At 36.5% G+C, this 114,064-nt stretch overlaps 1 protein-coding gene and 2 long non-coding RNA genes across 7 annotated transcripts; 2 read left to right on the top strand and 1 right to left on the bottom strand.

Moving 5' to 3' along the window:
• The first annotated feature begins 28,278 nt into the window (after nt 1-28,278).
• cert (ceramide transfer protein) lies at nt 28,279-79,720 on the top strand. Of its 4 annotated transcripts, none has more exons than XM_036360317.2 (11): nt 28,279-28,339; nt 28,771-29,168; nt 40,011-40,318; nt 40,380-40,464; nt 40,542-40,690; nt 41,476-41,536; nt 66,612-66,839; nt 66,986-67,217; nt 67,298-67,500; nt 79,055-79,190; nt 79,253-79,720. In XM_036360317.2, exons 1-11 carry the CDS (start codon nt 28,294-28,296, stop codon nt 79,378-79,380), a joined length of 1,974 nt encoding a protein of 657 aa, XP_036216210.1. In that variant the 5' UTR covers nt 28,279-28,293; the 3' UTR covers nt 79,381-79,720. The 4 variants fall into 4 exon arrangements, with proteins under 4 accessions (XP_036216210.1, XP_014093139.1, XP_036216214.2 ...); XM_014237664.3 differs by lacking the exon at nt 28,279-28,339 and adding an exon at nt 28,342-28,456; XM_036360321.2 differs by lacking the exons at nt 28,279-28,339; nt 28,771-29,168 and adding an exon at nt 37,274-37,318.
• LOC106619533 (uncharacterized) lies at nt 42,556-48,056 on the bottom strand. Its single transcript, XR_001330800.3, has 3 exons — nt 47,976-48,056; nt 45,211-45,480; nt 42,556-43,228 (listed from the first exon to the last, which is right to left on the bottom strand). It is a non-coding gene; the product is annotated as an uncharacterized lncRNA (long non-coding RNA).
• An 8,482-nt stretch (nt 79,721-88,202) lies between the features above and the next one.
• On the top strand, nt 88,203-97,767 carry LOC118680747 (uncharacterized). 2 transcript variants are annotated; one of them, XR_011396910.1, is made up of 2 exons: nt 88,203-89,696; nt 96,720-97,767. It is a non-coding gene; the product is annotated as an uncharacterized lncRNA (long non-coding RNA). The 2 variants fall into 2 exon arrangements; XR_011396909.1 differs by having other exon boundaries at nt 88,203-89,915.
• The last annotated feature ends 16,297 nt before the right edge of the window (nt 97,768-114,064 follow it).

The raw sequence follows: 114,064 nt of genomic DNA, 5'->3' as shown, positions 1-114,064 counted from the left end.
ATTCTAACCGCCCATTGCTTGCTTTAAAGTTCTTTATTTATAACTCAGAGACCAATAGCTTAGCCTTTTCTTTAATTATTGGCCCACTGATAGGAATATTCTTAGACTTGCGTTTTTCAAAAAACGATTTCAATCTCCCATTTATTTTTTCAAAATCAGTTATACGTGTTTTTTTTTTGCGTTACGGATTGGGGTTGATTTCTAATTCTTTTAAAAAATGTTCCTTTTTATTTTTAAAATTAGCGATTGTTGAATTGGAACCTCCATATTTTTCTGCCAATATCCTTATAGATAGGCTTTTATTAGCCGGTTCATTCAATATCTCACTTTTAGTTTTCAGATATACCTCCACTGCGTGTTTTCTTTTTGACATGATGTGATTGCAAGAAGTACGCCTAATTGTGCCATAGCTAACCCATGAAATTGCAACGTTTGAAAAGATCCATTGATGCCGAAATACAAATAAATTTGTCTGCAATATACCATAAGTAAATAGCACACACATATGCATATATATTAAATGTTTTGTCCAAATAGAAAGGAATTTTAATGCTTGATGTTTAAAAATTTAGACAAATTTTTTCCAACTTCCATGATAAGTAGTGTCCAAATTAAACAGTGAATAAATGGCTATTTTGTACTATATTATTTTGGTACAGAACATTTTGTTCCATTTAAGCGAGTGTCTAAGTTATTAAGGTGTCCAACTTTACATTTTTTACTGTACAAATCAACTGGATGGTTTGCCCACGCGAGAATATGCCACACAAAATCGGAGGGATCTTGCGAGATTACAATGTTTGGCCGCGAATTGAGAACGGCTTCATTTCGAGTTAGTAATATGGTAAATTCGTTATAGTTAGATTTGTAAGCTACTTTTTTTTTACGTGGGATTTGAAGCTTTTACAACTTATTCCCATAAACCACCATATACTGAGCGCTTATAAAGAAGCGACAAGTGCGACCTTTGCTTTTTGTATGTCTAGGTGCGTCACTGTATCACATTGGGAGTATAGTGATCCCTTAACTTTATTTTTGAATTGTTATATACATAATTATGAAAAAGAGAGGTGTCGACTTTTCGACTTTCTTCGGACAATTTTGTTATATATTAAGTTAAATGCGTATGCACTAATTTGGCAAGTAGTAGCGCGCCATACAGCTCAAGTTTATTGAAGCAGGATTTTTGTATCATAATTGGCAAAAGCCATCCTGCGGGGTCGAAAAGTTACATATTTGTGTCTTCAAAACTGATCTTGTCAGAAGGGACTCTGACTTTGTTTTTTCTGCGAGTTCATGGAGTGTTGGAACATTGGGAATTTAGTGGTAGTCGTACGACGTACCGACCATTATACGGTCGAGTAGTTGCGGCTTTATAGAAGTCTTCACAATACTGATCTTCTTGGATTGTAACTGATATGGGGGAGAGTTCTTCTAACTCCCAACATTCGTTTGAATTTTCGATCGCTGCCTATTAGAATATCTATTTGAGCGGGGGTGTTGCAGTTGGGATCTGCTAGCTTTAGGTGTGAAACCTTTTTCCCATAGTTGCTATGTTATGTTATGTGATAGCTTGGAAGCATTTTAGTAAGTTGCGGTAGCACTATAGCTTCTGCTATAATTCCCTTATCCGTTTGGGGAAAATTAGGGTAATGGGGCCATTTTTATTTGAGTTTTGGACTACTCTTCCGCTCATTCCCGTAATTTCAAAATTTGAATGTTTTGATGGAAGTTTTAGCCTATTTTGGACCCTAGACGTTATGAAGGATCGTTGTGATCCTTGGTTTATTAAGGCTCTAAGATTTGTAGAGTTCTCCTCGATGTTCAATGGAGATAACTGCTGTGGGTAGTAATACCCTACTTTGAATTTCGCTGTGTAGCGTTTGTATTTTTATTGCTTTTGAGCAGCATGGTACTTCTTGGCAATTTTCGGGATTTTGATTTTCTAGATTTGCTATTGCAATTAAACCCGTGGTTCTTTTCTGATAAGCGCTGCTTTTGGGTGAGCTGAGATATGTGCTGTGATGTAGCATTGAGTGGTGTCTTTTATGACAATAGAAGCAATTGAATTTGCTTTTACAATTTTTATAAGGATGCGCATGTGACAAGCAATTTGTACAAAGTCTTTTTGGTCTGACAAAACTATTTCGTTCGTTAATTTTTAAATTTTTAAACTTCTCGCCAGATTGTAGTTTATGCCCTCTTGTGCGTTGTTCGCATGACGTATGTTTATACTGTTCGGATATGAACGATTGCGTTTTATAAAAGCTTCTGTTTAATTTGTTTTTGCTACTAGCTTGGGGTCTATTGAAGTTTCTTTTTAGTTCGTGTTGAACAATTTTTGTTTTAATTAGTTTTTTGTCTACCCTTTCAGCGATTTCGTACTGGGTAGTTAGAAAGTCTTTCATTTGTTGCCCCGTGGTGCATTTCTTTCGTGATGAGAGCGATTGCTCCCATAAAAGTACGATTTTTCTGATAATGCTTCGGTGCATATGTTTACCAGTACAGGGTCCCAGCTGTTTGTGGGAATATTTTGTGTCGATAAAACCGACAAACACTTAGAAACAGTGGATTGTAGTCTAATAAATTCTTCAATTGTTTCTTTTTGAATTTAGGCAAGTATATTCGTGTCTTTACTTGTTTATCGACCATTTTCTTTCGATTTCATATCTTGCTTTTAGAGCTTCCTAAGCCAAATTAAAATTGTCGTCATTTATTGCGAACTGTTTTACTATTGCGCCTGCTTGACCTTTAGTTTTGTATCGGAGGTGATACAATTTTTGCGCTTTTGATAATTTTGGATGGTTGATGTATATGGCTATAAACGTGTCCCGGAAGGACGGCTATTTATCATAACCTCCATAAAATGTTTCTGTGTCACATGCGGACACCTCGAGGTGCATGCCTAAACTTGCCTCTTGATTTTTTACTTGTGGCAGCTCTACTCTCGGATGTGGGGTAGGAGCAATAGCTTTTATTAGCTTTAACTGATCGGAGATCATAGCTTTAGTTTCTTCGAATAATCGACGATTCTGAGTTGTCATGGATCGCTGAAGATGAAAACCTAGTACAGTATCTTATTAACCTGTCACTCTCTGAAATAAATATAGCAACCTGCTTTGCGCATGTAGCTCCAGGTGTATGTTGTTTATTATAAACATTTATCATTTCATTTATATGTTGAAATAAGTGTCAAAACAAATTAAATTTTTCTCAGTGTAAAATGATTTATGAATATGAAGCGATAAATGATAATTTTTACCGAATACTCTTTTAGGTAAATTAGAGTTTGATATTTCTGATTATATTTAAAAAAAAAACGTGTTTTTAGTGTTAAAAATACAGTTTTGTATTTACTTGCGTATATATTTATTATTTATCCCGATTGTAAATTATATTTTCTCAATTGTTTTATTAAGAGCCGCACTTTTAACTTATCTATGTTCGCACCGACACAAAATTCGTGTTTTCATAGACAAAAGAGGTTTCACGCGAAAACTTGTGTTTTAATCCATACAAAATCTGTCAAACGAAAACACAGTTTTCGCTGAAAACCCCTTGAAAACTTACATTCCACTCTTTATAATCGGTGCCTGCTCTAGTTTAATCGATATTATTAGAAGACATATTTGCCAGCCCTAAATGTCAGTTGACAATTTGTTTACATTCCATAATTGGCCTAAACGTACCCTACAAGAAACTTCTGATGGGTTCACCAATACACTCACATTTGATATGTTAGTACTGTTAATTTACATTTGCATTTTTAAATTCAGAACTATTCACTGATTGGAGAAAGACGTACACAGAGCTATTGAGAGGAGGAGATGGCATAAAGTGAAAATTTATTTTTATATTTTCATATTTTATTATATTTTTTGTTGCATTCCTTTTTATATTTAAGTATATTATTATAACTAATTTTGATTACAAGTTTGAAATTTAATAAAGAAATAAAAATAATATTATCTACTGCGCAAAAGAATTTTTCACTTCTGATAACGTTTCAGTCATAACTGACAATTTTCAGCTATGACTGTCATATTACCCATCAGATGACCGTCACTGTTCTTGTAGGGTACATAACAAATGTAAACAAATAGATCTGTGAACTGTCAATGAAAACTCATCGAAAACACACAATGTCGGTCAGATCGACTTTGGTTCCACAATCCACAAATTGTGTTTTCAAGAGGATTTTAATTCGGTGCGAACATAGTACTATTTATATTTCTTATGACCGAATGTTAGGTACACCCTAATACACGGACTTGTATGTATATATTTATGTGCTTGTGCAATTGAGAGCTCGTTGAAGACATCAATGCACTTTGTACATATGTATGTAAATATTCACGAATTATGTGAGCATATAATCTTTTATATTTTGTATGCTATCCTGCTTGCTTGTGTTTTATCAAGAATAAGAATAAGCAGTGTGAGTAAAAAGCATGCGAGTTTTTCTACGGGGCTCTTGCACATGATCTTGGCGATCCTGCATGTACTTAAGGCATTCCATCTCGCCCTGATCCGCCTGCCAGCTCTTTCGGAAATTTGATTGTATATCGTTTTTGATGAGTTCCATATTCCCTTCACTAGTTCGGTAGCAAGACAGATGGCGCTTTTGGCAATCTCATTAGCTACTTCGTTTTCCGGAATCCCTTTGTGGCCTGGATAAATGTAGTCGCTTTCCGGCAGAAGCTACTACTTCTACCTCCCTGCTTCTTAGGACATTTTCTCACGTAAAGCGATGTGTGATTATTGTCTTGATTGCCGCCGTATATACTTATCCTTTTTTTGTTGTAATCTGCGTTGTTAGTTATCTACGCCGCTTTCCTGACTGCAAAGACTTCCGCCTGGAAGATACTGCAGTATATATTGCAGCTTGAAAGGCCGCCTGAGATCCAGTTCCGAGCAATAGATTCCGGCTCTCACTCCATTGTAAGTTCCGCTGGTGAGTCGCGTGCTCCCACGTCAACCTCTTTTATTGTTACCTAGAACCTTCTCTCCCAAATAAAGCGTGAGAGTACGTGCTCTAATTTGTCCACCTGCATTAAATGCAATGATGATGAACAACAAAGAGCCCCCGTCTAAACGCCATCCATGCAGCTTTTCTTATGGATTTTACAGCGTCATTTCATGTTCTGGTTAGAAACTAACCAAGACTCCTTCTTTCGATATAGTTTACCACAACTTAACTGACAGATGGTTGCCAACAGCTAACCCCTGCATTCAATTGCTTTTCCCAGAAATTATCGAAACTATAGACACCACAGAAATTTCTGTTAAACTGCGATAATAATGGTCGCCACAGAAATTATTATTAAAGGATACGAGAACTTGGTTTGAAAACCCAAAGATTCCTTAATGTTTTGTTACGCCTCTCATTTTTCGCGTTTGGAGAAGCGAAAGAACAGCGTTGGGAACCAATATTAGCGCAACCATCTGTGATTGGTCCAATTACTGCCGTGAAGCTGTGGTAATATGTGTATCAAATTGACCAGCAGGAAGCGCTAGGTAAAATTGCTAGCCTTCGCAATATTGTTCAAATTATATACTGTATAAATATAATTATTTTATAGACCACTGGGTTTTCGGAATAATCGAGAATGGGAGCGAAGACCTGCGGTTGGAAGTGTGCCCTGAAAACGTCAGATTGCTTATTCAGTCACGGGTATGAGCATCGTCGACTAAACCATAGCGATCCAGACAACCCCTTTGTGGTAGATCGAGGCCCAGTGGGGAGTGATAAAACTTTTTTTTTTTGTAAAAGACAATTATAAGAACTCGGAAAATTTCGCAGATATGATATTTGAGTATCTTTTATATTTACTAAGTATTGGTTACTGTAATTGCTGTTTCGGGGTGTTTTCTCAATGTATGGTTAACCAGAACTTTATCGGCAGCATGTTGAAAAATGATTTTTCCAATACCTAGTTAGCAACCATCTGTCAGTTAAGTTCTGGTAAGCTCTACTGAAAGAAGGAGTGTTGGTTAGTTTCTAACCAGAACATGAAATGACAGCTGTCAGCTGTAAAATCTATAAGAAAAACCAGCTGCATAGACGGCGTTCAGACGGGGACTCTTTGTCGTTCATTATTATTACATGTTATGCATATTTGCATTCATATATGCATATTACATACAAAAAAGGGGTAAAAACATTTAAATTTCAGAATATAGTGTAAATAATAAAAATGTAGCGCTGTTGCAACCATGAAAGGAATTTCAAAATGAAAAGGAATGCTGAATTGCGTAGCAGCGAGCTGTTGCTGAAAAAACACCCGAGTACGGCCTCTTCGTCTTTCCTCGTCGTCCCCTTGTCAGTGAAAACCGGTTTGGGCGGCAACACAGTTTTGCTAGTTCACAATGAACGTTTTGTAAACTATTTTCCTCACGAATTCACTATGATAAAATTAGCTATAGGTAAGCAACTCGGTGAATACTGTTCTGTCAGATAAAGATACCAGCGGTTAAGAATAATACTAACCGGGTTGTGAAAAAACAGCCCAAAGAAAGCTTCTCTCCATCCTCGTCCCCACGATTCAATATGATAATGTGCTTATCTTTTTAGAAAACTCTGCGCGAAATGCATGAGCGTCAATCGGAAAAATACATCTAACCTTAGCAGTACTATTGACGTTTCCAACTTGAGAATTTACGATTTTTTTTAAGTTGGAAGGATGTCTTTAAGGTGACTTGAAATCTGCATTTTACGAACAAGTTTGCATAATTTTCTGAACACTTTGATTCAAAACTGGAACTCTGTCGAAATGTAATCTCATCCGTAGAATCTTTAGTAACAACCGAATGAAATATCAATGAAAAATTCGGTATGTTAAAAAATTGCAGTACTTGCTACTAAATCCTGTAGTTTGCTAATAAAATACATAATGTAGAAAATAAAGTGTTAAAAAATGGTATAAAGATATGGCATTAGATACAAGATCGCACAATTTTACCGACCGCAATTTTTCCGAAAATAGCGGAAATTATCGTTTTCTCCTGGATCTTTTTTCGTGGAACATTGTTACAATATTTCCATTCGTCAAAAATTGTCGAACACGGTGAATTGGAATGTGTTTAACCCCGTAAAGGTGTTAAATGTTCGCAATGTGACAAAACTATTTCTTAATGCCCCCTACAAGACGGGTAAAAGTAAACCAACTGGTTCCCGAAAGGTTATCAGTAATTAATGCATTTGTTATTGATAGGTTACTTATGTTCTAGATTCGGGAACAAACTATATCTCCTCCTTCACTACACAACGGTGTGGTTATCTTACTCGCTTTCTCTCATTGCCTTGGCGCAAATAATTTGCCTACTATTTTGGAAATTATCTGTTACTCTTTGGTTAACAGCATCCTTGTCATTGGCTATTTGTTTGGTTAGCCATCTGTTACAGAAAAAAGTTTGTTTGGTTATTGCTATGGTTACCTATAAATTACAGAAAACTGCTTTATACACTTTATATACATCGGTTAACTCGTCACTTGCTATGACCTATTTGTTTGGTTATTCATAGGTTATCACTGCCTAACGTAGCGGTTACCTTTTTCCTTATAAATAAAACAATTGAAATTCTATTTATATTTTTATTTATTTATATAATGTTTTTTTTTATTTACATGTTTAAACATTATAGTTATATTTTTCCTTCCTATTTTTACAAACTTTTAGTAATTATTTTAGTTAATTTTATAATTATTAGCATTTACGTATACATGTATGTGGTATGTGTATACGTACTCTAATAGGTAACTTAAATTTTATAATTAAAAAACTAAAATAGTGTTACTGAAGTCCAGGTCAACTTGCCATCGAAATTTGCAAAATTATAAAAAAAATATAATATATAATAATTATATATTATTTTTTTATGTTTGTTAAAGTAAAGTATTGCGGCAAACACGGATAATAGAACAAATCGAATCGACGATAAACCCGTAATAAGTTTGTAATTAATTTTTTTGTATTGTATAGAAAATTTTATTTTATTTTATACAATTAATTATTCCTCCATGCTCAGCCACGCATATGCGACACCTAATTAGAAAATTAATGCGGACTGAAAGGTTGAAGTCGGGATTGCCTCAAATATGTATATAATGGACTGCTTCAGTTCAGTCAGATTTCGGGGTTTGATTTTGTTCACCTCTTGCTTAACATAACCGGATAAGAAAAGACCAAGCGGTCGCAAATATTCTTATACTTATATATATATGAGTTAACACAGCAGTTCACACGGTCAGCCAATTCTCACCATCGGTCAGTAACTTGAACCGAAACCAACCAATTGCTGACGCTGCATCAGCGATATTAAGTTGACGACTTCACACGCGCGCCCGATCAACTGCTGACGCGGTAACTTTAGGCAACGTGACCCGGCACGGACTTAGGTTTAATTTAGAGTTAAGAAATGAATTATATTTAGTCTTAAAATAACATCAAAATAATAAAGACCGCGGACGCAAGTCCGCTATTTTTAAAAAACCATTAAATAAATAAAAAACTTAACTGACGCCCGAGCAGGGACCAGCTGAAGTTTGCGTCTAAGTGCGGTGTTAGAATCGTGTTGTGATAATATCCAAATCGCCCGTGGAAGGACGGCCGAAGGAAATTCAACATAAAAATCACCCGTGGAAGGACGGCTGAAGAAGATTCAACATTAAAATCGCCCGTGGAAGGACGGCCGAGAAGTAAAGACACCAAGGCACCCGGACCAAACGAGCTGGTTCGTCAACCACGCGTTAGGATCAAGTAGGAAGAAACCGCACCCTCTATACGTGCGCAACGAGGGAACCTTAGTAGTAACGGACAAACGGGAGGACACCCCATGCGCCAGGAGGCTAGTAATGAGTAAGAACCTAATATTAAGAAATTTTCTAAGCATTTAAATAAAACAAAGTAAGAGAAAAACTGAAAAAGAAAAATATTTAAAGAAAAAAGTTTTAGAATTTAAAAAGTATTCTGTGGAAATTTTCTAAGCATAAAAAAAAAGTAAGAAGGAAACTGAAGAGGAAAAAATATTTAAAGAAAAATTTTAAGAATTTAAAATGTATTCTATTTTGCGAATTACTATTAATTAAATTGAAATCTAAAACTTGTATATTTACTAACCCTAAATAATACATATAAATATTAATAGGCTCGTACAGCCAATAAACATAAATAAAAATAGGAGCTGCGATTCACCACCTTCGGGGGGACCCTCCAGCTTATAAAAAAAAAATTCTCTGCAATTCACCACCCAAGGGACCCTCCAGAGAATTATAAATTACAAATCAAAATAAAAAAAGGCTCGTACAGCCAATAACTTACAAGAATAAAAAAGTAACCGCGACTCACCACCTAACGGGGGACCCTTCGGTTCTAAATAACTAGAGTCCAACTCTGCGATTCACCACCAAAGGGACCCTCCAGAGTATAAGGACACCTAACCAATATAAAATAAAATCATTGCATATATTTAATAAAATATGGCAACCAATCCCATGAGACCCATAAGACCTGGTGTTCTGAACGCACCTACTGCAGGCAATACCCAACCATCCCATCCTATTCCTAATCCTAACGAAATGAATCTAGAACAATTGACAAAAATTATAAGTAACGTAGTCACAAATATTTTAAGACAAGAGGGACGGAACCTAGTTCAGGTCGCCCTTAATCCGAATGCAAACTTTTCAAACACAACGGACGTCACCATAGACCGCACATTAACAAACAACATTAGCGAACTAGACAAAATCCCCGATGTGGTAAGATGCCTTCGCGAATTTTCCGGGAATCCAGGCGAATTCAATTCATGGAAGAAGAGCGTAGACCGAATACTAGAAATATACGAACCTCAAAGAGGATCGCCAAAATACTATGGTATTCTTAACGTTATAAGAAACAAAATCGTGGGCAACGCAGACATTGCTCTTGAATCATATAACACACCTTTGGAGTGGAAGGCTATTTCAAAATGTCTTACTTTCCATTATGCGGATAAAAGGGACATAGGTACCTTAGAGTACCAAATGACATCATTAGTTCAGGGTAGCTATACCATTCAGGAATTCTACCAAAGGGTATATTTCCACTTATCTCTTATTCTTAATAAACTTGGTTGCATGGAAGTTAGTGCTGAATCCATGCATTTACTTACACGAACATATCGTGACAAAGCCCTTGACACTTTTATTCGAGGACTTAATGGTGATTTGCAAAGACTCCTTGGCATGAGGGAACCCGTAGACCTCCCTCAAGCCCTTCACTTATGCCTTAAGTTGGAAAATCAGAAATTCCGTTCGCATTACGCTATCAATAATAATTCTCATATTAAGAGAGCCCAAGACTTTAAGCCACCTCTTCCACCTAGGAAAGTAACCAACGAGTTCTATCCACAATTGGCTTATATTCCTAAACCATATTTACCTAAACAGAACTTCATGCCGCAGCAATGGCCACAGCATACTTTTAATCATCGGAATTCTCCAAATTCTCGTCCAACATACCAACCTCCTACAAGGCCACAGCACCCACGACCTTTCGGACTCCCACGTCCAGAGCCAATGGATGTAGACCGCTCTCTACATTCAAAAGTGATTAACTACATGAATAGAAATGCACCCAATAAATATAGATACAGGATCAAGCAAAAATTACATACAACCAGAGCTTGTAGCTAAACCCATTCCGAATGAAGAACCTTTTTTTGCAAATTCCATAGCAGGAAAAATCCAAATTACCCATCACACCATACTTAATCTAGCCCACATAGATAATTCGAATTTGAAATTTTTCATTCTACCAGGACTGAAATCTTTTGACGGTATTATCGGAAACGATAGCCTCAAATACCTCAATGCTACTATAAACATTCGTGATGACATAATTAGGTTTGGCAATGGTAGAGAAATAAAAATCAAGCAGAAACTTTCTCCTACAGTAAATAATATTGACGTTAGAACAGAACATATGACACCTTCTCAGAAATTTCATATTCATAAACTTACAAATAAATATTCTCAGTTATTTTCCGATCCAAATGAAAGACTGACTTACACTACCACCGTAGTAGGCGAAATCAGAACTTCTTCAAATACACCCGTTTACACTAGATATTACCCATATCCTATTGGCATGAGAGAGTTTGTCACTAAGGAAATCCAAACCTTACTCAAAGATGGGATAATAAGACCATCACGTTCTCCATACAACTCACCCGTGTGGGTTGTCCCAAAAAAACTAGACGCTTCTGGCGAAAAAAAATTTAGACTTGTAATTGATTATAGGAAATTAAATAATGTGACTATTTCCGACAAATACCCCATACCCGAAATAAATGAAATCATTGCGCAATTAGGGAATAATAAATAATTTTCCGTATTGGATCTAAAAAGCGGATTCCACCAAATTCCTTTAAAAGAATCCGACATTGAGAAAACAGCATTTTCTGTCAATAATGGCAAATATGAGTTTACACGACTCCCATTCGGGCTGAAAAACGCGCCTTCAATATTTCAAAGAGCCTTAGATGATATTCTAAGAAACTATATAGACAAAATCTGCTATGTCTACATCGATGACATAATAGTTTTCGGTGAAAACGAAGAAAGCCATCTTCAAAATATTGAACAAATATTTCACACTCTCAAAGAAGCAAATATGAAAGTGCAACTTGACAAATGCGAATTCTTCCGAAATGAAGTCGAATTTCTAGGCTTCATCATTTCACCAAATGGTGTAAAAACTAACCCTTCAAAAGTTGAAGCTATACAAAAATTCCCATGTCCGAAAACTTTGAAAGACTTAAGATCTTTCCTTGGCCTTTCCGGCTATTATCGCCGCTTCATAAGGGACTATGCTAAGTTAGCAAAACCCCTTACTTCGCTCTTAAGAGGGGAGGATGGACGCATTTCAAAAAATGCATCCAGTAAAAAGCAGATAATACTCAATAACGCAGCACTAGAAGCCTTAAACAAAATAAAATCCTCACTTGTTTCAAAAGAAGTAATACTGGCATATCCTGACTTTAATAAAGTACCTTACCACCGATGCATCTAATTATGCTCTCGGAGCAGTTTTAGAACAGTCTGGCAAATCCATAGCATTCATATCTCGTTCACTAAGTAAAGCCGAAGAAAATTACGCAGCAAATGAAAAAGAAATGCTGGCGATAATATGGGCACTTAATAGTTTCAGATCACCAACCCTTAACCTATGCATTGAGTAATAAAAACTATAACGGAAAGATGAAAAGATGGAAATGCATCCTTGAAGAGTACAACTATGAAATGAAGTACAAACCAGGAAAGACAAACGTGGTAGCCGACGCGCTATCGAGACCTCCACAGACTGACATCCTCCAAAACCACAGATACAAAACACTCCCATTCCGAAGTTTCCAGGAGAAATTGTACAAATCGACATTTTCTCGACAGAAAAAGGCTAATACTCACGGCCATTGATAAATTTTCCAAATACGCGCAGGTCAAAATTATACAGTCTAAAGCAATAGAACATATTAAAAACCCAATACGAGAATTAATGATCGCTTTCGGTATACCAAAACAAGTTATAGTAGATAATGAAAAATCTCTTAATTCTGCCACAATATCAACCTTACTCAAAGACCAAATGTCTATAAATGTTTATACCACACCACCCTACAGTAGCACCAGCAACGGACAAGTTGAAAGATTCCATAGCACCCTTTCCGAAATTATGAGATGCTTAAAAGCTAACAATATAGGAATCACATTCGAAGAACTATTATTCAAATCGGTGCAAGAATACAATGCATCAATACACTCAACAACCAAAAATAAACCTTTAGCCACATTCTTTGGAAATAGAATTTTTACAGACCCCCAACACTTAGAAGAGCAAAGGAACGAAATTACTAGATTACTCAGGAAAAAACAGGAACAAGATCTTGCTTATCACAACAGTAAAAAAAACAGAACCTAAAGATTACTCTCCAGGTGATATAATATACGCGAAAATAAATAAAAGAATTGGTTCAAAATTAACAAAAAAATTTAGAAAAGAAATAGTATCCGAAAACAATAGAACAACTGTGAAAACAATATCAGGACGTGTAATACATAAATCCCTAATAAAAACTTGAACTATCTTTTTTAGGAGAAATGGATTCATTAAAACTTATAATTATTTCCACTACAATTACATCTTTACAAGCAGATGTAAAAATTTTGGATTACAGTAAGGCTCAATTTGTTACAATAGACAACGGAAATGCAAAAATACAAGACGGTACCCTAAGACTGATACACCTCATTGACCTAGACCGTTACGAACATTTCTTAAGACAAACTTATGACGAAATAACGACACAAGTCCCTAAAGATCATTTCCTTTATCCTATCCTCCAACACGAAACCACCCAAACATTCGAAATCCTTAACACCCTTAAACCCATAGAAAACAGCAAAAGAAGAAGATCAATTGACATACTAGGAACGGCATGGAAATATATAGCCGGATCTCCTGATCACAATGATCTTAATATCATAAATGATAATTTGAATAATCTAAACCAAAATAATAATAATCAAATAATTATTAACAATTTATTCGAAAAACGCATAAATAATATAACAAATATTGTCAATAAAATGCTAAATACTATAAAAAAAGACGAAGACATTATAACAGAAATAATGATAAATCTACAGAATAGAATCAGATTGATAAAAGAGGAATTAGTTAATATAAAATATGCCATTTAATGGACAAAGAAGAATATAGTAAACTCAATAATTTTAAGCAATGACGAAATTAAACTTTCCATAAAGAAGTTAAAAGAAGAAAAAATGCCTTTTAAAAATGCCGAAGAAGCATTAAAATTTTCAAAAATAAATGTATTAAGTAAAGAAATGACTATCTTGTACATGATAAAAATTCCATTAACATTATACGAAACATTTAAAAGAATAATTATAAGACCGGGTAAAAAAGAAAATAATGTTATAATTAAAACCGATTATAAAGAAATTCTAAAAGGAAGAAATAAAAAATACGGAATTAAATGTGATTGTGAAAATATTAATGAACTAGCAATTTGTAAAGAAACAAATTTAATAGATTTAAGTAATGATGAATGTTTAAGTAAAATAGTAAATAGTCTAAATTCAACATGTATATTTACAAACGGGAAACACGTGCCAACAGTTGAAGAAATCAAAACAGGAATAATACTACTAAATCAATTCAATGGAAAGATAGAAGCAAATGGGACAACTCAAGAAGTAAATGGAACCCATGTTGTAATATTCTACAACACAACATTCAAATATTTGCCAATATTGAAGTAAAATCAATTGAAGCAATTCCCGCAATTTTGCAACCAGCCCCACGGGAAAAAGAACGAATCGAATTACTATCATTGGGAGCTCTAAAAGAGTTACACCTAACTAACGAATAAATTTCCTCAAGAAAGCTACGCTATCTATTGGCAGTCTAACATCGGTAGCTTTAATTACAACCATTATACTACTAACCTTGGTACGAAGAAAAAATATTAAAATAAACTATATCGAAAAAGAGACAAAAAGGCCAAATATTAGTCAAGGAGTTTTCCCGCCGGTAGCAAATAACAATTTTCCAAATCATATAAAATTTACCGATTTACCTTTCTATTGATGATCGAGGACGATCATATTGTAACGGATTTCTCGATAAATCGTCTACCTGTAACTCACTCTTGAGTTCGATCACTGGATTGTTAAATAAAAGTCCCAATTTAATGGCTACACACTTATCTTTATTTCTAATTCCAACGACTTAACACTTATTGCTCGTTATTCGAGCTTACAACTTCTTTCTTATGTCTCAATTGTTCTTATCACGACAACACTCTAACTAGAACTGTCTTTGCTGCACAATCCGGCAGCCCTTATATAGTAAATCTGTAACAAAACATTGCTTCTAGAACATTCTGGCAACTACGAATTCGGTAACTAGTTGCTTCTGGCAGTTTATCGTTCATTCGATTTTGTTCTATCATCTATATTCGTCACACTGCCCTCCACCTAAGTCTGATCGTCCCGATTAGACATATTTGCGATACCAAACACAAAGCTTTTATGTCCCCCATCTCGTCTTCTAGGCTGGTGCTGACATCGTTAGCCGTCCTTCTCTGCTTGGAGTTAATTCCATCCGTTTTCCGGATACTCAGTTTCTGGTACATCCCTTGACTTAAAGCAGACGCGAGATTCCATTCTTGATCAGAACGTAACTCCATTGGAACACCGAATCTCGTTACCCACTTGTTGATGAATGCCTCCGCCACTGGTTCAGTCTCTTGGTTAGGAATTGTGTATACTTGTGGCCATTCATTGAAATGGTAATTGACTACCAAAACATGACTATTTCCTAATTTATTGGTGGGGAATGGACCATCTTCATACACGCCTATTTTCTCAACTGGCGCACGCGAATTGTGCTGTTTCATCTACCCATGACTCCTGGACCTTGATCCTTTAGCTACAATGTTCTCAGCATATTTCGCAATCCCTTCTATATTGACAACCAGTCCAATAAAACCTTTGCTTCAAATGCTCCAAGGATTTCATGTCTCTCAAGTGCCCTCCTCTTGGACATTTGTACTGCACGTTAAAAACATCAGGAATTCCAACCCTTGGAACAACCATAAGTACTCGGAAGGGTTGCTTATTTTCGCTTTTGGATACTCGATGCAAGCAGCCATACACTAACTTTAAACTGCTCCGTTCTGCCCAATATGATTTTGTGACTGGCCTTCCTGTAGTTATTTCTCCAATCGTTGTACATTGGTTCAACTCCACCTTATGTAATGCACCTTTCAATTCTGGATCTTCTTGCACAGAGTCATCCGTTTCAGGTTCAATTTTATGCTGATCTTCCACCTGTGATGGTATACACGCTGCCTGCTCTTCCAACTGTAAGGACACTTGTGCTGGTATCCAAGCTTCTTGCTCTTCTAACTGTGAGGAACCTTTTACTGGTTCACACGCTTCCTCCTCTTCCAACTGTGGGAACACCTGCCCTGACATATGCAGTTCCAGCTCTTTCGACTGTGAGGACCCTTGTACTGGTACACACGCTTCCTCCTCTTCCGACTGTGAGGACACCTGCGCTGGCATACGCCCGTTCAGTTCTTCCGACTGCGAAGACACTTTTGCTGGTATACAAGCTTCTTGCTCTTCATACTGTGAAGATCCTGGTTCACATGCTTCCTCCTCTTCCAACTGTGAGGATACCTGCGCTGACATATGCACGTCGAGCTCTTTCGGTGCTGACAACTGTGCTGAAAAACGTGCATGTTGCGCTGCGAACAGCTCTTCCAAATGCGTTGACAATCGCGTTATTGCGGCAAAAACCATGTTTATGTCCACAATCTTTGACGAGCATTGAGCCTCTTCCTTTTCTTTTATCTTTGTTGTCTCTTCTTCTAATTCCATGTGAAAGACATATTCCTCAACATTAATGTTTTCCGCCTCCATGGCCTCTCTCAACCGTGATTGTTATTCAGTTTTTAATCCATTTGTCGCCAAACCACGTTGCTCCAGCTCCTTTTTCAGTTGTGGAATCTTCAGATCGTTAAACTTGGCCATTTTCAAATAATTATTTCTTTAGGAATTTATTTGACAATCCCACTTCTGACACCAATTGTAACGGATTTCTTGATAAATCGTCTACCTGTAACTCACTCTTGAGTTCGATCACTGGATTGTTAAATAAAAGTCCCAATATAATGGCTACACACATATCTTTATTTCTAATTCCAACGACTTAACACTTATTGCTCGTTATTCGAGCTTACAACTTCTTGCTTATGTCTCAATTGTTCTTATCACGACAACACTCTAACTAGAACTGTCTTTGCTGCACAATCCGGCAGCCCTTATATAGTAAATCTGTAACAAAACATTGCTTCTAGAACATTCTGGCAACTACGAATTCGGTAACTAGTTGCTTCTGGCAGTTTATCGTTCATTCGATTTTGTTCTATCATCTATATTCGTCACAATATTTAAGAAGGGAGGAGTTAACACAGCAGTTCACACGGTCAGCCAATTCTCACCATCGGTCAGTAACTTGAACCGAAACCAACCAATTGCTGACGCTGCATCAGCGATATTAAGTTGACGACTTCACACGCGCGTCCGATCAACTGCTGACGCGGTAACTTTAGGCAACGTGACCCGGCACGGACTTAGGTTTAATTTAGAGTTAAGAAATGAATTATATTTAGTCTTAAAATAACATCAAAATAATAAAGACCGCGGACGCAAGTCCGCTATTTTTAAAAAACCATTAAATAAATAAAAAACTTAACTTATGTATAATTATGTGTACATGCAAACAAATATGAAAGTACCCATTATAATTGTTAATTTTTCTAAATGCAACTATGTATGTAAATATGTATACTCATTGTTTCATGGGAAATCAGAACCATACACACTCTTACAAACATACATCGAACATGGCAAGTGCAAAATCAACCCCTATTCATATACAACGTGGCATGCGTAAATGGAAACAAAGTCATCATGTCATGTACATATATACGGGCAGATGTGTGTACAAAAAATTCGGATATTTACATACGCACATTCTTTGACAAATACAGTCAATCTCGGTTAAGTGCCAAAACCAAAGATGCAGATTTTTTGTGCTTTGTAGTACATAAGCGATTGTGGTACTTAAGCGAGTGGTACCAAAGAAATAATTTCTATGTATTTAAAAAAAAATTACCGTTTTCCTTAAAAAATTAAGAAAAACCATCGTGAGATGCAGCAAGACACAGGCAGATAAGAGAGATTGGAGGAGTGATACTTAACCGGGATTTACTGTATACATAAATAAGAGGAATATTGAATATTTTCTTTAAAAAGTTTCTTGAATTGTAAATCGACAAATATACTATGTTGTCACATTTATTCAAAAATATTTGAATACTCATATTTGCGGGGTTGTCACTTTTCCCTTCTAGAGGGAATATCAGAAATTTGTTCAATTTATGATTTTTAGCTTTTGCCATCGTCGTGAAAAGAAGCTTGTAGGCAAAAGCATACTCGGGGGGATGTGAGGGTATCTGTTTTTATGAATGAAGCGAGGTTGTTTGTTAAAAGTACGCCTGCGTTCATGAATGAAAATGTTTCTGTTGTGTAATTTTCTACAAATTTGGGCTTCGCCGATTGTTGTTTTTGTAGAACAATGTTTGTGGTTTTTGCGGGTGACATATATACATGTGTACGCACACACATATGTAGGTTGGTTTGTGTATGCATTATTTGTTTGGCAATTTTATGTCTACATACATATATGCGTGCACATATAAATCAATGCGCGCATGTATAGTAGTATATACATATACATATACCTATGCAGTGATAAAATCATGATTTGAATTTCTGAATGCGTACATTCAAATACATACGTACATACATATGACTATATATGATTAATCTGATAAATTATTATAATACAAAATATTTATTAGGAATGTATATGTCAATTTAAAATATTCGCTTATTCAGAAATTAGTTTTATTGTTTACATTGTATGGGTGGTCTTAGCTTAATAAAAAGAGTATTGGTTGCTTAAATAAGCAAAGATGCTTATTTAAGAAGCTGTGGTCTTAGCTTTATTGAAAAGAGTATTGGTTACTTAAATAAGCAAAGATGCTTATTAAGAAGTTATATTATTGCTGAGTGCAAAGAAATAGTTTTGTTTATAATGATCGTAAAGCTACTTTGTGGAGGCTGCCGTTAACTCCCCCCTCTCTAAGATGAATCGTCCCCGATTCAATATCATTTTTTGATAAGTTATTTATTTTATTCAAAATAGCGTTATATGATATTTTCTGAGATTCTAAATTTCTATTTATTTTAGAATTTTTATAAGATTCTTTAATTTTTACAATCCTATAAATTATGTACATTATTAACAAAATTATAAGTATGTACCATAAAAATGAATGATGTTTAAAAACTTTCATTCGTTCAGCTAAAATATTTATGTTTTCAAAGTTCATTTCTTTATTTTTTGTTTCAATATATTCTATAATTTCAAAATTATTATTATGATTGTTTTTTAAATATTTCCAAATTTTACAATCGACATTTTCATATATAACATTAATAATATTTGTATAATTTTCAAAAGTAACAAGGTAAATTCCATTTATAGCATAGCCATCAACTGTGTTATTTCCGGAGAGTAATATTGCTCCTTCTTTAATTACTTCTATTTCCTTATTTTTTTCTTTTATTTTTATACATTTACCTTTTTTTCTGGACAAAATATCTGATAGGCAATTATTTGTATTATTAATTTTACAATACGTGTTTATCATTTCTTTTTAACAATTTTTTATATTAATATATCCTTTTTTGCATTTTGCAATTTCTTTGTCTATTACTAATTTACCGTCTTCTTGTGTGATTGCTCTTACTTCATAATTATATATTTGCAATTATTTATAATTTTAGGATACTTAATATATATAACAATTACATCTTTATTTTGTAATATCTTAAAGTTAGAAATGTCCATCAAATCAGTTATAGTCAATCGTCCGTGTTCATTTTGTATTATATTTTTTATCTCATCTAAATGTAAAATTGCAGGGTCTAAAATTCCTATTTTTGTCATAGCTATCGTATGAACCATATTTTGTAGTTCAGTTATTAAAAAATGATGTTTCCTTTTCGTTAAAACTTTAACATGTAAATTTTCGTTTACATTTTTAATTGTTTCTGTTAATTGACTGATTATTTTAAAAATTTCAGAGTTTGTTGTGTATTGTTTATTGTTATTTTCAATTAGTTCGTTTATCTTATTATTTATTAACACTAAATCGTCATGATCTGGTGTTTCTGCTATCCACTTCCATAGTGTCCCTAATTCATTTATCCCTCTCTTATATCTTGTATTTGCTCTAATAAAGTTTCAATAATTTCAATTTCTGGATCTGTATCTAAATCATTAATATATGCTACCTCATTTTCATTATTCCCATGTAAATTATTATATCCGTATTTTTTATTACTATAACTTTTGTCTGAATTTATAAGTTCTCTAAAATAAGTTAAATTAGTAATGTGAAAAATGTCGCCATAGTCATTGTATAAAGCTACGTCTCCGTCCTCTAATAAGACATAATATTCTCTTGTATATTGTGGACTGTGACTTGTCCGTCATTATTTGAACAATTAATATTAGAAATATTAAGGGTATCATTTTCTGAAAATATATATTTAATATTTAATATTATCTTTATGTAGTATTCTATTTCTGTAGTTAATTTTAACCTTTTTCCCTAAATCTTCTTTTATTACTTGTTTCTTGTAGCTAGGCTTTAGTTTATTTCTCTATCCTATTATTATTTTTAAGTAAATTACATACTCATATATTCTGCCTTTGATTCCATATCTAGCGAAAGGGATATGGGTATTGTTTATTGTTATTTTCAATTATTGTCGTGATTTCTTTATTCACAAAAGCATACGATGCTAAAGGATACTGATACTGTTTACTCCAAATTGGAGTATTTACCGAGGTTCTTATTTCCGCACGAATATCCGTTCGAAACGGTAAATTCATGTTTATTGAATAATATATTTCATTTATTTTATTTCTTATTTTTTCCCTCAAATATTTAATTCTTTTTTCATTTACGCCGGTATTTTCTTCAGCTGGTGCTTCAGAGAATTCTTCCTCTAAATTTATTTTGTTTATATAATCTTCTTTATTGTCGGTAAGTACGTCGACTGGCGTTGTAGAACTTTCTTGTCCCACAGTAAATTTTATTTTTTTGTGGCCGGTATTATCATCGGCTGTCGTTGTAGAACTTTTTTGTTCCACATTATATTTTTTATAATTGAATCTTTTACTTTTGTTGCCGGTATTACCATCGGCTGGCGTTGTAGAACTTTTTTGTTCCACATTATATTTTTTATTTTTAATATATTCATTGTGCTGGTATAAATCTTCAGCTGGCGCTTTAGGAGTCTCTGCTCCCAAAGTAATTATATTTCCTTTAATATCATGTTGCTCAGATTCATCTCCTAAGCTAAATATGCCTTCTTCCTTTTCATTATTTATTATCAACTTTTTTTCTTTCAAGTTGATCACTGCATTAATTTTTTTCAGGAATTTGTATCCAATTAAAAAGTCTGCTTCTAAATTTTCGATTTCGTAAAAAATTTGTTTTTTACCAAATAGAGTAATAACATGATAATATCGTATTATCGAAGATCCATTAATTGTTTTTACTCTTTTATATATATTTAATTCGTTTTTATTTTTATTAATTTCTGATTTTATATAGCAACTTGTTGCTCCCGTATCTACTAAAATTTTAAAGTTTTGGCCATTAACCCTATCATGTAAGAAAATATATGGCAGAGTTAGTTTTGATCTAAAAAATTATCCTCTTTAATATTATTTATCCTTTGTGTTTTATTTGGTGGTTGATTACTTATTTGTGCGCTGGCATTTGTCGTTTATCTGTAGTATGTATTTTTGTATTCTGTACATTACTTGTATTATTTACATTATAATGTGGTCGATTTTGGATTCGAATACTTGGATCGACATTCATTGGGATAGGTCTTGCCTGAATGTTTTGTTGTAAGGACCTTTGGTTGTAGCCTCTTTGTAGTTGGATTTGTGGAAACCGTAAATTATTATTGAAATTTCCGTTATTGAAGTTAGTACGTTGCCTGTAATAATTCGGATTTTTCCCGAATTGTGATGCGAAAATTGCTCGCATATTATTCGATTCTAATTCTTGTGCTTTTGCCAACGCATTTGGCAAATCACTTGGTGATAATGAAAATATTATATTGGCTAAATTTCCATTTAGACCTGTTATAAATATACGCAACGCATCCCGCCTATTTTTTGCGTTTAATTCTTTAGTTACGGCATTATCTGATCCGTAAGTCATTATCGTTTTATTAATAAGTAAAGTTAATTTTTCATTAACCTTATTATAGTATTCTATAATTGAAGAAGTGCCCTGTCGCAAAATACTCATCTCCTGTTCGATAATATGAGCTGGTCGCTAATCCGCGTAAGCAAAATCGAGTCGTGCCAAAATAGCATCGAAATTAAGAACCGTCCCGTGATTGGATGAAATGTCGTTAGCGTCGTTTGTAATTTTATTTCGTAGTATAGTTAATGCAGCAAAATATCTACGGCTGCCCCTTACATATAAGCTCATTGCGTTATTGGCTGATTCCCTCCAGCTCACGTATTTAGTTTGTTTTCCGTTAAATTCTGGTAGTGACTTGACCACCTCAAGTGACTCATCATAATTGATATGTGGATCAATCACTCTTATTTTATAATCAACGACTGTAGTTGACTGTGTTAAGTCCTGCAGTTGCCTTCGCAACTCCTCTACCTCTAAAATAAGAGAAGCATTTGTTGCAGTTATTAGTCTAGCAACAAGATTCTCGTTCTCACTATTTAGAGCCATTTTTTATTATTTTAGTTTTTGTATATTTTAAATATGGGCAAGTTTCAGTTCTATGGTTGCCCTTGCAATGATTACAATAGTACAGCCTTTCGTGTTTTAGTGTACTTGAATTATTTCCCATTAAAAAAAATATTTTCTTCTAGGAAAGAATGCTTTTTATTTTTTCCTATATGATCCTTATCTTGTTTTGTTTCTACTACAACCCTTTAAAATTTTAATAAGATTTATCTGACCTACATTTGTCTGAGTCAGTTGGTAAAGCGTCTGTCATTTTTGTCAAAGTTTTGGAAATACGTATTTTATTTTCTTATATATACTTATAGATATATATTTTCTTTGTTTTTTTTTTCTTTTTTTACAATAATTTTTTTGATCCTTTCTAGGAAAGGAAACTCTTTTATTCTGGAGGGTCTGGAGTTCAGAATCGCAGAAATGAGTTTATGTTATAAACCAGAGGGTCCCCCTTGCGGTGGCGAATCGCGGTTTCAAAATATTTATTATATGGCTGATCGAGCCTTGATTTACAAGATCCTTTTTTTTATAATTTTTGATCCTTTCTATTAAAGGAAACTCTTTTATTCTGGAGTGTCTAGAGTTCAGAATCGCAGAAATGAGTTTATGTTATAAACCGGAGGGTCCCCCTTGCGGTGGTGAATCGCGGTTTCAAAATATTTGTATATGGCTGATCGAGCCTTGATTTATAACATGTTTTTTTTATAAATTTGAGTACTTATACTTAATATTTTATGTTACTAGGATTAACTAAGAAAACTGTGTTTTCGCGTGAAAACCTCTTTTGTCTATGAAAACACGAATTTTGTGTCGGTGCGAACATAGTATAAATTACAAATTTTTCATTCGTTACAAGTTTTTTCATTCATTACTAAATTTTCGTTCGTTACTAGATTTTTCATTCATCACTACTTTTTCGATTTTGAACGATTTTTACAATGTAATTTATAGCAATGTTTTGAACGAATTAATTCATTCGATTTTAAGGACTTCACCTACTGTTAATAATATTATATTCAGCAAATGTACGAATAATGCTTAAATTGTGTGTATACCAAAATTATGTTGAATGATCTATGTTAGATTATGTATAATAATGGAAATTATATTGAATGCATGTACGAGTGTTAGATGTTAATAGATGCTTAACATAGATAATAAGTGAAAAATATTTATATTACTCGTAGTAAATATAGATTTATGAATAATGTAAGGGCCATCCCCAAGTAAATAAGATGATTAATGTAGATTCATGTGGTCATGGTGTGGATTATATTTGAAAAGCTTTATTGACAGTTTCCAGTTGGTTGGAAATAATTCCAATGGTTTCAAATTAAGAAAGTTGGCAACTTGGATATGTATTACGATACGAAATTGTAATTATGTAAACATGTTGTTAACCGTTTAAACTGTCAGTAATATTTGCGTCCAATAGTGACACTTTTAAATTGGATCGCAACCTATATAAATATTGGTATAATATTTTTAACTGCAATATTTGTTGTTGGAGTCCCTGGTTATATAAATATATATACAAGAACAATTCAAAAGTTCCAGGACTTTTTAAACAACGCGGCTTCTAGTGGCGCCATCTGTCTGAAATTGTTATCCCTCAATTGTGTATTCTTCAGTGTTGTCGTATAAAATTTATATAACAGCTGACTTGTATAACAGCTGAGATATCGCGCTACATGTGACATTACATTTGTAGTGTCGGTCGGAAAATGAGCTCGATGCCAACATTAAGTTTTGTTTATGGAATCGGAATTATCAATATCCGCAGCGTCGTCTTATCGTATTTTGACAGAAAATTTGGGCCTCAGAAAGGTTTATGCTCGATTTGTCCCGCACACTTTGAAACAACACGAAAACACCTCAGAATTCAACATTAAACAGGCCAAAAAGGACCCAAACTTTTTGTTCGCCTGATATGGCATCCTGCGATTTTTATTTGTTCGGAAAACTACATTTGGCCATGAAAGGAAACCGCTATGCTGACGTTGATGCCATTCAAAAGGCGACGATCGCCATCCTCAACGCTATACCGACAAATTACCTAAAAAAGTCATTCGATAACCTTCTTGAACGTGCAAAACGTTGTATTCAGGCGGAAGGAGACTATTTTGAAGGCGACCAATTAATTTTTCCAAAAAAAAACAAATAATATTCGTTTTTTAATAAAAGTCCTGAAACTTTTGAATAGCTCCTTGTATATATATAAAATTTATAAAGCGCTGAAAGTTTATATATTATATATTGTTAAATCAAACTAAAATGCGGCCAGGATTAAAGAGATCAGTAGTGTGGGAGTTTTTACTAAAAATGGTAACAATGTCAACTGTAATATTTATAAAAAAAAGTCGAGCGAGCAGCTGCTATAAGAAACGTAGCTATTATACAATGGAAAAAGATGTGAATTCAGAAATATCAATGGAAATTTTTGAAAGAGAGTAAAGTAGTGCTTGTTTGATACCAACTGTGAACATGGAAACTGTGTAATTGGAAAGTCAGCCGTGTTACATAATTTTATAGTTGTAGATATCGTCGTTGAAGTCATAATTAGAGTTGACTTTCTAGCGAATCAAGGAATCAAAATTGACATTAAAAACAGGATTATGACCTATACAAATGTGGAAGTGCCACCTATGTTCGATTACGATAATAAGTACAGCGATAGACGAGTGATAACAACTGAAAACCAGCAGATTCCACCAAAATCAGAAGCTATTTTTTGGCTGAAATAGATGGAGAATATGGGCCAAACAAGTTGTGGATTTTTTAGGCTACAAAAGAATTCACACCAAATTTATTTATAGGCAAAACACTGGCTATAACAAGACAAGATAAACGTGTTCCAGTAAGAGTGACAAACCAGAAAGAACCAAAGTTGTGAAGCATTTTATTAACACAAGTGATGCAAGACCAAACCGCCAGGCTCTTCGAAGCGTTCCTTTAGCAAAATGTGAAGTTGTAAGCCAGACCATAGGTGAAATAAGCGAAAGCGACGTAATCAAACCATCAGAGAGTCCATGGAGCTCACCTGTAGTACTTGTGAAGAAGAAAGATGGCAACATGAGATTCTGCTGTGTCATACACAAAATATGTGCAAAAAGTGACGGTTTTCAGCGTTGGAGATGGGCTATGGCAATTTGCCGTAATGCCCTTTGGATTTTGTAACCCTCCTGCTACCTTTGAGAAACTTGTGGACCAGGTATTAAAAGTACACAATAAGACCTGTTTGGTATACCTCAACGTTATCATCGTGTTTTGTAAAAGCTTCGATGAACACCTTAAGAACTTGGAAGAGGTTTTCCAAAGGATAGCTAGCGCTGGTCTAAAGCTGAGTCCAAAGAAGTGCTCAAAGTGACAACGGAGAGCATTTGCACAGCTAATCAAAAGATAGAGGCAGTAAAAGAGTGGCCCACTCCTAAAAATTAACATGAATTGCGGAGTTTTCTTGGACTGTGTACTAATTATCGACGATTCGTTCTAAATTTTGTCAGCGTAGCCAAAGAAAATAATAGAGTTTTTGAATGAAATAAAGAACAAGAAGTGGCTTTCCAAACTCTGAAGAAACGGTAAAGTACTGAACCAATGTTAGCATTCCCGGTCCCAGAATCAGTATTTATTTTGGATACGAATGCTAGTGGGCAAGCCAGAGAGAAATTATTGTGTTACTCGGAGGGAATTGCTGGCGTTGGTGAAGTCCATCAAATATTTTCATAAGTACCTTTATGGCGAGCGATTTCGGGTGAGGGCAGATCATGCAGCATTCAAATGGCTCTTACAATTCAGGAACCCAGAAGGACAATTGGCACGGTGGATTGAGAGACTCCAAAGTTACGGCATATAGAACATCGTAATGGTAGTATTCATGGAAATGCTGATGCCATATCCTGCCGTCCCTATAATTTTGAATGCAGACATTGCTCGAAAGCTAAGGCCAAAGAAGACATTATAGATGTCCGATTATTGACTATAACACCAGACTGGGATCCGGACTACTACTACTAGCTACGGAAATGTCAGCAAGAAGATCCAGATATGAAGAGTGCAATACATGGATTGGTGATGAATAAGCATCCAACGAGCAAGAAATAGCTGCAGAAAGCCCAGTCGCAAAGGCTTATCTGGCTGCTTGCATCGCGATTGGGAAAGTGGAGATGGACAAATTTCCCGAGCTCTAATGACTGTTCCGAAAGTAAGAATTCCCGAAATTCTCAAACCAGCTGCACAACGATCCAAGTGGGGGACACATGGGTATCACTAAAACCTTGAAGAAATTTAAACAACGATTTTATTGGGTTGGTTGTCGTCAATCAATTACGGAGTGGCTCGCTAATTGTGTCGAGTGCATTGCTGATAAAGGGCCGAGGTGCAGGAGTCATGGTCAGATAAAGCAGTACAATTCACTATTTCTATTTCTGCAAATGGCCAGAGGTATACGCAATTCCTAATCAAGAGGCAAGAATAGTAGCATATGTATTCATCAACAATTGTGTATCGAGATATGGTGTTCCAATAGAATTACATCATCCTAGAAGACGAGATGAGGAATATACATGCTATGGTAAGACAGCGCACCAAAATTATGAACGGCAAAATGAAAGCAAAATACGACTAGACAATCAACTCTGAGGATTTTATTAAAGGCGATTGGGTATTGTTATATAACCCACAACGTCACAAAGGGCTGTCTCCCAAATTACAGTGTAATTGGGAAGGACTATACCAGGTTATTAGCCGACTCAACGATATAGTGTATCGCATACAGACCTTTGGAAGGCCAAGGAATAATATGAAGGTAGTTCATCTGGACCGGCTTGCAGCGTTTGGTACCGCAAATGTGTCTAATCGGGACGATCAGACTTAGATGGAGGGTAGTGTTGGAATAAGAAATAAAGATAAGTATATAGCCATTAAATTGGGAGTTTTATTTAACGATCCAGTGATCGCACTCAAGAGTGAGTTACAAGGTAGACGATTTATCGAGAAATCCGTTACAATATGTAAAGCAACCAAGGGTTTATTACTGTATCTACCGAGCTCAATGCCCTTCCGACTGCAACGAATTTTAACAAAAGTGGTGTATTTTCGAAAATTGTAATTACGCACTCAAAAATATTTGATTTAATGGTTTGCCTACTATATTTATTAACATTCTCTATTCATGGTTCCCACAAAGATGGCAAAATAAATTGAGACCTTTAAGTAGGAATGGATTACTACATTTAGTATATTTTATTTTAACAAGTATTTTATATTGTAGGTTGAACATATCTTAACCGTAAAAATGCAGCCAAACTATTTAAAATGAGATTTTTTTAAATTTAAAAATTGCAAATATTATATATGCGTACATTTTTCATCAAGAATTTTAAATCAAAAATTTAAATTTGTTTTTTTTTTTTAAATTTTTAAATATAGAGAGATGATTTCATTGTGTCTCGTTCTGCGGACATTGTGGCAAAACACAAAAACATGTTATCGTATGAAAGTTAAACTTATTTCGTTTCTAGCTATCAAAAATTGCCTACTTAATTCTTGCCAGCTTATAAAATAAAGTCGTAACCTACTTAATATTAGTTATTTCATCGACTGTCGTATTTTTATAATAAAATAAAATAATTTTAAAATGATCGCGTTATTTTGAAAATAGTCCTTAAAATATATTAACTTTAATAATCCTTTTATTTAAAACAAATCATTCTATAAAATAACGACCAGTTTGCGTTTCTGTGAATAACTTTAACATAGTTGCAATAGATTTCATAATTTAAATTGTTCCGAGCATGTTTCATTTTGGTATCTTGTTACTTACACCCGGTGTTTCAACAAGTATGTTCCACGTCGGATTCATTACCTTTGTAGTACTGAATTATTATTGCTGCAGGTTCTAAAGTTTGTTTTTATATTTTGTAAAAACCATGTTTTCGTGTAGGGAGTAGCGTAACGGTATAATTAATAATGTCGTGAATGAGAAAATAATAAATAGTTATGAAATTATGTCACATTTAAAATAAAACGTGTCGTATGTCTTAATTTTTATTTTCTCTGATTTGTTCATATGAATACTTTAAATAAAGCGTCAAATATGAATTTATCCAATTAATTTATTATATTTGCAAAAAAAAACTATCTATAATATGTTTTCATAAGATACATTTTCATTCTTGTACACTACCGTATTGAATTGAAATCGGAGATTTTTGAAACGTGTATAAGGTAGAAAAGTATATACATATGTACTACATAAGAATTCCGTTAAGCTTATAACTTCGCGACTAGCAATATAATGGATGAAAATTTAATAACAGAGTCAGAGACAATATCAAGGGTAAACCCTTATTCAACAATCATAAGTGCAAATACTTTAGCAAGTACTATCGGCACATTGTCTTCGACTCCTCCTAAGTCACTAGATTCCCGAACAATACGGAATTCTTTTCCTGTTGATACTAGTTCACTAAGTGATGATTCAGATAATGAATATTTAGATAACAGTATCGAACTCCGCGGTTATCTAAGCAAATGGACGAATTATATTTATGGTTGGCAACCGCGTTATATAGTTCTAAAGAATGGCACCCTTTCGTATTATAAGTCGGAGTCGGAGTCAGATCTTGGTTGCCGTGGAGCTATTTCTCTCAGTAAAGCTACAATCAAAGTAAGTGCTTTTATTATCAAATTCAAATATACTAATCTAGGCAGTGAAATCATGCTCTTCGCAATCAAAAAAATTTTACCTTTAAAGGTATCTAATATGGGTAAATATAGGTTGTCAAATATCTCCCTTCCCTTTTTGTCTTTTGAATTTCGCGGCTATGTACAAAGCGCTCAGAGCTCGTATCTGGCAACACTATACATAATTTGAAAGGTCTTGACATAACCTACAAAACAACGCTATGCATGATTAGTTTGGATATTGCGTTCAACAGTTATAGACGTGTAAACATGTAGTTCACTAGCGCCGAAATTCGCGCTATTTTAAAGTTTTCCTTCGTTAAAGGCAAATCCGCTAGAGAAACGTTCCGTGAGATTAATGGTGTTTTGGGGGATGGTACTCTATCACTTCGAACCGCGGAGGAATGGTTTCGACGATTCAGAGCCGGTGAAAATGACACCATGGATAAGCCAGCCGGCGGAAGACCTGTGACGACAAATACCGATCAAATCATGGAATACATCGAGTTAGACCGGCATATGGCATCTCGTGACATCGCCCAGGAGATGGGAGTTGGTCACCAAACCATTTTGAACCATCTGCAGAAGGCTGGATACAAAAAAAAGTTTGATGTTTGGGTGCCCCATAATTTGACGCAAAAAAACCTTCTGGACCGAATCAACGCCTGCGATATGCTGCTGAAACGGAACGAACTCGTCCCATTCTTGAAGCGGATGGTGACTGGCGACGAAAAATGGATCACATACGAAAATATCAAGCGAAAACGGTCGTGGTCGAAGGCCGGTGAATCGTCCCAAACTGGCCACGCCGGGATTGACGGCCAGGAAGGTTTTGCTGTGTGTTTGGTGGGATTAGAAGGGAATCATCCACTATGAGCTGCTCCCATATGGCCAGACGCTTAATTCTACCATTTACTGCGAACAACTGGACCGCTTGAAGCAGGCGATCGACCAGAAGCGTCCAGAATTGGCCAACAGGAAGGGTGTAGTGTTCCACCAGGACAACGCCAGACCACACACTTCGTTGATGACTCGTCAGAAGCTACGGGAGCTCGGATGGGAGGTTTTATCGCATCCACCATATAGCCCGGACGTAGCGCCAAGTGATTACCACCTGTTCCTGTCCATGGCGAATGCCCTTGGTGGTGTGAAGTTGAACTCAAAAGAGGCTTGTGAAAAGTGGCTGTCCGAAGTTGCCGTCTAGATGGAAACAGATCATCGAACAAAACGGCGCATATTTTAACTAAATCCGATCACTGTAACACTTTTTATAAAGCATTGAATGAAAAGCAAAAAAGCGGAAGGGAGATATTTGACAACCTATATATAGTTAAGGTCCCCCAACTAAGGAGGCCTCAAAAATGACACTTTTTTTTAAATCGTCTTATTTTTAGGCGAAGTTTACAAATCCGTGATTGTAACGTGAATAAAGGGTTAAAATGGGTATGTACGGATAGAGAAGGTTTTACAGATTAAGAAAATATATACAATTAGTTGCCGCTGACTTACGGTTTTTGAGATACTTGCATTTAAAGTTCAAAATCTCACTGGTCGGGCCAACACCGGGGTGTCTTCAGTTCCTTCGCGAAGAACTCCTTTTTGCATTGGGGGCCTTCGACCTTTTTATTTTTAATTATTTATTTTTATTCGATTGCAAAATATGGTAATACTTATTTAATTAATTTGTAATTGTATGAATAAATTGATTTGAACCAAAGTTAAACATTTGTTAAATTTAGTTTTGCATTATTTACTACAAAACAAATGTGTAGAATCGAATTAGTTAAGTGTTAGTGGATATAAAAGTTGAAAATATAAGTGTAAAATTCATTTTAGATCAAAGAAACACGCACTTTAAATAGTTGAATTTTTTAACTTTAAATGCAAATATCTCAAAAACCATAAGTCAACAACTAAATATATATAATTTCTTAATCTGGAGAATTCAGGTGATGCTTTCTAAATCCCAGCCAAATTTTCTGCAATCAATGCAATCCAAAAATACCAGAAATTTGAAAATGGATACCCCGAAAATTTTTTTTTTCTTTAAATGGGTACTTTAATAACAAATAAAAACTGTTGTTGTTGTTGTTGTTGTAATGGTTACCTAGTCCCCGTTTGGGTGATAAATTCCAGATTCGTTGTCGTCGAGGTCATCTAACGGGAGTCCCAGGAAACGAGCTTTTTCGACGGGGTCGGACCATAAGGAGAAGGGTGTTAGATGAGTGGGGTTTGTTGGGCATGCAAAGAGGTGGTTAGTGTCATGCGGAGACTCATTGCACGCAGGACATGTGTTTGGTATGTCGGGGTCTATTCTGGATAAGTAGGAGTTTAATTTTACAGTATCCAGAACGAAGTTGCACGAGGGTCACTCTGGTTTCGCGAGGCAACTCGAGCTCTACGTCTGCTATGGGTGGTGGTTTTACTCGTAATACGCCATTCACTGAGAGGGAGTCGGTGAAGGTGTTGATGGCTCCACTGTGAATGGCGGTCAGTGCCTGTCTGAAGTTCCGCAGCAGAAACTGCTTGGAGAGGAGGTCGTTGTGTTCCTTAACCGGAAGCATACAAGCCTCACTATGTAGGTGTTCGATTGGAGACATCAAGAGGCATCCCGTGATAGTCCGAAGTGCAGTGTTCTGACAGGTCTGAAGCTTCTTCTTCTTCGTGTCACTGCATCCAGGCGACCATATTGGGGCTGCATAATTTAGGACCGGCCGGCCGATTGCCTTGTATGTTGTCAACAACGTTTCTTTGTCTTTTCCCCAAGAGCTGCCGGCAAGCGACTTGAGGATTTTGTTGCGGCTCTGTACTTTGGCAGTTATCGCGGTCGTGTGAGGAGTGAAAGAGCACAGACTGTCCAATGTGACGCCTAAAATTTTAGGGTTATTAACTGTCGGAATTTTTGTGCCATCGACTGAAATGCTCAGGTCCAGTCTGTACTCCTTCGTCCAATTTGTGAATATGGTAGCTGTGGATTTAGTGGGGGAGAGTGTTAGGCTCCTTGCAGAAATTAAACAGTAGTAGGGAGAGGACACCGCCCTGCGGAACCCGCTGTTTAATTTTCCTAAGTTTGGAGTTTTCACCTCGAAACAGTACGGATGAATGCCGACCGCTCAGGTAGTTCATAGTCCACCGCTTCAGCCCTGGAGGGAGCGTTGATTGTTCTAGGTCCTCAAGTAGCGTTGTGTGATTGACTGTGTCAAAAGCTTTTGACAAGTCCAACGCTACGAGGATCGTCCTCTCGCAGGGTGGCTTCTGGTTCAGGCCATTAACTATCTGGGGGTTTATGACGCTAAGTGCTGTGGTGGTACTGTGCACTTTTCGGAAGCCATGCTGATGATTTGATAGACTGAGGTGGTGAGTGGATGACGGGAGTAACAAGGCCTCAAGTGTCTTCACTACTGGAGAAAGGAGAGTTATCGACGATAAGACTCCCCTTTGTTGGCGGGTTCCCCAGGTTTCAGTAGTGGGACCACTCTTCCGACTTTCCACACATCGGGTATTTGAAGAGTGGATATCGACAAGTTGAGGACCTTGGTGAGATAGTTTACTCCCGTTGGGCCTAGGTGTTTTAGCATCAGCATGCTTATTCCGTCAGGGCCGATGGATTTAGACGATTTCGCCTTTTTGATGACACTCTGAACCTCCCCATCGGTGAAAGTAAGTGGTGCGCAGTCTTTTGGCATTTTGCGCAGCCGTCGGGTAACACATCGTTTGGCCTTGTCGGTCGAAGGGTGCCAAGGAGGCATGGCCATCAAATTGAATTTCAACTCGGTCGTCATATCTCCTCGGGTTAGACAAGGCCTTGACAGTATTCCAAAGCTTACTCACACCGGTGGAGAGATTACAGGACTTCAGGTGCTCCACCCATTTTGTCCGCTTATGTTGGTTTACCATTTGCCGAATCTCAAAATTGAGATCCCTTATTCGGGGATCACAGGGATCGGCATGGCGTAAGGTGTCGCGCTCGTTTGCTAGTACAGCTGCTTCGGCTGGGAAATTTGGGCGGAGTTCCGCGATTCTACCAGCTGGTATGAAGCGAGCGGTAGCAGCAGCGATCACCTTGCGGAATTGACGCTCGCCAACGATGACGTCCGTAGGAATGGGTAGTGCGTTGAAGGTACTCTCAGTAAATTCTGTGAAGCCGACCCAGTTAGCTTTGTTAAAGTTAATGAAGGTGCGGTTGTCCACAGAAATAAAGTCGGGAGGTTTCTCGATCGAGATAATTATGGGCAGATGGTCTGATGCGAGAGTTAGCATAGGTCGCAGGGTTATGCTATGTATCAGACCACCGCTAGCGATGGTAATATCGGGCGAGCTATTGCCCATAATTCTGGTGGGGGCTTCGTCATTCATTGTGCAGAATGTCGAATCGTCAATCTGTTCCGCCAGCTCCATCCCCCTACGATCTTTTGACAGGCAGGAATGCCAAAGATCGTGATGCGCGTTAAAGTCGCCTAGTACCAAACGGTTTTCACTACGAAGTAGCGCATTTATGTTCGGGTGATATCCTGTTGGGCAACATGTAACTGGGGGGATGTATATATTAAATATTTCGAGCTCGACATCGCCTGACTGGACAGCTATACCCTGACATTCTAGGGTAGTGTCCCTGCGGTCGATGTAAACATCGATTAGACGATATTGCACGGTGTTGTGCAATATGAAGGCTAGGCCTCCACCATTATCTCGCTCGCGATTCCTACGCAAAAACGTTGAAACCTGCACAACTCAGAAGATCTGAGCGGCTGTTTAGCTTGGTTTCTTGGACCGCAGCTACCGTTACGCGCTCCCGGCTCATGAATGCAACTCCTACAGCATGGGGCAACATACGACGCACTCCACTCTCGTGTTGTGCACAGACCGGAACACGACAGAAAGTCACACCAGCCAGTACAAGAATTGCACTTGACTGATGTGACATTACGGCGTATTACGGTCTGACACACGGGACCGACTGTGCGAGGAACCAGGAGTTGCTGGGTGGTTCTCGCACGAGGATTGGAACTGGATGAAGGTTGGGGGGAGGTTGGTCAGACTGGGAGTCATGCTGCCTAGAGCTCCTTAGGGCCGTAGAGGTCCTTTCTTGGCCACTCAATTGGGGTGGCGGCGCAGTGCGCGAACCTGGTGCAGATTGCACAGCCGTTGAGGCAGATGTCGCATTATTGCGTTGACAGCATGGGGTCACGTAACTCCACTCCAGGTCTTAAGATGGCTCCATCCATTGCATGTATTGCACCTAACCGAGGTGGAGTTTGGATGGAGCCTTTTAGCGCAAACGCAGCAGTAGAATTCCTCGGGGCCCAGGTTGGACTCGATGCCAGCACGGGTCAGGAGGATACGGAGCAACCCTGCTGCTAGGCGTTGCTCCAATGCCGACAAACTAAATCTAGAACTTATCGATCCAAACAGGGTTAGATCGCCGAAATAACAGCCCTTGGCCGGCTGTTGTGGGATTTGACAAAAAAAAAAAAAAACTCTCACAAATAACAACTATAAGGCTTCCATAGAGGAAAACTCTAATATTAATGAACTGGAGACTATTCTCAATTAGTTATTCACTACGGTTTTCAACTCAACTAAATTTTGGTTAAAGTTTTGAAACTCAAAAACAATATCGTTGGAAGTGTTGTCAAACTTCAACGTTGTTGTTGTATTACGGTTTTCAACTCTGTGCCAGTGGGGTTGACTAGAATATCAACTGTGTTTATTTAGGAAAAATATGAAGAGAAATCGAAAACGGGTAAATAAACCGTTTTATATGTATATAATTTATGTACAAAATTATAAAGCTCATGTAAATATCTCGTAACAGGAAGAAGCAAGCTACAATTTATAAACAGTAAAAGTACAATTACCGAACCGTACAAATCTACTATTCCTAGGAATATACTTTTTGAGTAAAGTTCAACTTTTTAAGCGTTTTGCTCCTCTTCAGCCATTTGAGTTTTATCCTCTGCGCGCAAATATGGTGTTGATAATATTTAAAACCGCCTTAAACACCACAGATTACGTAAGTTGCGCCAGCTTAAAGTTAAAATCATTTGAACTGCTTTTGATAACAGCCGTCAGCAAGGAAACGGAGAGTGTGTGGTAATGTTCCTTCATTTCATTTGATTTGAGTGACCAAAAAGGCTTTTTCGAATGAGTAGCAGCTCAGTTTTGGCCCCAATATTTCCGTCGTTGTAATATACACTAAGGGAAAAAGTCTACTTACAGCCCTCGATTATGCGATTTTGGGAAATCTGTCTCGAAAATCAAAAAAAGCCTTATGTCAATATTAAGACTATTATAAAATAAGAATATAAGTGGGAACTCTTTTCTTTTCTTTAAACAACTTTCACCGTTACTGTGGGAAAAGATAATAATTCGGTGTGAGATGACTTTATAGGAACCGTCTTCAAAATTAGACAGTGGGCGTGGCACTGCCCACTTTTAGGTGAAAACCCATATCTTGGGAACTGTTTAACCGATTTCAACCACATTCGGTGCATAACGTTCTTTTCATATTTTTATGTTATAGTGCGAAAATGGGCGAAATCTGATTACAACCACGCCTATTTCTCATATAACACCATTTTAAATTCCATATGATTCTTTCACTTTCTACTATGCAAATCAAGCAACAATGATTGTATCTGGGTAAAACTTTGCGTGAATAATGCGTTTAAAGTATGCCACCTTGTGACCAAAAAATGTCTAAATCGAACCAAAACGGTTCAAGCCCCTAGGTACTGAATATGTGGACCCCAGTGCCTATAGTTGACTTTTTACCGAAAATATCGGTCAATGTGAAAGATATATAATTGAAATTCACATAATAAAATAAATAAATAAAACTGTCGATAATAGTATGTTTTTGTGTAAAAAATAGGTTGAATCAGACCGAGAGTATAAAATGGTCGGTTACACCCGAACTTAGAACTTTCTTGTTTTTGTTTGTTTTCTTTTCACTATGCCCTTTTATTCCGACTTGCAATAAAAAATATATTTTAGGTAAATTTGGGTCTATGTACTTACAATATTTTTCTTTAATATATTTGTGTGTGTGGGGTATAAATGTAATTTGTGTGGATTAGTTTGTACAATTGTGTAGTTCTGTGTGTGCATTTGGTAGAGTTTATATAATTCAATTTATATATTATTTGTAAGTATAGACTAAATTGTAAATATAAATTTAAATGTAACGTGAAGTGGTATTTTGTTTCCGCGTAGATTGGTGAATTTGCTGCTGCTGTTGTTGGTGTAGTGCTGCTAGGCGATAAATTTGTTTCGCGCTTGATATAGATTTTCCTTCTTCCTGATTCGTTCTTATTAGACAAACTAACGAGCTATGTTGGTGCAGTTGAACCTTTTGCATTGTATGTACAAGATCTATTCGGTAAGAAAGCAATGCTCTGTGTTTGGTGGGATCAGAAGGGTGTGGTATATTATGAGCTAAAACCTGGTGAAACTGTTAATACTAATCACTACAGACCACAAATAATCAATTTAAACCATGCATTGATCGAAAAACGACCAGAAGACACGGCAAAGTATTTTTGTTACACGACAATGCACCTGCACATAAAGCAAAATCGGTTCAGGATACCTGCGGTATTCACCAGACTTGGTACCTTCCGATTACCATTTGTTTTCATCGATGGGACACGCATTGGCTGAGTAGCACTACGATTGGTTTGCTTCAAAAGACGAACATTTTTATGGCATGGTATCCACAAATTGCCAGCAAGGTGATCGAAATTTGTGAAATGCAATGGTCAATACTTTGAATAAATTTTTTTCTTTTCCCATTCAAAATTCACAAAAAAACTGGTACACTTGCTAAATAAAACATTCAAACGTAGGCACAAATAAAAAGTACGCGCTAACTACCATAAAACACACAAAAGAACGACTAACAAAGTTTAACAAACTAATAAAAAAAACGGGCGCGAAACCCAAAACAAAAATACATAAATACAATACACAAACGAGCGCGGATATAAGACACAAAAATACAAGCAACAACTCGCTCAAGAAGCCCGTAAGCAGCTGGAAACCGGGAGAATGAGAAGGATTGGCGACAAAGGGGCACATATTTGTGCGCATATATTGTATAATATGTGTACATACATTAACCTCAAAATCACAGTGAGCGTAATTATTTAATTTTTTTAATTTTTAATTAATATATGTATGCACGTATGTATGTTTTAGGTTACGGTTTTACCTATTTAAAACCTGTAAGGAAAAATCAGTTCCCTTAACGGTAATAATTCAAGGCTGTATTGTACGGTAAAAATCGAAATACCGCAATATGAAGAACAGTTTAATGAAGTATATATTATATATTCATATATATCACAAAAAAATTAATACATTTTGATATCCTACTTATATTTACTAATGCTTACTTTCGTGTATTCAAAACACGCTTAATCCTCTAACAAAACATAAATTTAAGATTTACTTGCAAACATTTTCCGGCAATACCCCATATGCTTAATAAAGCAATAAGCAGGATTGCTTTAATTAAGTGAGCAAAGGCAAAATCAAATATAAACTGAAATACAAAAAATAGATAAAAACATACATAAATGCATATTTGCTGAAAGCATATTGTCAGAATATGAATTGAAACCGATAAAAAAAATATAGTAGGTGTCATTATGTGATATAAATCTGTAAAGTAAGTATGTATACAAACATACAAGTAAATGCAAGCCAAATTTCACATGAGGTCGGCTTTAGTATAGCATCCCAAGATTGCAGGGTTAAAAGGGGTATGGTTGTATAGAGGAGATTTTCCAGATAAAGAATATATATATTAACAACACTTATTATATAATATCTCTACATGGAACTCATTTGTTATTGTGCATATAACGAAAATTGTGTAAAAATAAAATGCTTATTTAAAGCAAATGTTAAAATAATTAATATGTAGAAACATTGTAGTGAAGTGTAAGTGTATAATAAGTGCATAATATAAAAGAAAAATTGTAAGATAAAATTTGTGAAATTTTCAACTTAAAATGCAAATATCTCGAAAATTTTAAGTTTCCGGCGGCAATTACCAGAAAAATAATTAATTTTGTGGGAGCAATCGCTCTCATCAAAAAAAAAATGCCCAACGAGGCAACAAATGATAGATTTTCTAACTACCCAATAGGAAATAGCGGAAAGGGTAAAGGAAAAAATAATCAGAAATAAAAACATTCAACACAAGCAAAATCGAAATAGACCCAAAGCTAGTAGCAAACACAAATTAAATAGAAGCCGTTGCAAAACTCAATCTTTCACATCCGAACAGAATAAACATACGTTCTGCGCACTACAAGTATGTTATGCACTAGAGGTCATAAACTACAATCTTATGAGAAGTTTAAAAACTTAAAAGTTAACGAACAAAATAGTTTCGTCAGATCAACAAGATTATGTACAAATTGCTTGTCACATGCGCATACATAAAATAATTGCAAAACCAAATTTAATTGCTTATATTGTCACAAAAGACATTGTTCAATGCTTTATTATAACAATTTCCCATTTCACTCCAAAGAAGCGCTTCTACAAAAAAAAAACCATGGGTTTAGTTTCAATACAAATCCCAAAATGGTAAATCCCGAAAATTGCCAAGAGGCACCATGCTGCTCAAAGGTATTAAAAACTCAAACGCTACACAGCGAAAATCGAAGTAGGATATTTACTACCCACAGCAGTCGTCTCCATCAAGCATCGAGCAGAACAAAGATAGCAGATCTCAACTGCAACACATCCGCTCAAATAGATCTTCTATTAGGCAGCGATCTCATATCACAGATAATACTCGAAGGTGTTGAGAAAATTTCAAACACCACCATAATACAACACACTCATACATCACCACACGGGACAACACAACATACCACTACACTACGCCTGTACACCACCTCACACCAGCAACTATATATATCATAATAAAAAATGTTGCGAAAGAATTCAACATTCATTATTCGACGAAATCGTAAAAGGATTATAATCAAATTTGGTTTTTTATTAAGTTATATTATATGTCATAGACTCAATTAGTTTTATTACTATATTTTACTTGCTGTCAGCAAAAATAATATTAAAATCATCCTTAAATGAGATAAACTCAAGATCAAGTTTATATTTAGAGTAGTTAAAATTCATATTTTTGTTCAAAAAAAAATTTTTTTTATATTAAGTCACAGTTAAAACTTTATCTGAAGTAATAAAAAGTTTTCAAAATAAATTTCTCCAAACCAAAAATCCTTTGGATGCTTTTTACTAAAAAAATATAATTTCCGAATAATTTTTTGAGGGACTGTATATACATTAAACTTATTTGAGGGCTTGGCCATACCCACTTTAAAATTTTGTTTTCCAATATCTTATTGTGGACCTTAGTTATGGCACTTTGTAGGTTTTCGATTAAAAGCGTTTTGTGGGCGTGGCGTTCGATTACGCTTTTCTACAATATCAAACTTCTTATAGAGCCAAGACTTCTTATGGAGCCAAGAAATTTTTACTCGGATTGTAGAAATTTTAAAAGAATTAATACGATCTTTTTCCGGTGACAGATTTTAGGTTTCTGAAAAAGGTGTTAATAATGAACGTAACTTACCAAAGTATTTAAAATTATATTACAAAATAAATGTCAACAATTTTTGACCGAAACATTGTCTATATGTGCATCTCATTCTTACATTAAGTTAGCTATGGGTATGTTTTGGTTAGCGTTTTTGGAAGTTTCTAATCTTAAGCTCTTAATGTAATTTAAAAACTTTAGTAGTTGTACTTATCTTATCTAACCTACCTTATTCTAAATCACTTATAGGCTCACGATACTGATGAACAACGGTTCGATGTGGTCGTTAACAATTACAATAATTGGTGCTTACGTGCCGAAACACCGGAAGATCGCATGCATTGGGTCGAAGTACTTCAGATGTATAAAGAGGAGACGGGAAGCACTGATACAACATCGTTGCGTCGTCATGGGAGCGCAATATCTTTGCAGTCGAACACGGTGTCAGTGGCTAGTGGCAGCAGTCTGAAAAAGTCACAAAGAAACTTGATGGAAAAAGTTGGGGAAATAGAGACGTTTAAGGACATTCTTTTCGGACAGATAGAAACTCTTCAAAGGTTGGTAAAAATCATATATGTATATATAATGCATATTTTATAAATTTTGTTTTGTAAACAGATATTTTGATGCCTGTGTCGATGTCAATAAATTAACAGGGAAACCTCTAGATTTGGGAGATGGTCTGAAGCCAATCGATTTTAAGGTATTTGGAATACAGTAGCAAGATTTTTTCTCTAGCCATTATATTCCATTCAAACCAACTAAAATATCTGTTGGTAGGGAGAATCTATCACATTTCGTGCTACGGCTTCTGGAGTATTGACAACACTTCAACACTGTTTGGAAATTATTGCTGAAAGTGACGATTTGTGGAAAAGAAAATTAGAGCGAGAAATAGAAAGGAGGAAACGCTCTGAAGAACAAAATCGGTAAGTACATACCAATATGTATGCAAAACAGAAAAAAAAGGAATCATATGGTTGTAAAAATGTTCATACAGCTGAGGTCATCTGATCGAAACAGTGCGTTTTTCCGGCAGAGAGATTTAAATATGTATATTTTAGTTAAAAACTAGAAATTTATTTGTGGAAATGTAAACTTTCAAAAATATTATGAAAACAAAAGTTTATAGCTTATCGCACACTTGTGGTTGCAATAAAGGCGCGTAACCCCTTTTTGGTTTTTTGTATTCGGTTCCCCGTATGTCTATTTTCACTCCTATGTTATATACAATTCCAAAACCAAACTGATTGTAACAATGTACAAACATAAATATATAAAATCGTTACTGAAATATTTTTTTAATATGCTTGATGTAATTGGAAGCATTTCATAATATAATATAAATTTAAATGCAAGTAAAAACTTGATCTCTATGAAGAACTATAATAATCAAAGTATCCGAAATGTATCAAAAATATACTTAAAGTTATAAATTTAATAGCATAACCCGGCAACACACTATACCAGATTTAAGCCCTTTTGAGACATTTGGCCGTTTTAATAGTAGAATACCATGCCGAATGCTTAATTTTTTTCGTGAACTTCCTTAATTCTATTACGTTCTTATCGTAACTTCCGTCATTATATAAATAAATAAATAAATTATAAGAGCATTCGCCTGCGTATGTATAGGTGCAAAATTTACGATTTGTTACTTATAAGTTTCTGAAATGGTACACACATCCAAAATTTTTTTATTTCTATCTTACAGAAAATATAAAGACGAAATCGAAAAAGTGAAACGTATTTCATATCCAGGCCCAGATTTAGAGGTAAGTGTTAAGCGGTGTACTAGAAATAAACGTAAAATATAAAGTTAGAGTTCTCTTACTGTACTACAAAAATAGTTCCCTACATTTATAATCGACTTAATCAGAATATTGGTTTGTTTTTAAAGAACTGCAAAATACATCTGCTAGTTCTGTAACGTTTCTATAATCATACGAAACAATGAAGTAACGTTGGAAGATTAAATATTGTTTTCTATTGTTCTTAATGATATTATGAGCTGCTATTTTACATAGTTCAAGACTTTAATATTGTCCGACCGTTTACCAATTTCCTTATAAAAACTACCTGAATAGGTATTAATTCATTCATGAACAAATGTATGTAAAAAATAGAAACATGAATAAATACCATCAGAAAATAAAGAAGTATTAAAAAATACATCACTTATTTATATATAATTGGTATAGTAAAATTATATCCATTATTTTTGCATTAAATTGAAGATTTGGTTAGCATGCGTACAGTTAGAATGTTTAGACTAAGGTCAAATATGGACCGTTTTGTTTGATAACTTGTTACCATATTGAAGGTAGTTTTATAATGTCCATACAGTCGCTATTGACGAAAACTACGACAGTTGATTTCACATGTTTCTCTTGTGACGATTTTATTTTACCAGTAAAATCATTCCTCATAAACAGAAACAGGTTATAATCACTTGGTGCAAGATCCGAAATATACGGTGGATGCATAAGAATATCCCAACCAAGCTCCCGTAGCATCTGGCGAGTCTCTCTGAATGTGTGTGGCCTGGGTTGCCCTGAAGAGAACACAATTACTCTCTTATTAGCAAACCTGGCCACTTCTGGGTGATTGTCTTAATTAAACAAAGAGGGCATATTTTATATATAATAATGTGTAATAGTACTATAAATGGAAAAAGATCGGTTCTGTATTTACTATAGCTATCATATATCTTATATTATAATATGATATATATATTTATAATATGTCAATAATATATTTTGACAAAATGAAGTGAACGTTTATCTTGGATATCCATACCTTAGTATGCAGTCCTCATACCCTGCGTATAATGATTTTCTTTAAGAGGGTTATCTTAATAAAAATGAGTGGAAATTTCTGAAAGTATGGTTCAGTTTACCGCTAAAAAGAAATGCAAACAGTACCCTACCTCTAGCACGACTTACCGACTAATTTGTATGGCCAATATTTGTAATATTTTAATGAAAGTAAATGTATATGTGTTCTTAACCCCAGTGCTGCACATGTTTCTCATGTCCCCAATGTAATGATTTCCGCTCTTCCGGTTGACAATTTATTCATATACCCAATAGATTAAATTTTGTCCTCTTGGTTGCGTATAACAGGAATATTTTAATTAACATTGCGTGATTCGGTGTGATATATGGGCTATAATTAAAATACATATTTCTTATGGACAAATGTCACCGTCATATATACTAGGCGCCCTCCGCTGCGCTCCGGGACGCTCGCTTCGCTCGCTCGCCTACGTCCGCCCCCCGCCGAGCGCGAGCTAGCTCGCTCTTATGTTAGTTGATTCTCGACAGCAGCAGAAAACTTTTATATATAATAGATATATATATATATATATATATATAAGTCCTGTTAGTTACACTATTTATAGCTCAAGAACGGCTGAATCGATTTGAAATTAGAACCAGGGGACGGACATAGAATACTTTTTGTTTCTAAAAAAAGAAAAAAACAAGTCAATAGAATTCATAAATACAAAAATTATATTTCAAATCATAAGTATATGTTGAAATTCATATAAGAATTTGAATATTTTATTAAAGCAATAATAATATATTAATAATATTAAGAACTGTTATTACTACTGATTGTTGCTACTGAACAAGACTATTTTTTGTTAGGACGCACTATGTGGAACCGGTAAGATATTTTTAATGTCACAACAAAAAATCGCATTGACATTTGTATCGCCAAGGCATTGTGGCTACTTTGCTAGATTATTGACATATATTCATAACAAACCAAACGCAACATTTAACATAAAAAATAGCGGAATAGCTGCAGTGTTGATCAAAAGTTCAATAATAATTTGAGATGAGTGCATAATTGCTCACAAATATTCTCGAAGCATTGCATAGAACAATGTAATATTTAAACGGCAACGATAAAGTTTTTGGTGGTGCTGTTTAACCACTGTCTGGTGATTGTCGACAGCCAGCATGACCATAATTATGTGCGAATATTTATGCAATTGCTAGGTATTCGGAATGGTAGAAGAGAATTGTAACCAAATACATGCATTATACTGCTAGACAATTCCCGCACTCCTTTTCACGAAACAAATATTTAAATTAATTAAATTATCTACTGTTGTTGATGAAAATGAAAACGTAATTTAGACAGATATACCCGGAATGACATCACAAAATCTTCCGTCGAAAATTGGTTTTTGGTATAAGTATTATTGTTAAAAATTAAGAATGAACTTCCCTTACTTTATCAAATGTTTTCTACTAACAATTCTAAAAAGCTAAGAAAATTAGTATCAATCATTAAAAAAATGGAAATAACGTTATTCAATAGGTTATATTTAATGTATACATTTGCTACAACAACGCGTGGACGGGCTTTTCTAGTATTATATAAAATTTCATTATATGCGAAGTAAATACCATATATGGGTCGTCGGGATCTATTGCGTAAAGCTCAATCTCAGGCGAATTTTCAAGCTGCCGGAATACTGCCGTATATTCCAGACAGATGTATTGTGCGGTCAGGAAAGCTTGCTGCTAATGGCATAAAGAATATCCATATATACGTCGATAGCTAAGCGGAAATAAAAGCAATAATTTCACATTGCATTGCATCATATTGTAGAATGCCCTTAGAAGCAGGGAGGCAAGATATAGTAGCTGCCGGGAAGCGATCAATAATTCCTTTATCCCTCATATACCTGATTTTCGAACTACTGGCTGACTTTATATCGCATATTTCAGCAAATAAGTAAGATACTTTAGAAAAATTTACTGGAAGTATAATATTGGATATAATATAGTTTAATGCCGAAAATATGTGAAATTGGTTCACAAATTACCCAAACTATCATGTACTGCATATATTGATTTTCTTTGTTCTAACAAACCGTATGCACCTGAAGAGTATGAAATGTTCGTAACATTGGTAACGTTTCTGCATTGAATGCATTATTTTCTTCGTAATATCTGAACTAATTTTCATCCGTTCTTCAAGAAGTATTTTTTTAGCCCATTTTTTGATGAAACGTGGTGTTGTCGAACGCGTCTATCCAAATGCTCTCATAAATGTTCGATCGTTTGAAGATCTGGGGACTGAGGTGGAGTTTCAAGGTGTGAGGACTGTTGTACAGTACCCACAATCTAAAACACCAGCTCTCCAAACCGAGATGCTGACATACACCCCCACACCATAACTACAACACCACCGTGTTAAGTGAGTTGAGTTAATATTTTTTTCTGACAATAATTCGCCCTTTCTCCGCAATGTCGAAACTGGCCCATCTGAACAGTATAGACAAAATTTGCTTTCATCAGAGGATATAACTTCCTTCCAACTTTCCGCTTTCTTAGGTTCACCTTACTAATAACTCATACCCAACAATATTTTGGCTCTACGACAGTGCGATGGTGAACAACCGTACCAACGTGTTTTTTTTTATTACCTTTACTATTTCCCGTTTGTCCCTGTCTTATAGCGTAGGTGGTCTCCAACTTCCCGGTTGATACTCTCAATCTGGGTCATTGTTAAAACGATTTATAATGTGGTAGGGTCGTTGAACTAATCCACAGATTTTCCGAATAGTCCCTTGCTGTTTATAAGCGTTCAATATAATTTTACGCTTCTCAACGCTCGTTTCTTTCCTTTTTTGGCTAATTTCTTATTGACACGCGGCGTTTTAAAGCAAGAAAAAGAAGCGACGGTGAGAGTGTACCTAATAAAAAATGAGCAGTTATTGAAATTGGTATTGACCGTTACGTGAAACATGAAAAGGAAATCAAGCACTATAAAAACAGCGGTAAATTCAAAACAATGTGAAACCGGATGTGTGGGATGACCACAATAATGTTCGATTTATTTACTTTCCAAAAAAGTATATACTGGACGATGCGTGATGAAAAGGAAGATGGAGGTACGTCTGCATGCCAGATAGTCTAGGTTGAACGTTGCCATATCTGCTTTAAAAATAATTCTGGCAGAGTTGCATTTGTGATTGCCACAGATGAAACTCTAAATTGCAACAGATTTGCCTTATTGAGTAACGAACCTAACGACGATAAGTCATGACATTGTAAGCAAAAACAATCTCCATATAGGGTAGTCCAAATTCACACATAAAAAGAGGATTTAACGAAGAAATGTAGTAAGTGTGGATGAAATCACACTGTTAATTGTAAGGGTTGCCCTGTATACAAAGACATATTAAACGCATTATTCACGCAAAGTTTTACCTCGATACAAACTTGCTTGATTTGCATAGTGGAAAGTGAAACAATCAGATGGAATTTAAAATGGTGTTATATGGGAAATAGGCGTGGTTGTAATACGATTTCGCCCATTTTCGCACTATAACAGAAATATGATATGTACCGAATTTAGTTGAAATCGGTTAAGCAGATCCCAAGATATGGGTTTTCACCTAAAAGTGGACGGTGCCACGCCCACTGTATAATTTAGAACGCGCTTCCTATGAAGTCATCTCATACCATCCCAGAGATAAATTTAATGTTTTCAAGAGTACCGTTATGTGGGGGGTGGGCGGACTTGTAACCCGATTTCATCCATTTTCACACTCGATAAAAGTACTAAAACTATTTGTTCTCGGTGAATTTTGTTAATATAGCTTTAGCGGTTTAGGAGATATGCACTTAAAAAAAAACTTTAACTGCTGATTGGCCATTTATATATATCTAAAAATCTATAAATCCGACGGCTATGAATGCGCATTGGCCAGGGTGTAATTCATATTGCCTTCATATAATACAATAGTGATGCCACTTCTTCATTAAAAATGCCGGCAGCTGCGGATGTAGCGATTTCCACAACTTTGGAACCGGCCGGAACAATTTTGGGAGAGATTTTGTAAAAATCGGACGTATAGCCTCAGCAGCATCTTCTGATAATTGCTAATAAACATGTTCGGAAGTAGATAATTGATTGGCAGCTGCTGCACTCTGCCAGCTGCACCATGAGTCTGGTCCATCCTTGTGCTGATGTTTTTCGTCAGTTAAACAATAAGGGTAATATATGGCCCAGATAGCATTATACATTTTTTAATGGAATCACAATTTCTCCTTATTGCTAAGCCATAATAAACTCAACTTATCGATCATATATCCAGTAAGTTTGCCTTTTCCACCGAGATTTTTTTTAATATTTTTTTCCCCCTTTTCCACCGAGATTTTTTTTTTTTTTCCCCTTTTTTTTTTTTTGTTTTTAACTGTTTTAACATTTTTTTTACACAATCTCGGAGTCGAGTGTCAATTCGTTTCTGTACGTATCCAATACATTCTTTCTTTACAACTTCTCGATCACCATAAGGTGCAGCCTTTAAAATTGCCGAGTGCGTTTTGGCGTCACCGTCTCCGATGTAATTTTTGTACATGACTCCAAGTTTTTCCAATTTTTCCGCGACTGATTCAACTTCCATTTTCCCAGAAGAACCAGCATGATTTGCAGTGCAAGTATTTTCATGTTCTGCATGCCATTTATTACATTCTTCGGTATCGAGTTTCTTCTTTCAAGTTTCATACAGTTTGCAGTACGAACTTTTTACAACAATATCTATGATTTTACCAGAATAGTATCCGATCAATGACGTCACACCGTACAAGGAAGTATACCCTCGCTTTTTCCATGTGCCATCGCCAAATACAGTTATTCTGTCGAATGTTCATCACATTGATGTTCAGAAGTCAAAGTTTTTTTCTTCAGTACAAGCTTGTTGAAAAAGTTTTACAGTGGCTGTTTTTACACTGGTGTGAATATTATTTATTATCAAATCGGAAGTGTGCTGTGATATAAAAGCTCACATGTCCATTAATCCACAAAATTTTGCTCAATCTTTTAACCATAATTTGAGGACTCTCATGACAAATTAAAATCTTCGATTTATTTCATAAGAATGCGCGACAAAAGGAATAGAATTTATGTTACGATCTGCACACTTATCGCACAGCAAAACTATTTTAAAACCAAGCCCTCGTTTAGAAGCAGATTAAAACTTGACATTTCGGTCACAGATCTTACATTTCACATATTCAGAAATTGCTGAAAATACTGTTATAAAATTTTAAATGCGATACTCAACAGACGAATCACGTGTGACTGAGATTTCCTGTTGATCTTTAAACTACTTTCATCCGTTTCATCCGTTTCAGCTGTTTTTGGATTAAAAACATTTTTTGCGCTTTTTTGTTCCCGACTTACGTATGTTAAGAGAGTTCTCATATGTTTGGAAGACTTCATTTTCACGAAAAATTACACAAAAAAATATAAACGAACTTACAAGTTTACTCATCGTCTTAGCTGCATATACTGACAACCACTCTTAAATATTTTCTAGTTTAGGGTTCGAAAAATAAAAATTTACATTTGAGGTATAAAAAAAAAACAATCATACTGTTGATTTACACATCTAAATACATTAGAAGGGAGCATTTACAACAGGCAGGTGCATAAAAGGGACAGCGTTCAGGTATTCGCTGCCGCTCCGGCCTTGCACTCCCAACGCCTTTTCTAATTTACGTGTAACTTCGAAAATATTTACCGGAACGATATGAAAGTTTCTGTGTGTATTCTTAAATATATGTACATTAAGAAAAAAAATCGATTTTTTTTAAATTCTAACTGTATGTATGTAACCCCTTAAGAGGGCGCTGCAATTAAAATATATTCCTTCGCTATGGAGGGAAGTCAAGGTAATATACATACCTAAGGCAGGCAAAAGCTCACATACAAGTCCAAAGGATTTCAGACCAATTAGCCTCTTTTCATTCCTTCTAAAAACGTTGGTGAGGCTAATAAAAATGCATATAAGAAATAAACTAAAACCAGAAAAGTTGGCTGTTTCGCAGCGTGCGTACTCTAAAGGAAAATTCACAAAAACAGCATTAAGCTCTGTGGTTGAAAAATCTCTGGAAGTTAAAGAATACACTCTAATTGCCTTCTTAGATATAGAAGGAACCTTCAACAATATCCAGCCTAGGGCCATACTACGCGCGCTTAAGGATCTGGACATCTCTGAACTTCCAGAAAATTAATTGAACAGATGCTCACGTGCAGGTCAATAATTTCAACGCTGGGAGCGTCAACGATGTGTAGATTTGTCCAAAGGGGTACGTACACCTCAAGGAGGTGTCCCCACTTCTCTGGATCCTGACAATGAATAAGTTGCTGTTGGATCTAGAAAAGAAGGCGGTACATGTTGTGGCCTATGCTAACTCCCACTAACCTTATGCAAACAATTTTAGACGATATAAGTCGTTGGTCCGCATCGTGCGAACTAAAATTAAATGCTAGTAAGACGGAGCTGGTATTGTTCACCAGGAAACAGAATTCTCCAGAAGTTACCGCGCCAGTATTAAATGGTAGCAGACTAACAATTGGAGATAAGGCAAGTTACTTAGGACTAATCTTGGACAGGAAGCTTTCATGGAAACCAAACTTAGGTGCTAGGGTGAAGAAAGAAGCTACGGCACTCTACATCTGCAAAGGTTGGTGGGCCTCAAATGGAGGCGAACGCCTCGGATAGCTTATTGGCTCTACACAGTAGTTGTTAGACCAATCATACATTAGGTATATTGGTATGGTGGCCAATAATGGAAAAATGGAGCTCTTAGAACAACGCCAAGTCAGGCACTAAACGTCTTTTTACATTTACTGCCAACAGACTTGTTCTGTAAGCAAGTGGCAGTGAAGTCAGCTCTCAGACTGAGGGAATCCTTCCAATTAGTCACCTGCAACAAGGATCATTCTAAGATACTTAATAAGTTCCCGTTTCAGGATTTAGGTAATCCAATAGAATTGAAACTAAATTCGGTCCCCAATATTGCCTTTCCTACCAGAGAAGAGTGGGAAAGGGACGAGGTGGACAGGAATGCAGAGATTAGCATCTATACTGATGGGTCTAAACTAGATAATCGAGTGGGAGGTGGTGTCTTTTAAGCAAAATTAGATACCAAAATCGCCTTCCGGTTACTAGACCACTGCAGTGACTTCCAAGCGGAGATTGGGGATTTTATCAGAGATAGTGAAAGAATGTCTTGATCTATTAGAGGATCTAACATCCTGCTTCACGATAAACCTGCATAGTGATATCCCTGGTAACTGCGTAGCAGATAAACTACCCAGAATAGGCACCACTCTACAATTAGCCTCTGAAAAAGAGGGAATTTGTATGCCTCTGGCAACTTGTAAACATTTAATCAGCGAACATGTTCTAAATCTAGCTGAGACTCGGTAGAGTCAATCACTGAATTGCTCAACTAGCAAGCAAACGTGGCAGGAATGGAATATGAGCCGCCTAAACCGACTATTCAAACTCAAAAGGAATGACGTAAGAACTCTGGAAGGAGTACTAATTGGTAGACATACCAGCAGGCTAGATGTACCTTACAATGACTATTGTAGAAGCTGCCAGGAGGTAGAAGAAGAAGAGACTGTAAAACATCCTCAATGCGAATGTAAGGCTCTATACAGGAAAAGAATCGCAACTATTGGTCGAGGGTCCCTAGACGACGTATCGGAAGTTGTTCACATAAAACTATTTACACTGATGAACTTCATCAGAAGCACAGGGTAGTTCAGAGAGGAGACAATAGAGTAAGGGAACATTAGTCCCGGTGGTATCACAATGAGCTTCCTATAGGCCTCGGTGCATCGTCAGACAGCCACTCTACCTACCTACCTACCGGTAGATTCCAACATGCCCAAAAAGATGTGACTGGTAATTGGTCTCGAAGTGATGAGGAAAAGGTAATTTGCTTTGCAAATACCCCTAGAGAGGGTATTTCAGCCTAGTTGTCTAAAAAACGACTTTAATCTGCCAACATTTCCCGACACTGCTAGCAAGTTGCTCTTGTCTATTAAGACTTCAACTTTTGAAATTAAAAATATAATAAAAGAGATAAATCCAAAAGAGTTATCAGGACACGATAAAATTACTCGAAAATTGCTAATGGAGCTACTAAATGTTGCTGTTGTAATGCTCCTTTTGCTTTTTAATACAATTTTCAGTTTCAGATATTATCCCTATTCATGGAAAAGTTACAGATCATTATGATAGATAAACCAGAGAAAAATTTAACACAGGCGTCTTCTTACATACCAATAAGTCTCTTACCTTATCTTTGCAAAATATTTGAAAAAGTGTTACTATCAAAGATGTCTTCTTTCCTCCATGAAAATAATACAATTCTAACGCACCAATTCGGGTTTCGTGCAAAACATGGCACAGTAGAGCAAGTAAATAGAATTATTAACGAAATTAAAAAATCATTCGAGTTCAGAGAGTATTGTTCAGTAATATTCCTTGATGTAGCTTAGGCATCCGACAAGATGTGGCATCAAGGCCTTTTATATAAAATTAAGAAAATATTCCCCTTCGAACTGTATAAAATATTGGAGTCTTTTTTAAAAACATAGGAGATTTGCTGTTAAATTGGCTAATTTCATACCAGATGAACGACCGGTAAGGGCTGGTGTACCTCGAGGGAATGTGCTTTGTTCAATTCTATATCTCCTACAGCAGACATTCCAACTGGAAATAATGTATTGACATCGACTTTTGCGGATGACACAACCCTAGTATGTCGTAATAAATGTCCCATCAGCGTGTCAAGGGTACTAGAGAAGCATTTAGCTTTGGTTAAAAAAAGGTTAGGCAACTGCCGGTTAAAATAATTAACACCTTAAAACCACAAGTAAATGATGTAACTTTTCTTGGCATTCTCTTGGAAAGAAGGCTTACATGGAGAAAACATATATCCAGTAAAATAACTAGCATGAAAATGAGAGGAGCAAATTTAAACTGGTTTTTAAATAAAAACTCTAAACTGAACCTTGATAAAGTTTTGTTATACAACGCTGTAATAAACCCGATTTGGATGTATGGTATTCAACTGTGGGGTGCCTGTGCAACTAACATTGATATAATACAGAAGTTCCAGGTTCACCATGGTAAATTTTTAATGAAAACATTCACAAAGATCTTGGTATTCCTATGGTAAAGAAAAAAGTAGAGGACAGCAGAAACAACTATGAACTTAAACTCCGTGACCATCAAAGTCCATTAACTAAGAGCTACATACCACCAAAACAGGCTGAATTAAAACCTTATTTAAGATTTTATTACTTATTGTTAGGCTTTGAACAAACTTTTCCACAAAAATAATGATACTTTTTGTGTTAGATTAATTTCAAAGTTACCATATTACATAAAATCGGTTATAGAGGAAGAGAAAAGTAAGAGTGCCCAACTTATTTTTTATTTGTTTTCTATTTTTACTAAAAGACAAGGTCGAGTGCCGGTGAAAGAGAAGAGAAATACGTGCTTCAATTGCATTGTAGTTTGTAAGAAGAATGTTTAATTTGTGTTGCAAATATTTCTTGGTTTAATTTGCCTTTTAAATATTGTAATTATCATATGCCGATGATTTTTGTCCATCAGTGTACATGCTTATGTATAACAAGTAAGGAAGTAACCGAACATTTTATACTCTCGCAACTTGCAATGATCAAAGATCGGGAAATTACTTCAGGTGTTCGCAAAATTTTATATTATGGGAAGTATTGATCCGATTCAACGCATTTTTGACACAAAAACAAATATTTTCGAGAGTTTCATTTATTTATTTTATTATATGAATTTCAATTACATATCTTACACATTGACCGATATTTTCGGTAAAAAGTCAACTATAGGCACTGGGGTTCACATATTCAGTACCTAGGGGCTTGAACCGTTTTGGTTCGATTTAGACATTTTTTGGTCACATGGTTGCATACTTTAAACGCATTATTCACGCAAAGTTTTACCCCTATATAGCATACAAACATTGTTGTTTGATTTGCATAGTGGAAAGTAAAGAATCAGATGAAGCTTAAAATTATGTTATATGGGAAATAGGCGTGATTGTAATCCGATTTCGCCCATTTTCGCACTATAACATAGAAATATAAGAAGAATACTATGTACCGAATTTGATTGAAATCGGTTAAGCAGATCCCAAGATATGGGTTTTCACCTAAAAGTGGGAGGTGCCACGCCTACTGTTTAATTTTGAACGCGGTTGCTATAAAGTCATCTCATACCATCACAAGACAGTATCCAGTGAGAACTCCTATCAATGCCTTGATATAAACCTTGCTAAGAACTAGTACAATAGTTCAATAGACCTCTTACATCCCACTTTGATCCTGAAAAATATAACTTTTGCAATGGTGTCGGTTGTTAACTAACATTTTCCGAGCTAACACTTGATCCACAAAGCCAGTCTGATTATATTGGGGTAAGGGTGTTTTGTTGTGAACTCATCAGTTTGCAGTTTCCAGCAATTCTGCTAAACACCTAAAACAGTCTGATATCGAAGTAACTTTATGCTATTGCTAATGAGGTCAGATACCAGTACTGATGTTATGTTGTCGGATGTAATTGTAGCCATTGCTAATTGAAAAATATTACAGTGGTCTTGAATCTTTAAGCTAAAGTTAATGGAGAGCTCTTGACAGGAAACTATTCCTCAAACGTTCCTCCTCCCAATATACTTTGTTGGCATGTACTCAGAGAAGAAACCACAAATTATAAGTTTTTCCCTTTCAAATCACGTCTAATTATGTGAATTCGGTTTCCGGAACAAGGCATTTCATTTCGAAATGATATCAAGAAATTATTCGATTTCTGGTACAGGAAAACTCGATTCTGAAACCGAATCACTTCGTTTATATGTGAAAGTGTAATGCAGAACATGACTGTATAATGTCAGTAAAATGCCAAAAACTTCATAATTTTTTCAATTGACAAATATTTGTATAAATAATTTTCAAAATTAAACCATAAGTGCAGCCCTGGGATTCTTATACTGGTAATAACCAATAGTAGCATAAATCAGAAATTCTCTAGCGTAGTGGCGTCAGACTAACTATGATAATACATTGTTTAAATAGTCTACTGCACACATTCTAACCCTTATCCAGATGTTGAGAACCAACCCCATACCATAACCGGACCACCGCCAGGCTTAACTAGTTGTCTCAATAACTCAGATCCAAACTAGTTTATTTAGGTTTCATCCGACCAAACCACGTTGCACCAATTTTGGCGAACCAAATGTCCAAATGAAACTAAATTTAAGCCTTTGCTGTATATTGAGTTCACTTAAAGAGGCTATTCCTCAAGTACTCCTTCCAACTAATCCAACTTTTTGAAGTCGGTCCCGAATTCAAAGTTTTGCATGTGGATAATTCACTTCCATTTTTAAGTGTTCTGAAATTTTAAATTGATCTTCCATTGCGTAATATAGAAAAGTTTAGTTGAAACGGGTTAAGCGTTTGCATTTTCTTCCTGTAATTTCAAATTTTTTCACGTGGTGAAGGGCACTAAAAATTGTACAGCGTATATGAAGTTGGGCAAGAACTTGGTAACACCCAAAAGGTGACCCTTTAAAGTATATATTTATATGTATAAATTATTAGAGTGACGAGCTAAGTTGATCTAGCCATGTCCGTCTGCCTGTATGTACGTGAATTAGTTCCTCAGTGTTTGAGATATCGACCTGAAACTGACCGATTCAACTAAAGTCCTTGTATGGAAAATTCTTTTTTTTGACAAGGTATCTTCACGAAATTTCGCACAAATTATTATTCGAGGCATCGCTATAATCTTCGAAGAAATTGTTTAGATCAAATTACTATAGCCTATACATAGGTGTTATTTAAGATGACCGATAAAAATCAAGATAAATATCCCTTTATACCCCTTTATATTATAAAAAACGTAGCTGTGAACGGTATTATAGCTTCGGTGCAGCCGGAATTAACTTTTTGTTTTCTTGTTTTCCGTTATTCCTTTCATTTTCAAATTGCAAACCCAAAAAATTATTATCTACTTTTTTATCATTATATTCGATATTTTAAGTATAAACAAATTTACGGAGCGCGTCTCTATTATATTTGCCAGCTTAAAATTAATCTAGAAGTAATTGACAGAAACCGCAATAAACACAAAGTACTGTTATCAAGCATCGATGCGTAGTGACTAGTGATTCAAACCTATTTTGGTATAAAGTTTTTTTCTGGGCTTCGAAATAAACCAATTAAGTCGTCTAGTACATTCTTGTAGACGAATACTGTCAAAATTTTAACCGAATTGGACTAGTAGTTTTGTTTTGTAAAATCAGGTATGTCCGGTTTAATTTAGAAATATTGAATAAGATCAATATCGTTCAGTGATTCGATTCTGGATTTTGGAAGGAAAATCGCGCGATGAAATCTAATTGCACTTGACGTATATGCAGGTCCCCCGCTTGAAGTTGCTCCAGATAGATGAAACAACAAATATCTGAGAAATCGCATTTGTCATATACTGCTTGAATTTGTGGGCTGGAGGTGCTGAGTTGGCTCACTCTGAACAACACGCAGCCGTGACACTAGTGGTGTTTGACGCTTTTTAAGCGCATCCGCAGGAATTTTTAATCATCGGCGAAATACGGAAATTTTGGTTCCCCAGTCTGAATTTTTTTTCCTGCTATACTAATTTTGAACAGCATATATTAAGTTTGCCACGAAGTTTATAACACCCAGAAGCAAACGTCGAATACCTTATTAAATATATATATATAAATAATATGTGTGCTGAGAGGAGTCGATTCAGACATATCCGTCTGTATATAAGCGAACTAGTTTTTTCAGGTTTTGAAATAGCAATCTGAAATTTCTTGTTCTTGTGTGGAAACTTTGTTATTGGTTGGTTGGCATAGACGGCCACACTCAGCAACTCCGTGGATTTGGTAAAAAAAACTTTATTCTTTTCCACCCCAGCTGCCCAGTTTCTCTTAAGTTGGAGTATTGGGAACCGTGGCATATGTACCTTCCCATCCGGCTGAAGACTGGGCATTCACATAGATAATGTTCCACCGTCTCATCATCCTCCGCGCATGCTCTACATTCCGCCGAATCCACTTTTCTCATTTTTCCCAAGATGGAATATTAAAGTTAGGTGATGACCCCTACAATGTTACTAAGCCTCTTTTGCCTAGAATTAGGAACTCTTTGGTCTTCCAGCATCAACACTACCCCAAAGTAACTTTATGGTATGCCCTATGTTCCTTGAAGAAGCTGATTGGCCTGAAGGAGATTAGGGGAATTGTGTCTCACGCTGGCCCCGAGCGGGCCAGTTTGTCTGGCTTTTAATTTCCTCCTATTCCTATATGACCGGATACCCAGATGAAATTCACCGAGTTACCTATTACAAATCTAGCTATTGCCTTCTTGCATACCCCAACTCAATGAGACTTAGTATCCACTAGGATGTTTTTGTACTTCCTGGTTAGAGCAGAAGCCCACTTAGCCCCTTCTGTTATGCCCACAATTTCGGCCTGAAAGACTGAGTTGTAGTCATTTTGTTTGAAGTTACCGTCTATGTATCCTTTGATCCGTCAGTGAATATGTAGATTTCGCCGTTGGAACTGTCGATCGCAGAACCATTGGTCCAATCTCTACTGGGGAAAGAAAATTATGTATTGAATTCCCCGTGGGTCTAGTAATAAAAATTTATAACTATAATTATTTGTTTGTATACAATAAAAATCCAAAGAAAAAAAACAAAATTTCCTGTGTTATTTATATGAGAAATCGAAAATATCAATGAGCCACCTCTTAATATTAATATTAAGAGCTCAAACTTTAACAGATTTTTTTTTCATCATTTCGGATGAGATTTTGATGGTAACTAAGAAAAAAAACATTAAAAAAGTTTTTTTTTGGCTCACCCTAGTACAGAAACTTTTACAATAAATAGTTTTACACCGAGCGCTATTTGTGTTATTTACAGTAACTTAAAATATTCATCTCGGCCAAAAAATGGAAGTAAATCGAACAACTTTCGGCATCGATGTACTTAATTCACTTTTTGGGATGAAGCTCCACCAAGGACCAGTGTTGATCGATGGTATGGTGAATTTAATCGAGGTCGTATATCACTCTTCTAAGCGCAAACTGATACTGATTTTGCTAGATAATCATGTGATCTAAAGTGATATTAAGACAACTGTACACATTGCCATTAGTGGGACCAGCATACATTCAATATTGCATGAACATTTGACTATAAAAAAAAGTTTAACGTTGGACAATTTGTCAATCGCTCAAAAAAAGGCCTTTGTCGATTGGTCGGAAAAAATGTTATAAAATGTACTGGGGTCGCCAGCGGTCGAAATTCGACTAATAGAAAATACGATTTATTAACAATGTCAGTAATATTTAAATTGTATTGAAGAATTGAAACAAAATTTGTACGTTCGGTAGGTGATATGTTTTTTTTTTAACAAACAATAATATGTAATTGTAAAAGAATTCAATGTTGAAACACGCAAAGGCCAAACACAAATTAATGTTGAAAAAAATTGCAACCACAAATCCGACGTAAACGATGCATATATTTGCAACTTAACAGCGACGAAATGTGTGACGCGCCAAGGAGAAATAACATCGACCAATGAAAACGCGTCACCGCGCTTGTAGTATATTCCTATTTTCATTTTTGTGATATAAGGATTTTAGTGTAAAAACAAGTAAACATAGGCACGATTAAATCTGCGTTCATTTTTAAAATTAGTTTTAAAACCTCGCTCAATCGATTTGGCATTGATCTTGCCAACTTATCTGTTTCCTCAGCTGTAATCTGGGACCATTCTTCCTTCGTAACACTTCGCAAACACTCTTTACTTGTAGTTGTGCTGACGAATTCTTTTTTCCAACAGATCCTATAGATGCTCAATAGGATTGAGGTCAGGTGATTGAGGGGGCGTTTTAAGTTGTCTAGGAGCATTGTACAAGAGCCAAAGTTTAACTATTTCCGCCAAACAAAAACGTCGGAGATAATCCAAGATTCTCTGCACTCACTTTTTTTCAAATATTTTTTTTTTAATGTTCAAATAACCCCATTTATCCATTGTAGATTCAATAAATTCAAGCTGACCCACACCACCAGCCGCCATGCAACCCCACACCATAATTCCGCCACCTCCGTGTTTAACTTTACCAACAAGATTTTGACAATTTTTCGACCCCTTATGCCAAAAATGCATAATTTACTTTCATCCAAAAATATTACTTGTTTCCATAATTCCGGCGACCTATTTACATATAAATTTATGAGCAAATTCAATGCGCGTTCGTCCGCTTACAAGTGAAATATATGGCTTCTTTCGAGCGACTCTACCATGATATCCAGCTTTTCGTAAAATTTTTCTAGCAGTTTTGGCACAAATTGTTTTTTTAATGGTTATATTTACGTTTTCAATAATCTTTGTGGACGTAATTCGAGGGTTAACTTTCACCATATTTATTATTTTCCGTACTTCCCGGGCTGATAATATTTTCGAACGGTCAGATCGCGGTTTTGACGTTAAAATTCCGTTTTTTTTTTAATTGTTTACGACGCGCTGGACAGAAGAATACGTTCTTCCAATAGTTTGAACAATTTTTGTGAAACTTTCGCCATCTTTCCACAACTTAATGATAATTTTACTTTCCGACACACTTATTTCTTTTCCTTTGGTTTCCATTTTTTTAATATGATTAAAACGCGTCGCGAGCACTTTAAACGGTTAATTATATAAAAAGTAATAATAGAATCTACGCAAAAAGAAGAAACAAATTCATGAGAAGTAACGGTATTTCCAATTCAAGCTAACTGAACGCAGACTTAACGGTGCCTATGTTTACTTGTTCTTACACTAAAATCCCGTTATCAAAAAATTAAAATAGGTGTATCCATTTTTGTTTTTACATTTTGAATTTAAGAATATAAAGAAGTACATGTAAAAAATTTGAACTGAATTATATATTTACATTGTGTTTTTACTTTTTTTTTAAAAAATGTGGCGGTGAACGCAGACTTTATTGGGTATGTGTACATTAGGGGCGAAAAAATTTTATTATGTTTTGGCTTAAACTGTTTCCATTTACATAAAAATTACCGAATGTGACGGTTTTTGACTCCAAATTTATTTTAACGCTTAAGAAAAGCATGTTGCCGTTTAACACTTCTTTTTAAAACTCCAATAATGACCACCAAAGATTTTTTTAAATTGATAACTTTTAATTGGCCAGAAAGAGGACTCTTCACAGCTTCTAGAACACTTATCAAAAGTTTTTAAGAAATAAAAATTTTAACTCGAAAATTTACTTTAAAACTGATATCTCTAAATGCTAAAAAAAACTTTTTATTTTTCCAAAAATTTTATTTTTTTATAATCTACAGATTTTAGCCTTAGGCTAAGCAAAAAAAAAATGTTTCGCTCTACCCTAGTGTACATGTCCCTGAAGTACAAAAAAATTTTCAGCTGCATTCATTGCTGACATTGTCAGTATGTTCGGCGTGCTTTTATGAGCTTGGCGATTTTCGTTTGTTAAAAGAAATGGATCAAAGAATTTGTTCGTAAATTCTTGAACAAAAACACACTGTAACGATGCCCCTGCCTCCATATTCGCCAAACATAGCTCCGTGTGACTTCCTATTTCCAAAAATAAAGAAAACTTTAAAAGGCCGTCGTTTTATAAGCATAGGTGACATTAAAAGTGCTTCGCTGAAAGAGCTAAAGGCTACAAGCTTGTATATAATCTAGTTTAAGAAGGGTTTCGACGATTGAAAGAATCGCTGGTATAATTGCATAAAATCGAATAGGGACTATTATTTATTTTACTAATTTTGACAAATAAATAAATATTTTTTTAACCACCCTGTACATTTACACATGTTTGTATATAATCGTATACAATATATTGTTATATATGTACATATATACAAAGTATTTAAAAGCGATAAAAGTTAGAAAACATGAATCAATAAGAGTTATAAAACTATAAGGCTTTGGACTCACGTCCAGCTGTAGACCGTTGCAAAATACTAATTATCAATTATCTATTATATTTTATTCATATACTATTTTAATTTATTAAGAAACGAGGACCACAGTATGCTTCTTCAAGGTCAGTAATACGTATACACAAGTGCTTGATTTTTTTTTTCAGTTTAGCTTTCCAATTAAACTAATTATGCAAAGTATTTTTCGTAAAGTGTTGTGTTCAACCTAGTCAAAAACAATGTTTGCCAGCACAATTTTAAGTAAAGCGTACACATTTTTGGAAGAAACGGAAAAAGAAATAGTTAAAATGCACTACACGTTCAAGTTTTGACCGCCAAATAGGTAGTTGTGGTTGCCAACGCTGGTCAAAAGTAATATTAGAAAAAGTATGATTTTTTAAATTCCGAGAATTTTAATAAATATATTTCTCGTGAAAAGCGAGAGCGCTGTTTTTCGATATAAAAAATTGTACGACTATAGTTAGCTTTAAAATCAATGGAATTGTGGAGTACTTACGTTCCTATGGGCGAGCTTTATAGTTATTTTTTAATTTGCAAAATTCGCATATCAATTCGTATACAAGCTCAGATGAATATAATATACAGTCAAACATTGTCATCTTTCTGACATGATACTTTGGTTTAACGCCCGTAATTATAAGTACAAACGTTTCTTTCCCACCATTTTGTAATGTGAACACTGATTGACCTAACATGTAGTAAGAGCGTACCTAGATTACTAAGAGAGTTAGGGCCAACATGGTAAACGCTACTGCCTAAATGTTATATTATATTTCTACTGCAAGTAAAGAGCATTGTACAGTACAAGTAACAAAAGAATCATATGTTCCAAGAATTTTATGCAGCTGAGATCACCTGATCAAAATTAGCGTTTTTTGGGCACAGATATTAAAAAAAAGGAATGTAATACAATAACTTTTTTCTGAAAAGGTATATTTAATGAAAACTTTTAAGAATATATAAAATAATATCGAAATAAATATACAAAAATCATGTGCAATTCACATAACACAACACACATAATAATTAAAGCAATCTAATAAGTAATAACTAATGCTTTGCAAATATTCTACGTCCATCATTTTTTAAAAATAATATTTGCGAACATCTGGTCCTATGGCAAGTAGAAAAATATGTATATGAATTTAGGTGGTGGTTTTACTATTTGGCAATTATTATATTGTTTTTCTGGAGAGAAGAAGAAATCGTCATCAAATCTCGGTAAAACCATCAAACAATTAAGTTGTTTAAAATAACCGCAAAATTATACGACAGCATTTTTATGTAGAAAGCTGATTTCATCTATCTCCACATTTTCCTCGATTTGTATATTTTGAACATATAATAGAGTTTTGATAAAACAAATAATATTTTGATCAAAACTACGTAAATTTTATCTTTTTTAGTTTTAATAATCGAAAAATGTTTCATAATGCACCAAAAATAATATACTTAAAGTTATAAACTTTAAAACATAACACGGCAACACGCAATAGCAGATTTGAGCCTTTTTTGAAGTATTTGGACGTTTTAGTAAAATAATATTAGTAGGCAACCCGTACCAAATGCCTAGTTTGGACAAACGTCGTAGCAGATAATTTGGAGGCAACTTGTACCGAATGCCTAATTTTACGTATGTATTTAAGATTGTTTACTTGTAGGTTTATACAATGATAAAGAGTTTTCGTCATCGACGGTTGGTTTTAGTAATAAAAATGTGTTATTTTATTTGCCCAATATTTGTCGCGAAATTAATCGTGGTTTTCGTATAAACTAATGTACATACATATGTATATACATATATATACAAATATGTGCAATTATCTTTGTAAAGAATAACATTTTAAAAATATTTGATAAATGTTTAAATTCAAAGAAAAAGTTGTATATACTAAAACTATGTAAATCAAAAAGTAGTTGAAGGGGAAGGACAACAATAATCACACCAAAAGTGAGCCTATGGTACATCTAATTTTTTGTTCGCTAAGAGTTTCCGTAAACAAACTTATTTCAAATGTATTTATAGAAATATATGTAAGTATATAAAAAATTTATATCGTTTATAAATTCCAAGAAAAATTATAATCATTGTAGGTCTATGGAGGCTGGACCCTGTTAATTCATATTCGGCGCTAAACTTTATTATGTTTAATTTGTTAATTTAACTCCAATAAAATTTCAAACATTGATTGATATAAACGGTATAGAGTAAACTAGAAAGTCAATTTATTGGGTATATTGATCCTAGAGGAAGGAGAGCAATTTGTATTTACTTTTGGCATTAACTTAGAGTACTGTAACACACAATTTGACAGATATGTATATTCGAAATAAAGTCCACTAGAATAACAAAAAGATATATATAACGGCTTGAGTTAATCGAGGATCGATTTTAGCCATTTTTGCTACAAAACAATTGTACCTAAATCTAAAATAAAATGGTTACTTAATTTTGTTAAAATATCTTACTTATTCTTCAATATACTGGTACACGGTATAAAGTCTACCTAATGTATAGCATCTTTATGTTAGGTGCATATATGTACCAGTATATGACGTCTAGGGGAAATATTAATCCCATTTAACGCATTTTTGACGCAGGGACACATTATCAATTACCAACATAAAAAGATGATACCTGATTTTAAAAGTCAGCCAAATGTACAAAAGTACTCATACTCAGTATCTGAGATTTATAGTACAACTAGTAGATACGGCCACGTTTTTATGGTATAGTATTTAATTATAATAGACATTTATAATAAACATTTTAATACATTGATTGAGATTTAATTTAAAAAATGATTGATGCAAATATGTGTCAAAAAAAAAAAGAACTTTTAACATAACTGAGATATATAGTACCTATCTTTTTATTTGAATCAAATTGGACACAGTATGCTTAATTTTACTAAAATCAGTAGTTTATTAGTTTATCCCAGACAGAATGTGTCACATTATTTATATATATGTATATAAGGGGTTATAACTAAAAATTTGCACTAATATTAATGGCCTGATATTTTGTTATTTTTACTTTACAAATGCTTACCTATATTATGTAATTAGCGAACTGATTACATCATATTTTTGACGTATAATTTATAATAGCTTGCAAATTCAATTAGTGCCTAAAATGGTTTCTAAGCAGCAACACCTCGGTGACAGCGTTGTAAATTTTTATAAAAAAAAAAAAACAAGAAACCGACGGGAAAAAGTTTACGTGTGTGCAATATATCAATATTAAGTACTCTAAAAATAGAAAGGCAACCGGGTTCGAGAAGAAAGCCGACTATTATGACGCCCCAAAACATTCGGAAGCTGAAGACAGGGTAAAACAATTAGGATTTCATAAGTTAAACCGAAGTCGCACGAAAATTCGAATGTTCACAGCCATAAATCTGCAAAACGTTAAATAGACTTAATATTAAAGCCAGAAAAAGCAGCGTTATCCAGGGCACACTGAAGAGCAGATAAGTCAAGTGAAATCACAATGTCGGTAGATGTGCAAGAATTTGAGTGGAAAATCATTCATTTTGAATGACGAGAGCTACTTATCACTCATCGGTTCGCATATGCCAGGCAACGATGTTTATTACACAAACATTAAGTCACGACGCCTCCCGAGATAAATTAAACAAATTTAAAAAAAATGTGAGCCTAAAGTTATGCTCTACCTAGCAGATTCTCCTAAGGGTATTTCTGAGCCATTCTTTAAACTAAATGGGCTGGCAATAAATCACAAGACGTACATCAATCAATGTTTGAACACAATTTTGGATCCTTTCTTATATAAAAACCATAAAAACGATGAAATCGTATTTTGGCCGGTTAAAGCCTCTTCTCATTATGCAAATGCGATATTGGAGTTCTTGTTCAACAAAAACATATACTTTGTGCCTAAAAAAAGAATTCGAAAAACTTACGACATTGGCGATCGATTAAGGATTTTTTTTTGGAGAAGTCAAAGATTTAATGTATGAAAATGGGTGCAATAATAAAAATTTGAAGCAGCTGACACGTCGCATCCGAAAGTGCCTTAAGGAAGTTGATACTAACGGTGTACAACGTGCTTGCTCAAGTATCCTGACTAAACTAAGATGGGTTGCTGACTATGGCTCGTATTTTGAAGTGAATTTGTGGATATTTTTAGTTATAACCCGTTATATTTATTTATACATATGTATATGTAAATTATAACCATTTTTAAATGAAACACACACACCTTGAAAGCACTAGTGTGCAAAGTTTAATACCGATATCTTCATTAGTATTTATTTTGTAATTGTAAAGTAAAATAATCTGATGGAATGTAATATTTTCTTATTTGGAATTACGATATTTACTGAAAATTTTAAAACTTTTGGTTTGTTCTTTTCTCGATGATCTCAATCGGTTTTTCAAAAATCGCTTTGCAATAGACCCATTTTTTCATTTACGCAAGAAAACTTAGTTTTAACAACATTTAAGGGTGGCGATCAGATATCTCAAATTTTACTAAAGTAATTGAAGAAAACAATGGCATGCTTTTACGGATATAAAGGCTGCCAGGTTGTGCAGCACACACAATTCTAGTTAGAGTGTTGTCATGTTAAGAGCAATTGAGACATAAGCAAGTAGTGGTAAGCTCGAATAACGAGCAATAAGTGTTCAGTTGTTGGAATTAGAAATAAAGATAAGTGTATAGCCATTAAATTGAGACTTTTATTTAACAATCCAGTGATCGAACTAAAGAGTGAGTTACTAAGTAGACGATTGATCGAGAAATCCGTTACAATATTGTAGGAAATCGTTTCAAATAATAAAATTGATTGCCAGCAACTCAAAAATTTCAAGGAATAATTTTAATTTTCTCACTCGAACATTCGAAGAAGGGAAGTTGTTGTTCAAGTTGTCTTAGCTGTTTTTGGTGTATTATAGATATAGTGGTCTTGTTTGGTTTCATGAATGAGAACGGAGCACCATCGTCCATTGACGTTCCCACGACAGTTTAATAAATTATTTTGATTGCCTTTGAATTTATGTATGTACATAATATGTATACATACATTAGGGTGTTCAAAAAAAAAAATTAAAATTGTGTTCAAAAAAATTAAAGTTATTTTGTTTGAATCATGTTGAAACAATTAGAAACTAAGTGTGGTGTAGTTAGGATTACGATAACTCGTGCCGATTTGCATCGAAACTTCTCAATACTTGCTTACTACAGCCGATAGGCTCCACCTACCGATATGCATTTTATAATTAATGTTTCTTATATTTAAACACATAATTTTGATTCGATCAACATGTCAACTGGAATTACGAAGTTTCAAAAAATATATATATTTTAATGGTCATCAAAACATCAAATTGTATTACTGCAAAATCTTTTCCAAATAGTAAAATGATACTTGTGAATTTATATAAAATTTGGAAGGATTTGCAAAAAAAATGCACAGAAAACTCAAGACAGCAATGACAAGAGTTTGTCAGGAACCCCTGGTAGACAAGAAAAGCCTTTTCTGCAACGACAACTGGAGCAAGGGCAACTTAGATGGAGTAGTCAAAAAAAAAGAGGATCGATAAAGAGGTTAGGACGCGCCTGAGAACTATTGACAAAGGGAAAAGGCCATATAAATATATATATCGCAGAGTCAACTCGATCGACATCATCTTATGATCCTATACAAGAAGACCCATCTAATTCAAACGCAGACATAATATCGTTACAAGAATATTAGTCAACTTAAGTTGAGTGCTTGCAACTCAAAAAATCAATTCGGAAAGACTTCATCCAAAATGACTAGCAGCGCTTGACATGTGTCTCTAAATTATGAGGGATACCGTAAATGTTCTGAATTACTTGGATTCAATATTGATGAATTTCCTATAAGTAAGTCCTCAATTCAAAGAATTCGTACCGAAAAACGCAAAGATCGTGCGGAATCCATTAAAATTGATTTTCAGAATTAGATGCCAGAGTTTGTGATTGTTCCTTTTGAAAATTATTGCCTGCTTTAGATGCTCGAAAATCAAAATAAGAACGTGGTAGTGATTTCATATGGAAATAAAGAACCATTAATAGCGTCAAGATAAGAAATCTCATAAAAGCCTTGGCTCCAATGTATTTCGGATGTAAAAGCGTTATCCTAAATCAGGACTAGACCCTTTGCAAGTCAATGCAAGACAATGAAGAAAATTTCGATACAAAGGTCTCGAAAGTTGTTTTACTCCTAACCGATGAGAAAGCTGTCTCATCATTATTTAGTGACGACGTAGACCAAGAAATTAAAGTAAAAATGGTTGACAATTTACCCAAAGAGAATCCGACTACATAGGTCATTTAGAATAAATTTAATTTTCGAGTAAGAAAAATTTTTCTTTATACCTTGGGACACCCTAATATACATGTATACTAGTATACTTTTGCATTTTGTAAGAGTCAAAGTAGTAGATATATTTGCAAGTGCAAGCAAAAAGCTGGTGGATTTAAATTTAGTGGTTTGTGAGATATGTACTTAAAATCTATTACGCACAATTTAGAAACAAAAATATAAAACAAATGCCTATCCATACTTCGATGCTAAAATTAGTGCAAAATTGCGGTTTTGTATTTTAATGGCCTTAGTTATAGGACATTGTAGGCGTGGCTATTTTCCGTTTCCGCCCATCTCCCTTGAATGCGAACGAATACGAAATACTCCGAATTTAGAAATAAAAGAGCGGAGTTTGCGCCTTACGAATAGACAGGCGGATACGGATTTTATTACATTGGAACCGTCACCTATAGTAAATGCTATAGTTACTGTTTTATTATTTTTTTTTACATCTTCAAAATAAAATATGGACATATGATGCATAGGTATAAATATACATTTTAAATTAGTTTAAGATTTAATATTTTCCGTCTTTTTTTCGGACATGCCATAGTTAATTATTCGCTTTAAATTTATATAAAATATTTATAAATATTTTAGGAGGGTCCTCATTCCACTTTGCCCGAAGATGAATTTTTTGATGCTGTTGAAACTGGGCTAGAAAAGATCGAAGAGGATATGCAGATTCGGGCCAAACTAAAATTGCAGACGCAACAATCATTGACTCTGGCCAATGTGCCATATCAAGCTCAACAAAAAGGAGATGATCCCAGTACAGAGGAGTTCGGTACTGGTGGCTTAGCTAGAAGCCACATTCTCTGGCCTGAGGTAATGAAAAATGAATAAAAATGAGAGATGAGACTAAACTTTTAAGTGCTATTTAAGTGTATTAAAATCATATTCGGTTGATTTGTATAAGTATACGTTACTTAGCTTACTTGGGCATATTTAGTAAGTTTCGATTTTATTTGCAGATCGATCGCGTGTGCCGTGAGCAGTTACATTATGCACGCGAAGGAGTTGGTCAAGGAGGTAATGGTTGGCAAATATTTGCAGATGAAGGTGAAATAAAAATGTACAAGCGTGAAGAGGAAGTGAATGGTTTAGTGATGGACCCATTGAAAGCATATCACAGTGTTAATGGAGTAACTGCACGCGAAATGTGTCATTACTTTTTTATGCCCGAATTTCGCAATGAATGGGAGAGTAAGGATCAAAATTTCTCTCAAAATATAAAAAATTCAGTAAACATTTTTGTATATAACGGTGTATTTAAACATTTACAGCAACCTTGGAAGACTGTACTATATTAGAGAAAATTTCACCAGACACATTTGTCTTTTTACAAACGCATAAACGCATTTGGCCCGCCAGTCAACGTGATGCATTATTCTGGTCTCACATGCGCAAAATAACAGATGGATTAGATGATGACGCGGTAGACATGTGGGTTGTATGTAATAACTCGACGGAATATTCTAAACAAGAAGTAAGTCAGCCACATCACAAATAATGTAAATTAACTCCAGGTTCAGATATTTTATACTCTCTTAACATGTTGCAACAAGGTATAATAGGTTTATTCATCTAACGATTGTTTGAAACACCTAAAACTATTAGAAAAAGATACAAGAGTTGTATATACGAGTCTGTATAAATCGTCTACGTCCACTATTTTTGTTTTAAATTTAAGGTTTTATTTAACATAGTTAGAATGAACCCAGACGTATCCCGAAAATCTTATTTAAAAATAATTTCCAAATTTCTTATCCCAAATATCGGATTGATAAAAATAAAAATTGAATCCGAAATACCGGGTTGAAAAATTGTTAATCCTAAGTTTATGACTTAAAATTAAAAAAATAAATGGTTTCGAATTTATATTTTGTCGCGTTGCGTATTTCGTAATCTACTATTTTGGTTGCCTTTTGAAATAAAAAGCTTATTTTTTAACAAAATATGAACAAAGCTTACCACTTTTTGTCTTATTTATTGTATATTTAATTGCTTTCTTCCTATTCCTCATCTTTCCTTTCCGTTTTCATTCCAGTTTTTAATAAAATATAATTTTTATTATTTGTTACTCTAATTTTTGAATTAAAAATTATTTTCTCAATTTTTACATGTTGCTACAATTATACATACATATATAAATGATCAGAATAACGAGACGAGTTGAAATCCGATAATTTGATTAAAATTGTAAAATATCTTGATGAAACTTGCTGCGTATGTTCTTTGGCAACCTAAGCCTCAAATTAACATACAAAACTGTAGTTTGATACAGGCGATCGCAGTAGCGAGAAACCTCTGGACTAAAATTTTTTTAAAAGTGGGTATGACCCCGCCTCCTGAATGGTTTAATGTACATATCTTCCGAACTTGCTGACAAGAAGTCACTTCCTTATTTCTTCATACACTGTGAAAATGGGTAAAATCAGATAATAATCACATCCACTCCCCATATAACGGTTGTATTAAAGTACTAAAAGTGCGACAACTCACTGATTAAATGAGCCACAATCATTAAACTTCACAAAACATATGGTAGGAAAGGGCTTTATAGGTTCAGGTGTAAAAATTGGACGTGGCAGCGCCCACCTTTAGGTGGAATATCTCAGGAACTACTTGAACAATTTGAACCAAATTTGGTGTGTGAAGTTATCCAAACATTCCTATTATACGCTATGAAAATGGGCGGATGACAACCTAGCCTACTTCTTATCATTTTACAGTGTACAAATAAAACAGCAATGAAGTTATCAGAATTAAACTTTGCACAAATAATGTCCTCAAAGTATTTAATCTTACCCCCAAAAATTGTCGAAATCGGACTATAACTTTTCAAGGACCCTGACACGAAGTATGTGGAATCCAGTGCATATGGCTGGAGAGAATATTTTAGTGATGACAGCATGGCATTTTGCCAAAAATTCAGAAGGGGCAATACTTCACTTAGTTTAATTTTCGTTTTGCCAACATCTGAAAGCATTTGCTCGGCTTAAATCATTGCGAGAGTATAAAATGTTCGGTTACTCCCGAACTTAGCCCTCCTTACTTGTCAATTTTCTGTTTTTAATTTCAAACATCTTGGATTGAAAATTAAATTTTCAATTTGTAATCCCGATGTTTGGAAATTCCCAGAATTGAAATTAAAAATCTTACATCTAATTTTTAATCTAAATTTTTTTTAATTATAAAAGTCACAACGCTACCTGTGAGGGATATCCATACATTTAGCTTCTTTTTGTAACCAGTCCCTTTTAAATGGCTAGATGCAATAGCTAGCTCTTGGGCAATCGAAAGAGTGCTTGCATGACGGTTGGACTCGACTATATCCATTATTTCACCGATATTTTGGACCGTCCAGAGCGTGTGCATCGTTGACATAAAAATTATCGTACCTAATTGACAAAAACAATTGCGGGTGAATGGCTATCATAGTAATATGACCATAACACTATTCACATTTTCAGTCACTTGGCTTATATTTCCGTCTTTATCGAAGAAAAACTAAAATACCATATGGCATATTTTACTTTTGCTGGTTTTCATCTTTAACGAGCGCTCACACCATCTCTAAGCAGTTACGTATTTTTTTAGTACGAAATATTATTTTCTAACGTCATATAGCGGTACCAGATCGCACTTACACAACAGGAGATACCGATTACAAATATTGCAAAATAATCCATTTATTTTTACTAAACCTTATATAAATGATGATGAATGTTCGTGCAAGCGAGTAAAAATTAAGATATTTTGATTAAACTTAGTAATGCGTTCCTTGTCGCCTTGATGGCGTTGGTATTGCAGATAGTCGCAATTGAGCCATTGTTACGCCTGTCCGTTATAAGAAAATAAAAAGGACTATAATTAAGCCAGAAATTAAAGTACAAAACTGGACTATGCTATTAAAACTAAAGCCATTTAAGCTATATTAACCAAACTAGCTAAGTGAAAATCCTTCTCAGGTTAAGGTAAGTTCGGGTGTTATCGGACATTTTATGCTCTCACAATTGGTAATTATCAAATGCTTGGAAATATTTTCAAGTGTTGGCAAAACTTCATATTAAATAATCAAGAAGCTAAGTTCGAGTGTAACAGAACTTTTTATACTCGCAATTTGGCGTAATTTGTGTTCTAATTTCACATATTTTCAACATACAACTATAACATATTATTATATATATGATATCTTGAATAATTAACGATGCCCCATTTAACCAACCGGAAATTAGGGGAAGTATTAACCCGATTTTTATTTATATCACGATAGAATATTACCAGGGAAGTGTGCTCACTGAATTTCACTAAGCTACCTCATAGATTGATCGGTTGATCACTAATGTTAAAGAGAGACGCTCTCTGAATTTCTTCAAAATATTTCACATATTCACCGATATATACGGTAAAAAAAACATCGGGGGTTTCCAAAACCTTTATATTGGGTATATGTTGTAAGGGGAAGTATTGCCCGATTTTAATCATTTCTTACGAAAGGCATATTATTATCTGAAAAATATGTTCTTTGAATATCACTTGCATATCTCACAGAACTACCGATAGTTTCGGTAAAAAGTCAGTAATATGTCCTGAGGTCTTCATATTTGGAATCTGAGGCCTGGAAAGTTATGGTCCGGTTTTAACTATTTTTGAATGAGATAACATTATTTGAATGCTTGATTTATATAACATAAAAATATCTAAATAATATTCGGATTCAATTTTTTTTCCTTTTTTTTGGTTTTACCAAGATTTTTACATCCTTAACAGGGTATATAAGTTGCCACGAAGTTTGTAACACCCAAAAGGAAACGTTGGAGACCCTATAAAGCATATATATAAATGATTAGCGTGACGAGCTAAATCGATTTATGTCCGTCTGTCTGTATATACGCAAACTAGACCCCCAGTTTTTGAGATATCTATCTGAAATTTTGAATACATTTTTTTTCCCCAAGAATCTGCTCACATGTCGGAACCACCGATATCGGTTCACTATACCATATAGCTGCCATACAAACTAACCGATCAAAACTAAGTTATTGTATGAAAATCATTCTGATTTGGCAGATATCTTCTCGAAACTTGGCATGGATTATTGCTCAAGACAACGGTATAGTCTCCGAACAAAGTTTTTAGAGTGGACCACCTTAGCATTATGTTGCCATATAAACTGACCGCTTAAAATCATGTTCTTTTGTGGAATCTTTTGTATTTATAAAGAGTATTATAGCTTCGGTGCAACCGAAGTTGACGATTTTTCTTTTTTTTTGTTTTGCTTCGGCCATTTAAAGTTTCTATAACATCTTAACAAATGTTTGTGTCTACTTATGCAAATGTACAATAACCAAATTTTATAGAACCGTCCGTAAATTTGTAAATTTGTCTTAATATCTATATAAACTGGGCTTCAAATAAAATCTCCGTTGACACGGTCCACCAATGGCCACAGCTCATGTTGTTTTGATTCACAAAAATTAATTGTATTAAATTTAAATATTGTATAATGTATTGGAAGAATATCATTAATATGTCACTATTTTTTCAATGCAGTTTAGCGACATAACGACTTTGTTCCATGTCGTCGATGTAGTCAAGAAGGACCTCTTGATGTTTCTAGGTTTCTGTGAAAACATATTAGCAGAAACTGCTTGGAGAAGAGCTCGACATGCCTCGTTTTGTAAATGTACAACCGGAGACATCAAGAGGCATCCCGTGATAGCCCGAAGTGCAGTGTTTTGACATGTCTGAAGCGTCTTTGGCGACCATATCGGTGCAGCGTAGTTTATGACCGACCGGCCGTCCCATTGCTTTGCATTTGCATTTGCTGCCAATAAGGTTCCTTTGTCTTTTCCCCATGAGGTGCCGGCTAGCGACTTGAGGATTTTGTTGCGGCTCTGTACTTTGGCAATTATCGCGGTCGTATGAGGAGTGAAGGAGCACAGGCTGTCGTGATAGTGTTAAGCTCCTTGCAGAGAAGAAGTGAGAAAGGTCGGAGAGATAGCCGTTTACTTTTGAACACGTAATTGAATCGCTGGCATGATTCCAGTGCCCGATGTTAATATCGTGCAATCATCAGCGCACGAGGTGATAAGGGAGTGGTTGAGGGAGTTTCGAAATGTAGAAATTAAACAGCAACGGGGAGAGGACACCACCATGCGGGTCCCCCTGTTTAATTCTTCTTAGTTTTGACCTCGAAACAATACGGGTAACCTCTTTAACCTTGGAAGGAGCGTGGATTAGATGTCCTCAAGTAGCGTTGTGTGATTAATTGTGTCAAAAGCTTTTGACAAGTCCAGCGCATGGTTAAGGCCATGAACTATCTAGGCGTTTATGATTCTAAGTGCTGTAATGGTACTGCGCACTTTGAAAAAGCCATGCTGGCGGTCTGCTAGACTCCTGTAGCGAGTGAATGTTGGGAGTAGCAAGGTCTCTAGTGTCTTCTCTACTGAGGAAAAGAGAGTTATCGGACGATACGACTCCCCTTTGTTGGTGAGTTTCCCAGTTTTCAGTAGTTGGTTCAGCAGACTTTCCACATATCGGGTATTTGAAGAGTGGTCCTTGAGGACCTTGGTTATGTAGCTTACTTCCGTCAAGCCTAGGAGCTTAATTGCATGTTTATTTCATCTGAGCCAATGGATTTTGATGGTTTTGCCTTGTTGGTGACACTCCGAACCTCCTCATCGTGAAAGTAAGTGGCGTAGTCTTCTGTTATTTTGCGTAGCCGTCGGTTAACAGATTGTTTGACCTCGTCTTTCGAAGAGTGCAATCCAAATTGGATTTCAACTTGATCGACATGTCCCTTCGGATTGATCAGACTGGGAGTCATGCTGTCGGTTTTAGCTCTTTGGGACCATAGAGGTCTTTTGTTGACTGGACTGGCGGCGCAGTGCGCGAACTGTCTGCAATTTTCACGGTCGTAGAGGCTGATGTCGCAGTAGTGCGTTGGCAGCATGGGGCCTTGTGGTCCACTCCCTATGTGTCTTAAGGCCTGAGCAGGTCTTAAGATGGCTCCATCCATTACATATGTTACACCTAACCGAGCTGGAGTTTGCATGGAGCCTTTTGGCGTAAAGGCAGCAGAAAAATCCCTCCGGCCCGGGTTGAACTCAATGCCAACGGGCCAGGAGGATGCGGAGCAACCCGGCAGTTAGAAGTTGCTGCAGTGAAGACAATCATAACCGTTCCCACGACAGTCGGGTCTACGTAACCGGAACGGACCCGGATTTATTCCGGCCAAGGACTGTCAACTCGGTAGAATTCTGCCGCTACAACAACAACAACAACATAACCGATCCTAACAGGGTTAGATCGCCAAATAACAGCCCTTGGCCAGATAAAATCCGGGTCAATTCCGGTTACGTGGAGTCGGCTGTCTTGGGAATTGATTTCTCTCACTGTATGTTCGAGACTAGTCAAGGGATGCGTTACTTCATGATTAAACTGGTTTGGGTGCTTCGTCATAACGGTATTGCAGGAAACTGCAAGGCTCACTATATGCAGTATAAGAACGGGTAGGTCCGCTGACTTTTTGCTGTTTAAGACAGGATGGCGAGCTCGGCAATTGCTGGCCAGCTACTATCAACTGTCGCAAGGTGCTTCTGGACCAGGATAAGTCGATCTGTAATCAGTTGTACATGCATTCAGGAATTTAATATCAATATATTTTAATGCCGTTAGTTAATGTATAAATATATAAGCCAATAAATATGCTGCTGTAATAGCAATGTATATTTCGGAAGCTGTGCTTAAACACACTGTTGTTGTTGTAACGGTTATCTAGTCCCCGCTTGGATGGTAAGTAATAGTTTGGTTGTCGTCGAGGTCATCTAACGGGAGGCCCAAGAAACGGGCTGTTTCGACGGGGTCGGACCATAGGGAAAAGGGTGTTAGATGAGTTGGGTTTGTTGGGCATGCAAAGAGGTGGTTAGTATCATGCGGGGCCTCATTGCATGCAGGACATGTGTTTGGTATGTCGGGGTCTATTCTGGATAAGTAGGAGTTTAACCTGCTACAATATCCAGAACGAAGTTGCGCGAGGGTCCCTCTGGTTTCGCGGGGCAACACGAGCTCCACGTCTGCTATAGGTGGTGGTTTGACTCCTAGTACGCCATTCGTTGAGAAGGAGTCGATGAAGGTGTTAATGGCTCCACTGTGAATGGCGGTCAGTGCCTGTCTAAAGTTTGTTGCGTCCGAAGTCCGGTCGGCGTACTGTCTAATGTCGTCGACGTAATCAAGCAAAGACCTCTTGATGTTCCTAGGAGGCGGCTCCGCTACAAGCAAGCGACTACAGGGGTGGTTTCTACGAAAATACCCCAGCAGAAACTGCTTGGAGAGGAGCTCGTTGTGTTCCTTACCGGAAGCATAAGGGCCTCACTATGTAGGTGTTCAATTGGGGACATCAAGAGGCACCCCGTGATAGTCCGAATGCAGTGGTTTGACAAGTCTGAAGCTTCCTCGTCTGCGTTGCACTACATCCAGGCGACCAAATTGGAGGTGCGTAGTTTAGGACCGGACCGCCGATTGCCTTGTAAGTTGCCAACAACGTTTCTTTGTCTTTTCCCCAAGAGCTGCCGCAAAGCGACTTGAGGATTTTGTTGCGGCTCTGTACTTTGGCAGTTATCGCGGTCGTGTGAGGAGTGAAGCAGCAAAGACTGTCCAATATGACGCCTAAAATTTTAGGGTTATTTACTGTCGGAATTTTTGTGCCATCGATTGAAATGTTCAGGTCCAGTATGTACTCCTTCGTCCAATTTGTGAAGATGGTCGCTGTGGATTTAGTGGGAGAGAGTGTTAGGCTCTTTGCAGAGAAGAAGCGAGAAAGATCGGAGAGGTAGCTGTTTACTTTTGAGCACATGCCATCGATTCCATTGCCCGACGTCAATATCGTGCAGTCACCGTGCAGGACACCGCCCTGCGGAACCCCCTGTTTAATTTTTCTAAGTTTGAAGTTTTGACCTCGAAACAGTACGGATGAATGCCGACCGCTCAGGTAGTCATAGTCCACCACTTTAGCCCTGGAGGGAGCGTTGATTGTACTAGGTCCTCAAGTAGCGTTGTGTGATTGACTGTGTCAAAAGCTTTTGACAAGTCCAACGCTACGAGGATCGTCCTATCGCAGGGTGGTTTCTGGTTACGGCCATTAACTATCTGGGCGTTTATGACGCTAAGTGCTGTAGTGGTGCTGTGCACTTTTCGGAAGCCATGCTGATGGTCTGCTAGACTCAGGTGGTGAGTGAATGACGGGAGTAACAAGGCCTCAAGTGTCTTCACTACTGGGGAAAAGAGAGTTATCGGGCGATAAGACTCCCCTTTTGCCCGTTCCCACGACAGTCGAGTCTACGTAACCGGAACGTACCCGGGTTTATTCCGGCCAAGGACTGTCAACTCGGCAGAATTCTTCCGCTACAACAACAACAACAGCTCCCCTTTGTTGGCGGGTTTGGCAGGTTTCAGTAGTGGGACCACTCTTCACATCGGGTATTTGAAGAGTGGACATCGACAAGTTGAGAACCTTGGTGAGATAGTTTACTCCCGTTGAGCCTAGATGTTTTAGCATCAGCATGCTTATTCCGTCAGGGCTGATGGATTTAGACGCTTTCGCCTTTTTGATGACACTCTGAACCTCCTCATCCGTGAAAGTTTGCGCAGCCGTCGGGTAACACATCGTTTAGCCTCGTCGGTCGAAGGGTGCAGTGTAAACTGCCGGCTAAAATAGCTCGCGCACTTCTACGGGTCCGAGGAGGCATGGCCATCGAATTGAATTTCAACTCGGTCGTCATGTCTCCTCAGGTTAGACAAGGCCTTGACAGTATTTGACAGTAAAGCTTACTCACACCGGTGGAGAGATTACAGGACTTCAGGTGCTCCACCCATTTTGTCCGCTTATGTTGGTTTACTATTTGCCGAATCTCCAAATTGAGATCCCTTAATAAGGTGTCGCGCTCGTTTGCTAATACAGCTGCTTCGGCTGGGAAATTTGGGCGGAGTTCCGCGATTCTACCAGCTGGTATGAAGCGAGCGGTAGCAGCAGCGATCACCTTGCGGAATTGACGCTCGCCAACGATGACGTCCGTAGGAATGGGTAGTGCGTTGAAGGTACTCTCAGTAAATTCTGTGAAGCCGACCCAGTTAGCTTTGTTAAAGTTAATGAAGGTGCAGTTGTCCACAGAAATAAAGTCGGGAGGTTTCTCGATCGAGATAATTATGGGCAGATGGTCTGATGCGAGAGTTAGCATAGGTCGCAGGGTTATGCTATGTATCAGACCACCGCTAGCGATGGTAATATCGGGCGAGCTATTACAGGTGCTCATAATTCTGGGCGGGCTTCGTCATTCATTGTGCAGAATGTCGAATCGTCAATCTGTTCCGCCAGCTCCATCCCCCTACGATCGTTTGACAGGCAGGAATGCCAAAGATCGTGGTGCGCGTTAAAGTCGCTTAGCACCAAACGGTTTTCACCACGAAGCAGCGCACCTATGTTCGGGTGATATCCTGTTGGGCAACATGTAACTGGGGGGATGTATATGTTAAATATCTCGAGCTCGACATCGCCTGACCGCACAGCTATACCGTGACATTCAAGGGTAGTGTCCCTGCGGTCGATGTCACCATCGATTTAACGATATTGCACGGTGTTGTGCAATATGAAGGCTAGGCCTCCACCATTATCTCGCTCGCGATCCCTACGCAAAAACGTTGAAACCTGCACAACTCAGAAGATCTGAGCGGCTGTTTAACTTGGTTTCTTGGACCGCAGCTATCGATACACGTTCCCGGCTTATATATGCAACTATCTATCGACAGAAAGTGACACCAGCCAGTGCAAGAATTGCACTTGACTGATGTGTCGTTCCGGCGTATTACGGACTGACACACGGGACAGACTTTGCGAGGAACCAGGAGTTGCTGAGTGGTTCTCGCACGGGGATTGGAGCAGGATGAAGGTAGAGGGGGAGGTTGGTCAGACTGGGAGTCATGCTGCCTAGAGCTCCTTAGGGCCGTAGAGGTCCTTTCTTGGTCACTCAGTTGGGGTGGCGGCGCAGTGCGCGAACCTGGTGCAGATTGCACAGCCGTTGAGGCAGATGTCGCATTATTGCGTTGACAGCATGGGGCCACGTAACTCGTGGTCTACCCCCTATGGGTCTTAAGGCCTGAGCAGGTCTTAAGATGGCTCCATCCATTGCATGTATTGCACCTAACCGAGGTGGAGTTTGGATGGAGCCTTTTAGCGCATACGCAGCAAAAGAATTCTTCGCTGCAAGGTGTTGCTCTAGTGACGACAGCCTTAGACTAACACTTACCGATCCAAATAGGGTTAGATCGCCGAAATAACTGCCCTTGGCCGGATGAAATCCGGGTTAATTCCGGTAACGGCTGGCCCCCATCTACGCAAACTGTGTCAGATTAGGCCATGTCCCGAAGGTCTGGAGACAGGTTAAGGTTACTTTCATTCCGAAGGCCGGCAAAAACTCACGTCGCTGCAAAAGATTTCAGACCCATCAGCCTATCCTCGTTTCTGTTGAAAACATTAGAGAGGCTTATGGATCTGTACACTAGGAGCAGAATACCGAGGGGTAAACTGTTACGGGCGCAGCATGCATATATCAAAGGCAGGTCGGTCGACACTGCTTTGCATAATGTAGTGTCATGGCTGGAGATAGCTCTCAAGCACAAGGAATTTGCTGTGGGCACCTTTCTCGACATCGAGGGGCCTTCAACAATGTGCGACCAGAGGCCAGCGCGCGTACCGTGCAATCAAAGCTAGTCAAGGAGTGTCTGTCCTCTTTAGAGATATCGTCTGGCTATTTCAACATCAGGCTCGTTTGGGTGCCTGGTCACAGCGGAATCGCTGGAAACTGCAAAGCCGATGAGCTAGCCAGGGGGGCCTTTGCCCCGCTCACATCGGAATGGGATCGGGTTGGATCTCCGTTAGCGTCTTGCGCTCTAGTTTTGGATCAATGGACCTCGCGTGCACTCAGCAGACGCTGGTCGACGCCTTGACTTCTCGCCCTGAGTGCATCTCTCCGCTATGGTAGGAGTTCTCACTGGACACTGTCCAATGGGCACTCATGCGGTACGGCTTAGTGTACTACCCGATGCTAGTTGCCAAAGTTGCATGGAGGAGGGCGAGGTGGAATCATCCCGGCACTTTCTCGTCCAATGTCCGGCTTTCGCTAGGCTGCGATTGAAACATCTCGGCAATCACACTTTTGGCGGACCTGAATACTTATCCGAAATAGATATTGGGCGTCTTAACAAGTTTGTAGTAAGCACAAAGCGTCTCGTAGACTTGTAAGGGTCTTTTGATCCAAATTATAGGAGTTTTGTAGGTATCATAACGGACCGGCGTCTTAAGCTGTCCAAGTGGGATCCTTTCTGGGATCGACCTCCTAACCTAACCTAACCGGTAACGTAGAACCGGCTGTTGTGGGAATTGGCTTAAACACACTCATGATATTTGGTTAGATTTCGACAATTGACACATTGTTCGGCAATTGCAATTACTATAATTTAGACGTTCTCTGCTGTTAATTTGCATAATCTGCTTTCATCTCCGAAAAAAAAATTAACGTCGACTGCCCGAAGCTATAAGACCCTTTACAAATAGAAAAGATTCCATACAAGAACGTGAATTTGATCAGATCTGTTTGAATAGCAGCTAAATGGTATAGCTATATGGTATAACAAAATTTTGTGAAGATACATTGTCAAATAAAAAAATTTTTTAGAGCTTGGCCGGTCAGGTTCCGACAAATGAGCAGCTTCTTGGTGAGAAAAGGACGTGTGCACAATTTCAGATCGATATCTCAAAAACTGAGGGACTAGTTCGCGTATAAATAGACAAGCAGACAAACATGGCTGAATCGACTCGTATCTTCACGCTAATCATTTATATATATCTACTTTGGAAGGTCTCCGACGTTTCCTGTTGGCTGTTACAAACTAAATATACCCTGTTCATTGTATAATACTTTACATCGTATTTTAAATCATCCATTAAATGATAATTAATTCAATTTTATTATATATTTTAGTCAAAAAATGGCAAATGTGTGCGCATATTTCTGACAGTTATTTTAGCTTGTCAAACGATATTACCAGCTGGAAAAACAAATAACGATATCCTCTGCCGAGATGAATTAACTTGTAAAATCACATACTGTTCTGTTGGTAAGTGTCGGAAGGTGTTGAAAAGCGTCATGCAAATACTTTTAATAATATCTTTAATACAGTGAATCCGGGTGGTTGGGCACCTGCATCCGCTTTACGCGCTGTTTACAAGCGCGAATATCCTAAGTTCCTTAAACGCTTCACTGGATACGTGATAGATCAATGTAAGGACAAACCAGTCATGTTTTGATGTTTGTAGAATTTAATTTTTTCTATAAAATATGTAAGAAAATTTTATGTTATAATCGTGTTTTTGCTTAATATTAAGTAATCAACAGGATTTTTGGATTATGGAAAAAAAGTAGCAATGTTTTGTATACTGATAATATATAAAAAAATATATTATTACCTTCTCGATAGCTCAAACGATTTCCATTTGTATCTTTATTTGTAATTTAGTTTTTTTATATATTAAGTAGAAATAAATATAAACAAAAAATCACTGTAATTTTTATATTGTGTGATTGTGTATAAACAACAAAAATTGCATACAAATAACGACTCTTAATAAAAAATAAACCAAAATGAAACAGTATCTTTAATCTAAATACAATCTCATAAAACAATTACTGATTTAAATATTTTAATAATTATCACAAGTTCACCGATTCTGCCAATCTGCAGTATTAGAACTATGCTAAACCGTTTTATTATTACTTTCTTAAATTAACCATGCATTTTTATGAATAACCGGTAAACAACTAAAATATTATGAAATTACACTTTTTAATTTTATAAGTAATTCAATACTAAATAAGCTAAAAAAGATTTGAATTAAATAATAGTTCAATATATGAATGTATGTATTATCCAAACACATATATCCACATATAAACCTTTTTTACTCCACATTTTTATACTCTCGCAACATATTGCTACAGATAGATATGGTTTTATAAACACTTATATATAAATTATACACTTATATAAATTATAAAAAAAACGGTATATAGATGAATTCCGGTTGGCTGTCTGTCCGTCTGTCCGTGCAAACTTCAACTTGAGTAAAAGTTGAGATATGGTGATGAAATTCGGTACACGTGTTCCTTGACACAGTAAGAAGTTTGGAATTATATATTGACGGAATTGGCTCACTGGCACGGCCACAACATGCCGTTATTCAAAAGGCTACAAAAGGTCATAACTAAGCCGTAAATCAAGAGACAAAACTGTAATTTGGTACAGCGAAAAATCGTTTAATCTCTAAGGTCTAGTATTGAAATTCGGAGAGAATATTTTCAAATTAACAGCATGAGCTTGTGTTAAAAATTTGCCAAACGAGTCAATAGCCCCCTTAGCTCCTATATGCCTCATATAATGATTTTCGAGCCGCCGGATGACTGGATACATTATATTTTGGTCACTCTGTGAGGAATCTAAACGAAATTTGGAGAGAGAGTATTTTTCAACATGTTAGTCATCTTAATAAAAATTGGAGAGAATCTCTTTCTCTTAACAGTGTAACCTTGTGACTAAAATGGACTAAAATCAGATCAACACTTCCCCAAGCCTTTATATACCTAATAAGTATTTATAAAAATTTAGAACGTCCGGTTGGCTTTACACCTTTTATATCGGTCAATCTGTGAGGAATCTTAATGAAATTTAGACAGCGGTTGACTTTACACCTAATATATTTGTCAATATGGGCTATATATCGGTGTGATTTTCGTTGTTTAATAATATATAGCGTGGTATCTGGAGTATACTTAGGTAAAGCTTAAGCAATTGGTCCAACATATCCCCCAGCCACAATGTACCCGATATAATAATTGCCGACTTTCCACCTAACTTTGAACTGTGCCATGATACAAGAACTTTTTTGAGAATTTATTATATTATTCAGTCCAGCGTAGGCGTGGGCCCGATTTTGCGGTGTGTGCTGGCAAGGTACTGCGATTATGCGTTAAAATAAGCTTATTATCCGGTGGGGAATAACCGACAATTAACCTTTTTTTTATTAGAAAACAGTTTTTCCAATTAAGAACATTGAGATATCGTAAAACGAAACGTAACAGAAAAAAAGCAGGTGGAATATATAAAGACATATACATTTTTGGCGAATTCCGAATCTGTATCCACAATTTATTTATTTATTTATTTCAATAACAAACGTCGATCGGCTATATACATAAATATAGATAAACAATGCTTAACGTAGTAATTGCTGAGACGGTTATAAGTCCGTGTATAAATACATTTAGATAATTAATGCACTATAATAGTGACAAAAATAAAAAAGTAATACATTTTTTTGATGATGAATTATATAAGGAAACATTAGATGATAGTAGTGATATAGTGAATTACATAAGTGAGTTGCGGTTATTTATTCATTAACAATTCGTTGATCTTTGAGTTGAAAGTAGACAGCGAGTCATCTTGGAAGTTGATGTTGGAGCAGTGCTCATTGACTAGGTTGATGATTCTATTTCTAGGCCCATGGTAGACATAGCTTTTAGTTGTTCTGGCTGCGTATAATAGTAAACTGGAATTGTTCAAGATCCTCAGGTGACATTATTAATCCGTTAATTACTTTATATAAGGATGTCAGATCAACAGCTTATCTACGGTTAAGTAAATTGACGATGTTGAATTGCTTGTAAACATCTCCTGTGCTCATCAGCGAACCCCGGGTGTACATGTAAAATGCAATAAATTTACAGAATTTTCTTTAAATTTTTTCCACCTTGTCGACTAGTAGCTGGGTGTAAGGTGATCATATAATGCTGCAGTATTTCAGGATCGGACGAACGAGGGAGTTGAAAAGGTATAGAATTGTATGTACATCGCTGAACCCTCTACCTGTTCTTTGTATAAATCCAAGCGTTTTAAAAGCTTTTGTTGTTGTTTTACTTATATGCTCATACAGTTGAGCTTATTATCGATTATCACACCTAGGTCCTTCACAGGAGAAACCTCTGTTAGGTGGTATATACCAAGGCTGTATGCTGGTAGATGCTGAGTGTTTGAGCGAGAGAGGCTCAATGTAACACTTTTACTTTTATTTAGTTTTAATTTATTTAAATTGCCCCATTGTTAAGTTCATCAATATCACGCTGGAGACTGGCCGTATCTTCGATGCTGTTTATCCTTCATAATATTTTTAGATCGTTTGCATACATAAGATATTCAGAACTGAAATTATCACCAATATCACTAATAAATATAATGAAGAGAATCGGTCTTAGGTGAGAGCCTTGTAGAATACCAGACGTTACTTCATATTCACTTGAGATATAACCGTTTACGCGGACCTGTAGGATTCTACCTGATAGATAAGACCGTATCCAGTCTAAAGCTTTACCTCTAACTCTGTACCAATTTAGTTTATTAATTAACGTCTCGTGGTTTACTGTATCAAAGGCTTTGGAGTAATCAGTGTTGATAGTGTGAGTACTGAGACCATGGTTCATTGCGTCCAGAACGTAGGTAGTATATAAGTAGATATTGGTAGTGGTGGATCGCAGATGAATCCATGTTGCCTAGAAGATATTATATTCCGTAATGCTGTGGTGATCTGGGTTAGAACTATTTTTATACTCTCGCAACCTGTTGCTACAGAGTATAATAGTTTTGTTCACCTAACGGTTGTTTGTATTACCTAAAACTAATCGAGGTAGATATAGGGTTATATATATATAAATGATCAGGATGAAGAGACGAGTTGAAATCCGGGTGACTGTCTGTCCGTCCGTCCGTCCGTCCGTGCAAGCTCTAACGTGAGTAAAAATTGAGATATCTTTATGAAACTTGGTAGACATGTTTCTTGGTACCGTAAGATGGTTGGTATTGCAGATGGGCGTAACCGGACCACTGCCACGCCCACAAATCAAAAACAAATAACTTGCCATAACTAAGCTCCGCAATAAGATACAAGACTGTTATTTGGTACACAGGATCACATTAGGGAGGGGCATCTGCAGTTAAAACTTTTTTAAAAAGTGGGCGTGGTCCCGCCTCTAATAGGTTTAATGTGCATATCTCCTAAACCGCTTATGCTATAATAACAAAATTCACTAGAAGCAAATGTTTTTAGCACTTCTATTGACGGTGTGAAAATAGTTGAAATCGGGTGGCAACTCCGCCCACTCCCCATATAACGGTACTGTTAAAAACTACTAAAAGCGCGATAAATCAAGCACTAAACACGCCAGAGACATTAAATTTTATCTCTGAGATGGTATAAGATGACTTTATAGGAACCGCGTTCAAAATTAGACAGTGGGCGTGGCACAGCCCACTTTTAGGTGAAAACCCATATCTTGAGATCTGCTCAACCGATTTCAACCAAATTCGGTGCATAACGTTCTTCTCATGTTTCTATGTCATAGTGCGAAAATGGGCGAAATCGGACTACAACCACGCTTACTTCCCATGTAACACCATTTTCAATTCCATCTGATTCTTTCACTTTCCACTATGCAAATCAGGTAACAATGATTATATCGGGGTAAAACTTTGCGTGAATAATGCAATTAAAGTATGCCACCTTGCGGCCAAAAATTGTCTAAATCGAACCAAAACTGTTCAAGCCTCTAAGTACTAAATATGTGGGCCCCAGTGCCTATAGTTGACCTTCTACCGAAAATATCAGTCAATCCACAAAGAAATCTCAAACGAGTATACCATTTGACTTTGCGAGAGTATAAAATGTTCGGTTATCTCCGAACTTAGCCCTTCCTTACTTGTTTCAAATAGTTTTAGACAACAACGATTGGTTACAAATGGGCCTGCAGTTGGATACATCACATCTGGATCCGGACTTATGTATTATGTATTAATAAATGAGATTTTCCATGCTGATGGAAACATGTCCGATTCCAATGACGCACTAAATAAATGTGCAATCGGCTCTGCGAGTTCAGCTGCTTAGTTTCTCAAGAACAGATTGGGCGGTTTATCAGGACGGGCTCCTTTTTTAGAATCTAGTTTCCTCAATTGTTTGTACACGTCATAGTATGATACGTTTAATTCAGAAAAATTTACGTCCTGCCTTGAGGTACGACAAGGACTTGTTGAAGTCTGGTTGCTGTTGATGTTCCAGTGAACTGTAGATGGGATGTCAGTGTCACTTTTTCTTCTGTTCTAGTTGAAGCTCCAAAAACTGCTGGCATTATTTTTTATCATATGTTCAGTTTTAGTTAAGTGGACTTTGTAACACTTTTCATTAATGTTTTTACACTTACGCCGAAGTCTGCGAAAAACGTTGTAGTTATAACGAGATTTAGTTTTTTTTTATATCTAGTGTGTGCTGCTTTTGTTTCATTGATTTATAAATTAATTCATTTGAAAACCACGTGGGAAAATTATTAGACTTTTTGTAGCGAGTAGGTACGTATAGCTCGATCCCTTCATTTAATTTGTCATAAAACCAGTTAACTTTGTCATCCAAGGCTATAATTTGATACAATTCTATCTAGTTGCTGGACATACAAAATTCATTCAACCCAATGTAGTCTGCTTTGTTGAATATCAGTCTGAGAAAAGTATTTTTCTTGAGATTTGCTTGGATATCAGCATGTATTTTCAATGCTGGATGATGAAAGTCTTCATTGATGAGTGGGTCTGCTCTGCTGACTGTAACATTAGTATCGCTAAAACAAAGATCAATAATTTTGTTATTGCTGTTGTAGTTTGAATTAAATTATTGACAATTAACCAGGGAAATTTCGTTACACAATACATTTTCGCAAAGTGCTTGAGGATAACTGCTGGGCAAATTAAAATCACCAAGCGAGAGTAACTTACAATTAGGATACTTATATTTTAAGAAAGATATTGTATTTGTATATTTTATTCATATATTTTATGGTTTTATTAGTAATACCATTTTGGGTGATTTAAACTAGTTCTGCACGGAGAGTATTTAAGTGGAGTTGCTGAGCCTGCGTTAAACTATACTTAAATTTGATTAAGTTATCAACTGGTTTCGATTTCAGGCTAGTTCTTGCAGCTGTGACAGTAGGTGCGTAGAGTAGGACTGGACGAGTTTTACCTTGGGTAGGTTTACCAAGACGTCGTAGATTGATGCTGGGGATGATGTCTGACAATTCTTGAGGTATTATCGCCGCAATTTTATCAATGTCGTCTTGGCGACGGTCCGCGCCAACTGGTTTTACTGATTCCGGGACGTTGAGTATCACTACATGGAATTATCGCTTATTACGCTCATTAATTTCAGAGATAACACTAGTAGGATGATCAGGGAAGTTCTTAAGAGATGCTCAGAGTATTTTTTTAGGTCAGTACGGATACCTGTGATACTCTGTTCAATATTCTTCATTTGTTTTGTAAAAGTAGATAAGTATTTGGCAAGAATTTTCTCGAGATCATTCTTGTTGATGGACATTGCGTGTGCATTATTGTCCTCATTAAACTCAGCGTCACCTTCCATAATGCCAACTTCAAAGACACAGTCAGCACATTTCCAGCTAGTTGAGCCTTTTCTCCGGAACTCGGCTAGGTAAACATTAACCCGGAGGCACTTAACTTACTACACATTTTGTGATACCAATTTTTACAGTCACAGCAACCGATAGAACTAGAATTCGCTCTAATTAGTTTAGTAGATTGATGCTGGGGATGATGTCTGACAATTCTTGAGGTATTATCGCCGCAATTTTATCAATGTCGTCTTGGCGACGGTCCGCGCCAACTGGTTTTACTGATTCCGGGACGTTGAGTATCACTACATGGGATTATCGCTTATTACGCTCATTAATTTCAGAGATAACACTAGTAGGATGATCAGGGAAGTTCTTAAGAGATGCTCAGAGTACTTTTTTAGGTCAGTACGGATACCTGTGATACTCTGTTCAATATTCTTCATTTGTTTTGTAAAAGTAGATAAGTATTTGGCAAGAATTTTCTCGAGATCATTCTTGTTGATGGACATTGCGTGTGCATTATTGTCCTCATTAAACTCAGCGTCACCTTCCATAATGCCAACTTCAAAGACACAGTCAGCACATTTCCAGCTAGTTGAGCCTTTTCTCCGGAACTCAGCTAGGTAAACATTAACCCGGAGGCACTTAACTTACTACACATTTTGTGATACCAATTTTTACAGTCACAGCAACCGATACAACTAGAATTCGCTCTAATTAGTTTAGTACAACTTTCACACATGTGTTTACTTTAATCAAATAATACCTATAAAATAATTCAAGATTAACATTTGTTTAGATATGTGATCCACCCGCATTTAATACACCGAACCGCCGGCACTGCATTTGTCGTGTCTACGCTGGACATGGCGTTACGCTGTCAATGCTAACAAAAAAATTTTAAATTTAATCATAAGTGTAATTTTCGAAATTTAGCTAATTAATAAAAGATAGGAAAAGGTGTTGCTATATCGGTTTCTCCCGGAAGTTGCCTTCTAATTGAAATATTCCTTCTGAAAACTTATAGTGTAAAGAAGACAATTACGATTACGCGATTTGATACCATAACACTTTGGAATGCGTTCAAAATATATTGGGATATTTGAAATTTCTCGATATTTGTACAATAAAATTTAAAAATTGTGTTTGTGTATATGAGAGTTTGTTCTTCCGTGTAGGTGATATCTGGTAAAATATAATATTATACTAAGTACATTCATTGCAATATAGAGTTGTGTTTAAGTTGTGGTACTGCTGGTTCCACGGTCGGATATTAGATTATTTTACTGGGTGATGAATGGTGAATGCGCATACCGCTATTTAATTATTTTACAGGGTCACCTTTTATATGTGATGACTGATGGATGCTCATACCGATATTTAATTGTTTTTCGCGTCCACCACCACCACCATTTATATTTGGGGACTTACATTACCATATATATTTATATATTTCATGTTCAGTATGAAAGTTCTTTCGTGATAGGTTTTTATTTTGCTACCGTCGGTAGCTTGGAGTAGAAACAGCGTGGGTGCCTTCTTGTTAATTTGTGATATAAACGGTTTGCGTTGTTGTTATTATGTTTTACGGAGATATCCGCACAAGTATCGACGAGGTATGTAGATCGGATCGGAGGACTAGAGTTTCGCAACAGATATTTCAGGAGCCGAGAATGACTTCCGTAGTCTGATTGATTGGTTTGCATTGTTCAAGGGGGTCACCATTTATATGTGGGGACTTACATTACCACATATCTTTATTTATTTAATTTTTGTTTTAAAACTTTCTTTTTATTAAAAGGAACTTAACTGAAAATTTAAAGTTTGTATGACTACGTAGCGTAGCGCTCCATGGCGTTTGTATCGTTTGACTTTTTAACTATCAGTGAGTTGTAGTAATAGTAGAAGTTCTTACAAAAATTCAGCTTGGGATAATTGCAAGAATTTAACAGTTGTAAAGGTTGGGGTATTCCCTCGATTGCTGATGTGAAGAGAAGGAATAATGGCATATGACATTGTGTTGCCAGATGTGTTGGGTCCCCACAAAGGGAACAACTCAATGCATGCGCATGTGCGTATATATATATATATTTTTTTTTTGTCGGAGGGGGAATCTTACATAGATACTGATCTTTATTAGTATGCAGTATGCACGATTCGTACTGCCCGCTAAGGGGTACACCATTTTCGGGACCACGCCTAGTCAGGGTTATCGTCCCAAGTTGGACTTGCGGCGCAGTACGCCTACTTACTAAACCCTAAACTCCGTCACCTGCAGCTTTGGTGAAAGACCCTGCGGTACCGCCGTTAGGCATTTCATCGCAGGGTCAGCTTAGCCTTTCGGCTCACGTCATTTGTTCGCTATTCGCGGCTCAAGCTTCACTGCTTTTCTGTCTTTCGGCTCTTCTCAGCTCTTGGATTATCAGAGCTGTCGCCTTTCCATAATGCTCCATACTTGTCTCGATTCCAACATATAAGGCACTATATTATCTGGAGTTATTTGGTCTGCCACTTCTTTTGCCGGTTTTGTCTCTCTATTGAAAATTTGGGCAGTGAAAAAAGATATGCTTTGCATTTTCGTTACTGCTACCTCAAAAGGAGCAAGCGATTCCATTCTCATGTCCGTACTGATGCAAGTACTCTCGGAAACATCCATGCCCCGTTAGGAATTGCGTCATATAGAATTCAGTTTCTCCATGTTTTCTTTCCACCCATGCTTGCGCATTACCAATTAACCGGTGCGTCCATCTCCTCTTGACTGATGCGTCCCAGCGATTCTGCCATTCTTGTGTGCACTGACGGTTCTGAGGGCACTCAGCCGGCATAACGTTTCTGCCATTCTGGCGTATGTTTTTTGCATTAACGCTGGCCCCCATACAGGTACGGCATACATTATGATTGACTGGCTAACCTTAGCCAGGAGCGCTCTTCTGCTTTTTTTTGGTCCTCCAATGTTAGCCATTATTTTGTTTTAGGCCGCATTCACACGGGCGGCTTTTTCGCAGACTTTCTCGATATGGACTTTATAACTTAGTCTGGCGCCTATCATTACCCCCTGGCTAAATGAGCTATAAGCCTTCCTAGCAAACATCCCTGCACAAGCACCACACACCACTTCACAAGCAACACTGATACATTCCAACACACCACACAATACCATCCACTCCTGAAAACACCACACACCAATACATACAACTTTACACAACTCACCGAGGGATACCAACACACACCACACCTTCAACACACCCACGATCTCACCACTCTACCCAACGAACAAAAGGGATGGACGATTGGACACGGCCCCTTTTTTTTCGATCGATCGCCGTCGTATACGCATCATCCGAATCCTGTTCTGCGCCACCCCGGAAATATATCGTTTTTTCACATCATTTTTAAACAACCTTATAAATAATTTCAAAGAATAATAAAACTTCAAGTGGGAAAATCCTTTATACATTTGATATCAAATTTGTGCTTTGTTTTTAATCGGAAAAAAGTGAAAGTGATGAGTGTTTTGGTGCAATTTAGTACCCGAGTAAATATGGGCCTTCGAGCCCTAGTGGACGGCACTATGGGTGTTTAAAAAAAAAAAACCCTAAAGTGAAAGGCTGTGAAATGGCCAAAAATAAGTGAAAAACAGGAAAAAACAATAAGAAGAAAGTGCAGTTACCAAAAACGGAAAAAAAAAATTACAGTAACGTAACAGTGTACGTGCAGTTACGAAAAAAAACGCTTTAGTTTAAAACAAAGTGCTGTTACAAAAGAAAAATACATACGTACATATATAAGTGCAAAATAAGTGCAGTGCAGAGCATATACACATATAACTAAAAGTGTTCAGTAAAACAAAACCAAAAAAGTGATGTTGCAATGTATAATTACTACATATGTACATAATTAAGCGCAAAATAAGTGCAGTGCATATACACACATAACTTAAAGGAATGAGGCTGAACAATATAAAAAAACTACAATAAATATTAAAAACACATAAAACAAGAAAATTAACAAAACAAATTTTTTCCCATATAAAAAGCGAAATTAATATTTAAATATAACGGACACCAAACTGTCTCAATTTACGGTTTAATTTACGGAAAGAGCCGAAAACAGTTTGGTACATATTATATATATATCTCTACATATATATACCTATACGGGTCTCGAAAATAGCCATATTACATAGGGTGATTTCCTTGTATGCTTACATTTGTGTATTAAAACACACTTTACGTTTCCAACAACACACCAAAATATTTCAAGTATTCACTTGCAAACTTTTCCAGCAATACCCCTTACGCTTAACAAAGCAATAAGCAGGATTGCGTCAAACCAAGTAAGCTAAGGCAAATTGAGAACTTAATAGAAAACATAAAAAAAAAAAAACAGAAATTTACATACATACATATATGCATTTTAGATTACAAAAATATATACATACGTACATATTATTATATACCACATATTTATATGCACATATACATTTTTACATATATACTTAATCTAACAACAACCACATATACATATATATTTGAAAATACATTTTATATAATTGCCAAGAGCAATACATATATGTACATACATAAATTCAATTTTACCTTTTAACATACGTGTACAAGATCATAATTTGATACATATATACATAAGTGCATACAATGAAATATCGGCACATTACCAATTGCAATTTCTCGCTCTTCCCGCACAGCGTTCATACATATATACATACATTTTACGAGAATACCTGCGGTCAATTATTCTCCTTTTCGAGGTCTTTTCGCACTACGTACATATATACACGCGAATTTACATACATACCGGCACAGGTTTACAAACATACATACGTACTTCGCTTCAAAGTCCACATTGGCAAATATTCCGCAATACCCCTTGTTCTTTGTTAAACAAAAACAAGTAGGATTGCATATATACATATAACATTCTAAGTCCACATTGGCACATATTCGCAATACCCCTTGTTCTTTGACCAACAAAAACAAGCAGGATTGCGCAAAACATAATATAATACATACATACATATGTACAAAGCGCATTGATCTCTAAGACGAGCTCTCAATTGCGCATAACGACAAGTACATATGTATCAGCTGATCCGCTTATAGGTATACCCTATAGGAATTACGGACGAATAATACATACACATACAATTAGAAATAAAATCATTTGCATTTATTAATAATCAATTAAATAAATAAATAAAAAAATAAAATAAATAAATAAATAAATAAAAAAATATCGCGGGTGAATACGAACGGTACGAACTAAATACGCGAATTTTTGCAACTTAATCAAATTAAAAACTCTTACTATCTTAAGAGAGTTTAGTTATTCATACGAGTTAATACGAAGATTAAAAACGTCATTGATTCACTAGGTTTATTCATAAAAAAAAAAAATATATATATATAAACAAAAAAAAATCTTCTTTTCTTAAAAGATAGATAGAAGAATATGTTTATTACACTGAAAATATTTTAATTTATTTCGGCATACCTTTTTAAATGAGCTCAGACTCAAAAGAATCAAAAATATCTCAATTGTTAAAAGTACCAAAGATGATTTCAGATGATAAAAGTCCATGTACACCTGCAGAAGCTACACGCTCAAAGCAAGGTGCTACAAAGCAAAAGAGGGGTAAAGACATTTCTTACACTAAATTCATTGCTGAGAGTGACAGTCTAATACGATACTGCACTCGATTTTCATCTTCGCCGATTAAAGAAAATTCTGAATCGGTATTAGAAATTAAAAAAGACAATCTTGACAATTTTTGGAAACGTCTCCAAGCTGCATATGACGCAATTGTAGAATCTGACGACTCAGATCTACCAGAAAATTTCAAATCTTCGGCTTACGCCAAATACGAAAACTGCTTAGACCAGTTTGAAGAAACAAAAGCAATGATTTCAGATCAATTAAAATTAATTAAAGCCATAGCACCTGCTCCACATCCGAGAGTAGAGCTGCCACAAATTCAATGTCAAGAGTCAAATTCAGGCATCCATCTCAAGGAGCCCACATGTGATACAGAAATCTTTCATGGTGGTTATGAACAATGGCCGTCCTTCCGGGACATGTTTACAGCCGTTTACATAAACCACCCAAAATTAACAAATGCACAAAAATTGTATCCCCTCCGATACAAAACAAAAGGCCAAGCAGGCGTTAAGTAAAACAGTTCGCACTAAATGACGATAATTTCAATTTGGCTTGGGAAGCTCCTAAATCAAGATTCGAAAACGAAAGAATATTGGTCGATAAACAAATATCGATATAAATGAACTTGCCAAAAATTCAAAGGGAAACTAGTGGAGAGTTTATCAAACTTCAATCCACTGTTTCAAATTGTTTGTCGGTTTTATCGACACAAAATATTCCCACAGACAGCTGGGATCCAATACTGGTAAACATATGCACTGCCGCATTACCAGAAAAATCATTACTTCTATGGGAACAATCGCTCTCATCACGAAGAAAATGCCCCACGTGGCAACAAATGAAAGATTTCCTAACTACCCAATATGAAATCGCAGAAAGGGTAGATAAAAAAATGGTGAGAACGAAACCCGTTCAACATGACCTAAATAGAAGCTTCCACAGACCCCAAGCCAGTAGCAACAACAATTTAAATAGAAGCTTCTTCAAAAATCAAACGTTCACATCCGAACAGTACAAGCAAACGTCATGCGAACTATGTACAGGGGGGCATAAGCTCAAATCTTGCGAGAGATTCAAAAAGATGAATATTTTCGATCGAGACAATTTTATAAAAACGAAAAGACTTTGTACAAATTGCCGATCACATGCACATACACTTAAAGAGTGCGATAGCAAATTTAATTGCGTTTATTGTCATAAACGACATCATTCAATGCTGCATTACAACACATTTTCCAGCTCACCCCCGAACAGCGCAAATACAAAAAGAGCCACGGGTTTAGTTGCAACAGCAAATCCCGAAGTGCGAAATCCCGAAAATTGCCAAGAAGCACCATGCTGCTCCAAGGCATTAAACACCCAAACGCTACACAGCGAAATTCAAAGTAGAGTACTACTACCCACAGCAGTCGTCTCCATCGAACACCGAGGAGAGCTGTTTAAACTTAGAGCCTTAATAGACCAAGGATCACAACGATCTTTCATAGCGTCTAGGGCTCAAAATAGGCTACAACTGCCAACAAAACTAGCCAAGTTTGAAATCACGGGAATGGGCGGAAGAGTAGTCCAAAACTCAAATAAAATCTGCCCCATTACCCTAATTTCCCCCCAAGCGGATAAGCACATACAAGCAGAAGCTATAGTCTTACCGCAACTTACAAATATGCTTCCAAGCTATCACATAAATAGCAAGCATTGGCAAAAGGTTTCACACCTAAAGCTAGCAGATCCCAACTGCAACACTCCCGCTCAAATAGACCTTCTATTAGGCAGCGATCTCATACCACAGATAATACTCGAAGGTATTGAGAAAATTTCAAATACACTTCTGGCACAAAATACTATTTTTGGGTAGATCCTAAGTGGACTAGTTTCGGAACCAGTTACCACCATGAGCACTCAGGTTGAGGAAATCTCAAACGAATACCTCAATTCACAATTGAAAAAATTTTGGGAGTTAGGAGAACTCCCCCCCATATCAATCACAACCCCTGAAGATCAGTATTGTGAAGACTTTTACAAAGCCACAACTACTAGATCAGATAATGGTCGGTACGTCGTACGACTACCACTAAAACAACAATTTCCTAACACACTCGCCTTAGGTCATTCTCGCACCTCTGCAATACAGCAGTTTTTAAGTATGGAAAAGAACTTACTTAGAAAAGGTGAACTTAAGCCAGAATACGATGGCGTGTTGGAAGAATATCTCCATTTAGACCACATGGAGGAAATAAGCCAATGCGAAAAAATCATCAACGGCAAATACTACTCATTTTATTTGCCGCACCATGCAGTAGTAAAGCCAGACAAAAAAACAACTAAAGTAAGAGTTGTCTTTAATGCATCAAGATCCACTAGCTCGGGGAATTCCCTAAATGATATTCCATTTACGGGACCCACGCTCCAACCAGATTTAATGCTCCTCATATTAAATTGGCGTATATTCAAATACGTATTTAACGGAGACGTCGAAAAAATGTATAGACAAATAGTCGTACATAAAGACGATCAAGATTTTCAGCGAATTATTTTCCGAAAATCTCACAATAGTCCACTCCGCGACTATAAATGAAAAACAGTTACCTTTGGCGTCAACTGTGCTCCATATTTAGCCATTCGAACACTGCACGAATTGGCAGAAAACACCAAGTCAGAATTTCCTCTGGCAACCCAGGTGTTAAAAACACAAACGTATGTAGACGATATCTTGTCTGGAAGTCACAGTCTTCCACAAGCATACGAGTCACTATCACAAGTGATAAAAGCCCTCAAAACCGCAGGGTTTCCGTTGAAAAAGATAACGGCGAACCACCCTAATATTCTAAAAAATATACCACATGAAAATTTGTTAGATACTAATTTCCTTAAATTCGAAAAGGAAAGTATAACAAAAACTCTGGGGATCCAATGGAATGCGATATCTGACCAGTTTTCATACACTACAGAGTCAATATCTGCATTATCCGCCATAACGAAACGACAAATTCTATCCTCTGTGGCGAAACTTTTCGACCCCGCAGGATGGCTTTCGTCAGTTATGATACAAGCAAAAATTCTAATACAAGAATTATGGCTAGATGGAACCGACTGGGACGAACAAGTAAAACCACTTCGTTTAGAAAAGTGGTCCCAGTTTGGAAACAATCTAAACGATATCTCACAGATACAAATCCCACGATGGGTAAATTATGCCCCAGAGCACAAAGTCGAACTACACGGCTTCTGTGACGCTTCTGAAAAGGCATATTGCGCAACTACTACTAGTAGTAAAAGCAAAAGTGGCTCCTTTAAAAACAATAAGTCTGCCACGACTTGAATTATGTGGAGCGCTACTACTAGCCAAACTCGTGTCCATCGTAGAAACGCATTTAAACATGGCACAATATAAATTATATCTATGGTCCGATTCCGAAATTGTACTAGCCTGGTTAGAAAAACCACCACATGCATGGAAGACGTATATTTCTAATCGAACGTCTCAAATACTTGACCTAGTAGGATCAGCCACTTGGCGACATGTAGCCAGTGCTGACAATCCTGCTGATCTAGGTACAAGAGGATGCAAACCCCTGCATCTTGCCACCACCACCCTCTGGTGGAATGGCCCCCGATGGTTAACAGAATCTCCCGATTCTTGGCCACAATCGCCCATGCGCAATATAATTGCCCCAGAAAGTCGAAAAATCGACTCTTTTCACACAACAGTGGATGATACTGACATCCTCGATCGATTTTCATCGTATCCCCGAGCACTCAGCGTAATAGCTTACATGCTCAAGTCCATAGAGTGACTCAAAATTAAACTTAAGGGAGTAACTTCATTACACTCCCAATGCAATACAGTGACGCACCTAGGCTTACAAAAAGCAAAGGTCGCTCTTATCGCATCTACTCAAACGCGCTACTTCAGCCGAGAAATATCATTGCTAAAAGATTCGAAGCCAATCGATAAGAAGAGCTCACTTTTAGTACTAAATCCATTTCTGGACACAAAGGGTTTGCTTCGTGCGAATGGTCGGCTTGTCAACTCCAGCCTGCCATACAACGAACGACATCCCATAATCATACCAGAAAAAGCACGGCTTGCCACATTATATCTGCATTATGTCCACATACTGATGCTACACGCCGAGCACCGCCTCATGCAACAAATAGTCCGCCAAGAGTTTTATATCCCCCGTCTTAAGCCTCAAATAAAAAAGTGCATTTACATGTGCAAAGTTTTACAAGCAAAAAATGCGAACGCAGATAATGGCAGCACTTCCACCTGAACGCTGCAACTTTGCTCTGCCCTTCACAACAACAGGTGTAGATTTTGCTGGGCCTTTCCAGATAAAGGCTTCAATGTTAAGATCTCCCACTTTAATGAAAGGCTATGTGGCAGTTTTTGTTTGTTTTACGACAAAAGCTGTTCACCTTGAGCTATGTACAAATCTGACGACAGAGGCTTTTCTCGCGGCATTCGCTCGCTTCGTCGGACGGCGTGGTTTTCCTTCAAAAATAATGAGTGACAACAGCAAAACGTTTATTGGAGCCAAAAGAGCCACTGAGAAACAGTTTGTGGACTTTATCCAACAAGTCTCATCTGAGATTGTACAGAAGTACGCACCCCAAGGCATTAATTGGCAGTTTATCCCCCCAAGCGCTCCTCATATGGGTGGTTTATGGGAATCAGCTGTAAAAAGCTGGGATTTGACCCAGATCAAAAAAGTAGCTGGAAACTACAAGTTTAATTATGAAGAATTCTCGACCTTATTAATTCGGATTGAAGCCGTACTCAATTCACGGCCAATCACAATCCTCTCGCAAGATCCCTCCGATTTCACCGCCCTAACTCCTGGGCATTTTCTCAAAGGAGCACCCATTCTGGCCATACCTGAGCCAGACGTGGAGTCGCTATCCTTATTAAACCGATGGGAAAGAATCAAAATTCTCCATCACAATTTTAGTCGCCGATGGAAAGAAGATTATCTAAAGGACCTCCACAAGAGGTACCGCTGGAAAGCTCCAGAAAAGGCGCCGAAGCTTGGAGATTGTGTCATTATTCATGATGATTGTCTACCCCCTGCCGAATGGCGGCTTGGTCGCATAGAAAAGCTACATTATGGCTCCGACGGTCATATAAGAGTAGTTGATCTCCGCACCCAAAGCGGAACGCTAACCAGACCGCTCGTGAAGCTGTGCTTTCTACCAACCGCAGATATAAACGAAAAAGCAAATAATAAACGATAATACGATCATAATCCCGAAAACGCAATTCATAACCGTTTCAATAAATCGACGAAAAAACGAAAAGACAATAACTCGCAAACTCGACAACAATCCGTATATATAAGTATATAAGTATTATATATAAACTAACGAATCGATTAATACCCCTTCATGCTACCAAGAGTTGTAGAATGCCAATTTCAACTTATATCTTAAAACTTTATAAAGCCCAATAATCTTTTCTACTTAGATAACTATGGACGCAGATGCACCTATGCCAACGCCTGCTAATCGGTCGGCTATCAATGTGCCGCGACCTGGGGTTACTCCAGCGCCGCGATCTGTAACTGCAACCGCTCCTACAGCCGCTCCTCGAAGTAGCGCGCGACCGTCACCAACAGCAAACAGGGAACCGCAGCGCGTCCGGAGCATCATTTGCCGCCGCCCTCACCGACTACAACACTGCAACTTTCTTAGAGGCATGCAACCGATGCAACGCCAGCAAATTGCCCAGGCTCATGGGCATTGTCTCAATTGCTTGACAGCGGCACATAACACTCAGGAGTGCACGTCCGTCAATCTGTGCCAAATATGTGGCAGGTTGCATCATACGTTGCTCCATCGCAACCCGAGACGTGACATCGGTCGGCCGCCTGCCCCGCGCAGCCGCCCTCCAAGTAGACAACCACTATCTACTCGGGCAATACAGCACCGACGACCAGCAGCCCCTCCTGTGTCCCGATTAAGGAGCCACCGAAACGAAGCACCGATGATGCGCCGGCACTCTATGCCGCAATATCGCCGCTCTACGGGACTGAGCAACGTTGTAGCAACGCTGCAACAGCTGCAACGACTCTTAGGCTAAACATTCGCCTAGGGGGGCCGGGATGGCAAAATGAGCTATAAGCCTTCCAGCAAACATCCCTGCACAAGCACCACACACCACTTCACAAGCAACACTGATACATTCCAACACACCACACAATACCATCCACTCCTGAAAACACCACACACCAATACATACAACTTTACACAACTCACCGAGGGATACCAACACACACCACACCTTCAACACACCCACGATCTCACCACTCTACCCAACGAACAAAAGGGATGGACGATTGGACACGGGCCCTTTTTTTCGATCGATCGCCGTCGTATACGCATCATCCGAATCCTGTTCTGCGCCACCCCGGAAATATATCGTTTTTTCACATCATTTTTAAACAACCTTATAAATAATTTCAAAGAATAATAAAACTTCAAGTGGGAAAATCCTTTATACATTTGATATCAAATTTGTGCTTTTTTTTTATTCGGAAAAAAGTATAGTGGTGAGTGTTTTGGTGCAATTTAGTACCCGAGTAAATACCCCAGATACTTTAACGATGTTTGTGTCGAGATGTTAGTTTCTTTTTGTTTGTAATAAACACTGCCTCAATTTTTTGTTCCGCAAGTTGAAGTTTTGCGCTTGCTAGCCACTGCTTTATCTGTTGTACTGTATCACTAAATATATTTTGGATTTGGTGTAGTTCTTTAGCTACTATTGTCACTGCAATATCGTCGGCATATCCGATTATCTTTTCTTCTTTGCGCAAAGAGAGCAGGAGCCTGTCAGATAAATAGCTTTATGATTTTCAACAAATAAGATGGTGTTCTCTTGTTCTCTAGTGCTTGCAGTATATGGGACCAGCTGGCCGAATTAAACGCGTTTTTTACATCGAAAGTAATGACAGCGCAGTATTGCTTTTTGCCATAAATCCACCTATCTCCTTCAATAGCTTTTCCATATCTTTGGGAAGACACCTTCTCGCAAGCATCGTGAATATAACGCCGTGAATGTCTTTGTGTTAAGTTTTACTGCGAGTTTTAGAGCCCTGTTCGGAATACCATCCAGTCCTGGTGCTTTAGAATTTCCGAACCGCTCCACAGCTTGTAGTACTTCCATATCATTGACCTCTTGCGGAGAACTCCACATTCGTGGCTTTGTTTAGGAAACAGCGTTTCAACTACCTTTTGGATTAACGAGGGACAGGTAGGTGCTTGTCCTTTGCCCCCTCCAAACCTTGACATTACGATTTTATATGCTTCGCCCCAGGGGTTCTCGTCTACTTTGTCACATAGAGGTTTGAAGTAGGCATTTTTGCTCTATTTTATCGCCTTTTTGAGCTTGCTTCGTTTTTTCTTGAAAATGTCACGGAGTACAGTATATTCCCCTCTTCCTTTGCTCCGCTGACATAGGCCCCATGCTTTGTGACAATCACTTCTCAGTATTTCGATTTCACTGCTCCACCAATCTGCCGGCTTTCTCCGAACAGTATGTTCCTTTTTCATCATGGCGGCATCGCATGCTTTAGTAACATGATGAACCAAAAGTTTGGCCTGCTGGTCTACGTCATTACTTTCATTGAGGTTTTCGTCAAAAATAAATTGGAAAACATCCTCCTTCAGTGTTTCGATCCTCCATCCTTTGGCCTGCACATTTTGTCGGCAGAGGTTTCTTCTTGGCCGTTCCATGTCCTTGTTGATATTTATCATTATTCCCAGATGATAACTCTGGGTATATGTATCAGACACCCGCCAGTCTGTTGATCGAAATAAGGAACTGCTGGCAATAGATATATCAATAATGGCGCCTCGTCCATTCTTCTCAAAAGTGTTTTGTGTCCCTGTGTTCAACAGTACAACTTCTAGCAGGCCGAAGGCTTTGAGCAATGTACTGCCTTTCTGGTTAGTAGCTTTGCTTCCCCATTCTAGAGCCCAGGCATTAAAGTCCCCTGCAATTATGTTAGGTGTTGTGGTCATTGCTTCTTTCACAACTTATCCAGTCCAGTATTTTTTCATAGTTAGTATGCGATATACTTGGCGGTATGTAGCAGCTGTAAAAATAAATCCCACATATTTTACCTCGTGTGAAGTACGCATTTTGCGTTAGTGGTTTGTCGTGTATCACTTTATCTCCACATGCCCATATTGCAACCTTATTGGTGGTATCTGAGATATTGTTCACAAATTGTTGCTACGTCAATATTGTTTTCATAGGCCGTTTGCGTTAAGAAATCCTGAGCTGCCTCGCAGTGGCTCAAGTTTATTTGCAGGATCTTCACTTCTTAGTTTTACTACATGCTGCTGTATAGATGGGGCATGTTAGGCTTCCTATTTGGTGGTCAGTGTTCGTTCTCTCACTGTTTTTGCACGCAGTGCAAAAGGGTTTATTGGTACAAGTTTTTGCCCGGTGGCCCGCTTCTCCACATTTAATACAGCACAGACTCCTGCCTGTATTGTTGCATGCTTTCGCCACGTGTCCATATAAGCATCTAAAACATTTCCTCAGTTGTGTGTTTTCTCTTATTTAGCATACTGTCCAGGCGATCTTTATCTTTTGCGCCTGCAATAGATATTTTTCTTCTTGCACCGGAAGACTTATCACTGCTTTTTGCGTGCCTGCGTAAGCCGCTCTGATGCTATTTATTGAATTGTCCTCGAAAAGGCTAAGCTCTTTAATTTGAAAACGAATCGCTTCTGCAATGTCCTTTTTCGTAGTGATATCGTCCATGTCACTCGCCTCCACTGTTGTCTTCTGTTGCAGTGTTCTAATTTACGTCTGGTCGCCTAGTATTTTCCCTATGTCCTCCTTGTATCCTTCAGTGCTTCCTGTTTGTGTCTTCTTCAGTTCAAGCAAAATCTCTCCTTTGGCTGTCTTCTTTACTCGTCAGACGTTTTTGCCAAGTTCTTGCAAAGTTCCGTTATTTTTTACCGCTCGGAGTATGTCAGCGTACGTCATATTACAATTTTTTGCAATGACAATTGCATTAGGCCGTATGCGTGGTGCGGGGTTTGCATTTTTTTAATTTTTCTTCTTTTGCTCTTTACGTTGGACCGTAGTCCAGTCCTCTTCTGTTGACGACTCCATTCTTGAGCATTTATTATCGCTCTTTTCTTCCTCGCAACTCTTGTTAACCACCGTTTTCCCCGTCCGCTCTTCGTGGGAGGTTTTGGTCCTTTTAGGTGGCGTCTTTCTGTTTATTTGGTTGTTATCTTGTGGCCTTTTAGGCGTTACCTCAACAACCGTTTGCTGACTTGCTAAGATTCGATTACTTTCCCTTTGTCTAATATGATCCTCTTTCGCTTGGAGCTTTGAGATTGTGCTCAGCAATTCTCTCATGGCATTGTTGATGGAACGCTGTGGCGGGCACATCATATCCGCTAAGTTTTGGATAATTTCTCCCAATTCGTATACATGATCCCGTTTGGCTTGCCCCTTCTTTTCCGCGATCGTGAATCCCTCTGGTAGCTTCAGTGGTGACGATTTTGCGCGCGTGGGTCTATCCGTAGAAAGCACTGGCCAGCCTTCTTAAAGGGGTCGACTTCTGAGAGGTCGCTCGTGCTTGCATTCTATCTGCGCCATTTACTAGCTGCTCCACATGGGGATCATTCGGTATCGACGTCTTCTGAAGAGAGCTGCTAATGATACCGTTTCTTTTGTTGCTGCTATTGTTGTTTTTGTTGTTTGTTTTTTCTATTATTGTCTCCATTAATCAGTTTTACCAGCGCATCGTGTGCACGGGGGCGGGTCGAAATAGACCGGAACGGGTATACCCTCGGAGACGATGCCCCTACCCCCGTTCCCTGAGGCCTGTCCTTCGCTTTACCAGGAATACACGGACGAACCGGCGCTCGCCCGAAGCAACGCAGTCTACTAGTTCTGCACCCAATGGATACTTCCTGACCTAGGCCTGAAGGGGCTAGTTACTGATTCACATCGTGGCTAACACTTCGGCAGAGCAAGCTCACATCACCCTCTCCAAAACACCAGCGGGATACAGCTGATGATATTTCGTGGGACTCCTCGTGCGCCCCGGTATGAAACCGTTCATTGTGAGTCCATCTCGCCTGGATTTTTCTATTACTCACCATGCCCACGCATCCTCTATTCGTTGTTACTTATTTCGCAATTAACCTGCTACTACAGGCCGTCCGGCTATCCGCGTCCCAGCGAGAAATTCAAAAAAATCGTTTTTTGCAGCATAACTCTTTAAGAATATGTCCCTAAACGGGTTTTTTGAAGTTTCATTTATTTTGGGAGTTACAGCACATTTTGTGATGCGCCGACAAAAGCGACTTGCAGCTCGGGGCCAGCTTTAAAGTCGTTTTTCTCTACTTCTATTTTAAAAACGGTGTGCATGATATCTCAAGTTCTACTCAATAGATTTACTTGAAATTTTATACAGAGCTTCTTTAAAAAATATACTATCGCACTACGAGAGGACTTTTGAAAAAATAAAATTTTGTATATAATTCTGTTTTATGGCAACGATTTTTTTCATGTTCATATTTTTATGAACAATTGGCAACAAGAAGATGGAGCATTTGTGGTAGTGTTCCTTCATCATCATTTAGTAAAAAACAAAATGGTTCCTCATTTAAACGAAAATAACTAATGAATCTGCAACAAGCATTATTTAAAAAACATTTAATTGTCAATAAATTTATATACAAATATTCAATATTTTATTTGCTTCCTTATCAGCTTATTTTATTGTTACTTTATTACTTATTTACAAATTCCGCCACATGTCGTTAAACTCATACATTTCTTTCATTGTATGTATAATAATGTTTTTGTTTGTGAACAGTATATACTCCATTGCATATCCTTATAATTATTGATATTTAATATATAATTCTAGTAAACACAAGTATGATGTATATGCTTTTAACCTTCTGTAAGTTTTGATAATCTTTGGTTTTTTTCTACCGTTTGTAGTTTTTACAACCAAATTATAAGAAATTGGACCTCTTAATTAATTTATATTTACCGCAGATGGAATGACAATATCCAGTTTCCCAACTTCTAACAATTAAAACAGCTATACGTAAATAACTTTACATTTCTGTTGATTAAGATGAAATCGCAAATGATCATACGAGCATAGTCAGAGGTTAGCGACTCTTTAAGGGGTTAGATGGGTTTTAGAGGTTCAAAACATGATATTTTTACTATTTTTTATTTACCATCACAAATTATTTTTAATCAATTCAGCATATCGAAGATACATATTTTAAACAGTATTTTGTGACATTTTTATTTAAAATTTCCAATTAAGTTTTGAGATAAACGCGTTTAACTCCGAAGTGATGCATTAATGTATTATATTATATTAACTCTTAGAATTTTACTCGGATCGATTTGAAATTTTAGAAGAATATATTAAATATATGTATTTTAAAAATAGTACAATATTATTTAATATGCCAGAAATTATCGATTTTTTGAAATGTTCAAACCGACCTAACACCTTAAAGTGCTATAGTCAGTACGAAAATTGTTCTTTAAAACATACATACATATGTATATATGTATGCACCGCTAAAATTTTCACTTCCATCGCATTAAAGATTTTTCAGATTTAGCTTTCTTGTTTCGTTCATCTAACGATTTTAGTAGCACCTAAAACTAATCGGGATGACATCTAGTACTTCAGCAACTAATCGACTAAGTAAGTGACTAACCTAATTGGGTGTATATCATTACCTACCTATCATTAGTTTAAAAATTGGTGAATTGGGACTATAGCCACCCCTCTTACAAATATATTACCAAATAATGTCTTTAATGTGTTTCACTGTTTTCAAAAAATGGTTATAATCAGACTATTTCCTTTACCCTTTTCAAACCCCCAAATACTGAGTATAAAACCTTCAATGGCTATGTCTGCCTTTACGCCGAAAATATAGTGATTATGTAACATATCTAAACCAAATTAAATTAACATATTTTTTATATAGGTATACTGTTTGGTGCCGAATATTAGTGGAATCCGTTCATAAAAAATGTATTATGTTGTAAAATCCAAGACACGTTTGCGTAGTTGTCAAAATTGCAAACCAATTTCATTTTCAATTTTCAATGGTGTCACAGAATTTGCATGGATTTTCGCCTTTTTGAACATATGCAAAACCAATATTCGAATCAGCTGTTTACTATTGTGACAAAACTTGCAAATGAATAAATGTGGGAACGTTTGACATATATAAAATACCGAATAAAGACTACGTAAATTTACAATGAGTTCCGCTATTTTGGCTTTTATTTTATTGGAAGAAAAAACCAACGAAAAAATTAAAAGGAAGATATTAAAATATCACAGTAATTCTCTTGATGCACCAGGGGAGTCGCATGGAAGATTTGGATTGTATTTACTAGTATGTTTGTATACATGCTTACTTTACAGATTATTGACTGAATAAAGACGCATTTGGGTGCTAAATTCTCTTTTGTAAATTTTCTTAAAAAATCTGGATTTTTTCCATAAACTCAATAATTATGACATTTTGTGTTTTATGCTTATATTTTCCTCTATAGAAATAACGATAAATTAAATCGTAACAATAATATAAATTATTTTCTTAACTTACATTTCAAAACTGTCCAGTTTGTATTACATCGCACATTACTTGTCAATCAGATCCTGAAATCAATATTTTAACATGGAATATTCCACATAATACAGCGCTCGCCGATGATGAATTTTATATACCAAGTCTTCTAACTGTAGGCAATTCAATCTTGGATCTAATTTACCCATCTTACAAAAAACGCTATTAGGCTGGATTGTTTCTCTCACTGTTTTTGCACGCAGTGCAAAAGGGTTTATAGGTACAAGTTTTTGCCCGGTGGCCCGCTTCTCCACATTTAATACAGCACAGACTCCTGCCTGTATTGTTGCATGCTTTCGCCACGTGTCCATATAAGCATCTAAAACATTTCCTCAGTTGTGTGTTTTCTCTTATTCAGCATACTGTCCAGGCGATCTTTATCTTTTGCGCCTGCAATGGATATTTTTCTTCTTGCACCGGAAGACTTATCACTGCTTTTTGCGTGCCTGCGTAAGCCGCTCTGATGCTATTTATTGAATTGTCCTCGAAAAGGCTAAGCTCTTTAATTTGAAAACGAATCGCTTCTGCAATGTCCTTTTTCGTAGTGATATCGTCCATGTCACTCGCCTCCACTGTTGTCTTCTGTTGCAGTGTTCTAATTTACGTCTGGTCGCCTAGTATTTTCCCTATGTCCTCCTTGTATCCTTCAGTGCTTCCTGTTTGTGTCTTCTTCAGTTCAAGCAAAATCTCTCCTTTGGCTGTCTTCTTTACTCGTCAGACGTTTTTGCCAAGTTCTTGCAAAGTTCCGTTATTTTTTACCGCTCGGAGTATGTCAGCGTACGTCATATTACAATTTTTTGCAATGACAATTGCATTAGGCCGTATGCGTGGTGCGGGGTTTGCATTTTTTTAATTTTTCTTCTTTTGCTCTTTACGTTGGACCGTAGTCCAGTCCTCTTCTGTTGACGACTCCATTCTTGAGCATTTATTATCGCTCTTTTCTTCCTCGCAACTCTTGTTAACCACCGTTTTCCCCGTCCGCTCTTCGTGGGAGGTTTTGGTCCTTTTAGGTGGCGTCTTTCTGTTTATTTGGTTGTTATCTTGTGGCCTTTTAGGCGTTACCTCAACAACCGTTTGCTGACTTGCTAAGATTCGATTACTTTCCCTTTGTCTAATATGATCCTCTTTCGCTTGGAGCTTTGAGATTGTGCTCAGCAATTCTCTCATGGCATTGTTGATGGAACGCTGTGGCGGGCACATCATATCCGCTAAGTTTTGGATAATTTCTCCCAATTCGTATACATGATCCCGTTTGGCTTGCCCCTTCTTTTCCGCGATCGTGAATCCCTCTGGTAGCTTCAGTGGTGACGATTTTGCGCGCGTGGGTCTATCCGTAGAAAGCACTGGCCAGCCTTCTTAAAGGGGTCGACTTCTGAGAGGTCGCTCGTGCTTGCATTCTATCTGCGCCATTTACTAGCTGCTCCACATGGGGATCATTCGGTATCGACGTCTTCTGAAGAGAGCTGCTAATGATACCGTTTCTTTTGTTGCTGCTATTGTTGTTTTTGTTGTTTGTTTTTTCTATTATTGTCTCCATTAATCAGTTTTACCAGCGCATCGTGTGCACGGGGGCGGGTCGAAATAGACCGGAACGGGTATACCCTCGGAGACGATGCCCCTACCCCCGTTCCCTGAGGCCTGTCCTTCGCTTTACCAGGAATACACGGACGAACCGGCGCTCGCCCGAAGCAACGCAGTCTACTAGTTCTGCACCCAATGGATACTTCCTGACCTAGGCCTGAAGGGGCTAGTTACTGATTCACATCGTGGCTAACACTTCGGCAGAGCAAGCTCACATCACCCTCTCCAAAACACCAGCGGGATACAGCTGATGATATTTCGTGGGACTCCTCGTGCGCCCCGGTATGAAACCGTTCATTGTGAGTCCATCTCGCCTGGATTTTTCTATTACTCACCATGCCCACGCATCCTCTATTCGTTGTTACTTATTTCGCAATTAACCTGCTACTACAGGCCGTCCGGCTATCCGCGTCCCAGCGAGAAATTCAAAAAAATCGTTTTTTGCAGCATAACTCTTTAAGAATATGTCCCTAAACGGGTTTTTTGAAGTTTCATTTATTTTGGGAGTTACAGCACATTTTGTGATGCGCCGACAAAAGCGACTTGCAGCTCGGGGCCAGCTTTAAAGTCGTTTTTCTCTACTTCTATTTTAAAAACGGTGTGCATGATATCTCAAGTTCTACTCAATAGATTTACTTGAAATTTTATACAGAGCTTCTTTAAAAAATATACTATCGCACTACGAGAGGACTTTTGAAAAAATAAAATTTTGTATATAATTCTGTTTTATGGCAACGATTTTTTTCATGTTCATATTTTTATGAACAATTGGCAACAAGAAGATGGAGCATTTGTGGTAGTGTTCCTTCATCATCATTTAGTAAAAAACAAAATGGTTCCTCATTTAAACGAAAATAACTAATGAATCTGCAACAAGCATTATTTAAAAAACATTTAATTGTCAATAAATTTATATACAAATATTCAATATTTTATTTGCTTCCTTATCAGCTTATTTTATTGTTACTTTATTACTTATTTACAAATTCCGCCACATGTCGTTAAACTCATACATTTCTTTCATTGTATGTATAATAATGTTTTTGTTTGTGAACAGTATATACTCCATTGCATATCCTTATAATTATTGATATTTAATATATAATTCTAGTAAACACAAGTATGATGTATATGCTTTTAACCTTCTGTAAGTTTTGATAATCTTTGGTTTTTTTCTACCGTTTGTAGTTTTTACAACCAAATTATAAGAAATTGGACCTCTTAATTAATTTATATTTACCGCAAATGGAATGACAATATCCAGTTTCCCAACTTCTAACAATTAAAACGGCTATACGTAAATAACTTTACATTTCTGTTGATTAAGATGAAATCGCAAATGATCATACGAGCATAGTCAGAGGTTAGCGACTCTTTAAGGGGTTAGGTGGGTTTTAGAGGTTCAAAACATGATATTTTTACTATTTTTTATTTACCATCACAAATTATTTTTAATCAATTCAGCATATCGAAGATACATATTTTAAACAGTATTTTGTGACATTTTTATTTAAAATTTCCAATTAAGTTTTGAGATAAACGCGTTTAACTCCGAAGTGATGCATTAATGTATTATATTATATTAACTCTTAGAATTTTACTCGGATCGATTTGAAATTTTAGAAGAATATATTAAATATATGTATTTTAAAAATAGTACAATATTATTTAATATGCCAGAAATTATCGATTTTTTTAAATGTTCAAACCGACCTAACACCTTAAAGTGCTATAGTCAGTACGAAAATTGTTCTTTAAAACATACATACATATGTATATATGTATGCACCGCTAAAATTTTCACTTCCATCGCATTAAAGATTTTTCAGATTTAGCTTTCTTGTTTCGTTCATCTAACGATTTTAGTAGCACCTAAAACTAATCGGGATGACATCTAGTACTTCAGCAACTAATCGACTAAGTAAGTGACTAACCTAATTGGGTGTATATCATTACCTACCTATCATTAGTTTAAAAATTTGTGAATTGGGACTATAGCCACCCCTCTTACAAATATATTACCAAATAATGTCTTTAATGTGTTTCACTGTTTTCAAAAAATGGTTATAATCAGACTATTTCCTTTACCCTTTTCAAACCCCCAAATACTGAGTATAAAACCTTCAATGGCTATGTCTGCCTTTACGCCGAAAATATAGTGATTATGTAACATATCTAAACCAAATTAAATTAACATATTTTTTATATGGGTATACTGTTTGGTGCCGAATATTAGTGGAATCCGTTCATAAAAAATGTATTATGTTGTAAAATCCAAGACACGTTTGCGTAGTTGTCAAAATTGCAAACCAATTTCATTTTCAATTTTCAATGGTGTCACAGAATTTGCATGGATTTTCGTCTTTTTGAACATATGCAAAACCAATATTCGAATCAGCTGTTTACTATTGTGACAAAACTTGCAAATGAATAAATGTGGGAACGTTTGACATATATAAAATACCGAATAAAGACTACGTAAATTTACAATGAGTTCCGCTATTTTGGCTTTTATTTTATTGGAAGAAAAAACCAACGAAAAAATTAAAAGGAAGATATTAAAATATCACAGTAATTCTCTTGATGCACCAGGGGAGTCGCATGGAAGATTTGGATTGTATTTACTAGTATGTTTGTATACATGCTTACTTTACAGATTATTGACTGAATAAAGACGCATTTGGGTGCTAAATTCTCTTTTGTAAATTTTCTTAAAAAATCTGGATTTTTTCCATAAACTCAATAATTATGACATTTTGTGTTTTATGCTTATATTTTCCTCTATAGAAATAACGATAAATTAAATCGTAACAATAATATAAATTATTTTCTTAACTTACATTTCAAAACTGTCCAGTTTGTATTACATCGCACATTACTTGTCAATCAGATCCTGAAATCAATATTTTAACATGGAATATTCCACATAATACAGCGCTCGCCGATGATGAATTTTATATACCAAGTCTTCTAACTGTAGGCAATTCAATCTTGGATCTAATTTACCCATCTTACAAAAAACGCTATTAGGCTGGATTGTTTCGGGACACTATAAGATGGGCAGTAACAACATATCTAAAACATCTTGTTTATTTTTAGCCAATGAATCTTTAGATGCCAAATTGGAAAACCTGTGGAAATTGGAAGAAGTCACTACCATACCAGAGGCATGGACTCGTGAACAACAGAGTTGCGATCACAAATACAATTCAACTCTGTCAAGAAGGCCCTACGGCATTGAGACGATTCAATGCACAAGAACGTCGATTAGCCCACAACTGAAAGCACAATACGTTGAATTTATGAGCGACTACGAGAGTTTGGGTCATATGAGCGCAGTAAAAAATCCAAATCTCAGCGAACCGCATTATTATATACCACATCATTGTGTGCTAAAACCAACAAGTACAACAACAAAGCTTCGAGTTGTATTTGACGCTTCCTGTCGAACCACATCCCAAAAATTCATTAAACGATATTCAGATGGTTGCCCCTACAATTTAATGCGAACTTTTTCTTCTTCTTCTTCGTTTTCGATTCCATAGGTTTACACTCACTGCCGACATAGTCAAGATGTATCATTAAGTATAATTGCACGATGATCGAAAGTTCCAGTACATTCTGTGGAGGAGTTCACCGACTGAATATATTCACACGCATCAACTAAATACTGTCTAGCTGAGCAGCATTCAGAACAACTTACAATTGGCGCAAAAATCGTGAAGTCATCATCCTACGTAGACGATCTACTCTCTGGTGCTGATACTCTAACCGAATTTTTACTGATAAAGCAAGAGGTAATACACTGTTAGAATAAGGACAGTTTAAATTAACAAAGTGGCATTACAATCATCATCAATTCAGAGAAGACGACTCTATAAATGATCTAATCGTAGATACATCCATCACTATGACACTTGGACTAAAATGGAACCAAAATCTTGATTGTTTTATATTTTCATTTGAAGTAAAACTAGCACTAACTGGTCGTCTTACAAAACGTCCCATCATCACTTTACGACCCACTTGGACCTTTGGTTCCTGTTGTTATAACATAAAAAATTTTGTTGCAAGAAATATGGCTACTTAAGTTGGATTGAGATCAATCTGTGCCTCAGACCATTGAATTTGTTGAGAAAAAGTTTCTTAACTGCTTGTCGTATCTTTCACTAATTAAACTGCCGAGGTCCTGTTTTTTGACAGATTTGGAATCCCTTGAGATACATGGATTTTGTGACGCATCGATTCGTGCATATGGCTGAGCAACATATACTCGCGTTATTAAGAAATGCGGCCTTACTACTACCACTCGCCTACTTATTGCGAAGTCCAGAGTGGTACCTACCAAAAAACAATCGTTACCCAAATTAGAACTTTGCGGCGCTCTTCTTCTTGCTCGCCTTTTAGCAAAAATCAAACCAACAACTTTTTTTCTAACAAATCTTTTAACATTTTTCTCAGCCAGACTCACAAATAGTATTACATTAGCTGAAGATCATTCTGCAACACTTTCAACTTTTGTTGGTAATCGAATTTCGCAAATTCAAGATTTAACCAAAGGTGCCCATTGGAGACATGTACCTACGCATTGTAACCCAGCGGATGTTGCCTCTGGAGGATATACTGTAAAGGAACTTGTTAATTCAATATGGTACACCGGACCAAAGTATCTATACGAAAACTGAGATAAATTGTCAAAGAACAACTGCGATGATATCGACATGGAAGTTGTCGATAGGGAGAAACGAAAATCAGCATTCAATACTCGTACAATTGTTAGCATCAATTATATTTTGGAAATTGTGAATTAGCGGAGTATTTATACCAACAGCCTTCGATTAATAGATTGGATGTTCCGCTTCATCAATAAATTTCGACATGGTGCAAATCTTAATGACTCATTAACACTTTACCCACAAGAGTTACATCACGCCTTTCTTTGCATAATTTGGAATATTCAACATAAACATTTCGCTAATGAAATTCATCTTTTACAGAAAGAGCTTACGATAAATGGCCCGTTACGCTATTTACATCCTTTTCTCGAGTATACCGAAGGATTTTAAATACTCAAAGTTGGGAGTCGATTGGAATCAGTAGATATTCCAGAAGAATGAAAACACTTCATCCTGTTGCTAAGCAAATGCGAATTTGTTGTGCATTACGTTCGCCATCTACAACGGAAACACTACCATGCATAACCCAAGGCACTCGTAGCACTGATACTTACATCGTGCACACATTGTATACGTTACAAGTCGAAGCTGATGACCCAAGTAATGGGACAGTTACCTGTCGAGCGATTAACTCCATCTCGCCCTTTTGTCCGGTGCGGTATTGATTTCTGTGTATCAGTCAACGTATATTTGCGTATTCGCACCTTATAAAGCGTACAAGGGATCTTCGTTCGTCCAGCGACAAGGGAGGCTCACATCGAACTCATATCGGATCTATCCACGGACGCATTCTTAGCGTCATTGAAGCGCATGATTGGAAGAAGAGGTCTACCCGCTGACATCTTTTGTGATAACGCAACAAATTTTGTGGGTGCTTGCAACAAACTAGCAGAATTAAAGTAATTTTTGTTTAAAACCTAAAACAAAGATGCAATTATAAAATATTGTGCTAATGAATTTATAAATTTCAATTTTTTTCCTCCCAGAGCACCTGATTTCGACGGTATTTTGGAGGCAGCAGTCAAATCTGCTAAGGGTCAAAAATGCAAGACTAACAGCTGAGAAACTATATACAGTCCTGGTTAAGATAGAAGCTGTGTCAAATTCTCGGCCAATAACACCAATGTCATCGGATCCAAACGATTATGAAATATTAACTCCGGGGCATTTTTTTATTGGTAGTGCGCTTAGGGCACTCCCAGGGCGGAGATTGTCAGCTAACATCAACAAGCATTAAACAGATGTTTTGGAGCAGGTGTTCAAATGAATACATATACGAACTTCAAGTACAATCAAAGTGGTTTTTGGATCGACCAAACATCAACAAGAACTCCATGGTTATCATCAATGAAGATAATTTACCACCACAAAACTGGGACATTGGAAGAGTTATAAACTGTATTCCAGGAAAGAACTTTTAAGTACGTGTGGTGGACTTTCGAACAATGTCGGGAATAATTCGGCGACCAATTCACAAGCTAGCATTTCTACCTGTTTGAAATGCCTTTCAACGGGGCCGGGATGTTGGGTCACCGATTGATAACCACTGTATTATACGGTCATATGTTCTTACATATTTTTTTCTGTTTCTTGTTTTCTATTTATTTGTCTAATATTCAAGGGCAAACATTAGAAGTCATTCAACTCAATGCAGTTAATAATTGTATTTGCATTGTGTATATATGTACATATTTGCTTAATTGCGTTTGCTTTGTACGATTATGCTACCGCTATGTTTTCGTCCACGCAACTATATGAATATTTGTTTGTGCACATTAGCTAGTCCCATTTAACATGTACTAAGCTTAATATGTAAGCAGCCTCTTGCAAAGTTGAATTCCCATTTTTTACATTATATACGAAAGAGTAATAGCGTAAAGTATGTATTTGGGTTATTCTCCTTTTATGAACTGTTAAATTTATGTAACCTACATCCTTATGTATTGTATATATGCACTAATACAAAACGAAATTATGTAATTAGCGGAAACTATGTATTGAAATATTGCTTAGAATATTATTTAAGGAAAAGAATTTTGCAAATAAAGTTACTCTAATAGCTGAACACACATAGCGTCAATACTCGGCCCTTGTATTTTATCGTTGCTGCAACTTCGCTTAAACTTTTCGCTTTTACGATATTTACGCGGTTACAAAAAAAAAGCTTTGTAGCCCTACAATATCTCTTTGTCCTATAAAATTTATATTTTTTTAATAATAAATATCTTATGTCCTTTCTAATACATATGTCCATAAAACAATTGTGTATAAAGTTTCGTGATGATCGGTTACATGGTTTCGGTGTGAAAGCGTAACAAATATACTCACATTCACATTAATAATATTAGTATAGATAGCTTTGTAGCCCTATAATATCTCATTGTCCTCCAAAATAAATTTTTCACAATCCGTAAAAAAATTTATATTTTTTTAATAATAAATATCTTATGTCCTTTCTAATACATATGTCCATAAAACAATTGTGTATAAAGTTTCGTGATGATCGGTTACATGGTTTCGGTGTGAAAGCGTAACAAATATACTCATATACATTAATAATATTAGTATAGATACTACATAAATGATCATGATAGCGAGTTGAAATCCAGGCAATTGTTTATCCGTTTAAACGATATAACAAATTCGGTTGAGCTTATATCGCATCTATATATTTCATCTGAGTTAATTACATTGATTTTAATATAAATATCGCAAACACAAAGCAAAAATTAATAAGATACCAAATATTATTATAATCAATTCACAGTTTCGGCGAATCATTCTTAAGCAACATTTTATACCTTGAACAGGGTTTATTAAATTTTGCCATGAAGTTTGTAACACCCAGAAGGAAGTGGCGGAGAGCCTATCAAGTATATACAAAATAAATTATCAGCATGAGCTGAGTCGATTTAGCCATGCCCGTCTGTCTGTCTGTTAATCCGTCTGTTTGTATATACGCGAACTAGTCCCTAGGTTTTTAAGATATCGATCTGAAATTTTGCACACGTCCTTTTCACCCAAAGAAGCTGCTCATTTGTCGGTACCACCGATATCGGACCACTATAGCATATAACTGCCATTTAAACTGATCGATCAATATTCAGTCCTTGTATGGAATATTTTAATATTTGACAAGATATTTTCACCAAATTTGGCATGTATTATTGCCCAAAGCAGCAATTCTTATATGGAATATTTTGCATTTGTGAAGACTATTATATCTTCGATTGTAGCTTCGTTTTGTATTGTTTGTGTTTAATAAAAATTTAGCCAACATCTGGAAGTATTTCTCTGCCTTTAACGTACATAAATTGCGAGATTATAAAATTTTCGGTTACACTGGGACTTACCTCTTTCTAAATTCTTCTAACTAGCTTTTAAATAAAAAAAATTATAATAATACATAACTGAAAAGTGTTTTCTATTTACCTTCTACTGCTATTTTTAAAAAACTCTTACCTTATACAAATTACAAAATACTTTTCTAACATACTGTCTGCTGATGTATCAACGCTTCGTGCCTAATACTTTCGCTCAGTCCACCCTTGATCATGGATAAAACGATCCGAAACTCCTCTCTTTGCCTTCTGAAAGAGCTCATGATCTCGTGGTTTTTTGGGCAGCACTGAAAGTTCATGAGCTACTCAACAGGTGACAAGCAAAACAACGAACTACCACTAAGAATCCCGCAGAAATAAATTGTGAAATGAGTGGTTTATTTGTCAGATCAGATTTCTTAGTGACTTTTACGTGTATTTCTTATCTTTATTTAAAGAGATTTAATATAGTTTTGTTTTTAAGAAAAAGCGGGTATTTTGTCGCAGAGTATTGTTTTGCTTAGCAGTACCAATTGTCAACGTTTGTATATACATATTTTGGTTAGAATCCCCCGCAA

The sequence above is a fragment of the Bactrocera oleae genome, chromosome 6, assembly GCF_042242935.1.
Source record: "Bactrocera oleae isolate idBacOlea1 chromosome 6, idBacOlea1, whole genome shotgun sequence".
Classification (NCBI taxonomy): Eukaryota; Metazoa; Arthropoda; class Insecta; order Diptera; family Tephritidae; genus Bactrocera; species Bactrocera oleae.
Note: the sequence above shows the minus strand (reverse complement) of the source record. Positions and strands in the feature narration are given on the sequence as shown.

What these genes read in the sequence shown, in the direction of transcription:
- cert (XM_036360317.2), top strand. Translation starts at nt 28,294, where the DNA reads ATGTTTCATTTTGGTATCTTGTTACTTACACCCGGTGTTTCAACAA. An exon ending in TGAAGCCAATCGATTTTAAG is followed by an intron (nt 40,465 to 40,541) that starts GTATTTGGAATA and finishes ATCTGTTGGTAG; the next exon opens with GGAGAATCTATCACATTTCG. An exon ending in ATCCAGGCCCAGATTTAGAG is followed by an intron (nt 41,537 to 66,611) that starts GTAAGTGTTAAG and finishes TAAATATTTTAG; the next exon opens with GAGGGTCCTCATTCCACTTT.